The 137,770-nt window shown below is 64.8% G+C and overlaps 5 protein-coding genes across 5 annotated transcripts; 3 read left to right on the top strand and 2 right to left on the bottom strand.

Moving 5' to 3' along the window:
• The first annotated feature begins 22,732 nt into the window (after window positions 1-22,732).
• On the top strand, window positions 22,733-53,378 carry PGBD5 (piggyBac transposable element derived 5). Its single transcript, XM_036235557.1, has 8 exons — window positions 22,733-23,042; window positions 40,068-40,495; window positions 41,147-41,281; window positions 47,969-48,149; window positions 49,765-49,962; window positions 50,775-50,880; window positions 51,688-51,896; window positions 52,201-53,378. Exons 1-7 carry the CDS (start codon window positions 22,733-22,735, stop codon window positions 51,881-51,883), a joined length of 1,554 nt encoding a protein of 517 aa, XP_036091450.1. The 3' UTR covers window positions 51,884-51,896; window positions 52,201-53,378.
• Window positions 53,379-54,556: 1,178 nt separating this feature from the next.
• Window positions 54,557-57,847, top strand: LOC118613324 (translation initiation factor IF-2-like). The gene is made up of 3 exons (XM_036235337.1): window positions 54,557-54,934; window positions 57,334-57,479; window positions 57,760-57,847. Exons 1-3 carry the CDS (start codon window positions 54,557-54,559, stop codon window positions 57,794-57,796), a joined length of 561 nt encoding a protein of 186 aa, XP_036091230.1. The 3' UTR covers window positions 57,797-57,847.
• A 1,388-nt stretch (window positions 57,848-59,235) lies between these two features.
• On the top strand, window positions 59,236-61,714 carry LOC107520023 (proline-rich protein 36-like). Its single transcript, XM_036235336.1, is given in 4 exon segments — window positions 59,236-59,264; window positions 60,599-60,900; window positions 60,903-61,229; window positions 61,232-61,714. Coding segments are annotated over 4 exon segments (957 nt in total). The 3' UTR covers window positions 61,531-61,714.
• A 477-nt stretch (window positions 61,715-62,191) lies between these two features.
• On the bottom strand, window positions 62,192-62,695 carry LOC118613323 (non-classical arabinogalactan protein 31-like). The gene has a single exon (XM_036235335.1). It carries the CDS (start codon window positions 62,693-62,695, stop codon window positions 62,192-62,194), a length of 504 nt encoding a protein of 167 aa, XP_036091228.1.
• Window positions 62,696-65,359: 2,664 nt separating this feature from the next.
• GALNT2 (polypeptide N-acetylgalactosaminyltransferase 2) lies at window positions 65,360-132,920 on the bottom strand. Its single transcript, XM_036235556.1, has 16 exons — window positions 132,736-132,920; window positions 105,586-105,679; window positions 93,995-94,148; window positions 85,209-85,307; window positions 84,938-85,005; window positions 84,768-84,833; window positions 78,737-78,858; window positions 77,433-77,520; window positions 76,891-76,978; window positions 76,088-76,191; window positions 75,229-75,355; window positions 73,706-73,798; window positions 73,129-73,212; window positions 71,607-71,733; window positions 70,650-70,769; window positions 65,360-67,618 (listed from the first exon to the last, which is right to left on the bottom strand). The coding sequence occupies exons 1-16, from the start codon at window positions 132,856-132,858 to the stop codon at window positions 67,463-67,465; spliced, it is 1,713 nt and encodes a 570-aa protein (XP_036091449.1). The 5' UTR covers window positions 132,859-132,920; the 3' UTR covers window positions 65,360-67,462.
• Between the last annotated feature and the right edge of the window lie 4,850 nt (window positions 132,921-137,770).

Raw genomic sequence — 137,770 nt, 5'->3', positions numbered from 1 at the left:
TGTGGGGCCTGAGCTCCCCGCGGCGTGGTGGCCTCGGGGCTCCGAAGGCAGGCGTCCCCATGAACCCACATCAACCTCCACTTGCCGGCCACTCCCGTCACTCTCTAGCCTGAGGGACAGAGCCACGGGCCTCTCGCGTTCAAGGAGACGGAACACGGGCTCGGCACCCCACAGCTCCGTTCGAGGCTTTGCAGCCATTTCTAGTAAACCACACGAGCCCCCTGGTGGGCTGTTTCTGAGCAGGAAGTTCCGGAATGTTCTTGGGGTCTGTCTAGCCTGAAATGGCCCTGCCAGGAAGCACTGAGTGTCTCTTCACAGATCGACGACGCACTGATCCAGGTAAACTGGCTGCCTGTCCACCGAAAGGTTCGCGTGGCCCAGAACCGAGGACTGAGTACAAACTTGGTGGCCCCAGGGAGTGGGGACGGACAGTGGGGGTTCCGGTGGGGACGGACAGTGGGGGTTCCGGTGGGGACGGGAGCTGCTGAGGGTTCGGAGATCGCCAGGCTGTCCACGGAATTTGTGGATGATTTAATGTTGCAGAATGAATTTGAGTTGATTTGACATTACTCCGAGACAAATTCGCACTAACTTGCCCGCTGCCAAAATGGGTCACAGTGGGAGGGGCGGGGTGGAGTAGGGGGTCGCAGTGGGAGGGGCGGGGCGGAGTGGGGGGTGGGGCGGAGTGGGGGGTCACAGTGGGAGGGGTGGGGTGGAGTGGGGGTGGGGCGGAGTGGGGGGTCACAGTGGGAGGGGCGGGGTGGAGTGGGAGGGGCGGGGCGGAGTGGGGGGTGGGGCGGAGTGGGGGGGTCGCAGTGGGAGGGGCGGGGCGGAGTGGGGGGTCACAGTGGGAGGGGCGGGGTGGAGTGGGAGGGGCGGGGCGGGGCGGAGGGTGGGCGGAGATGGGGGCGGGGCACCGTGCAGCCCCACCCGGCAGAGGCCTGGACGGCGCCCGGCCGGCCCTATGGACCACGAGTCATCACAGGCCTTTTTCTCTCACGTTTTTTTTTTCCATCGAAACCTAAGCGCATCCCCTGGCTCCGGTCAGGTGCGTGGGTTTCATCCATCGCGTGTGACGTGGCGGGAAAACGCGGTGACACCGGCTGTCTGAAGGCGCCTTGTGTTCTGGCCGGAGCGGGGGGGTGGGGGGCGGGGGGGGGGGATGGGGGGGCATTAAACTGTCACGTTTTTTTTTTCAGTTCCAGTTGATATTGGCTCTGTTCGTTACTCTTTTCCTAGCTCCTTTCGCCGTGAGGTTAGAGCGTTTGTTCGATGTGCTCCTCGTAGGCCGTTACTGCCGCGAACCCCCCCTTAGGGCTGCTTTCACTGTGTCTCGTGGATTTCGGGTCACGTTTTCCTTTTCATTTGTTTCAAAGTATCTAACGGTTTCTCCCGCGATCTCATTGTTAATCCGCTCATTATTTAGAAGCATGGGATTTAGGCTCCATGTGGTTGTGTGTTTTCCAGGGTTTTTTTTTTTGTAATTAAGTCCTCATTTCGTACCAAGGCGGTCAGAGACGACACTCGGTATCATTTCAACCTTCTGCAGTTTACCGGGACTCGTTCTGTGGCCTAACACGTGGTGTCTCCTGGGAAATGTTCCATGAGCTCGAGAAGAATGCGCGGCCTTCTCCTTGGGGCGCAGGGCTCTAACAATACCAGTTAGATCCATCTGGTCTGTGGTCATGCGAGGCCGCTCTTCCTCGCTGACTCTCTGTCTGGAAGATCGGCCGCCGGGGCCGCGGGTGTTCAAGCCCCCGACGACGCGTGTGCTGCTGTGGGTCTCTCCCCCGCGTGGGTCGGGCTTCGCCTCACGTCGGAAGGTGCCGCTGGGCGCGTGTCTACACTAGCCTCGCGTCCTCTCGTTGAGTCGGTCCCTTTGTCACCGTGTAAGGCCCTTGGTCTCTCACTGTCGCCTTTGTTTTAAAGTCCACTGTATTGGTACAAGTATTGCTACCCCGGCTTTCCTTTCATTTCTTTGTGTGTGAAATACTCATTCCCATCCCTTTGCCCTCAGCCTGCGAGCGTCTTTTGCTCTGAAGTGAGTCTCTTGTAGGTAGGGGTCTTGTTTTCTTATTCATTCGCCTATTCTACGTCCTTTGAGCATTTAATTCATTTACATTTAAAGTGATTATTAATATCGGTACATAGGTAGGATAGGTACATTACCATTATAGGTGCATAGTTATTGCCACTTTATTACTCATATCTATGTCTATTTCTCCTTCTCCTTAAGGAAGTTCCTTTGCCATTCCCCGTAGAGCTGGCGTGGCGGTGATGAGCCCCTTCAGCTGTCCCTCGCCTGAGAAGCTCTTTATCTCTCCTTCGATTTTACAAAACAGCTTTGCTGTGTAGAGCAGTCTTAGCTGTAGGTTCTTGCTTTCCATCATTGTGGAATTCTCATGCCGGTTCCTTCTGGCCTGCAAAGTTTCTCTTAAGAAATCGGCTGACGGCCTCCTGGGAGCTCCCGGCACGCAACGACTCGCTTTCCTCTTGCTGCTTTCAGGGTTCTCTCTCTGTCTTTTCCCTTTTCCCTTTTAGCTGCGCTGCGTTGCGGCGCGGGCCTCTCCGGGTCACCTTGTTCGGGACTCTCTGCACTTACCGCACTTGGATGTCTCTTTCCTTCACCAAGGTTAGGGACGTTTTCCGTCGTTATTTCTTCTAATAGGTTCTCAAAGCCTTGCTGTCCTCGTCTGACACCCTTATGATGTGGATGTCGTTACGCCTGATGCTGTCCTCATGGTAAAGATTCTTTCTCCTTTTTGTTTTTCTGATGGGCCGTTCCGCTGCCTTGGCTTCCAAGCCCCTGATTTGATCCTCGGTTTCGCCCGAGCTGCTGTTGGCTCCTTCTAATGTATTCTTCCTTTTGGTTACACATCCACTTCTGACTTTTTTATTTTATGGTTTCTATGTCCTTTTTCCCACTTGCTGTGTCCCCGTCAAAGCTCTCACTAAGTTCCTTGGGTATTCTCATGACCAGCATTTTGAATGCTGTACCTGGAAGGTTGCTCACCTCCACTTCATTGAGTTCTCTTTCTGGAGTTTTCTCCTGTTTTTTTTGTTTTTTGTTTTTTTTTCACGTGGGACATGCTTCTTTGCGTCCTCATCTCGTCTGCCTCTCTGCATTTGTTCCTGTGCACGAGGCGGATCTGCCGTGTTCCCCAGCCTTGGCCAGGCCGCCTTGCGCAGCGGGTTTCTGGGGGGCCCGGTGGCGCGGTGATCCCTGTGCCAGGCGCCCCGCGAGCGCCCTTCGTGAGGGCAGTGTGCCCTCCTGCTGTCGTCGGGCCTCGGCTGCCACTGGCACGTCGGCAGGTCGGGTCGGCCCTTGGGCCGAGTGGCCGTGAGGCTCGTCCAAGCCCGTGTCGTAGGAGTCGCTCCGCGGGGGCCGCCCCGCCGGGTGGGATTTGTTCTAGTGGCTCTGACGCCTGCTGAGATCGCCTTTCGGTGTGCGGTTTGTGGGGTGATCGGGTGGTGCTCTGCTGCGGTCTGAGTGCCATGCTAGGACTGCATGCTTGCTACAATGTGGCAAGCATACAGCCCCTGGGTGTGTTGGTTCTGGGAACCCTTGGGAGGGGTTCCCCTGCAGGCCAAGGTCAGCCACTGCCTGTGACCAGCCGGGGGCTCCCTGGTAAAAGCTACAAAGTGACCTGCGGTTAGTCACTGCCTGTGCTGGACCTGGCGGCAGTCGGGAGAGGCCACACTGTGAACCAAGGCTTGCTGCCACCGGTGCTGGGCCTGGGGCGGCTCAGCAAAAGGCCCAGAGCACCCTGAGGCCCGACACCACCCGCTGACTGCCTGTCAGGCTCAGCCGACAGTGCCTCCGCCCGTGAGAGAAGTGGGCGAGGTCCCCGGAGGCACCCGGTGGAGCCGGGGAGGCCCTCCGGCCAGTCAGGTCAGATCCGGCCATGTGGGGGCGGGCTCGACACAGGCAAGAAGGCGCCCCAGGAGCAGGGCTTGACACAGGGACTGTGGCGGCTGTCCCTCCAGCCCGAGCCCTCAAGCCACACGCCTCAGCCTCTCCCCGTATGTGTCTGGTGCCTCCTGAGCCACTGTCCCTCCCCCGGAGCTCAGGGTGAGTGCCTGCGAGTCTGCGCACGGGCCCTCTGAGAGCCTGCCTGGATTCTAGCCACCTTCCATCTCACCTGGAGGGCTGGAATCCCAGCTGGGTTTCACGGCCAGATGTCGTGGGGCCTGCTCTTCCTGGCACTGGTGCTCTGGGCTGGGGAGCCCCGTGCGGAGCTGGGACCCCTCCCTCCCCAGCGGGGACCTCTGCAGCTGAGACATCCTTCCCGATGCTCAACTGCCACACGTGCGTGTGGGCTGGCACATTCCAGGTCTCTGCCCCTCCTAGCGATCTCCATGTGGCTGCTTCTGTGTGTCCTTAGTTACAGGACTTCCGTTCAGCTAGTCTCCAGATGGTTAGCCAGGCCGATTGCTCTATGATTTAATTGTAATTTTAATGTGGTCGCGAGAGGAGGCGAGCGCAGAATTTACCTGCTTTGCTATCTTGCCCGGACTCCTAAACTGTGTCTTTAAAGGTAGCACTTTAAAAAATCTAGGTCAACTGTCCACACTGTTAAATGAAGGGGGGCGCTGGTGGAGCCTGTGGGGACACTGGGGCCCCAAAGCTGCCCTCGCTGCGCCACGAACTGAGTGGAGCCAGAGGGAAGTTCGGGGTTCCAGAGGGAAGTTCGGGGTTCCTGAGGGAAGTTCGGGGTTCCAGAGGGAAGTTCGGGGTCCTCCTCCTGCTGCCACCACGTGTCTGACAGACGTGCACTTCAGGCTTCCTGTGCCCCAGAAGCCACACTCAGCTTCGGCCTAGTGCCGGCGGGGTGCGGGGTTCTGCCCAATAGGGACGCGACTCTGATGGGCTGGCAAGCATCCCACAGCTCTCCAGCCCACGCCCCGGCGCTGGCGGTGGCTCCGGAGTATCCATCTGCTCCGACACCTGCCTGCGGTCCTGCGCAGGGCTTCCTGGACCGACCTCGATAACACACCGGCAGGAGTCCTCCATCGATGGCCCAGCATCGTCCAGTATTGTGTCGCTATGGCGACAGTCACCCGCGCGTACATTAAGCAAAAAATAGCCACATTGTAGCAAGCATACAGTCCCAGCATGACACACCGGTACTGGCTTATGAAGTTTTTTGGTTTTCCCGAAGATTTTTAAAATTAGGAACCAATATTACCTGCTAAGAGCACAGTTTCCCTAGCAACCAGAGAGATGCTATTCCCTCGGGTTGGGGAGGTTAAAAATAACGTTGCCGGGGCTGTGGTGACCCGCCGGATCCTCCCAGTGGCTGTCCGCAACCTCCCTCTGGGAATGCAGACGCCGCAGCCCCCCAACCGCATCCACCATCCAGGGAGCCTCTCTAAGACGCACAGGTAATCGTCCTGCACGGAATCACTCAGGCTTCCTCCTTGATGAGGGGGCGGCAAAGTCCCGGCGAGCTGGGCCCCTGTTAGCGGGAGCTGGGGCTCCCTGCCCCAGCTGGGTCCCTGCGAGTGGGGGGCTGGGGCTCCCTGCCCCAGCTGGGTCCCTGCGAGCGGGGGCGGGGCTCCCTGCCCGGCTCCGTCCTGCAGGTGCTGGTGTTCCAACCAGGGGCGCTCCAGACGCTCTGATGGGCCCTGCGCCCGTGCCCCTCCCCCCTTCTGATATAATTAACATACGATAAAATAAAAAAGATCCTAAGGGCTCACTTCAACTAGTTTTGACAACGGTCTGTGCAGGGCAGGATAGCGAACCTTTCTACCACTCTGGAAAGTTCTCCCATGCACCCCAACCCGAAGGCATCCATTTTTTGCATCTATCGCCACGGATTAGTTTTGTCTCTTCTGGAACCTCACAACTGGAATCTTATAAAGCGTATTATTTTGTGTGCTTCATGTGCGACTATGTCATGATTTTAAAATCTGTTTTTCTGCTGACAGACATTTGAGCGGTTTTCAGTTTGAGATGATGGTGAATAAGGCTCTTAAGAATATTCCGTGCTAGTCCTTTTTTTTTTTTTAACACAATTTTTTTTTTTTCTCTTGGGCAAATACCCAGACATGAAAATGCTGGGTCATGGGATGGCTGCACGTCGAACTTTACCGGAAACAGCCAGACGGGATTTCGAGCGGGTCCAGCGCTTCTGACTCTTCCGTCGCTGGGCACGAGGATGCCAGTTGGTCCACGTCCTCACCGGCGTCTGGCATTGTCCGTGTTTTTTTTTTTTTTAACCATTGCGGTGGGTGTATAATAGTATTTCATCACGGTTTTAAGTTACAGTTCTCTGACCATTGATGATATGAGCATATTGTCATGTCTTTAATGGCCATTTGCATATTGTCTTTTGTAAAGTGCCTGTCTGAGTTTTCTGTCCTTTTAAAAAAATCAGGTTGCTTATCTTTTTATTAATTAATTTATTAATAATATATTCTGAGTACGAGTATTTTATCAGACACGTGTTTTGCAAATAGTTTTTCCCTATCTGTGGTTTGTCTGCACTTTCTTTGGATGGGCAGAAATTTTTAATGGTCACGAAGTCCAATTTATTGGTTATTTTTCTTTCATGGTTAGTCCTTTTTATGTCTTGTCTCAAAGATTGTAAAAAATTTCTTCTGTATTTTCTCCTAGACGCTTCATAGTTATGGTGTTTTTCATACAGATGTTTGATTCATGTCAAATTATTTTTCATGTGTGTAGTTGAGGTAACTGTTTTCCCATAAGATTTTTCAGTATTTCCAGCACTATTTGTCAAAAAGATTTTCCTTTTACCATTGAATTATTTTGCCCTTGTCAAAAATAAGCTGACTGTAAAAGTGTCAGCCTGTCTCTGACCTTTGCCCCCTGCCCCACTGACCTGGGGGTCAGTCCTTACACAGGGCCTCACTGTTTGATCGTTGCACTTCTCTGAAAGTCTTGAAATCACGTGTAAGTTTTCAGCATCCTTCTACTTTGCCAACATAGTTTCGGTCCGTCTAAGTCCCCTGAATTGCCGTAAAAATTTTAGAATTAGCTTTTCTGTTTCTTCCAGGAAAGCCTGCTGGCCTTTTGCGAGGCGCTTCCTGGGCGCTATAGGTACATTTCGAGCGAGCGAACCTCTCACGATATCGAGCCTCTGCCCCACGACTGCGTGTACGTCTCCCCGCGCTCTCAACAGTGGTCTCAGTTCTCAGGACAGAAACCCCGCACAGCCTCCGTCAGAGCTCCTCCGCGAAATTCGGTTTTTAAAAAGCTATCAGCAGCTCGCTCGCCGTTTACTGACGCCAGTGTGTGTCGACCTTGTCGTCGTCTGTTTCTTTCTTACTCTCGGGCACCACGGGATTTTCCAGGCTTACCTTGTGTGTTTCCTGCCCGTCCCAGAATCGACCATTTCTCCAAGGCACCCTGCTTCCTTTGACCGGAACCCAAGCTCTGGGTGCCAAGTGCCCGGATACTGGGCTGTCCTTGCTTCTGGGCCCTCCCAGCAGACAAAGCAGGTAAACCTGCGTGTGTATACATATATATGTTAGTATGTGTATACACGTGTACGTAGACACGTACATATATGTACACACACACACACATAGAGATGACCATTTACATATATGACCATCAGTGTGTCCACTAAGTTCCACGCAAGCCTCACTGATGTCGCCGGCTCCAACCCTGCACCACGTGGACCGCTCCAGGCCCCTCCCCTTGGCGAGCCGAAACTGTCCCGTGGCGGCGGAAACCCACCCGCAGCTTCCATTTACTCAGATCGATCTCAGTCCCCGGTGTCCACGGTTGCCGTAGCAGAGACAGTGGCGGCACCTGGTCGTCGCCTGGAGCCCGCAGCCCCCGCCCCCGCCCCCGCCCCAGCCCGCAGCCTCCACCCGCGCCCCCCCAGCCCCCAGCCTCCTTTCTTCCGCACGTCGTCGTGATGGAAATCAGACCGCCACCCTTTTCTGACTGACTTCCTTCCCTCGGCGACACGCTTGGTAGGGTTCCCCGTGTCCTTAGTGGCTCGACAGCTCATTTTATCTTTGAATCACATTCCATCGTCTGGATATATATAACGCAGTTTGTGCATTCATCTTGAAGGTCATCGTGGTTGCTTCCAATTTTTGGTAATTACACACATTCCTGTGCAGACATACATTTCCAGCTGACCTGGGCATGAGGAGGGGTGATGGCTGGGTCCTAAGGTAGAACCGTTTAGCCTGTGGGAGGCTCCCCACCGCCCCTCGGGGGAGCCCCCAGCGCGGGGCGGGGGGCGGGGGGCTTCCTGCTGCCCCGGGCTCTCCCCACGATCGCGGGGCGCCGCTTGCAGGAGCTGCGGAGACGCCGGTGGGCGCGGCCGGTCTGTGGTCGCCGGCGCTTCGATCTGCGCCTCCCCGATGGCCCGTGACGCCGGGAACCCTTTCGCCTGCTTATTTGCCACTCGGTGTCGGCTTCGGCGAGGTGACCCTTTAGGTCTTTTTTTCTTTCATAATTGGGAACGTCCATAGCGCAGAGGAGCAATTAGCAAAATCCAAACTGCGGCAAAGCAGGAAGGACCGCGACCCAGTTTCTCCGCAGATGCAACTGCGGGTGGGGGGGGGGCGGGGGGCGAGAAGAGAGGCCGCGCCCCGCCTCGTCCGGATCTCGCGGATCCGGTCCACACTCGCGGGCGCGAGGCCCACGCGGTCCCGGTCCCGGTCCCGGGGTGACTGCGACCCCTCCAGGTGCGGGAGCAGCATCCGCAGAGGGGCGAGGGGCGGCAGGTGCCGGAAGGGCAGCCCTTCCCAGGGGCTCCCAGCTGCGGCTCAGGTGGAACTGGGCCCCGGGACGCCCGGGGCGTGGGGCTAGTGGCGGTGACGTCTAATGCACATTGTGAGCGGAGCCTGCGGCTGGGGGGTGGGGGGTGAGAGGTGGGGGGTGGGGGGGGTGGGGGTTCCGCGCAGGCGCAGCTCGTCTCTGGCATGCGCAGACGTGGCCAGTTCCCGGGGACAGAGCGCTGGCCGGGGCCACACCGCGGCCCTGCCTGGGACAGGCACCTGACTGGTGAGGGAGCCCGCGGCTGCGTTCACACGAAGCTGCTCACGGCCAGCGAGTCCCAAACTGCTCCCCGAATCCCAACTCAAGGAATATTCTTATCTCTGATATTCTTATCTCTTACCTGCCGCCCCTCGCCCCTCCCCGGGTTTGACTTGCTGCTTTCTGGCCACGGATGTCACCAACGCCTGCAGATGCAGGCAGCGTGCGCTTTTGAGGTGCGTCATATGGCAGAACGAGGTCCCTTTCCTTGTGACTTGACTATGTCCCCTCTACTTCAGCAGGACGCTGGGGGACCCTGCAGAGGTGTGGGCTAGCGCACCGAGCCTCAGACTCCGCAGCCCACCGGGGTGACCAGCCGCGCAGGGGATGGAGCGGAAGTTGGGGGAGGTATTTCTTCCTGTCTCCCCACCTTCCTTCCACCTTGGAAGGAGAGAGGACTTCAAAAAATTAAGCGCTTGATTTTTGAAGCATGTTATGGTTCAAATTGTGTTCCCTCCCCGAGACAGGTGGCAGCCCCTGCGCCCTGTGAATGTGACCTTGGTTAGAAAGGGAGCCTTGTGGATGGTCGGGAGAAGGTGAGGGGCTGAGGGCCGCCCCAACCCAAGGCGGCTGGTGTCCTTCAGAGGGAGGGAGCTCGGACCCAGAGGGAAGCCGATGGGGATGGTCTGCGGTGAAGGAGGCAGAGGCCAGACCCCGCGGCTGAGGATGCCAGCCACCCCCAGAGGCGAGGAGGAGGCAGGGCAGGTTCCGCCCCAGGGCCTGGAGGGAGCGTGGCCCCCCCGACACCTTCGTTTTGGACTTCTAGCTTCCATAACTGGGCGATGATACGTGTTGGTTGCTTTAAGCCGCTCAGCTCGTGTACCTGGCGACAGCAGCAGCAAACCGCTACAGAGCATCGTTAGGCTCAAAAGAACTGATGCGAAAGTAGAGGGTTCCCGAATCTTCCTTCCCACGACCCGCCCTAGTTTCCCCTGTAATTAAGGTCTTCTACCAATGTGGTACATTTGTTACAATTGGCGAGCCACGATCGATACATTGTTATTAACCGACGCCCGCAGATTGAGTTAGGGCTTCTTCACTAGTGTGTCCTACAGTCTTTGCGTGTGGTCTGTGTGTTTCTGACTTATCGGGTTAATACCAACGGGGCGATTGCAGGATCGGGGAGTAGGATATGTTTAGTTTTGTAGGAAATCTCCAAACGGCCTTCCAAAGCGGCTGCACGGTTTTAAATTCCCACCACTTACGCGTCCGCGAGATCGTGCCGACCCGCACTCCGGCCGGGCTCGGTGTTGGAGCGTGTGCAGCCACATCTCACTTGCCAGTCCCAAGGACATGTGCTGTGGGCGTCTTCATATGCATATTTGCCATCCACGGATCTCCTTTGACGAGATGTCTGTTTGGCTCTCTCGCTTACGTTCCGTTGGGTTGTTTCTTTTCTTACTATCGAGCTTCCGTACTTCGGGTGCCATTCCGTCAGGTTCGTGTTTTGCAGACGTTTCCTCCCACTCCGCGGCTCGTCTTTCGTTTACTTAACAGTCTCCTTGGCAGAACAGGAGTTTCTGATTTTGATGAACTAGGACTTACCAATTTTTTTCTTTTACTGCACTTTCTGATCTAAAAAGCTATTGCCAAGCCCAAGGTCAAGTAGATTTTATCCTGTTATCTTGTGTGAGTTTTACAGTTTTGCGTCTTACACTTAGCTCCATGATCATTTTGAGTTAATTGTTGTGACAGGTGGAGGATCCGTGTCTAAATTCACTTGCTTGCACGCGCATGTCCAGCCCGTTAGTTGCAAAGATCGTCCTTTCCCCGCCGGACCGCCTCCGCCCCTTTGCCCGGCTCGGCCGGCTCTCTCTGCGAGGGGCCGTTTCTGCGCTCTTTGTTCCGTGCCATTGATCTATTCTTGTGTTCCCTCGCCGGTGTGGCCCCAGCCGGGTCGCCGTCGGTCTTGAAGTCGGGGTCGCTCCTCCAACATCGTTCAGAGCGGGCCGGCTCTTCCGGGCCTTCGCCTCCCTGTGTGAACCTTAACCCTCAGAATCAGTTTGCCAGTGCCCACCGAAGGGCTCGCTGGGGTTTTGATCCGAAGCGCGTTGCGCCTGCGGATCAGCTAGGGAAACTCTGACATCTGCGTCTGAGACTTCCTGTCCGCACGCGTGGGCTCTTTCTCCGTTGTTCAGAGCTTTGACTTCTTTGATCAGAACTTTGTAGTTTTCCTCATCTATATCTTGTACCTCTTTTGCTAGATTTATGCCTAAGGGTTTCGTTTTTGTTTTTCTAGTGCTAAGGAAAATTTTTTATGGTATTTTTTGGTGAAAGAAAGTTAGAAAGCTTGGCAATTGCAGAGAAGGAAACGATGAACAGTTAAGCTGCAATTCAAGACATGATTCCAAACGCAAAATACCAAAAGAACAGAATACACTTTGCCAAAAGGGATAAAGAAACCCCCAAAAGCTTACAGGAAATGCTGAGACCCGCAGTGAGAACCGAGAACCGGGTCTGGGAGGAGCGGCTTCCTGTGGGGGGTGGGCGGGTCTCGCCCAGCAGCAGCCTGGACCTCCGCCCTGTGCCCCGGCCTGTGGGTGCCCGGCCAGGGAGCGGAAGGCGCCCCAGATCTCTCTCCCACTGCTCGGAGACGTCGCCTCGACAGACCCGGGAAACGTGAACCCCGCCCCACACTAGACATCTCCCCTCACGCACGGGGACGACTGGGCCAGGGATGTCACCTGCCCGGTGCTGTTTATCAGAATTCTCCTGAAGAGGAACAAGTCTTCGCTGACAAGCCTTGGGGTGGTAGAGCCTGAACCTGAGGGCGGGGGTTTCAAGAAAACAAAATTGCTGTCGGGTGAAATGAACAGGAATTTGGGGGGAGAGGGGGAGGGGGTTGGGGGGAGGGATGCTGGGAACAGGGGGGAGGAGAGACTCGGAGGAAAACCAGAGGGGAGTGTCAGAGAGCCAGACTCTGGTGCGGCTCGTCCGAGTTCACGGTGTTCGCGGCTGCTTCGAGGTCTTCGGGCGCTGCCGCTTACCTGGCCCCTTCCTCCCCTTCCCGTTCTGTCCGTTAAGTCTGCGACACGTAACCGCTTTGTGTGCAGTCACGCTTTGGGCGAAAGTCAGGGACAAGCGGCTGAGTCTGTCTGCATCTGGGTCGGCGCAGAGCACAGAGAAAAGACGCCCCAGGAGGCAAAACACGACCGATCTCACAATCGCGCAGCAGAAGCAGCAGCTCAGAGGCCGGCGGGGCCATGAGGACGCACACGCCACGGCCCCTGCGGGCATCGCGGAGACGCCGTAGGACGGGGGACCGCGCGCTCGCCTCGGTCACGGAGCGAAGCAACGTCCCCTTTTTACACACGGTGACAAGCGATGCTAACTGAGTGTTTATCGAGTTTCGGTCTTCGTGCCAAGCAGTTTACAAGCGTCCTCTGCTTCGACCTTACAACCCTGTGAGGCGAGGGCTCTTCTCATCACCTTCACCTCCAGTTAAGAAAATCGAGACCTAGGGCAGGTTGTAACTTGCCAAGGGCACTCAGGAAGTGACCGAGCCAGGTCGTGAGCCCAGACCGCCCGACTCCAGAGCCCCAAGCTCACCCACAATGACGTAGGGCCCCTTTTTGGCGTCCACTGGCAAGAACGAGTCGCAGCGAACTAAGAGGTCCCCCGATTCACGAAAACTCTCGGGGGTCACCGAACCCTCTCCCCTATGCGAAATCCAGTGAGCTGACCCCTGGGTCTTGAGAGAACCAGAGCCCAGTCTTGCCTTTTAAAGCGACGAGGCGGACGGTAACCGCTTGAGGCCCCGGGCGGCCGTCACCCCACTCTGCTGCCCCTGGACGTTTGTGTGTGACTCGGTGGTTCGTCTCGTGCGCTGTCCCCAGCGGCAGAGAGTTCCGTCCTGTTTACTGGTGTCTCTGTTCTTTGGGACCCTATCCGGAATATGACAGGCAGACACCTATTTGTTGAACGAGCCTTACTGTTTAACCCGAGCACCGCGGCTCGAGACATAGTGGCGGCTCTGTCAGAGGTGAAACAGGCGTCTACTCTGTGAGCCGGCAGGTCCCCAAGCGGGCATTCACCTAAAAAAACGAAAACGTGTGTCGAAAGTCAAGGCCCTATGCAGGAGCACGCATAACGACGTCATCCCGATGACCGCAACTGGACGTGACCCGAATGTGCGTCGGCGGAGACACGGATCTCGGCATGCACACCCCTCAGACGGCACGGCACTCCGCGACGGGGGAGCCTGCCCGCGCCCCTCGGCGGCTGCGCGTGAGGAAAAGCCAGACGTGAGGACGGCGGCCGGCACCGCGTGGCTCCACCTGGCGCGAGAGCAGACCGGGCGCGTCCTCGGAGACGGAAACCGGGCCGGGGCTCCATGGGGCGCGCCGGCATGGACTGGGGGGCCTGGGAGGCTCTCTGGGGGGCAGAGGTGTCTGCTCTCTGTCTCGTTTCGGTGGTTACACAAATGCAAACAAGTCCCAAAACTTATCAGACGGGTCACGTAAGGTGCATCTGTGCATCTTACAGCACATAGATTGTACCTCAATTAAAAAATAAAAGCAACCCCTGTTTTTTAAATATTAGCCAAAAAGAGTTGGAGAATCGTTTTTTATCTCCCGGAAAGCAGTGGGTCTAGTGGAAATAGAAATCGACAGCTGGGAGACTCGGAGGCTCTGTTCGCTCGCAGGTCGTTTGGGGAACGTAACGCTTGCCCGGTGGAATTCGCGTCGGACAAGGGACCTGAGAGGCGCAGCATCTCGGCATCTGGCACGACAGTGCCCCGAACCGCCGATCCTCCCCTTCGCTGTTAAAAACGAAAGGCGTTCTCCGCCCGGGCTGCCTCGCTCCAGCCGGCTCACGGTTCGGCCGTCTTCCGCCCGCTGGCAGTTTTCTGAGTGTGCTCTGTTCTTCGGGAACCGAAACACTAGTCAGTGAGACCACGGCTGCCTTTGACCTTGACGCAAAGCGAGGCCGGGTCGAATTGAATCCATTTAGTTGAGAGGAAGGTTAAAAGTCGTGTCTGAAGTCTGTCCCCGAAACTCCCAAGCTGCCTCGTCCTGTGTGACCAGAGAGCGGCAGGAGCTGCTCGCTGACGGGACAAGGCCCGCGGCGGTCATTCCGCTTCTCGGCGTGAGCCTCGGCCGGAGTGAACACAGGCGGCACTCCCCTTCGCCACCGTGGGCCATGCGGGGACATCCTGTCCCGTGGAAGGACCTGTCCTGAGACAGGCACTGAGTGATCTCAGGTGTTTGCCGTGGCCCCCCTAAGTCACTTCCCGAGGGGCATCGTGCCACGAGCAGGGTGCCAGCCCCGGTCAGCCTGCGAGAGGCAGCCCGTCTCTCCTGCAGGAACAGAGCAGCACGGCCCGGGGCCCTGCAGGGCTGCGGGCGGCGGGCAGGTCCGACACCTCAAGCCCACGTCTGAGCGCCTGAGCATGATGTGACGTGGGAGGACCCGTGACGACTCAGAATCTGGCGGCCCCCGGCTGACCAGAGGGGTCCCAGCACCCTGGCTTCAGGGGCGTAGGGCAGGGGACAGACAGACAGCTCCAGGCCCCGGGTTCCGGCCCCGTCTGCCGCTCTGCCGGGACGTCCCTGCTCACGTCCCTGAGGGGCAGCATGGTGCCTCCTGCACATCCCTCCCCGGTGAGACTTGACCCCTGTGAGGCCAGGCCGGGTGGACCGTGCTTCTGGAACCAAGAAGAAGTGGCTAACGGGATCCGCCCCTCCCTGGGGCCCACGGCTGCTTCCCCTCCCGCCTCTGTCGGCAGCCCCGGGACCCCTGAGGCCTGCCGCTGCCTTCCGGGGTGTCCTCGTCAGCATCACGGGGCCCCACAGGGGCAAAGAATAGGGACACGGCCCTGGCCCGCGGCCCCTCTGGGGAATGTTTTTGTGCAACTGCTGACCGAGAGTACGGTGTTTGGGGAGCAGAGACTCGCCCCACAGGGCGCCCCACGGGGGGCGCGTCGAGTTAATTTTCCAGGCTGCAGGCGTGAGCGAAACCCCACTAAGCTGAGGAAAACTGAAACCAGAGCTCGAAATGCCGTCCCCTCCTGCCCTGGAGGCAGGGAGTCCCCCGTGTCCTGCGGACGTCATCACGTCCGGGGCGCAGGCTGGTGCGGCTCCTGGGGCCCCTCACAGCAGCTCAGAGGGGGCTCTTCCTGCGTAGAGCCTGCGGTCACTAACTGTTGGTTACCAGAGTAAAGGCGATCTGTACAGATTTCGCAAGTCCTGTCAGTATTGGACATGAAATCGTAGCGGATGGAAGGTTTAATCACAAGCACTCGAGACACGAGGTCGCCAGACCCTGAGGGTCACGCCCGGCACCTTGCTGTCGGGTGACCCTGCACGGTCCCTCTGCCGCTCACTTGTCCCGCGTCGTTTTCAGTGGAAATCGTCACCAGACCCGTCGCCTTTCTCGTGACATCTTAGGCCTGAGTCATTTAGAATAAGTGACGTCGCCCCAAGAGCAAGCCGTTGAGTGCGATCACCTCGCGGTCTTATAAACTATGGTCCTGCGGTGACTCTGAGCTCCTGATCCCTTTACTTCACGCCCTGCCGGGCGCCCCGTGCCGCGGGAGGCGCTCAGCTTCCATCCCTCAGAAAAGCATTGTAACACTTATTTTAATGAAAAAGAAGACGGTTGGAGGCCATCTACCAAAAAACTGTTATGATACGTCGCAAACCGCCTGTCTTTGGAATCAACAAATAACCTATGTTTTTTACATTTTCAAAATAACGAAGCTGTCTGCAGCGGCCGGGGGACCCCTGGGCGTGGGGACGGGCGGCCTGAACCCCGCGGCCGGCGGGTGGACTCGCATGTCAGCTCACCCAGCATCGGGTCGCAGGACCCTCGGCCCAAGGTGCTGACGAGATGCCAGGACGGCGACTCGGAAGGCCCCTCCACGGCATCGGTGTGACCCACCTCACTAGCCCGCCTGCGTCCTGGAGGATGGCCCCGCCTTCTCTTCCTGTCCCCCGGGAGAGCCGGAGAGCCAGGGCACAGCTCCCAGCACGTGGTGGCCTTCTCACTCCCGCCCGCCCAGGCCCCACCCAGCGACGCCCTCTCCACTGGGGCTGCCGGGAGCCCTAACAGCTGGTCAGGTGCGGCCACGGCCTCCGCCTGGAGGCCCCGGGTGACAAGCGCCATCTGAGACCCGACTCGCCATCCTGCACTGCGGCTCTGCCCCCTTCCCCGGTGGAGCGAAGCACCGGGCTTTCCCCGACGCCTGGTTTCTCGCTTTGGCTCCGTGAGCCGGGAAGGAGCCCGCGCACGTTCAGCCGGTGTTCGCCGGGCTCGGCACGTGACGGGAGGCGGTGCCCGCACTGACCTCGTCGGAACGAAGTGGAAAATGCTTTTCGTTTTAACCTCGTTGGGATTTTTCAAGCCTCTGTGGGCTCTTCTGCTTTAATGACCGCGAGAAACGTTAGGGACCAGCGGTGCCCGGATGGAGGTAACCTCGTAACCAAGGGCGTCCCGATGCTGTTGCGGTGCATGTCAGAAACAGGCGGAGGAAGGGCCGGAGGCAGCGCCACAGGCGACGGCCCCGGGGGCGCGGCCGCTCCTTGGGATTCTCCTCTTTCTCCCGATGAGAGAGCAGAGTCCAGCCGGCCCGAGGTCTGGTGGCGGGTCTGCTGCACGGGTCCCCAGGTGCCCAGCCTTTCACGCTCAGCCTGGAGAGAACCACCTCACTGTCACTGTCCCTCCGAGAAGCCTGAGGGACAGACGTGGCTTCAACACCAAGTCCGTAATAACACACCAGTTTGATCATCTCGGAGAGTCTGAGCCCGCAGCTCCAATTTACGCCGTGAGTTGTGCCTTTCGGCGGCGACGGGTTTGTAGATATGGCGATGCTGGCCACGTCGCCTGCCCAGCAGGGAGCGTCTCTCTCTGTTCCTAGAACCCCTAGTTCCTACCGCTGAGTAGCTCGTTATTTTGTGTTTAACACCAGCCTCCTACTGTAACTTGTCCTTTCCAGGCGAGTGCACGGCGGGGCGGCGCTCACAGGGGACCCTCTCTTTCCTGGGCAGAGGGGAGGGGGCTGGGCGTGCTCCGAGGGGACAGGGGAAGGTGGGCCGCTCTGGAATCGGCCCCAGCTCCATAAACAGCCCCGTTTTCTGAGAAAAGCTAACTTTAGGTGTGTAGGTTTTTTTTCTTCACTCTAGACGTGTCAAAATGTTCACTTGTTGAAAAAAATTGATTTCAACCCTCGGAATAAAACGTAACTCGAAACACTAATCAGCGTTATTTGTGCTGCTTTCCAGGGGTTGAGCCGCTCTCAGTTATTTTGTGGAAATATTAATTATCTAAACCACTCAGAAGAGATCAGAAGCTATTTACTCGTCTTCTTTCTCACGTCCCTGGATCCGTCCCCCACATTCTCACCTGCCCCCCGAGCCAGGTCCGTCACTGTCATGGCTCTGCTGTATCCTCGCCTTCCTTCGAACAAGCCCGGCAAGAGCCCCCGTTGGTGGAGCCCTCGGGGACCCCGCCCCGCGGGGCAGCTGGATGTCAGAGGGAGACGCGGGAGTCCGGGAGTCGGAGTCGGCAGCTTCCACACACACGGGCTCCGCCCCCGCCCCAGGGGCTCTTCGGTGGGCGGGGCGCCTCCCTCCCACAGAGCTGTTTTGACTGCTCTCACCCTCTTTCCCCGAGACCCTCCCCCAGGGGTCCTGGACTCCGGCTGCAGGTTTAGTCGCCTGGAAACCTGGCGTGAAGGAGCCTCGGCTTCTCAAATTCTTCAGGTGGTCATAGGGACAGACGGACAGACAGGGTTGAACCCCTTCGCCCCACACAGCTGATGACCTTCCTGGTGACAACGGAACCAGTGAGGAAAGGACCCCCAGGCCCCGCTGAGCCAAAGCCGCCCCCCCCCCCCCGCACTGCGCATTCCCGCCCATCCCCACCGGGGACCTGCCGCGGCCACTGTCCCTTTCCAGCATCTGCCCCGTGTTCCTTCCGCTGGGCCCCCCCCCCACGGCCACCCAGTGATCCCCTGATCTCAGGAAATCCCCGCGCCGCCCGGCGCCCACCCCCGGCACCTTCCTCTGCTCGTCTTCCTTTGCCACAAACGGCAAACGCACACACACAGCTCCTTAGGATCTGCCGTCGCGTTCCTGCTCTCGCTCGACGATACCCACCGCGGTGGCTGGGTCGCCGGCGCTGCCACGCCCCGCGGCGGATTCTCAGAGGCCCCGGCCGCACCCCACTCCCCCGACCGCGGAACAGGCGTGCTCTCCTGGGCTCTCCCGCGCACGCGCCGTCCACGCTCAGGCCGGGGCGGCCGCGGCCATCGTCGCCCTCTCCCCGCCGCTGCTCCCACAGCGCGCCCCGAGTCTGGCCCGGCCCTTCGCCCCCCGTCCGGACCTGTCCTTAGCTCCAGGTTCCGCCCGGTCCATTCCGAGGACTTTGCCCTGCATGCTCCCCACCGGCTCTGCCTGGCGTCCGGTCCTGCTGCCCCTGCAGAGCCCGGGCCAAGCCCCGCGGGGCCGTCACCGGCTCGTGCGCTCGTCTCGCCGCCCAGCCTCGGTTCCCGGTTCCCGGGAGAGGCTGCGGGCTCCGCCTGCCCAACGTGTTCCGGACCCGACTCGCTCTCGTTGGCTCCGTCGCTGCCGGCCTGGCCCAGCCCCCTCTGCTCTGGCCTGGACCATCCGGGCCCGTCCCGACTCGTCTTCCCGATTCCATCTCCGCTCCGCCCAGTTCGCTTTCCGCTCGGCCGCTAAGCGAGCCAAAGTGCAAGTCGGACCTCGCCGCTTCTCACCTTCGGCTCTCCAGTGGCTCCGCATGTCACTCAGGATGAAATCCAGTCTCGCAAGATCAAACACCCAGCGTCCTCTCCGATTTCACCCGCCACCTCACTCCGCTCTCTCCCCGCGACACCAGCCTGCCGGGTGGGTTCTCGAGGCCGAGGCCGAGGCCGAGGACAGGGACGGCCGGCGCGCCTGCCGCGGGGGCTTCGCTCCCCTTCTCCTGCATGCCCGGCTGCTCCCTGATCCCGTCCGCGGTCTGCGCTGACGTCGCCTCATCAGAGGAGCCTCCCCGACTGAACGCGCCCCGCACCGCCACCCGCCGCTGCCGCCCGCGTCCCCGACCCTCCGCGCCGCCCCCGCCCCCGCCAGTAACGGGCACATGACGTTCTCGCCTGATGGTTTGTCTCTTCTCCCCCTGCGCTTGAATGCGAGCGCTATAAAAACAGGGCGTTGCTTTTTTCTCTTGGCACCTAATAGGTAGTCAACACACAGCTGTTGAATTAGTGAATGAATGAGTGAATGAACGCGTCAGCGGAGCAATCCATGGAAATGTCAGAGCATCTCGATCGCATCGGAAGGGACTTCCCCCAAGAGTTTCCGGTAGCATTGCCCTTTCCTTCCTCCTGCCTCGCTGGGTTGGCTCGGAGAGCAATTCACCCTATAAAATCCTTTTGAGCAGGGGGGACCCTTAGGCTCCTATGTCAGATATGACCCCGAGTGTCGCCTGGTGCCCTGCGCATCTGCCTCCGACCTCCTCCCCCACGCGGTGGCCGGTGATTCGGCAGCCGTGGCTCCCCTCCCCCGCTGGGTTCCAGGAGCTTCTCCCTGGCTCTGACCCCCCTCTTTTGGGCGATGGAGGCGATGTGGGGAGAAGCGGCAGCTGCCCGGACCCCCTCTGCCGCCTCCGCCCATGTGAAGGAGGAAAATAAATCTGGTCATTGCATAAAAACCTTGGATGAGGTAAAAACAAACGAATGAACAAAACCCATCGACATCAAGCCCAGCCCGGCGGAGGGTCAGCGGCCTGGACGCCGCCCGGGCACTTCTCCGAGCGGCAGGACGTGGCACAGGCCCCGGCGGCTCAGAGGACCACGTCGGGGAAAAGACCTGGGCATTGGAAACTGCAGTTAGAAAGTACATAAGCACAGTGAGCTTCCGAATGTAAAGTTTTAGGACAATATTAACCAATTATCTTCACTTGCATTTTTATTTTTATGTATGCATTAGAGTGATAATGTGATTTAAAAATCTGTCTAATTATCAAAGAGCTTTTTCAAGAAGTTTAAATTAAAATTATTACTGAAAAGAAAACAAGTATCACAGTTTAAATGGCAACATTTTTATTTCTTAGGGGTGCGTAAAACAGTGGTACACTGTCGTGTGAAAGCAAGGGCCCGGGCACAGGGAAACGTGGCGTGTAACCCCAGGTGCATAAAAGCACGAACCCCCGTTTTCACAGAACCTAAGGAATCTACTGTGCAGGCGAATTGTTTTTACGACCTAGAGCTCCTGGGGAAGACTATAAACCAAAGCTCAATATTAATCTAAAATTATGTAATTATATTACAAAGTTATATTATTCGGAAGATGTTTTCAAATGACTCAAAATTAAAAGATGCCAGTGGATACTGGTTCTATAATTATCCTCGCAGATAATGTTACTTATAAAAGCCCGTGATGTGGAACCACGTAGCGTCAAGGAGGAGGTTGCTAGGCAGATGGGAAAGGTTTCTGGTTTTGTTTTCCAATTGTTTCTTTTCCTTTCCTCTCCTCTCTCCATCATGAAAAGCAGCCACCTGTCTGCAGGAATATTTTTGGTTGGACTATTTTTACTTTTCTTGGTTGGCAACACTGCTTAAACAAAGTAACACGTGAAGCCCTTGATTCCTCACTGAAATAGTCATCTCATTTTTGACAAGCCTTGGGGTAATGACTTGTTTTTCCAGTCTGTTTCTTTTGTGACCCTATAATCCTCTTCCCAATGGTACATGCAGTAAGGGCCACAAGCACGTGTGAGTCCAGGCAGCACAAAGGGCACATGTTCCCTTGGGATTGGCACCACGCAAGTGCCAATTAGGGACAATGGAAGACTGTCCACCCTTGTAACTGTCATCGATCTGTGCTTCCTATCAGAAGCAAAGCATTTCGCTGTTTTTAAAATACACACTCGCCTTAGCTGCTGACTTTTCAATTGGTTACTTGGAGAACGAGTAATCCTATAGATTCTTCCTCTCTGGATCCCACGCAATTATTTTTAATAGATGATCTTACAAGAGTCTACACAACTCCTAATTGCAGAATTTGTACTTAAACTATGGAGTCTTATTTTGCTCCCTGCACCTTCAATCTGTGCTTTACCCTGACCCTCTGCAGTAATTCTGATGACTTGTACGTACCTTCTTCAAGTTCTTTGGCTGGTAAGCACAGTACATAGTTATGGTGGAAACTAGTTTTTTACCCCCACCCCGCTCCAGTGGGATAATTCTTCCAAGGGAGTTGAAATGTTTTGCAAACAATTTCTCATTTCTCATCTGATCCATATAGCAAGCAATGTTATCTGCATCCTTGCTTTTTATAATGTTGTCTTTCAGTGACCATCACGAATTCATGCCTGTACCATGGCCCTGTTTTGGGGAGAAGGTGACGCGGAGAGCAGAAGCCGCCTGCTTGACCACAGAAGTGACCTCAGTCGGTGGCAGAGTGGCCCCAATGTCTTTTCCCTTTATGCTCGCCTAGAAATAGCAACCCGCCTTGCCATTTTGAGTAATTATTTATCTAATGCCCAGTGGGATTTGTAAGCCCTTCATATCTGCATGGATTTATTTTATTTCAGAGTGAAAGAGACTTTATGGCCCAATTACTGTCAATGTGACTTATTGCAGTATTTGTGGGAGGGGGGGTGGACCAGAAGACAAGACAGCCTGATCTTATGTATGGACATCAGCAGGATGACCGCCACGCACTCCTGACCAAGGGGGGCGGTGGTGGGGAGGGAGCCTTTCTGTGCTATTGTTTATCGGAGCACCGAAGCCGGGCGAAGGGGCTGTGTTTCAGGAGAGGAGTGTGTCAAGTGTACGCGTGAAGGAGATGCCGAATTAGCGGCGCTAGAGCAATCCACATTTTGGAAGTAATATTTTGAGTTTAAAAAATATCGAATGTCAAAGACGATGAGGAATGAGTGAGCACTAACGCCAGAGGTGGCACCCTCGGATTACAGGGGTCCCGCAGGGAGACGCGATGAGCCTCTGACCCCGGGACTGGACTGGCGAGGTCGGCGGAGGCCCGGCGTTTGCGGCCCCGCGGCGCCTGGTTCAGGACCACGGGCGCGGACAGCTCCCGGCGCCGGGCGCGGGCGGCGGCGCGGCTGGGACGCGGGTCAGCGGGCCAGGGCGGCAGGAGGAGCCCGCGGCGCCCCGCGGCGCGCCCCGCACGCACCCCCGCCCGGCGGGGAGCAGCGGGCCGGCGGGCGGCGTCCCCGGGAGGCACGCCCTGCAGGCGGAAGGGGGGGCACTGGTCGGCCCCGCGGCCGCCCGCCCCGCCCCGGCCCCGCCGCTCGCCCCGCCCCGCGCGCCGCGCCCGGCGAGGAGGGTGGGGCGTCCGGGCGCGGGGCCCGCCCCCCGCGCCCGGCCCGGATCCCCATTGGCCGCAGGGCCGGGGGTGCGAGGGGCGGGCCCACCCCCGGCGGCTCGCGCCCGGGAAGGTCGGCGAGCGAGCGCGGGGCGCTGCGGGGAGGGCGCGGGGAGACGCGGCGGCGGCAGGAGCGGCGGCGCCGGGTCCCGGCCGAAGCGCTGCGTCCCGCCGCGGCCCGCAGCCGGCGGCGCCCGAGCTCCGAGCGGCCCCCCCGGGCGCGGGGCCCGAGGCGGCCACCACGGCGGGCCGGCCGGGCGCGGGGCGGCGCGCGCTGTGCTGCGGGCTGCGCTGCTGGGGGGCGGCGGGCCGGCCCGGCGCGTGCGGCTGGGCCGCGCTGTGGGGCGCGGGCGCGCGGGCGGCCGCCGGGGCCATGGCCGAGGGCGGCGGGGGCGCGCGCCGGCGGGCGCCGGCGCTGCTGGAGGCGGCCCGCGCGCGCTACGAGAGCCTGCGCATCTCCGACGACGTGTTCGGCGAGTCGGGGCCCGACAGCGGCGGCAACCCCTTCTACAGCACGTCGGCCGCCTCGCGCTCCTCCTCGGACGAGCCCTCGGACGACGAGCGCGAGCGCCCCGGGGCGCCGCCGGCCGCCGCGGCGCTCGAGCCGGACGAGGACGAGGCGGGCGCGGGCTGGAGCGCCGCGCTGCGGGACCGGCCGCCCCCGCGCTGCGAGGACACGGGCGGTAAGGCGGGGTGCGCGGCGGGGCGGCGCCGGGGGCTCCGTGGGCGGCGGCGGCCGTGCGTCCCAGCCAACGAACCAGGCGCGGGCGTGAACCCCACGGCCTGCGGGGGCCGCGGCGGCCCGGAGCGCGGGGGGCGGCCAGCTCGTCGCCAGTAGCAAGCGAGGGGCAGGGAGGGGCCCCGCGCCCCGCAGAGAAGCCTGTCACACCTGCGGGCTTGCCCGTGGAGGCTGGGGGCGGGGCCAGGTGTCCTTTTGTGATGCCGGCCTGGAGCAAGCCTTCCCCAGGTGCCAGGGGTGGGCCCCGCGGCAGTTGGGCCGAGGCCGGCGAGCTGAGGGCGTCGCCCACGGGTGGGCACGGGGCTTCAGGGGCCTCTGGGGACCTGTGCTGCCCCTGCCCGCCCCCCGCATTTCTCGTCCAGAGCTGGAAGACGTGAAGGGCCCAGTTGGGCGGGTGGAAGGGTGTGCTTCACAGCCGGAGGCCGGTGCTCCGCTGCCGGTCAGGGCGGAAACCCAGCGCCCGGACCTGCAGGGGCTGGGGGGTGCTGGCAGCTTGCGGGCCTGCCACCCCGCTTTTGCAGGACTTGGGGCTTAAGGTGCCATGACTAACCCTGCAGCAGCACAGTGGCCACTGCCCTCTCTGGAGCTGGACTCCAGCCCTTTCCACAGGCCGTGCCCTTGGCTCTCTGGGCAGGACGTGCTTCTGCACACCATTTTCAGGGTGGACGCACACGCAGCCGGTGCTGCCGAGGGCCGGGGTGGCCCCCCTGAGCTGCTCTCGGGGTGGCCCCTCCTGGGGCCCTCCTCATCTGTCCACCAGACAGGAGCAGGGCAGCCCGGAGGAGGCCGGCCGAGGGCCCCAGCCGGTCCCAGGGCCCGCGTCTGGCCCTCACGCTGCAGCCTGCCCTGGGCTGGGAAGCACGGGGGCCCTCCGCAGGGAGTGGTCACCACACCTGGTGCGGGCGGCCCTGGGATGCTCGGAGCCACAGCTGGCTGGGCTTCCGCCCGCCGACCCAGCTGGACGGGGCTCAGGCTGGCTAGAGTTAGAAGCATGTGCTTGTTTGGGTTCTGAAATTGTCAAAGCCACATCGCTCTGTATCTGCCTTTCACCTCCTACGTTTTCTAGAATGTCACGAGGCCCTGAGCACCGGGCAGCTGTTCTCCACGGTGGCTCTTTGGGAATTGCCGCTGCCCGGAGCCCTGGCCTGGCAGACTTGGTGCGAGGAGCGTCTGTGATCCGGAGTTTGATCTCGGAGCATTTCGGGTGTCCGCCTGGGCGCACGCGGCAGGTCTCCGTGTCTCGGGGGACAGAGCAGCACGGGGTTGGGTTAAGCCCAGCTGCGAACAAGATTTGTGGGTGTCAGGATGAACATGTGGAATGTTTCGACAGTGTTGTATTTCTTAGCAACCTCCAAGTGGGAGAACTTCTGCCGCGGAGCAGGTTAACCTGGCCGCTGCGGCGCCTGAGTGGCCGCGGAGAGCGGTGTGGGGGGTCACCTAGTGTCGCGTGTCACTTGGCGTTGGGTTCTAATTCGGCCTCCCCCGGACGGCCGCCGAGCTCACCGCTGGGCCCGAGAATCACAGCCCAGTGCTTGGGCCGGACACTCGGGCCCGTGCGGTGGTATTTATTCCGTTTTGTTTTTCTGTTCTGCGTGGGAGCTGCCCAGCTCTCATGAAGAATTTCCTTTCCTCCTTGCAACACCCCTCCCTGAGGGAGACTTGGGGTGGAGGAGGAGGAATGCGGCTGACGGCTTCTTAAGCATAAATTCAGATTCCTTGAAACAATGCAATAGGATTTATGGGGCTGAATCTGGATGCAGAAATACGTTGCCGCCCAGGGAAGCCCTTGAGCCGGCGGCGTGGGCAGAGATGGGGTGCCCGTGTTCATTAAGGGGGGCCCAGGCCGCTTGGGGGGCACAGAGGCCCAGCCAGCGGGTTTACGGAGCACCGTGTCCACGACACCGGCCAGCGTGAGCCCCACGTGTAATAATGCAGCCAGGATCTTGCTTCCGTCTCTGTCCTCTGGTTTATGGACAGACGTCACCGGGCGGGGCCAGGAGGCCAGCAGGAGGCGGCGTTTCAATCTGTGCTCAGCCCTCTGAGTAGAGAACTCGTGACAGAAGCTGCCCTGGCGGGTGGATGAGGAGTGCGCGGGTTATCGGCTGTGGGCGGGCCTCCCGCCTGCTGCGGCTGGCCGTGCGGCCCTGTCCGGTGTGTGACGCTGTCCGGTGTGCGAGCCTGTCCGGTGTGCGAGCCTTGCTCTGCTGGTCTGGGCCGCTCGGGGCCTCTCACCGGAGACGAGCCACTGTCCGGACACGCTCCGAGGGCCCGGGAGAGCGGTCTGTGTGGGCGGGCTGTGGACGCCCGGCGCTGTGCTACCTCTGAGCTGCATTCCGAAGGTGGCTGGAGTGGGAGACACTTGGTGCCCAGCCGAGGGGGGAGGGCAGGGCAGAGGGACACATCCCCGAATTCAGCTCCGGACTCCTCCCGGCTCTGACGTCCTCTCCCCAGCCCTCCCCTCAGGCGAGTTCCGTGCATTTAGCCTCCTGGCCCGGCTCTGGGTGTGCATCCAGCCCTTACGGGGCTAGGGTGGCCCCCCACCCTTCTCTCCCCTCACCGCTCCCCCCGGGTCTGGCTGTGCCTCAAGGTGTGGCTGCCTCAGGGATGGTTCACATACTGAGCTGCTCACAGGGCTGGCCACAGGCTCGTAACCCTGTGCGGACTGGGTCGCCCGGGAGCTGAAGGCGCTCACCGAGGACCCAGACCCTCTCTGGGCCAGGACCCCCACAGCCGCCCCCGCAGCCGCCGGCCTCGCGTGCCCACTGTGCCGAGGACCGAGGCGGCGCGAGCTCGCGTCTCGCAGCCCGCGTGGGATCCAGGCCCGGCTGCTCCGTGGGCGTCCGCCCTTCGGTTCCTGCTGAGCCGGCTTGCGATGTGCGTCCTCCGAGGGGGCGAGGAGCAGAAGGGCGGGCGGAGGCCCGGGGCTGCTGTCCGTTCTCCTGTTCCACCCTTTGTGGGGCTGGGTTATCGTTTCATTATTGAATCGTAAGGGCTCCTTGCACACTGTGGATACCTGTCACCAGGTGTATGACTTGCCCATATTTCCTTCCAGGTAATGGGCTGTCCTTGGAAGCAGAAATTTTACGTTTTGAGGGAGCCGCGTTTCCCTGTGTTTCCCTTTAGCTGCTGGTGCTTTTGGGGTCCCAGCTAAGTAACCATGACAAGCCGAAGATCGCTAACGTTTACCTGTGTGCTGCCTTCTGAGAACTTTATTATTTTAGCGCCTACGTTATGTCTTTGATCCGCCCGGAGTTACTTTTTGTACACGTATGAGGTGTGGTTCCAGTTTCATCCTTCTGCACGTGGATGTTTTAGCACCATTTGTTGAAAACACTCTTCTTTCCCCATTAAATCATTTTGGCACACTTGTCAAAGTTAATTGGCCATAACTTATTTTCCATTTTAGTAATATTTTTGTCTTTTTCTCCTTCCTTCCCTCAAAAACTAAACATATACTTCGCTACTGACCTTTGAAAACAAAAATACTATTTCTCCAACTAGACTATTTCCTCCAGAACAAGACCTTCTGTATCAAGAGTCCTCATTTAACTTTTATCACAGTTTTAGAGATCTGTTACTATCCTTTTATTTCACACAGAAGTGAGTGTGCACACACACACACCCCAAATATACACATTTTGTCTAAATGGCTAAATGTTTGTCTAAGGCAGAAGTGAAGCCATTTGTAGAATGAACTTCTAGATAAAGATACAGTGTGAAGTTTTGAGGTTTTAGGAATAGAATTGAAATTTTATTAAAAATTTTAGGTGTCAGAATTTACGAGGTTGACAATATAGTACAGGAGTAATGACTTCTCGTGCTGTGAGTGGCTTCCTGCTCCTGGTCACTCTGCTGCACGCTGTGAACCACAGAGGGGCCGCTTCCGGAGGGGCCTGGGGAGGGGCGGGGCCTGCGGAGGGGAGGGGCTTGTGGAGGGGCGGGGGCTTTGTCTGCGAGGCGGGGTGTGGGGGTACCTCCCGCCAGGGGCGTCTCTACCTGCCCCCCTCGTAGTAGCTCCTGAAGGCCACTTAGCTTCTTTTCTTCCTGGACTTGAGGATTTGGTCTGTCCGTGGGCGGTGCACCTTCACGGACACGGTCCCGGGGGCTAGCCCTCGGTTCGCTGTGTAAAGGTGCTTCTGAGTGTTTTCGGGGGTAACTTCAGGTGTTGCCCTCGCTCGCGGTTTTGACGTTGAACGTGTCTGCACGCAGTGGCTACTTCCTGCGCTGAGCCCAGAAACTGGGAACGGGGCGACGGATTAGAATGCCTTTCTTTCAAGACGGCAGAGGCATTTCTTACTTTCTGTCTACACCTCCGATTCCGACACGTGGACGTGGATCCCGGCGATTCCCTGAGCAGCTGACACGTGTGTCAGGATCGCGTGCCCGTGGCATGTCGCTGTGCTCACCCCGCATTCTCCGGGCTCGCCAGCAAGGCGGGCGCGTGGGGCGAGGCCCTGCTCCCGCCGCGTGGGCCGCACAGCGCCCGAGTGTCTGCGGGACGGGGGCTCGGTGGGGGGGAGGCGGCACGTTTTCGGGGGGAAGGTCAGGGACACTCTCCACGAGGACCTCTGTAACCGGGTTTGTGGGTGACCACCGGGAATGGTGATGAGTCCGCAGCGGTCATTTCCACACGCATCTCGAGTGCAGCATTAGCTGCCCCCTTGAAGGGATTTTTGCAGGCGTGTGGTTTCGAAGCTTGATCCACCAAAACGACATTTTTCTTAACGCCCTCTTTCCTCCACGCTCCGTGTATGGTTTTCAGGTCTAGGTTGAAAGGGATTTATTGGGGATGCTGTCGGATGTGATCGTGGCATTTTTTTCTCTTCCCGAAATTTTAAGGTAGCAGAGTTGACCTTCCGATTTTAATTCCTCTTCACTAGATGACTTCCCAGTTGGGACTTTTTCTCAGAATGCTCCTAGCCTGAATAAAATCAAATGACTATAAAATTCCATTAAGTTCTTAAAGTCCATTTCATTTAGTATCAAGAAAGCTAATACTTGAAATAATTCTACAAATCTGTAATTATGACAAACCGAAACTATTTTTGCCTTGTATCCTTACTTAAATTGTATAATGGTCAGTTCTAAAAGGGTAAGTAGTCTCTCTGAAGCTGTGTGGACAGCAGACTCAACATTCGCATTAGCTGTTGCAAAGGGCACCTGGGCCCAGGCCCAGCACGCATGGGGGGTGGGGCTCCCCCACACCGACAGACGACTCTCGGAAACTGAGAATTCAACTCGGTTCTGATGCTGTCTGCCTAGGACAGTCAGGTCCCGCAGGTGAGAGGCTCAGTCCTGTAAGGCCGCCTCAGCCCAGATGCCTGTCACAAGCCCTGGTTGTCCCCTGTGCGGCTGGCTGGCCGCCGAGCCCTTCCTCCAGCCTGATTAACTTGCCAGAGCAGCCTACGGAATTCAAGAAAACCCATTTACTCCCCGGAGCCCTGATTTATTACAAAGGACGTTAAAGGACACGAACCGACAGCCAGATGGAGAGGTACGCAGGGCGAAGTCTGGCGCGAAGTTGCCTCGGTCCCCGTGGAGCTCGGAGCCTGACGCGGTGGCGTCGTGGCGTGCAGCTGCGTTCCGGTCGCCCATGCGGAAGCCCTCGGAGGCAGCGGCCAAGAGACCGTCCTTGGCGGCGGCGTGGGCGCCTCGTTACGCAGTCTCGATTGACTAAGTCGTTGGCCACTGGTCACTGTTTCAGCCGCACCCCGCCCCTCCCCAGAGGTCAGGGGGCTGGAAAGTTCTACCGCTCCAATCACCTGGTTGATTCTGGCCCTCCAGTGCGGTCCCAAGGTCACCTCCCGAGCACAACCAAAGGCAACTTTGTCACTCTCACTGAGGAAGTTCCAAGGCTTTGGGGTCCCCGTGCCAGACGGGCGGGAGACCCGCAGCCGTCATTCTGTGTCTCTGTCTAAGTGTTTGAAGCTCCTGATCTTGCTACTTTTTGTTTATAAATCGTCGACCGGTCCACCTCTAATATTGCAACATTGGTTACTCTTATAACGTAATAATCATACATGTTTATACTCTAACTTCTAACATTTCAACAGAAAGTACATACACTGTTTCAGTCTGAGTTACGTCTGTAACGCTTAATTGTATGTGAAACCGAATCCTCAGTAACAACGGATCTGAATGACATGTCATGTGCATGTCGCCGAGACAGTCCTGCTCCGGCGTGATGGGAATTCAGGTGATTGACATCGGTCGCCAGCAACTCACAAGTGTCAGAGGTGACCCTGACGTCGGCAGCAGCGGTCAGCCTGGCCAAGGCCGGGACCGGGGTGCGCGCTGGTCACGTGTCTCCTCTGCTCTGCAGTCCTGGCTCCCAGCCCGGGCAGCGGTAGTGCCTTCCTCCCTGGCGCTCTGCCGTGGTGCCCGGCGCCACATGCTCCGCATTCTCCTCTACCCTCTTTTCTTTCCTCTCGATAGCTGCGCGGTCTCTGGGCCGGGAAGCCACGCCCACGGCGCCACGGGCCCAGCCGCCCCGAGGTGTTGCGCAAGGCCGGGGTGTGTCCGCGTCCCCGTCCTCCCGAGCCCGCGTCCGTCTGCCCGCAGGGCCGTGCGTTTCCTCCTGGGGCCTGGACCCCGCAGCCTTGCTGGCGCGCCGTGACGTCCGGAGCCGGGCGCCATTGTGGCCTCTGCTCCCTGGTCCCTGTCCCCTCTCGGTCCCCGCCTGGCCTCCGGCCTCACGTCCTGCGCTTCGCGTGGTCCCTGCTTTGTCGTGTCTTGGGCTCCATCTCGAGTTGGCGGCGACTCAGGAGTCGTGTGTGGCTATGTTCACCTGTGCCCGCGTGTCGTTCACACGGTCCTGGCCGGCGATGGCGGCTGCGGCCCTGCTGACCGCCATCCGAGGACCGGACCACACGGCCTGGCGCACGCCGCCCGCTTTCCCTCCGCGAGGCGAGGCTGTGCCGGGGGAGCAGACGCCCGGCACCCCAGGCGGCCCGGCCGCTGTCCGCGCGGGTCACGGCGGCCATCAGCACGGCTGGGCCCTTCTGGGCTGGGCCTGGCGGAACACAGGCGCCGGTCAGCCTGGGCTTCAGACAAACACTACCTTTCAGTGTGAGTAGCGCATGGGGCACACGTATGTGAAAGCCCCATTTGTCATTTATCTGAAATTCGAGCTGTGCTGGCCTCCTGTGTGCTGCGTGCTAAATCCGGGGCCCCTCGGGTGTGTTCTGGGTGATTGCTGCACTGAGGCAGCCGCGCAAACCTGTCGGGGTTGCCATGTAACAGGACCTGACTTGGAAAGAGCCACTTGACTGTGGGGAGAAGCGTCTGCCGCTTCGGGGTCAGCCCTCGCCGGTCAGCCAGAGCCAGACCAGGGCCTTCCCCGCCTGTCTCTCCAGATGGTCGCCCTGAGGGCCCAACGCTGGCTGCTCACCGGGTTCTGAGTCCTGCTGGCCGTGGCCGTGAGCCGAGGGGGAGGCGCTGAGGCTCAAGGTCTCCAACGTGGGAGCCCGGTCCCAGGGCCCCGGGGGCCTGTGGCCGGCTCTGCCCGCTGCAGCCGTGTGCCCGTCCTGCTGGGGAGACCGCTGCCTCCGTCCCGGCCTGAGCGTCTGCTCCGCTGCGTCCCCTGCCTTCTGCCCCGGGCTGGTTCTGTCCTCCCTGAGCTCGACGTGACGACCCGGTTCCCCCAGACTTCGCAGACGGGTCGTTAAGGTGGCGATTAAGTTACAGTGAGGTCGTGGCGGGGGGGGGGGGTCCCGCTCTGGCTCGAGAGGTGGGGACGCAGACATTGCAGAGGGAAGATGGCGTCCGGACGCGGGGAGACGGCCACCCCAGTCACGGGGAGAGGCCGCGGGGCATGCCTGGGTCTCGGCCGGCCGCCTGCAGAGCCGACGGCAGCCAGGTCCTGAGGGCGGAGCCCCCGGTCTGCGCGACTGTCACGGGAGCCCCAGCTGTGACTGGGAGGCCACCCCGCACCCCCACACGTGCAGGACGCAGGCGGGAGCCCGGCGGGGGCTGGACCTGGGTGCAGGTGACGTGGTCTCAGCCGCACCGGCCGCTCGGCCGTCACCGGGCCCTGCGGGGTCCCCGGGGCCAGACGCGCCTCGTCAGAGGTGGAGGTGACCGTGAGAGTGGGGCGCGGCCTCCCCAGCGAGCTGTCCCTGGCCCGGGGAGGGCGTCTGGGCAGTGATGGCCCCGGACCGGAGCGGCGGTGTGGGGCGCGCCCACCAGGGCCGGCTCACGGCGTCACGCGTCGCCTCCGGCCGCTGCGGTCTCCCGAAGGCAGGTCGCGTGCGGCCGCGTGTGACGCCCGCAGGAGCGCACAGTGTGACGTCACAGCCGCTGGCCTGGTGCACGTGTCCCTGGAGGAGGCTTCGTGACCCTGCCGCCTTCCCGACGGGGACGTCTCCGGGGAGTTGAAACCAGTTTGCACTGTCGTTCGCGGGGAGGAACGCGATAGACGTTCTTCTGTCCCCCCCCCCCCCACTGCACGGCCTCGGGTGCCGTCTGGTCACCCTCTTCACAGCAATGCCGCCCGCAGGGCCCCCGGGGTCCCTGGGACGTGGCGCCTCTTCCCGAGCTCTCGTCCCGCCTGCCGCGGACCGTGGATCGGGCCGGAGCCTCGGGAGCAGGCGAGTCACGCGAGGGCGCTCGGCTCGCAGGTGGCGGCCGTGTGGGCGGCAGCGTCTCTGCCGCCTCGGGGGCTGCTGTCTGGGGAGCGAGTCGGGGAAACAGGAGCGGCGGCCGGAGTGCCACGTGCGTCCGCCGTCGCTTGTGCGGTTCCTATTGTGTGTCACGTGAGCAGACGGGGACCGCGTGGGCGGAGGGGCGCGCGTGTCGGGGTTCCGGTGTTGTGACCGCGGGGCGGTGACGCCGTGCCCGGGGCTCCGGGTGCTCCGGGGGCTCCGGGGGCAGGCCGCCGGCTCCCGCCTGCTCTGGCGTGCGGGCCGGGCCCTGGTGCCGAGCGTGCCCCCGCCTCCCCGCGCGCCCCGCCCGCCCAAGCCCGCCACGCGCGGGGCGCCCTGCCAGGAAGCCGTGGAACCTGGGCGGTGGCGTCACCCCCTTCACAGAGGAGGAAGGGGAGACCGACGGCCGGGAGCCGCTCGTCCCAGGCCACACGGCGGCAAAGGTGGAGCAGGATCTCGGGGTGCCACACTCGCTGTGTGCCATGCACCCCTTCACCTGGGTCTCCTCGTCCGTAGACCGGGCATCGTGAGGTGTCAGGACGCAGGACCGTCCCACCCCGAGCACAGGCCCCTGTGCCCCGAGGCACCTGGGTAAACGCTGGCTCCCTGCGCCCCCCGCCTTCACGCTCAGCTCCGGAAAGCGCCGCCCCGAAGGCCCCGCGTGGATCCGGAGCCCGGACTCACCCCTCGTCCCCCGGCTGCCAGGGGGGCTCTGGTGGGGGACCGCCGAGCGGCACCCGTGTCTCTGGCCCGCGCTCGCCTTCACACGCTGCAGAGGGGACGGTGGGGACGGCTGCCCGTGCCCTGCCCGTCAGCGGGCGGGCCCCCCGGGAGAGGCCAGCTCGCTGGCCTTGGCCTCCTGTGCCGCGCTGGCGGCCAGCCTGGGCCCGGGCCCGGCCTCCTGCCCGGGCGCTTCGGCCTTGACTCTGGGTCGGGAGATGAGCTCGGCGATGACATCCTTTCTGCAGCAGGGGCTGGGCGGGTGGCCGCCTTGCTTTGTCATGGAGCATTTTAAGCGGTGTTTTAAAGAGCCAGACTCACAGCTTCTCTGTGACAGGAAAAACGAATCCCTAAAATCTCTCCTCCCTGGGGCGTGGGGGAGGGAGCTGGGACGACCCCGTGAGCTGGGCAGAGCGCCTTCCAGGCCCTGAGGGTCAGTCGGGCAGAGCGCAGTCCAGGCCCTGAGGGTCAGTCATCTCTGCCTCTCCTGTGTCAGAGGTCAGAGCGCCAAGGCGGCTGTCGGAAGGTCAGAACAAGCAATCAGAGGAAGGAGACGCGAAATTACTGCCACTCTGCGCCCAACGCCATTTGCATTTCCAGCCCCATGTGCGTCTCTGTGTGAGTGTGTGTGTGCACGTGTGCACGTGTGTGTCTGTGTGTGTGTGTGCGTGTGTGCATGTGTGTGCATGTGCTGCTTATTCAAAGACGGTTTCTGTTCCGTTTTTTATAACCTGATTTTCTAGTCATCTAACATGTGGCAAACAAGTGCTTTTCGGTCACTAACCTCACTGCAGGGGGGATCCTCGGGGGCGGAGGGGGGCAGCATCCGCGAGCTGGGTGGAAATGCAGATTCTCAGGCCCCGGAAGCAGCATTTTCGCAGGGTCCCCAGCGGCTGTTACGTCCGTTAGAGTTTAAGGAATAGTGAACTGCGTACGTTGTTTTAAATGGCTGCCTGACATGCCGTGTTACAGGTGAGACCACCAGTCTCTTCCTGGCCGAGCGTGTAGGTTTCGTACAGGTTCCCACTTTCATCATCAGACTGTGCTGAGCATCCCGGTACCAACTGTCCCGTCTCCCTGTCCGGTCATCGTCTGGGGCGTTAGCGGGCGGGGACGCCCCTCGTAGGCCGTCCATGAGGGTGGGGGGCTTCACCCCCGCCCGAGGCGTGAGGAAAGTATTTGATGGGCCGATAACAGTGAGTGGCCACTCCCCACCCGCGGGGCGCGCGGCCGGGGACTTGGTCCAACGGGCGTCCACTGCCTGGCCTCGGGCCTCGGGCCGGCTGGGTCCGCCGTCCGGCCCGTTGCTGCTGCTGCTTCGAGGTGGTCGTGATTCATCCCCTTGATCTGGCGAGAACTCCCGATACGCGGAGATGGCGTCCCTTCGGACGTGATGCAGGGGCAGCTCCCGTCTGCGCCCTGGTGTTCCGTCCCCGCGTTGGACCCTGTCGCGAAGGCAGGGCGGGGTTTCGGGGACGGGAAGTCTGATTTGGGAGAACGTGTTTTATGTAACGGTGTTTGTGCCTGAGACCGACGTGAAACCACCGTTTGTGTAAAAGGTGAGTTCGGGGTCGTGACCGAACAGCTGCCTCTGAGCCAGGGTCGTCGGTCCTGCCCCAGGGGACCAGGACCGCACCAGACTTGGCGAGGAGCGTGTCCCATTCTCTTCTGTTTTTCGATGCTCGAAATTTTAGAATGTGGCATCAGAAGGACTTCGTAGGTTTTTAATAAACCTCGTGGCCTAGCAGACAGGCAGGAGTGTGTGTGTGGGTGCGGAAGGCCCCTTACTTTAAGTTCTAAACTGAGAGCTGGTGGAGACCGGAGGAAAGGGGGCCTCGCAGGCGTTGCTGCTTCGAATGGCCTTGTGGCCCGTGTCCGGGGGCGCGACCGCAGAGCCAGCCGTGAACGCGCTTTGCTGAGGGTGCCGTTCTCCCCGACCCCGACCCCGTCACTCGTTAAGGAGCTGGCGTGGTTTAGATTCAGAATTAGAATAAAGGACAAAACCGAATGCACGGTGGCCTCAAGTGGCCCGTGGACTCTGGGGGAGCCCCCCCCCCACTTCCCCGAGCCTCAGCGGACGAGCTGCAGGCTGGGCCGGGCGCCTGCTGGGCCCAGTCGGGTGGCCGAAGGGGGCTGGCGGAGAAAGAGGCTCCCGTCCCCCTGGCAGGAGAGGGGCCCGGGCCGAGCTCTCTTCCGTCTGGGACTCGCAGAGGCCGTGAGCAGATGCGCGTCCAGCACCGTCCTGAGCCCCCAGGGGGCAGCGAAACATGCAGGGCTGGCTCCGCGCCCAGACAGATGGGGCCTGAAGCCGGCAGCAGCGTGAGTGACAGGGCCACAGCGAGGAGCTTGGGTCTGTGGGGACAATGTGTGGGGCGGGGGGCGGGGGAGGGGGCGGGGTTTCATCTGTTTTAAAGATGAAGACGGCAAAAGTTTCAGGAATACAGTCACGGCTGAGCTGGGTTCGCCAGCTCCGGGTGGAGTTCACAGCCCGGCCCTGGCGGGGGAGACCCGGGTCCTGCGTCCCAGGGGATGGGGGGGGCACGTAAGCCGGTGGGGTGCGCAGGGGCAGGCGCTGTGGAGCGGGGCGGCTAGGGGGCCGGGGCTGGGGGTGGGGCTGGGACGGGGACCAGCACGGGAGGCCCTGGTTCACACGGTGGTGGCGCCCTGCAGGGGGCGGCGTGGGACGGCCTCGCCACCCGAGCCGCGGCAAGGCGTGCGCCACAGCGGCGTGCACCGTCAGCCGGCCGTGCACGCCCCGGTGGAGGACTCCTCACCGCCACCTTCCCGGAAGAACGGCCTGGCCACAGTGGCTGCAGATGCGGCCCCACCCCGCCTGGCGCCCCGTCCCGCCCCCCCCTTTCCTGGCTGACGCCACCCAGAGCTGCTCCTGGCCGTCCCTGCCCTGACCTGTATCCCACTCAAGCTCTGGCTTCCCGGAGCAGCTGAGCCATTCGCACACAGAGGTTGGGCCCGGGACCCTGGGTGCGGCTGCGGGTGCCCTGCTGGGCGTGGCTGGGCTGCGGCATTGTCTGCAGGGCCCTGAGGCCGGCACCTGGCTGGGCGGGGAGAGTGAGAGGCTCTAGCTCCTGCTGCCATGGGGGAGATTTGGGGGCGGGGTGGCGGTCGGGGCTGGGGGACTTCCTGGGTCATGTCCTCCACCAGCGACCGCCCTCGGGGTGCGGGCCTGGCCTAGGCGTGCCCTCCCCGTGGCCGCGGCCCCCCGTGGCGCCCCCGGCCGCTGTTGCTGACTTGGCGCCCGCGTTCGGAAGGGGCAGCAGGGCGCACGTCCCCGAGCAGAGGACAGTGGCACGTGGGCGGCGCTGGTCCCTTCCGCGTGGCATGTCCCTGCTCCGGCTTCGCCTTCTCTCCCAGACCATGTGGGGCGGCGCTGGGCGTGAGCAGCTGGCGGCCCGGAGCTCGCCCGCGGCCGGCCCGGCCTGCTGTACCCGCTGTACCTGCTGTCCGCCGCCCCCTCTGCATCGGGGGGACTGGCTGGGGCCGCGAGATGTGAGAGCAGCAGTCTCGGGCGAGTGCGGGGGGCGGTGACCCGGAGCTGAGGTCCGGTGCAGGAGCCAGGCGTCCCGGGTCCAAGTCGCACCACGGGGGAAGTCACTGAATCTCTCGCTCCAGGGTCCTCCTGTACCCTGGGGACGGTGGTCAGAACCTCGTCACACGGACGTCAGGCCACAGAGCGGGGAAGGCCTGGCCGCTGGGCGCGCCTGTGCCTGAGCGGGGGCTGCAAGGTGGCACCGGGCCAGGCGGGGGCCGCGGTGTGCTGGGACAGCATCTCGGTGGACGAGCCTGGTCTGGGGCGGGCGTCCCCGAGGGTGCGCTGGCCTCACCGGCTCTGATGTATCAGGCCCGAGCGCATGCCACCCCTTCTCTGTACGCCAGCTCCCCGTCCCAGGACATCTCGGCGTGGTGACGGGTTTAGTGTCTGTTTTAGGGGCCGCCCCGGCGCCCTTGCGGGATGAACCGCTGGCTCTCGGCTCCCTGCGGAGGGGGTGGCTCAGGCGCCTGGTCCCGCGTGTTTCCTGTGGTGCCAGCTTTTTGGCATGCACACACAAACACGCATGCATGCACACGCCTGCACACACAAACGCGCACGCATGCACACGCCTGCACACACAAACGCGCACACATGCACACGTCTGCGCACAAACATGCATGCATGCACACGCCTACACACAAACACGCATGCATGCACACGCCTGCGCACACAAACACACATGCATGCACACGCCTGCACACACAAACACGCATGCATGCACTCGTCTGCGCACACAAACATGCATGCATGCACACATCTGCGCGCATGCACGCACATGTTCGCACGCGCGTGCAGAGCGTGGTGCCTCCCTGACAACGAGGCCCTCGTGCTGTGCCGAGTGGCCGGGCTGCGCGCAGGGCCACCGGCCGGGCTCCGGCACGTGTGTTCCGTGCTCTGCGCGGGGCTTCGCGCATCCGCTGCAGATCAGACCGAAACAGGAAGGGGCTCCGCGGCGCCACCCGCAGCTGCCCAGCGAGGTGGCGCGAGTCGTCCTCCAGCCACGCGGGGCAGGGGCGGCCTCGGCAACGTCGGGGGCACGGCCAGGCCTCACACGGCCGCCCCCACCCCTGCGGGGGGCCCTGCGGTGCAGCAGAGCGAGCGCGTCGCCCGGCACTCGGCTGCGAACAGTCGGGCAGCGGAGGCAGCGGAGGCAGCGGAGGCTGGCGAGCGTCCGCGGCCGGGCCCCCGGGTGGCCTGCGCTGCAGAGCGGCCCCTGGGGGGAGGCATAAGGGTGCAGAAAGGGTCGCTTCGGCCGGGGACGGGGATCAGCCGCGGCCGGCACGGACGGCCGTGGTTTGGTCATTTTCTGCATCGCCCTTTCTGGAATGTCACTTTCGATGACTCAAACGAGAGGAGTATTTTCCTGGTGATGCAGGATGTTCCTGCTGTATTTTTGTATCTGCTTGTTTAGCCTGGGGAGACATCATCTTCTTATTTTAAACCTTCAATTCGAAATACGTGATCCACATCTGTGTCACAGAGCTGCTGACGACGAGCACAAAGAACACCAGCTTTTGAAAAGTGGCATTCTCGCCTTGGAGCGCGTGTTTCTGCCCTGCGAGGCTGCGCTTCCGGAAGCACGCAGAGCCGCCCCCACCGGGCGCGACACCTGCCACCGCACCCCGACTCCTGGGGAGGGGAGGCCAGGCCTCGCCCCTCTGCGTCCTGGCCCAGCTGGACAGGCAGAGCCGTGGCTGGGCGGCCCCCTCGCTGTGCTCGGGTTACGGCCCTTTGCAGCCCAAAACCTGCTTCTCTGGTCACCGCTGGAAAAGGGTCAGTGACCTAGCTGGGGGTGGGGGGCCTTCTGGGGACGTGAGCCCCCCTGCACCATCAGCGGCACCGTGGGGTTGGGGCTGGGGGTGCCTGGAGGCCCAGGGGACCAGCTGGGTGGGTGGTGGCAGTGGGGCCACGGAGGGGAGACGCGGTGACGTGGGGGAGGGCGATGGTTATGCGGCTGGCACCGTCACCGTCACCGTCACCGTCACCCGCAGAGCTGCGGCCCCGCCCACCCGGCCGAGCCTGGCGGTGGCACCCCTCTCCTCCGGTGCCCCCACCCTGCCCACGCCCCGGCTCCCACTGCCCCTGCGGTCTGGGCAGCGTGGCTTCTGCTTCTGCCTCCAGGGCCACTGCTGGCCGCCCCGTGACCGCTGTCCCCCCACGGACAGAGCATGCCCCGGGGGAGTCTAAGCACCCGCCCCGCTGGAGCTGCCCACGCTCTGCTGCGGGTGGCCGTGCCCGCCTGACCCGTGGGACCCCCGGGGGCGGCAGGGCACTGCCAGTGGTGACGGCAGGTGGCAGCGCGCGGGGGCTGGCTCTGGGCCCGGTGGCGTGACGGTCACCCCCGCGAGACACCGGGAAGTGGGCGACCTTGGGCGTGTCCTGAGTCCTCACCTGCAGAGCAGGGCGGCCTTCACGGAGGCCTCTGGGGGGCGGGGGCGCGTGGGGTGGCATCCGGCAGGGCCGCCCGGGCTGGGGGCGCTGCCCACGCGCTGGCACGAGCTCCTCGCGCACTCGGGCCCGCGCCAGCCGGGCCATCACGGTGTGAGCCCCGCGCCACCTTCCACGTGACTCTGGGAAGAGACGCTCACTTGCCCGCTCAGCGGTCGAATGCTGGCTTCCCCGCGGGAGGGGCTCCCCCGAATACCGTCAGGCCCGCCCCCCTCAGCCGGAGGCTCTGCTGTGGGGCGCAGCCTCAGGCCGTCCCCGGCCAGCGAGGCCCCTGGCTTCCCGCCTCACTGTCCTGCCCGGTGAGGCAGCCGGACCCCGTGGTGCCAGGTGGGACATGGCCCATGGGAGTGAGCGTGGCGGCCGCTCGCTCCCTGCGCCTCGGTTTCCTCCTCTGTGAAACGAGGGCGAAGGTGGCTTCGCGACGCCGTCAGCCCGGCCGCCGGGGACTTCTGTGCTGACTCGGCGCGTCGCGGGTCGGGGCGCCGCGCAGGGCACGTGTGAGGGTCCCCCGTCCCGCCACTGCGCGCGGCAGCCGTGCACGGCGGTGTCACAGTGCCCGCGGCGCTGCGGGACACGGTGGCATCTGCCCCAGCACTTAGCTGGGAGCAGGCGGGGCTCCCAGCCCCCCAGATCTGCCTGTGCGAATCCGAAACATCGGTGTCCTGTGCACATTGTCAGTCTTTTAAGTTCGTTTTTCAATCACGGTTGACGTTCAGGATTATGTTACTTCCAAGTGTACGGCGTGGTGGTTGGACCTTTATCACAAGTCCCAGTGTGCCCTCGGCCCGCCGGGCCGGTCCCCACCCCGCACCACGCGGACTTGCACAGCGCCGTGGACCACGCTCCCCGAGCCGTACGCCACAGCCCCGTTCGTCAGTCCGTTTCGCTGTGGAAACTGGACTTCGAGGGCACACGAGGCTCTCGCCAGCGATCGCTCCACGGCACGGACCCTGCACCCGCTGGCCTGGCTCGAGTCGCCCCGGGGCGGGGGGCAAAGCCCATCTCCAGAGCATGTACATGAACGGCGTGCGTGCGTGTGTTCATCTCAAAGGGCCGTCCCCGCATTGGTTAAAAACAGATTTTTGTTGCATTGGTGAAATTACCTCAACTGGTCCCTTTAGATTTTTTCACCGATAAATGCGAGGTTCCCCTGTGGACACCGCAGTCTGCCCAGAGGGAGTTTCTCGGGCCTAAGTGGTGAAAGCTTTCCTGTGACAGTCTCCCTACCCTGTGAGAAAAGGAAGCCGGAGGCCAGGGCCAGGCCCGGGGCAGGGCTCCAGGGGGCCCCGCGTCTCCTCCGCCCCCTCACGGGCCCCCCACTCCAGGACAGGTGTTTCGGAATTTCCCAGGTGTGTAGGAAGCGGTGTGTGCGGAGTGAAGAGGCCCCAGGTGGTGTGGGGGGACACGGGAGGCTGGGCGCCCGCCGGCCTGGGGCGGGACAGCGTCCGGGGCTAGAGTCTCTCCCGGAAGCTGGGCGGGCGGCCGGGGCGGAGGCGGGGGGAGGTCAGCGGGCAGCTGGGGGGTGGCGGCAGCGGTCGGGGTGCGGGCGCCGGGGCTGTGGCGGGCCCGCGGGCGCAGCAGCCAGCGCCCGGCCCTGTCTCCGTGTCAGGTCCCATCCGGAAGTTGCCCGCGAGCGCCAGCGCCCTGGACTTCTTCCAGCTCTTCGTCCCCGACAACGTCCTCGGGGGCATGGTGGCGCAGACCAACATGTACGCCCGGAAGTTCCAGGAGCGCTTCGGCGGCGACGGCGCGTGGGCCGAGGTGACGCTGGCCGAGATGAAGGCCTTCCTGGGCTACGTCATCTCCACCAGCACGTCGCGCTGCGAGTCGGCGCTCGGCGTGTGGGGCCGCGGCTTCTACAGCGACGGCAGCCTGGGGCGCGCCATGAGCCAGGCGCGCTTCGAGAAGATCCTGAAGTACTTCCACGTGGTGGCCTTCCGCCCCGGCCCCAGCCCGCCCGGCCTCTACAAGGTGCAGCCCTTCCTCGACGCGCTGCAGGCCGGCTTCGACGCCGCCTTCCGGCCTTCCCAGACCCAGGTGAGGCCACAGTGCCCTCCGCACCCTGGGGCGCCCGGGCGCGCCCCTTCCCGCCTCGGCGGCCGGGTCGCCCCCCGGTCACCCCTGCTGTCCCCCATCCTGTCGGCTGCTCTCACCCCGCGAGGGCGGGAGGAGGTCGTGACAGCCCAAGCCACAGACGGGTCGGGGTCCGCTGCCTCGTCACCCTGGACGAGGCGAGTGTGCGCCCCCCGGTCACGTGTGCATGCTGCCCCGGCTGCCTGTGCCCCGGCCTGCAGGGCCAGATGGCCGGGCCGGGATGCAGGGCGAGCACTGGCCGGTGCGTCCCCGTCGGGTGGGCCACGGCGCACTCTGGGGCCCGCGGGGTCCTGAGCAGGCGGGTGCTGCAGGCGCCATGTGGGGGTGTCCCTCCGTTCCGGCCGCTTGCCCTCTCTTGGCTTCCAGTTGGTGAGGCTGCGAGAGGGGGGGCCGAGGGGCCGCAGCAGGACTGAGCGCCCCGGCGTGGGCGAGGCTGGGGCCCCGGGGTGGCCGGGGCACGGAACGGGGTCAGAGAGGCAAAGCAACGCGGCCTTGGCCGCACAGCTGGTCGAGGGCGGAGTCGGGGCTGGCGCCCCGACCGGGGGGGCCCCCGCGGGCACGCGCCTCCCGAGACTCCGCCTCTCTCTCCGGCAGGTGCTACACGAACCCCTGATCGACGAGGACCCCGTGTTCATCGCCACGTGCACGGAGCGGGAGCTGCGGAAGAGGAAGAAGCGGAAGTTCAGCCTCTGGGTCAGACAGTGCTCCTCCACGGGCTTCATCGTGCAGGTGGGCCGGGCCGGGGGCCGGCGCGGAGCCGGGCGCGCGGGTCACGCGTCAGCTCACGCACCTGCTCACGGCGCGTGCCGCGTGCTCCGGCAGAGGCTGGACGCGGGGTGGGGCCGCCCCCGCCCCTCGGGGCGCCAGGGTGGCCGGCCCCGCCCCCGGCATGGCCCGTCTGCCACTGCAGCCCCCGCCTCTGCTGAAAGACAGCGGTCGGGGCCCTCGCGGTGCCGGGGGCGCGCTGTCTCTCCCGAGGGCGAGCGCGCGGCCGGCCCGGAAGGCCCCCCTCCCATCGCGGCCAGCGCGGCGCCTGCTCCCGCCTCCACTCCCGGCGGACACGGGCGCCCGCCACGCGGGTGGCCGAGCTCCGCCCCAGGGGGAGGTCGGCGGCTGAGCTGCCGGCAGCAGCCAGGGTGCAGAGGGCTCGAAGGAACAGACGGGGCCGGCGACGACCAGGAGGTGGCGGCCGAGTGGCAGCTCCTGGCCTGGGCTGGCTGCCCCGCGGCTGGGGCGCCGTCCCCAGCGTCCTCGGCTGAGCCTGCCACCCCGCCCGGGCCCGGCTGCAGCCCCGGCCCGAGGCGCACGCCCCCCACCGCCCCCCGGGTGGGACGAGGGACGAGGACTCCTGGGGCCACCGGCCTCGCGTCTCACCGCGTGTGTCAGGGCCGCCGCAGGAGAGCCGTGTGCTCCGGGCCGCGGGCTCTGCTGAGAAGCGCCACCCGCCGTCCCCCAGGGGCTGGGACCTGCACGATGGGCGGGGCCGGGGTCTCCGGCTGGAACGGGCCTGAGTCGGCTCGTGCACAGGTGTCGGGGCACCTGCTGGACCCGGGCCCTCTGTGCCCACGCGGTCCCCGGTGGCCCTGCCACGTCCGTGTGTCCTTCGCGGTGACCCTGCGTGGGGACGGGAGTCGGGGCGACTTCCTGCCACCGCCCCTCCTGAGGAAGGGCCAGTCGCAGACGCCGAGGCCCTGCCACGTGCGGCTTCGCGGCTTCGGCGTGCTGCCCACACAGCCTGCGGGGAAACGTCGTCGTGCGGGCTGTGCGTGTGCCTGGCCCGCGCCTCCCGCCGTAAACGCGGTGAGCAGCCAGCCGGAAGTCACGTCTGTCGCTCGGCGAGGCCACACGCGTGTCGGGACGGTTCTTCCGCCGCCCGCAGGAGCCAGAGTCCCAGCCGAGGCCAGAGGCTCGCGTCCGCCTCAGTGTACCTCCCGGCCCTGTGGCTGCAGCAGCGAGAGGGTCTGTGTCTAGCAGAGTCGAAGCCGGCGGCTCCTGTCCAGGGCGGCCTTCGACTCGCCTGCGCGGGGCGCTGGACGACCGAGCCGTCGCCGTCCGGCTGAGGCCGCCCCGCGACGGGGGACACGGGCCGGAGCCTCCTCCCTGACACCGCCCAGTTCACCTCCTTCCCGGGTCCAGGACGAGACGCGGGTGGCAGATAGCGAAGCCGGGGAGGGTCGCCACCCCCGCCTGCGGGGCCCGGAGACGCTGAGCAGCAGCCATGTGGCCTGCGGACGGGTCCCTAAGCCTGGCCCGACAGCTCGGAAGGGAGCAGCCAGCAAGTCCGGGGGGGTGACACACGATGTCACACGCACCTTCCCGCGTCAGCCCGTGGGGACAGGCAGTCTGTGGTCGTCCCATTTTCCAGACGAGGCAGCTTTGGCCACCGCAGGGCGACTGGGACCCGCGTGCAAACCCCATCTGCCCTGTGACCTCCCCCAGACCCGGTGGGGTTAGGGTGAGCCCGGCCCCCACCGGGCGTGTGGAGCCACCTGGGGGCCGCAGGCCAGCAGCTCACCGCGGTGTTTTGTGGTGCGCCGAACTGTGGAGATGCAGAGCCTCCAGCCCCGTCCGCGGTGTCTGGGAAGGGAGAAGGGGAGCCAGCCATGGTCCCCGCCCGCACTCTCGTGGGCAACATCCTGGCGAGTGAGGAGGGAGGACAGCAAGGCCACAGAGGGGCGAAGGCTCGCGGGCAGCCGCGTGACCGGAGGCCGGGCCCTCGGGGTGGCCGCGTGACCGGAGGCCGGGCCCTCCGTCGCAGGCATTGAGGGGGCCCTGTGACCCTTCTGTGGGGGCTGCATGTCAACAAGATGAGGGCCCAGGGGACAGTTTCGTTAACGTGTCGACCCGTGGTGCTTACACGGGGCCCTGAGGTCCTGAGGCAAGAAAAGGGTCCGTTAATTAAAACCAGACCAGACCGGACCAGCACGGCCAGGAAGCGGGCGTCTCCCGCTGGACGTGTCGTGAGAGGCCAGGTCCTCCCGGGCCCCTGGGGCCGGATGCTGGTGGACAGTGGGCGCCCGGAGGGTGGCAGAGGCGTTCGAGTGGCCTGTGTGGGAGCTCAGGGGACTGGGTGCTCTGCCTGACCCAGAGGGACACGGTCTCCCGAGGGCAGAGCCGCCCTAAATGACACTGCAGCTCCCGCCCCGTGAGCTGACACTGTGGAGCGGCCGGAACTCGAGCTGGACACCCCGGGCGGCCTCTGCGAGGCCCTGCGGGGGGGGGGGGGGGGCGAGAACCCACGGGGCCCACAGGGCTGGCCACGCCCCTCCTCCAGGTGCCGCCCTGCAGGACGCCTCCCTGCGCTCCGGGATGGAGCCATGCGGGGTCCTTGCGGGGTGGTCACTGCTGCAGCCTGGGCAGACGCAGAGGACAGTGGTCTCCTGAGGCTGCTGGCCCCACGTCCCATGGTGGCCGGAGGCTGGAAGGCCAGGCCAAGACAAGGGCGCGCGAAGCCCCCCCCCCCCCGCGGAGCTGTCCGAGGTCCTGGCAGCGTCCCCACCTGAGACTTCGGCCGCGGCGGCCGTAGGCTGCTCGACCCGCATGGCCGAGGGGCTGGATCGTTGGGGTCACCTGACTCTGAGATGGCCACAGGTGTCTACGGGTGGTGTGGACTCAGAGCTGTGCTGTGATAAGTCATTTCTACGTCCTCGGCTTTCGCTCGGAGACGGCGGCCTGGCGAGGGACACGGAGGCCATCACCCTCACCAGGCAGGGGACCGAGGCTCGGAGCAGCGGAGCAGTTAGCCACTTGCCCCGGTCACAAGCGGGGACGACAGGGCCGTGCCCGTCGAAACCTGCACTTTGACCCCACTGTCTCCTCGGGAGACGCACGATTCCCTCACAGGGAGTTGGTGGCCATTGCCCCAGACGTCCGGCCACGGCCTGCAGGTCTCCGTGCGCTCATGCCGCCTTGTTTCTGCGAGTGGCTGTCACTGCTCTGCTCCGGGGATCCCCGCCGCCCACACACAGCCAGCCAGCGAGAGGCTCGTGTGCAGGACACGGTCCCGCAAGCGACCTCCCCGTCACATACCAACGCCGAGAAGCCCCATTCCGTCCTGAGGGAGAAGCAGGGACGGTGGTCAGGGCCGGCGTGGCCAGACCCGGTTTGCCCTGCCGGACGGGGCAGCGAGGCCCGGCAGCCGAACGACCTCTGAGCCCGTTGGGGCTGCAGGTGCCCGAGTTCTCTCGCTGCGTCAGTGTGGCTGGGGGGAGCCGGGCCCAGCTCTGTGTTCTCGGGGGCTTCAGAGGTGGGGCTGGCGGCCTTGCCTGTGCCCCTGGGGCTTCAGCTCTGCAGCCACACGCGGAAGAGGCTCCGTCACGACATCACCGCCACACGTGGTGGAGATGCCGCCCACAGCTCGTCCTCCCCAGGTTCCTCCATCTGAGCATCGAAGGCCTGACAATTACAGGAGCGAGGAAGAGGCTTTTAGGAAAAGTGAACAGCGTGGCAACTGAAGGAGACGTTTTCTGCTCCAAAGACACTTGTCAAACAAGCTCGTAGCTCAGGGGCTAACAGCACCTGCCGCAGATCCCGCGTCCGCAGTGACGGAGGACGAGGCCCTGGTGGTGGCGCCCGCCCCAGACCTGCGCGGGGGGAGGAGAAACTTCGCAAAGCAAGCCGGCGGCCGCTCACGTGCGAGTGACGGCGTTTCCCTCCGCGCTGCCTCCAGGAGCCGCGCACGGCACGCCCAGCACCGCGCCAGCCCAGGCGTGGGGGCGGCGGGGGTGCCGGGGACGCCGGGGACGCGCCTTCCGCCGGCCGCTGCTGGTTCTTCGCCCCGGCCCGTCCACACGGTCGTCGCGTCTTCGGCCGCCATAGCTCGCGGCTGGGATGCGATTCCACTGCAGTTAGATCGTCTCGTAGTTGCAGATCGATCCACCCGGCCGAGGGCGCACGTCGACATCTGGGACCAGCCCATGTCACTCGAAGTGCACGCGGACCTGCGGGACCCGGACAGGGCGGCCACCGGGCCCCGCAGCGCCTGTCGGGCCGGCCCCTCCACTGCCCAGCGATGGTCCCGTCGAGTCGTGCTCCTGGCCACAACTTCTGAGGTTACAGTTTTCTAGAGGTTGCCGGTTTACACGCGGACTCCGTTTAACGTCCACTCTGCGCACATGCTCACCGCTGTGGGGTGCTCCGTGCTGCCAGCTGGGGACCCTCCTCGCTGCCACCGTTGGCCTCGGGCTCCCTCGGAAAGCAGGTGGCCTGGGGTGCCGTGCATCTCTCCTGTACCGGGGCAGCTGAGCGCCTGGTCTCGGGGACAGTCTGGGCCCTGGAGGAATGCCAGTCTTCCGACGTGCCATGTAGACAGACCGAGCCACGTAATTCCAGGATGGCTCTGTGACAGGAGCCACGTCATTGGCTTTGGGAGAAACGTGTCATTCTCAGAGAATAACAGGCCAGCGCATCCCTGACAGTCGCTGTCTCCTCTACGTGGGTCTGTTGTGCACTTAGACGGTGGGGGGGGGGAGCTGCCTCAAACACTGCAGGCTCCAAACGCACCTGTGCGGTTTCGGTCCTGCAGCAGCTGGCCGGCGGGGCTTGCCCGCGAGTGTCTGGGTGGCCCTGGGCGTCTGGGTTGTGACGGTGTGGTCACCGCCACATGCATTGTACGCTGGGATCCACCGTTTGCCAGGGAGCAAAGGGGACGCGTCACCACCCTCTTAGAAGGCGGGGAGCACTCGTTCACCACCCCGAGTCCCCGATACGCAGCAGCTGGAACGGTGGGCCCTGTGTGTGGCGGCTGGACCCCCCATGCTGGAGGCATTCCCGCCCCCGGGGCACCCACACCTTCTCCCCACCATTGCCGCGAGCCTGACCAGTGCCACGCTGCTGGGGTCTTTGCTTTGTGTATAATTGTGGTCCAGAGTCGGTGGATTGAAAAAGGAAGATTGTCTTGGGTGGGCCTGACCTAATCAGGTGAGCCTGGACCAGGACCAGGCACCTTCCTGGCGAGGAGACTTGCCCGAGGGAGGGTCTCCACCGCTGGCTGTGGGGGTGGAGGGTCGTGCGGGGAATGAGTGCGGGTGGCCTCGGGCTGAGGCGGCCCCTGGCTCGCAGCCGGCAGTGCACGGGGACTCAGTCCCGGAGCCACCGGGCCTGGAAGCACGCAGGAAGTGGGCGGGAGCCTGGGGTGCCCCGCGCAGGAAGTGGCGAGTGCGCGGGAGCCTGGGGTGCCCTGCGCAGGAAGTGGGCCCTGCCACGCCCACGCTTCCGGCCCACTGACCGGGACTGGTCCGCGGGCATCGTTTGATCCTCACCGTCTGTGGTGACGCGTCTGCGGCGAACACATCAAACGCGGGGTCTGCGGCGGGCGTGGCTCTCTGTCCAGACGCGAACGCAGAGTGCCCAGCCCGTAGAGGCTCGGAGACCCCAAATGAGGGGCGAGCCGTGCCAACGCCCCGCCTGGTGGAGCCGCTGCCCTCCGCTCCCCGAGGACGTCTGCACCGTGCACGTGGGACGTGGTGACCCTGATGGGGTGGGGTGACCCCAGAGATGAGCTGTTTCAGAAATAGATACACTAACTGGCCCTCACCGCCTCGGGACGCTGGACAGTGGGTCTTGTGAGCAATTGTCCAAAGTCACGTGACTAAAGACAGGTCCGGGGACATGCCGGAGCCTCCCTGTGACCGCCTCGTTCGTCCGCAGTCTGCATGGTCGGTTTCACCCTCAGCAGCTCTGTGCCTGGGAGGCCAGTCAGGGTCGGCCTCGTTGTCCACAGGTGTCAGGTGTGGGCCCCCGGAGTTGGGACAGGCACAGGTGACCGTTAGGTTAGCTGGTGAACCTCCTCCGGCAAAGGCACCAGAACATTGCGTGGGGAGAGCCACCACCCCTAAAGGACAGGGGTCAAGGTGTGTGAGGGCGCCTCGGGGCTCGGCTCAGCTCAGCGGGGGGGAGGGGGCGCGGGGGGGGGGGGCAGGGGCTGGGAGGGCCCCGCCCACCCCCCAGTCCCGTGTCTTGCCCAGCGATGCTGCTCGCGGGGCTTAAAGCTGCCTGCTCCGTCCAGCACGGCCTCCTCGTCGCCGGCCCTGGGACCTGAGACGCGTTGTAACCCGGGTCCCCCGTGCCAGGCGGCTGCTGCCTTCTCTGCCGACTCACGCGGACACGTTTGCCCGGTGACGAGCCGTTCCGCGCGTGCGCCGCGGGCTGCGCCGCCCCTGTGCGCAGAACGCGACGCGCTGGCTCCAGCCTCGCTGCTGGACTCGCTGTCTGTGCCCGTTTGTCCCTTTGCTCCACCTCGACGTCCCTACACTGAGGAGGCTGGTGCCGAGCCACCAGCCGCCCAGGCTGAGGGTGGCCTGGGGGTGACCTGGGGCCTCTGCGGGGCTCGGGTCACGGGGGGCAGGGGCCTGCGCTGCCAGCGCGCTGGGCCTGGCCAGCTGCGAGCTCGCTGACCGCTGTGCGTTTCTGCCCCAGATCTACGTGCAGCTGAAGGAGGGCGGGGCCGCGGACGGGCTGGACGCGCTGCGGGCCAAGCCGCAGCTGCACGGCGCCGTGGCGCGGAGCCTCTGCCGCGGTGCGGCTGGCCGCAACTACATCATCTTCACCGGGCCGAGCATCACCAGCCTGGCGCTGTTCGAAGAGTTCGAAAAGCAAGGTAGGCCGGGCCGGGCCGGGCCGGGCCGGCGTGGCCTGTGCGCCGCGCGTAGGGGTCGGGCGGGCGCATCGGAGGGGTCCGGTCACAGTCCGTGTGCGGTCTGGGGCCCACGTCGCCACAGCTGCCGGGTCCTCAGGCTTGACTCTTTGCGGCCTTTGAGGTGAGGCCGCTGACGGAGCCGCCCGGGCTGCTGCCGCGGTGGGCAGGTGACAAACTACGGGAGTCTGGTGCTCATGGACCTGCGGTCTGGGGCCTGGGGCCCGAGGCCAGGGCGCCTCCCCGTCTTCACCCCGCGGAGGGCGAGGGGCTCTGTGGGGCCTCTCACGGGGCACCGAAGCCATCGTGCGGGGCCCGTCGTCCTGACCTCAAGCCCCATTTAATGTCCTTACACCTCCCTGGGCATCGGGTTCTCAACGTGGGGGACACGAGCACTCAGCCTCTGGCCGCTCGGCTCAGCGCCCCATCTGTGCGGGTCCCTCCTGGCCGCAGATGAGGACTGTGGGGGTTGGTACCCCCTGCAGCAGCACCACGGGCCTGGGCACGGTCTCCCCTAGTGCTGAGATGCGCCCTTCACAGTGGCAGAGGCGGCAAGCCCACGAGGCCCCGGGGGGAACAGGCTGCGGGGGGGGGGGTGGCATCGCCCCCCGCTCTGCCCTGCACACAGGGCTTCTTTCTAGTCGCTCGGGAGAGACGCACAGAGCGCACTCGGCTGCTGTGGGAGTCACATTGCGGGCCTGCTTAGCCACGGGCGGGCGTCTGCGTGACGGGGGCTGACGGCTGCGTCCCGGGCTCTGCGACCCGGCCGCCGGGGCTGCGTCCTGCTCGTCCGCGAGGTCAGGCCCCGACGGCTCAGCACCCACTGCCGAGGGACCTCGGTGTGCAGAGGCCACGCTGTGTGGGCAGGGCGCGGGTCGGGTTGGAGGACAGTGTCCCTGAGGCACGCTGAGGGCCAGCCCGGGAGCTAAGGGGACAGATGGGCTGGCGAGGCCGTCCGGGTCTCCTGCTGGAGGTGCCGCTCCCACGGCCTCCAGGTGTCCCCACCGGCCCGGGAGGGAGGGCCTGGAGCCCCGGGCAGATTCAGAGGCCTCCTGTCCCTCCCGGCCTCTGCTCACCGTCCGCACCACGGACACTTCCGGGGCGTGCAGGCCACGGGCGAGCCCCCCCTCACGACCCTCCTCGTCCCACCCACAGCGCTTCCTGCTCGCCGGTCCCATGCACGGCACTTGGTGGCTTCCCCCCGAGTGTGGCCAGGACAGGGCTGGGCCGGTGCCGGTGCCGATGTTGGGCGACCTGCCTGGTCGGGTCTGGACTCTGGACAGACCTGCGCTGTGAGCCCAGGACCTGTCGCAGCCAGTTTCCCTCCTGCAATGTGGGCGCGATGGGGTGCAGAAGTTTCTAGAAGCAGAGGGGGCGAGCGGTTCAGCTAGGGCACTGTTGTTGCTCCCTCGGGTGTGTCGTACACTGCAGTCCCACGTGACATCTTGGGCGAGCTTGTGCAAGCGCCGGAGCGAAGGCCCCAGCCCCAGCCTGAAGCGGTCTCCCCGGGTGGGCGGTGCGGCCCTGCCCGCGCATGCGCCGTGCTGACCGCGGCGCCTCGCCGTCCCCCGCCCGCCAGGGATCTACTGCTGCGGCCTGCTCAGCCCGCGCAAGAGCGACTGCACCGGGCTGCCGCAGTCCATGCTGGCCAGCCCGGCCACGCCCCCGGCGCGCGGCCAGCACCGCGTGCGCACCAAGGGCAACATGTCCCTGATCTGCTGGTACAACAAGGGCCACTTCCGCTTCCTGACCAACGCCTACTCGCCGCTGCAGCAAGGTGGGTGCGTCTGGGCAGGTGGAAGTGCGTGTGTGTCCACGAGGGTGTGTGTCTGCGCGCGCGTCAAGTTCGCCCTGGTTTACCCTGCGGTTCTGCCCCCTTTCGCGTCGTCCACTTTGAGCTCACTTTGGGGCATGGCATCCTTTGGACGTCTGTCGACCTTTTGTCACGTGACAAGGGTTGGGTGATCAGGCAGCCCCCTTCGTGCCTGAGCCATTTCCTGAATAAGTTTTACTTTCTCTGCTTATTTTAAATGTCGCCCAGATGGCCAAGTCTCATGCATTCTCCAGGCTGCCTCTCAGCCGTGTGCTGCCTTCTGCTGTGACCATGCAGACGCTGCTAAAAGTCGAACAGAATTTCCGATCTTAGAAAACATGTAACTAGTTACAAACACTTTGGGAATTGGTTATTTTTTACTGCAGATTCTAAGGGACAATGAACCTTCCTTCAGAGTGTAAGCACACGCACAGGCCTTTTAAAAATCGCATGCTGTCACGTGTCAAGGGACGTCCCATGGAGAAGCAAATGCTTTTGCTTTTCCTCTGAAATCCATTTGAGTCTGTCATCTGCCCACTTAGCGTTCAAATTCCACGAGACAGATGGGAACACAGCACGTGGGCGCAGGACTCTGGGCCAGGCTGAGTCCTTCGCTGCGACGTGGAGGACGCGAAGGCGTCAGCCGTCAGCCAGCCCCGCCCCCCGCCCCCCCCCCCCCCCCCCCGCTGCACTGTCACATCCGGGCACCCCGCATGGACGGCGGAGGAGACAGGCGCATGTGGGAGTGGGTGGGCCTGACCCCCGGGTCTCCCCAGGGGTGATCATCAAGAGGAAGAACGTGGGGATCCCCTGCCCCTTGGCAGTGGAGGCGTTCGCGGCTCACCTCAGCTACATCTGCAAGTATGACGACAAGTATAGCAGGTAAGTGACGGCCGCCCACGGCCCCAGCTCCTGCCGCCCACGCCCCCCCTCCCCCGGGCCCCCTGCCCCCCGGTGGGAGCCACCTCGCCGGCACAGGAGGGGCTGACGGGCGGTCAGGGGGCTTCCCAGCTGCAGGACTGAGAGGGGCGACGGCCCGCACGCCCCGGCCTGGCCTCCCCTTGGGGCGCCGGGCCCTCTGCCCTCGCCGCGCCGTCCCCGAGGTGCCTCTAGTGCCCCCTCAGCCCAGACCGGCCTCCTCGTCCACACCCGCTGGCCTCCCCGGGCGTAGTCGCACGAGCCCCGTGTCTGCCAGCACAGGTCTCGCGGCCCCGACTCCAGCGGTCACACAGGACGGCGGTGCTGGCACGGCGCCCGGCCCCGCGCAGAAACCCGCGTTAGCTGGACACGTCGGCCCGGGGGCGGGGGGCGGGGACAGACGCGTGTGCGGAGACGTGCCGCGGGGGGACCCTGAGCCCGGTCGGCCCTGGAAGAGCTCTGTCCTCGGCCTGGGGCAGAGGGGCTCCCTGAGGCGACCTCGGCCCTCAGTGAAGAGAAGGGGGGGTGGGGAGAGGGCGCGCAGAGGCCCGCCGCGGTCCTGGGTGGGCGTGGCCGCGGGGAGAGCGCTGGCACCGAAGGCCTGGCGCCCGGCTCCGCTGCCCGCGGCCCCATCCTGTGACGGGAGTCGTCTCTGTCCTGTGATGGGAGTCGCCGTCTCTCTCCTAAGGAAGGCGATGTGCCGCCTAGCAGGCCGGCCTCCGCCCACCGGGGCCGCGGGGTCAGCCACTCCCTGCCTCTCTGCCCTCCCAGGTACTTCATTTCCCATAAACCCAACAAGACCTGGCAGCAGGTCTTCTGGTTTGCCGTCAGCATCGCCGTCAACAACGCCTACATCCTCTACAAAATGTCGGACGCCTACCACGTGCAGCGGTACAGCCGGGCGCAGTTCGGCGAGAGGCTGGTGAGGGAGCTGCTGGGGCTGGAGGAGGCCTCCCCGGCCCACTGACGCCGGCGGCCAGGTGAGCCCCAGGTGGAGCGGCGCGCGGAGGGGCTGCCCTCGGCCCCTGCAGGGACACACGGACCCGGCCACGGTGGCCGCCGGCCCGGTGTCGTTGGGGGAGGAGCAGGGCCCCCCTGGGAAGGGGCCGCCCGGCCGGCGGAGACGCTGCGAGGCGGTCTGCTCCGCGCAGTGGGTGCCGCTCCCTCGCGGCCCCCGGGACCTGGGAGGCCCGTTGCCACCGAAGGCACCAGGGACAGGACGAGCTGCTCGGCGGAGTCGCGAAGGCCTTTGTGACGTGGTTCCCTCTCGTGCCGTGGCCGCAGGTGACCAGAAGCAAGCGACGGCTGGCTAAGACTGTTGCGGAGCGCGCCGGAGGCCCGCGGGTGGTCCAGCATTTGCCCCACGCGAGCCGCTTGGAGCAGGGCTCGTGGGAGAGGAAGCGCGGCGCGGAAGGGCGGGCGGTCCCGCCTGATCCCGGAGTGAGGCTGTCCCGCTCGGGCCGCTCGGCTGGCGGACGGGACGCAGCGGAAGCCCCCACAGAACCGCAGTGACGTGATGCTGTTTTTTATTTTTAAATATATTTTCAGGTTATTTTCTTACTGTTGCTTACGGCTCCCCCGTCCCGTCCGCAGCCCCCCGCCCCCCAGGCCGCGCTCTGCCAGGCCAGGGAGGGGGGTTATTCCCAGAACCACCACAGCCGTGGCCCCGGGGGGCCTGCGGGCCTCAGCTCCGTCACGAGGTTCTCATCGGCAAAATTACTTGTTTTAAATAAATATGTAGCATTGCTGAAACTAACAGCAAATTCTCTCCACGGTGACCACCTGCTGATCCTCTTCCCCTCGTGGGCGGCCAGTAGCCTGGTCCTCGGGACACCGCGGCTGGCACCCGAGCCCCGCACGGGATGGGCCACCGGCGTGGCTGCAGGAAGCCCCGTGGGCCGGGGGCCGGCTCACCGCAGGACGGACGGGACGGCGTGAGAGCGGCTGGCAGCGAGGGCTCGCTGAGTCCCCCACACGCACCGGGGCCCGTGCTGAAGTGGCCGGCTGGTCTGGCTGTCCCCACAGATAAGACGAGTCATTTCTGGAGTCACACGACCCCCCGCAGCCCAACTTCCACGGCCCCTCGTTTTCACAAACGCAGACTCCGTCCGACTCAGGCTTCGGGACGTGTCCGTGTCCACACTCAGGTCGCCCGCTGGCGGCAGCATGCTCGCGAACCCCGCGCCGACCCCGCGTCCCCGCTGCACGGCGACAGGCCTCGTCCTCGGTTCTCGCCCGGTGCCACGGGCCGCGGGTCCAGTTGTGTCCCCAGCACCTGATTGGGTCTAAAGCACTTTTACCACATGGAGAAATATATTTTTAATTTGTGACGCTTTTCTACAAGGTCCACTATTTCTGAGTTTAATGTTTCCAGCACTTCGGGAGACTCCTGAAAGCCGATGAATTTTCTCTTCTGTCCAAATAAGTAAAACAAAAAAAATAAAGGTCTATTTAGATGTTGAGTCTTTGTTAGCACGTGAATCCGTTAAAGGGCCAGAGGGGGAGACGCGGCTGCCGTTTGAGTCTCGGTGTCCCGGTGACCGTTCTTGGTGTCCCGGTGACCAAGCCGTTTCGCGCAGAGGGCGGCGGGGGCGTGAGGGGGGGCTGCTGGTTTGCGCGTCTGGCGCCTGCGATGTTGAGGGAGGAGGTGCCGGCCTTGCGCTGTGACGACTCCTCGCGGGTTGCTCGCGGGCCGCGGTGTGCGGCATCCCAGGTCACCACAAAGGGACGCCGGTGTGGCAGCAGGTGACAGCTCGTTACCGAGTGGTTGGGAGTAGCGACACCGTTTCGGCGGCGTTTTTCTGAGCGGTCGCCCTCTTTTTCTGATTAATGACGGGAAGGGGCAGTTCGCTGGTTGCTGGCAGGGCCGTGGTGTCCACTGCAGGCCGCGGAGTGGGGGCTTTCTCGTCTCCCGGGAGGCCGGCTGCATCCTCAGTGACACAGGAGCAGCTCCTAGCTTCCTCCCCTCCGGTTTTCGCTTCAGGGCAAAGCCAATTCCCACAGGCCCTGGGGGTGAGGGCGCAACCCAGTGACACGCTGATGGCGGGGAGGCGGCCGGCACGGCCCACCAGGGCCCCCCGCGGTGCCCCCCACGGCCCCGGACAGAGCGCACCAGGGCCCCCCGCGGTGCCCCCCACGGCCCCGGACAGAGCGCACCAGGGCCCCCCGCGGTGCCCCCCACGGCCCCGGACAGAGCGCACCAGGGCCCCCCGCGGTGCCCCCCACGGCCCGGACAGAGCGCACCAGGGCCCCCCCGCGGTGCCCCCACTGCCCTGGACAGAGCGCACCAGGGCCCCCCGCGGTGCCCCCCACGGCCCCGGACAGAGCGCACCAGGGCCCCCCGCGGTGCCCCCCACGGCCCCGGACAGAGCGCACCAGGGCCCCCCGCGGTGCCCCCCACGGGCCCCTGACAGTGCCCACCAGGGCCCCCCACAGTGCCCACCAGGGTCCCCCGCGGAGCCACCCATGGGCCCCTGACAGTGCCCACGAGGGCCCCCCACAGTGCGCACCAGGGTGCCCCGCGGTGCCCCCACGGGGGGCCGGAGGAACCTGGAGACCCACAGCCCGCGGGGGTAAGTGCACTCACGGAGCGAACAGGACGGAAGACTTAAAGATCCGGAGACTTGTCGCCCTGCCATAGATGGCGGAAGAGCCAGGCAGCTGCGGAGGCGAGGGCAGCTTCGTCCGATTTCAACAGCGTCGGGGGAGAGAGAAGCATCTGTCCGCCTCGGCTCCTCTTGCAAACCTCGTGCTGGGTGCGCAGCGGGCGAGAGGCCTTTCCCCGTCTGCCCAGCAGGGGGCAGCAGCGCGCCCCCGGGAGCCTCGGGCGCGAAGCCCAGGGGCCCCGCCGCGCAGTGGGGCCCGCAGCGTGCGGGGCGCTGTGGCCGCTGCGGCCGCTCGCACGAACAGGGCTCGCCTGACGCAGGGCGAGGACGGAGGACGACGAGGCATCAGGACCATGAGCCAGAGCGTCGCGGGAGCGGGGGCAGGAATGGGAGAGGAACTTGCCGACTTCGGGGTGCGCTAGTCAGCAAATACTTTCTGGGTGCTTATCAGGCACCGGGCACTTCCAGGGGCAGTTGACGAGAACCTGCCCTCCTGGGGGAGGGGGCAGAGTACGCAGTAAACCGAGAAGTGGCTGTGCAGCATTTTAAAAGGCACCAAGCATACGGGAAGACGAAAAGGGGGTTCGGGGAGCGCGGGGCGCAGGGCGGCGGGGCCCGCGCGAGGGCGAACGGGAGCGACCTCCGAGGACGGCGGAGCGCGGGGTGCTGGCCCCGCCCCAGAGCGGGCCGCGGGGCTGGACGGGGTGCGGACGGGAGAGGGCCGGTCGGAGCGGACAGGAGCCCGGCCCCGCAGGGCAAGATGGCTCATCGGGAACCTGAGAATTGGGACCGGGGAGGGGCCGAGGCTGGGGCCGAGGGGCAGCGGAAGCGGTTCCCGGAGGTGGGGAGGGAGGGGAGGAGGAGCGGGGAGCGGAGAGTGGGGGCGGCCTTGAGCGCCCCCTGCCGGGAGCCGGGGAGCGCTCAGCCCCATCCTCCGCTCCTCCCCACCCCGCTGTGATGCCGTCACAGCTGGGGGTCCCCGGAGAGGGGCCAGGGACACCCGCAGGGACCGCCCCACGGAGCAGGTGCAGGGGGCAGCAATGCCCGGCTCGGGCTCTTCTCCATGGGGCTGGGGACGGGCAGAGAGGGGGAGGCGGGGCTCAGCTCCCAGTCCGTCCCCTCCTTCCCAGGCCCTCCCTGCGGCTCGGCCTTGACCTCTGACCGGGACTGAAGGGTGTGGAAGTGAGACTTCCTGCTTCTAATTTGGCTGCAGTCCCGAGAGGCCAGGAAAAACGGGGTCCCCTGGCCCTGTGGAGCTGGCGGGTTCAGCTCGGGGCTCAGGCACCCCTGAGACCCGCAGGGACCAGGCTGGCGTCTTCCTCAGAGTCAGGGTCAGCGTAGGGTGCTGTGGGTTTGCTGGGGCGGGGTCCCTACAGCCCGAATGGGGGAGGCGGGTTTCAGAGAACTGTGCAGGCTTTGCCGGTGTCCCCGCATGATGCTGCAGCTGGGTGGCCTGGCACCAAGGGCCTCGTGGGAAGGGACGGCCTGGGACGTCTCTGGTCCTCCCCTGAGGGACATGGCCCCATGTGAGACAGCCGAGCTCGGTGCTCAGAGCGCCCAAGTGACTGGAGTGGGGAGCAAGCCCGCCCCGGAGCCAGACAGCCTCGGCCCTGCCCCGTGGCCACCAGCCGGGCTGTGCCCGCCACACGCGGGGCTCGGGCGGCTGAGTGACGGCCCAGGTCGGTGCGGCCTGGGTGCCCACTGTCGAGGGGGGAGCGTCTGCACCGGCAGCCCAGGCCGGTCCAGGAGGAGCCCGCTCCCTCCCGTGGGAGAGGCCCCTAAACGACGGGACCCGCGGGGGTCTCTGCCACCGTCCCCCGTCTGCCACCGTCCCCCCACCCCCCGTCACCGTCACCTCGGCCACCGTCTCCCTCTCCCCCGAGCCGCCGCCCGCCCCAAGAAGCAGACCCAGTGCAGCTGAATGGCGGCGCACCCCCCTGGACGCCGGTTTTGCTTCTAGGAGAGCGACGAGCCGCTCTTCACGGAAGGAGCGGGCGCCTGGGTGGGGCGGCAGACGAAGGAGGCTCGCGGAGAGCTGTGCAAAGGGCCGTCTGCGGCGAGGTCCCTGGGCTCGGCCCCCCGAGCCGGCCTGCCACCGACATGCGGAGCAGTGCCATGGGACAGGGAGCCGGTGGCAGCGTTGGGAAGAGCCGGGACCCGCCGTGCCAGCTGCTGGGACAGGCCCGGGCCCGCCATGGGGACGCGGGGCAGCCTGGGGGAGCGCCGGGGCGGACGCGCCCTGCAGGCGAGCCTCCGGGCCCGCGGCCGCCACCATCACCGGCCACAGGGCTGCAAGAGGACGTGGCTCTCGCGTGGAACCGGCCGGGGAGCCGGGATTCCGGACGCCGACCCAACTCCGTGCCTTGCGGAGACCGCGAGATCCCGGGTGCCCTGGAACCCGGGCTGTTCGTCTGTCACGGAAAGGGGGCCAAGGGGGCCTGCTTCTTAGGGGTGGCCGTGAGGGGTCAGTCGTGTCGCCTGACAGCCGGGAGCTTGCCGGGTGCCGGACCCTGCTCGGTACGCAGCCACGTTATCCGAAGGGGTGACATCTGTGGAAACGCTTCACGAGGTCCCACATTCAGCTCCCAGGGCCATGTGATGGGTCCCCCAAATCGCGGTGGCTCAGAGCATCTGTAAGCTATCCAGTCACCGTTCTGGAGGCTGCGAGTCTGCGGACAGGGTGTGGGCAGGGCCCCCGGGGCCGGTGCTCGCTGTCGCCCGGCCCCCCCAGGAGCCAACGGCGCAGGTTCCCCCCGGGGGGTGGAGACAGCCGCAGCCTCCTGCCCGGCCCCACCCATAATGCTTCCCACAGGGAGCTGGCCGGACGCAGAGCCTGGGAGAAGCCACGGAGCCCCGGGGGCCCGCGGGAGGAGGCGGCTGGATGCGGCCTTGGGGTGCAACAGCTCCTGGGGGTGACGGGGCCCCACGTGCCCCCTCTGCTCACTGCGCAGTCACCAGGTGCCATCGGGCCCCGTGGCGGGCAGGTGGGCGGGGAGGGCGCTTCCCCTGGGCCCCCCCATCCTCCCTGGCCCCCCCATCCTCCCTGGTCCCCCTCGTCCTCCCTGGCCCCCCCCTCCTCCCTGGCCCCCCCATCCTCCCTGCCCCCCCGGTCCTCCCTGGCGCCCCTGGTCCTCCCTGGTCCCCCTCATCCTCCCTGGCCCCCCCCTCCTCCCTGGTCCCCCCGGTCCTCCCCCCCATCCTCCATGGACCCCCCCTGGTCCCCCTGCTTTCTCCCCAGGTGCTGCCCTCGGCTCACCGCTCCCCCTTCTGGATGACCTTCCTGATGAACCGTCCCCTGGGAACTGCTCCGCATCCTCCGAGCCGCTGGCCAGGTCCCCCCGCGTCCGCCCCCCCCCCCCCCCCGTGTCCCCCTGCAGGAAACGCCTCACACGGAGGTCTCGGGGAGGTCTCGGGGAAGCGGTGCCGAGCTGACTGGGAGCGGGGGCTTTGTTTCCATGACGACAGCACAGGTGTTGACTCCCGAGACCTCCGCTGCCCCTTTAGGTCACCGGTGGGTCTGGCTGCCGTCTGTCCACTCGTGCCGACTGCGGGGCCACCAGCTGGCCGTCGGGCAGGGGGCTGGTTACTAGTGGCTAAGCCGAGAAGACCCTTTTGGCCGAGGGACACTGCCTCTAACGACAGGCCAACGCTGGGGGCTTGGAAATCGCTCGGTCCCGTCCCCAGGAGACCCTTCCACGAAACGCTGGCTTTGGACCCGGGTCACCGGAGGGCAGGCCGTGTCTACCCGGTCCTTGCTGCAACGGCAGGACCCACGGACGTGTCGGACCCCCCCACACACCCGGGCTCCACGCGGGGAAGCCCCGCCCCCCCGGCCACGGACTGGACAGAGCGGCGGCCACGGGGAGCATTGTCGTTAAGGGAGAGGGAGATGGAGAGGGAGACAGACAGACAGAGGGAGAGGCGGACGGACAGAGCGGAGGGCGAGCTTGGCTGAGGCTCGGGCCGCACGCGGGGGTGCGAGCTGCCGGCCTGAGGGGCCTGAGTGTCTCTCGCTGGAGCTCATCGTGAGGAGACTTGACAGACAGGCGTGTCGACTACCGGCACCTCTGCCCTGGAGCTCATCGTGAGGAGACTTGACAGACAGGCGTGTCGACCACCGGCACCTCTGCCCTGCGTCCTTCCCGCGTGGGGCCCTGACGTCGTCGTCATGGGGGACCTGGAGGGAGGGGTCTCGCACCAAACACGCCAAGGCCCGGGAGGCCCGCTCCCTGCCAACCCCCTCCCAGGCCCCTGCAACTGAGGGCACACACGGGGGCTTTCTACAGTAACGGGGCGGCGTGGGGGTCCCGGCTGCAGGGGGCAGCGTGGGGGGGCAGCATGGGGGTCCCGGCTGGAGGGGGGCAGTGTGGGGGGTCCCAGCTGCAGGGGGCAGTGTGGGGGGGGCAGCGTGGGGGTCCCGGCTGCAGGGGGCAGTGTGGGGGGGCAGTGTGGGGGCCCCGGTTGCAGGGGGGGTGGCGTGGGGGTCCTGGCTGCAGAGGAGCAGCGTGAGGGGGTGGCGTGGGGGTCCCGGCTGCAGAGGAGCAGCGTGAGGGGGTTGCATGGGGGGTCCTGGCTGCAGGGGGGTAGTGTGGGGGGGTCGCATGGGGGGTCCTGGCTGCAGGGGGGTAGTGTGGGGGGGTCGCATGGGGGGTCCTGGCTGCAGGGGGGTAGTGTGGGGGGTCCTGGCTGCAGGGGGGCGGCGTGGGGGGGTCGCATGGGGGGTCCCGGCTGCAGCGGCACAGGGTGGGGTTCCTGGCTGCCCCCCAGTGAGACGTGGAGAGCAGCCACGATCTTCGCCCCTCTCCCAGGGACCAGGCGAAGCCCGCAGCCACCGCGAGGAGCTGACCCACAGGGGGAGCCGGCCCCAGGTTCCTGCCCCGCGGGGAGGGGCCGGATCCACGTCCCGGGTCCTGGAGGCGGAGGGCAGAGCTGCTGAGAGCCGCGTCCTGGTGTGGCACAGACCCTTCCCGGACGCCAGGAAGAAGTGGCGGCCTCGGCCCTGGCTCCGCGGCCACCGTTTTCTGTTCCCGGGCGACCACCCGGGCTGGGCGCCCCCTTGGCCGCTGCCCATACCGAGCGAGCTGTGCAGCCGGACGCGGTTTGCGCCTGCCCTGACCCCGCGGATTCGGCCGCAGAGGGTCTGGGTGAGGCCTCTGACCTCACGCGGCCACGTCCCACTCACGGCGAGGACACAGGGCAGATGGACCTGGAGCCAGAGGCCGCCCGGAGGCCGCCCGCTCGCCGCCCGGAACGGCCCCTCCCCGCCCGGGCGACGCGGCACCCATGGGGGACGGTGTCGTCTCACTAGGCCGTCGCCCGTCCTGGCCTGAGCCTGGTGCCTTGCTCCTCAGCATGTCGCCCCAAGACCAGCACTGGCACTTTGGGGGCCTGGGGCGGGTGGGGTCTGTGTGCACACGCCCGGGACCCCGGGAGCCGCAGCCGGGGCGGCTGGCGGGTCACGGCCCTGGGGGTGCCGCCCTGGGTTGCGGGCTGGCCGTTTGGTTTCGAACTCCCAAAGGAGTCGCAGGACACACAGGCTTTGCTGTCAGTGACCCACAGAGCGGGTCTCCAGGCCTGAGGACTGGGATCCCAGGACTGAGCAGCAGCGGGGACTCAGCTGTGACTTCCCGGCCCGAGCCCACTGGGGAAGCCTGGCTGAGCTCTGAGAGCAGTCAGCAGGCTGAGGGAGGCCACACCCGGCGGGAGGTGGTGGCTGGGGGGGCGGGACCCCCGAGGCCCTGCCCAGTGCTGGCTGCTCCGTGGACCGCCCCATGCTGCTCTCTCCAGGACGGCTGGTTGGGGGCCCAGCCCAGCGGCCCTGTGGCTCTGGGATTCGCCAGCCTCACACCAGTCGGCCGTGACGAGGTCCCAGCCTGGGCGGCTTAAGTAGCAGAAACCTGCCCCACAGTTCTGAGGCCGGAAGCGGACGAAGGTGTCACCGGCGCCGGGTGCCGGTCCCTCCTGAGGCCTCTGTCCTCCCTGCGTCCTTGTGGGGTCACCCCCGGGCACATCTGTGTCCTCGTAATCTCTTCTAATAAGTCACACGGGGTCACATCACCATCCCCATCTCTGTGAAGACCAGATCCACTCACAACGCAAGGTTCGGGGGTTAGGGTGCCCCCGACTCAGAATGTTCCGGGGAGTTCCCTGCTTGTTGTCCTTCCCCACCAGCCTCACCCCCCCAGTTCTTCCCAGAGGTGTCCCCTGAGCCAGCAGCCACCGCGGCTTCTCCTGTTAGCAGCCGGTCCCCGCACCCCCCCTCCGCTGCCCAGGCCCCTCCAACCCTCGTCACCTCCCCCGCTCACCTCCTCCTTCGTTACTGCCCACCTGCTGGTCACCTGTTCCCTCCTCACCTGCCCACCTGCCGCTGGCAGAAGGCCCTCCTCCGAACTCCTTCCCAGGTGCTCCCCGCCAGCTCTCGGGGTGCTGGGCTCCGCGGCTGCAGCTGGCTGTCGGGGCCTCTCTCCCCGCCTCGGCGGCGCCTGGGCACCCCGGCCTCTCAGCATCTGTGCCTCTCCGGTGGCCCTGGTGGCACCTCAGGATGTGCCGTGGCCCCTACCGCTGACTCGGGCCGGGGGTTCCCTCCCCAGCCTCACTTTCTGACAATGCCGAGTGTAACAGAAACCTCCTCGGCCCCCCTGCTCCAGGCCCGCTCCCCTCTGCGTGACCCCCACCCCCGCCGCCACGAACCTGCCACGAACACCGGGGGGCCCCTGGGAGCCGCGGCCCGGCCAGGACTCGCTTTTCGTGTCTTACTGCCCCTCTCGACCGCGAGCGACTGTCCCATTCCACAGGCCGAAGGACGTTCCTCGGTGACGCAGGACGCGAGTGGCAGGAGCCGGGCCTCGCTCCCCACTGCCCAGGCCGCCTCGGCCACCGCGGCTCTGCGCCTGGGCCCCCGGCCACTGACCCCCCGCAGGACCGGGAAGGTGGCATCGCGGCCTCAACGGTGCTGAGTGAACTGGGCAAAGGGCCCAGCTTATCGGAGCCTCAGTTTCCCCAGCGGTGAACAACTCCACAGGCTGGAAAGCTTAGAGGTGACTGGGACGGTGGGGCATTTTCTCCAGGGCCCGGCAAGGCCAGCCAGGGTTACGGGGCCCCCTCTCCTTCTACCTGCCCCTCTCCTGTCCCCTTCCCAGACAGGTGGTCAGCTGAGTATCGCTCCTTCCCCAGGACCGGCTCCCTCCCGCCCTGCTCGCCCCGCCCACAGCCCCACACAGGCCCTCGATGGGGAGCGTGGTCCTCCTCGATGGGGAGCGTGGTCACCGGGGCAGCTGGGCGGGCAGCGCGCAGCCCGTGTGCCCCGGCTGAGTCCCGGCGACGGGACTTGGAGGCGACAGCTTCCTAGACAAGGCCGTGCCCACGGCAGACGGCACACGCCTCCGCCTCTCACCAAGGGGCGTTTTTAGGCAGTCCTCAGGCCCGCATTCCGGCGCCTTCTGCCACTTTCTCGCCATGCAGCCCCGGCGTGGGGAGAGGTCCGTGAGACCGGGGCGGGCACTCTCCCTGCGGCCCCTCCCGGCCGCCCAGGGCGCCTGTCAGCTCCCACTTCCGACACGCACGCAAGTTCGCGCTGTCTCTGCGTCTCCGGGAGCTGGGCCCACGCACGTCTGCCCAAGGGCATCTCACCCCACTGTGCTCAGAACCGGCGTCGGTCACCAGGTCCAGGGTCACGCCTGGCCCAGCGCCTGCAGCAAGAAGACACCACCACAGACGCTTCGAGATGGTCCGGACCACGGGGGGGCCACAGGCGGGACCACGGGGGGGCCACGGGGGGCCACAGGCGGGGACCACGGGGGGGCCACAAGCAGGACCACAGGGGCGGCCACAGGGGGCCACGGGGGGGCCACAGGGGGGGCCACAGGCAGGGACCATGGGGGGGCCACGGGGGGGCCACAGGCAGGGACCATGGGGGGGGTCACGGGGGGGCCACAGGCAGGACCACGGGGGGGCCACGGGGCGGCCACAGGCAGGACCACGGGGCGGCCACAGGCGGGACCACGGGGGGACCACAGGGGGCCACGGGGGGGGCCGCAGGTGGGCCACAGGCAGGACCACGGGGGGGCCACAGGCGGGACCACGGGGGGGCCGCAGGGGGGGCCACAGGCAGGACCACGGGGGGGCCACAGGCGGGACCACGGGGGGGCCGCAGGGGGGCCACAGGCAGGGACCATGGGGGGGCCATGGGGGGGCCACAGGCAGGACCACGGGGGGGCCACGGGGGGGCCACAGGGGGGGACCAGACGTGCCCTCCACACGGAGATTCTTCCAATGCAGAGGGTTCAGACACCTGGGGGGAATGACATCTTTACTTTCATGAACCCCCAGCTGAATGTGGCCAGTAAACTGGGAACTTTGTTGCCAGTAAAAAGTCAGGAATTTTCACATCACAGTAACGACTGCGGATTGTTCGTGACACTGTCCACGCTCGCCAGGACTCTGACATCGCAGCAGCCGCCACGCCGGAGGCCGCCGCCGCCTGGGGAGTCAGGAAGCGCGCCCCGAGTCACCCTGACGGCCATGCCCGTTCATCGGCTGCCTCCGCGGCCTCGCTCACTCGACAAGCTCAGGAGAGGCTCCAAGTTGCCAGCGAGCATCAGAGGGCCAGGGTGGAGTGGCTTGGGACGCCCTGCGGCCACCACGCGCCCAGGACGAGGAGTCCTGAGACCACGTGCCCTCCCCCCGCCCCCAGAACTCTTCCGCGTGGCAAGCACGGCGGGCGCTGCCCTCGCCACCTGGTCGCCTCCACCCCCTGACCCCTTGCCCACGGCACCCGCCCCTCAGCCGAGGACGAAGGCGCACGGAGCCGACCGTGACCAGCCGCCCAAGCGCCTGGCTGCGGGCTCTGGGCCCGAGGGCCCGAGAAGTCCGCAGGGGTGGGGCGGGCTGGCTGCGGGGGAGAAATCTCTTTCCTGAGGAGGGGACGGACAGAAAGGGGGAGGGGGTCGGGGCGGGGAAGAGAGGAGGCACGTTTTTCACTGTCTTCCTGCTCCTTGGTGGTGGGTGTGAGTGTGCGTGGAGGGGTGGGGGTCAGGCGGAAAGTTGTTCACCGCGACATGACGCCCCAGGACGGACCTGGAGCCCAGCCAGCGCTGCGTTTCTTGTTATGTGAGACGACAAAGACCTCTTGTAACTTAAATCAAGCTGCGTTTAGCTGGGGCTTCTGACGCCCCCCTGAAGAGGCTCCAGCAGAGGCCTCTCCAGTTCAAGACCGGCGCGGACCCCTAACTTCCGGACGTTCTTGGCGAGGCCGCACCCGCTCTGCACGACGGCGACCCCCGCCCCCACCCCAGGGGTGCCCACAGCGACTCTCCGAGGCTCTCTCCTCTCACACCTACGGTCGGCGTCTGGTTGAGTGTGGCTCCCAGAGGTATAACCAGGACCAGAACCACAGGGGTGTTTTCGGCAGCTCAGGCGTCCCCAACTGGCCCCCAGGGCCTGGGCCACAGGTGCCCAGGCAGGAGCTGCCGCCGAGAATGCTCCTCATCACTGGTCGGGACCCTACGATCCAAGTTCTCCGGGAAGCACTGCACGTCTCGTTTGCAGGCACATTCGACACATAAGATCCAGCACGAACACCTCGTACCGTTAGTTAACTGCTCGGAAACACATAAGTACATCTAGAAAGACAGTTTCTTCTTTTCCTTTAGGTCGATCCGTGGACAGATAAAGAGAGCGGGGAGACTTTGTTTTTCTGGCTGAACATATTTTTAAACGTGAACTATGCTGCAGTCAAGGAGTTGAGTGTTTTATTCTAAAAAGCTTTGCACATCTGCTCCAGTCCATGGCTGCTCTAGCTCCCGCCCCCGAGAACCTCCCGTCCCCCCAGGCTGGCCCCAACTCCTTCCTGAGCGTGGGGGACGCCGGGTGCCGTCCCCACACCGCCCGCTGCGCCTGTGGGGCCCTGCGCCCAGCCCCCTCTCCTGGCATTCGCCGCCTCGTCCCCTCCCCCAACCTCGGGGCCACCAGGGAACCGGGGAGGTGTCGCAAGGAGTCGCGAATAAATGTTTTCCTGCTGGCAAAGCAGGAGCAGCACACGCGTGTGCACACACACACGCACGCAAGCACATGCACACATGGGCACACACGCACACGCACGCACACGCATGCACAGATCAGAGCGCTGATGGATTCTGCAGTTACGTCCGGAGCTCGTTTTGCTTCTCAGACGGCGGGAGAGCCGAAGGCGTGGCCGTCCCCGGAGAGGATGCTGCTTAGACGTGGCCTCCAGGTCGCTAGCCCGGTCCAGCACCCCACCCCCTCCCGCAACCTGAATCCCAAAGGCCGGTGTGGTGTCTCAGCGCACCGTGGGGCGGTTAAAGGGGGGCGTTTTTAAAGGCCGAGGCTGAGCAGCCTCAGACGGTGCTGAGAGCCCGGGCGGCTGCGAACACGCGGGGAGCCTGCACCCCAACTGCCTGCAGTCCCCGCCCTGCCCTGGACCGCGGGCGCTGGGCCGGGGGCTCCCAGGGCTGACTCCCGGGGGGGCACTCAGGCGGGCGGGGAGTGACCCTGAGCAGGCTGGCCCCTGACCTTGAGCAGAGGGTAACAGCTCTCCCGGCCAGCTGAGACATGCAGCCCAAAACGCCACGTCACGGGTCCCCGAGCGGGGACGGTGACGATGAACGACGGGCCTGGCTTCGTGCCCGGCACGGCGCAAACACTCAGAAACGGGAGCGAGGGCGACAACACGCGGAGGCGGAGCACGGTGGCCGCGGTTCGGGAGGGCGGTGAGGAACGGCCGTGGGGGGGGGTCCCCGGAGCGGCCACGCCCCACCGTCCATGGCCGGCCACACGCTCCCGCAGACACCGAGAATGACAGCGGCAGCCGCCAGGGCGCGTTACCTATAAAGTATCTTCTCTTTATTTAAGTTAAACAATTTTCGAGGATGGTTTCCATCTATAAAATGGACAAAGTACAAGCTCTGTACAGCAGTTCTTTTAAAAAATCAACTGGAAAAAAAATTACCAAACTATATTTTGAATTTGCAAAACATACAGATGCCACCGTTCCATGAAGACGTAAGAAAAGACCATCACGGAGGAGACGACCGGCCCCGCCACGCGCCGCCCGGGGCTCTCACGAGAGTGTTTGTTTGTTTGTAAAAACGTGGGCGGGCGAGAGTCCCCATGACTACAAAATGATGCAACCACAGTAAGTCACTTTGGCACACTGTGTCATGTAAACATGGCTCACCTCGTGGGAGCTCCCCAGCCCACCCCTGCTCACGACACCGCGCCGCCCCGCCCGCTCGGCTCGGGCACGGGCCCTGCCCCCCGGGACCGGGGGTCCCCCGCACGGATGACACAGGGCTGGGAAGACTTCTGGGTTGGGGAGAGCTGTGCGGGCAAAGGGTCGTTAGGAACCGAATTAAAACGTGTTTTCCAACAATGGGACGTTTTTCTAAGCAGTGAGCGCTCACGGGGCACACGTCTGACAGAGCCGGGCGCTCCGGCTGCGTGGCCGGCGGCAGACAGCCCGACGCGGGGCCGCAGACTCCCGGGGCCACCCGCGGTCGGGGCGACTGCACGGCGAGTCCCGCCCCTGCCCTCCGCCCGCCGGGAAGGCCCCGGATTGCCTGGCGGGGGCAGGAGCAGGAGACGGGAACGTCACCGGCCACACGCCCGCGCCCGAGCCGCTGTCAGAGAGCAAGCCCGGCGGGCTTCGGCCGGGAGCAAGAAACGCCGCCACGGTCCCTCCCCTGAAGGGCGCGGGCAGGACAGAGAACAGCCCTTGGCAACGCCGGCCTGGCAGAAGCCCCGGGGCCACTTCTCGCCGTGTGGCCGGCTGGTCCCTCCCGAAGGGGCCTGAAGACGTGTTTCGGATGCATGTCCTGCTGTGTGGTGGCGCGTGGCTGCTGAGGGGACCGGCCTCCTGGAGACGGGCATGTGCGTGGGGGGTGGGCAGGCAGGGGTGCAGGGGCCGCTGGCCAGGACGATCGCTACGCAGCCGCCCGCGGGCCTGGGTGGGTCTGTCCCTGCACGGGGGACACTTCAAAGGCAAGGCGGGGCCTGCGGGGCCAGGCGTCTCTTCCTGTCATTCCTTGTCGTTCCTAACTGTCCTGTGGTTTACACTGACGCCTGCCCCTACCGCACAGGCTCGCCTCGGGCCCCGAAACCCCGCGCTGCCCTCCCTGCTGTCCTCGACCCGAAGCCCGAGGCGCCCCCGAGCTGCGAGGGCCTGGGCAGGCCGGCGGCCTTGCCAGTGCTGCCCGCACCCCAGGACACTCGCCACCAACGCTGGCCTGTGATGGCTTCCGGCATCGCTGGGAGCTGGGTGTGGTTTTTTCTTGGGGAAAAGAAATTTAATTTAAAAAGACCTAAAGCAGTGTTCGTCAAAACACGTAACCCACCCAGGTTCACAGATCCCGGGCAGGAGGCAGGATCCACCCGGGCAGCGACTGGGCCACGGCCACGGCCGCAGCATGACGCTGGCCCGGGCCCCGGCCCCGCTGGCTCCGGGGCGCCGTGGGGAAGCCTGGCCGGCGGCCGCTTCGTGGGGCTCTACGGGATGGAGACCTGCAGGCAGGGGACGGGCCGCACACGCCCCTCGTGATGCTCATGTCCAGCGCCCACTTGGGAAGGTCCACGTTCACACGGAGCAGGCGGGTCACGAGGAGGCGTCCGCGCTGGGTGCCGGGAGCAGAGCGGGGGCCCCGTGACCCGCTGTGGCGGCTTGGTGTGCGGGGCGGCGAGCCGGCCGACGCAGGACGCGGTCCTCACTGCTGCGCTGCCCCCGCCGGAGCCCTTGGCTGGGAGCACCGGGCGCTGGGGCAGGGGCTGGCGTGGCCTCCGGGGAGGGACCCCCACAGCGCCCGGCACCACCGTGTGCAGCTTCCGACGTCAGACGTGATGGGTACTGAGGTATATAGTTTCGTGGAAAGTTAGAAACATAATCGACGACGTGATTGGAACTCGGCCGGCGGTGGGGACGGCCGGGCCTCCTACTGCTGCAGGTTGAGCGAGAACTTCCAGTGCTGGGACAGGGCGGGGCCGCACACCTCCACGCTGAGGCCCCCGGCCCTGGCCGCCCGGCTGTCCAGGCACAGGCCGCTGCCCACGTGCCGCAGCTTGGAGTTGCCCTCGATCTGCTCCCACTTCTGCAAGGACAGGGGTGTCTCAGGGGGGACCGCGGGGCAGGGATGGGGCGTCTCGGGGGGGACCGCGGGGCAGGGGATGGGGCGTCTCGGGGGGGACCGCGGGGCAGGGGACGGGGCGTCTCGGGGGGGACCGCGGGGCAGGGACGGGGCGTCTCGGGGGGGACCGCGGGGCAGGGGACGGGGCGTCTCGGGGGGGACCGCGGGGCAGGGGATGGGGTGTCTCGGGGGGGACCGCGGGGCAGGGATGGGGCGTCTCGGGGTATGATCTCAGGACAGAAGGCTGCCTCGCGGGGTGAGCACAGGCAGATGCATTTCCAGGGCCTGCTGGCTGCTCCAGAAACAAACCCTTTTCCACTCTCTGGTCACCAAGGATGGTGGTTCGTAACGGCCCGGGACGGCGGCCACAGGTCTCCCGAGGGCCCAGGAATGAACCCTGGTCCCCAGCTTGGTTTGCGACTCGAAGCCTCTCCCTGGCGGCTGGAGTCCCCTCCTCCCGCCCCACCCAGTCCCCTCCTCCGCTGCGGTGCTTTCCTGAGGGGGGGACTCTGCCTCCCAGGGGCTCAGCTTGACACTGCCCCCGGGCCCCCCCCGGACCTGCTCGCCCCGCGCGGACACGCGGGTGCTGCACCCGGAGCACCGCCGCCCCCCGCGTGACGCCCGCAGCTCTAACTCTGCCCGCTGCGCACTAAGCTCCCCTGCTCACTTCTGCGGCTGCCGGACGCCGCGGACGCCCCGTGCTCCCTCCCCTTCCCTGACTCGGCGACATGCACGGCACCCCAACAGCCCGACTGGCGAGGCCACCGGCTTCCAGACGAGCTGGCTCAGGAGCCTCTTCTCAAAGGGCAGGGGTGAGGCGGGGAGGGGGCGGGGCACGCGGGGGGGCCCCCCCGCCCCCCTCCCCGCTGTCGCGCTGACTTCCGCCGTTTGCATGTCCGTACAGTGTGGGTGGCCAGACAACCTCCAGCCTCACTCTGAGCGGCCAGGAATCGGAGCCACAGGAACACAGATGAGGGGAGCCCCACCCCCTTCTCTGGAGGCTCCGCCTGCCCCTGGGGGCAGTCCCCGCAGCTGGGACCTGCCGGAGGGCTGGCTGGCGGGGCGCAGGGGGGCGTTTCTGGGTCAGCGCTGCTCGCCCACCCCCCACGGCGGCTAAGCCTCGGGGTCGACAGGGTGACAGGTCCTCGCGTCTCCCATCGGCAAAGGGCTGCTTGCTGGCCTCTCCCCTCTGTGGTGTGAGCCTTTCAGGGGTGTCCAGCATGGTCCCCAAGGCTGGGGATCAGGGCAGGAACCCCATCAGCACCCAGCGTAAAGCAAACTCTCAATAAAAGGAGGTCCTCTAGCAACTGGGCGTCCATGTCTCTTAGAAAGGCCCGGAGGCCAGAGGAAGCCACCGAGCACAGCTGTCTCCAGAGGCCACCTGTCCCACGCCAGGCGACGCCGCACTGCAGAGTTCCAGGGGGCCCGGGACCAAGGGACAGTGGCCTCCTCGGTTCCAGTCACTCCTGCTCCCCAGGGGACGCGTCAGGAAATGCACGGCCACCATGAAGTGTGAGGGCGTGAGACAGGCCCTGCGGCCGGCGCCCGCCCCAAACCAGGCTGGGCTGCGGCAGAGCGCGCAGGAGGGTGGCCGGGCCAGGCGTGGGGGCAGGAGGGCCCTCTGCAGGCATGGCCGTGACACCCGGGATCTCAGCAAGGGGCCTGGCCTTGGCCTCACCAGCCCCTTCTGTCGAATTACTGCTCGGCCGGAGCCCCAGAGGCTCCTGGGCCCCGTAGGCTGTGCCTCGGGTTCCCCACACCCGTCGACCTCCCGAGGAGGGCTCGCGACGAGATGGGCCAGCACCCCTCACGCCGGCGGGACGTCCTCTGCACGCCTCTGCCAGTGGCCGTCAGCCCCGGCTCAGGACGCGGTCAGCGTCCCGGCTCCCACCGCGGGGAGAACGGCTTCCGGGCAGGAGTGCGTCCTAAGCCGCCCGGAAGGACTCGGGCCACACGCACTCGGCTACGCCCGGCCTCGAGCCACGCGCGCTGAGCTGCGCGCGGAGGCCACACGCACGCCCGGCCTCGGGCCACCACAGCTTTTGTACATTTAAAAAGGAAAAATATTTAACGAATGAACAAAAACGTGTGATTTCTCTTTAAAACACCCGGTGCTGTGGGGAGGACCGTGATCGGGAAAGAGACGTCCGACCTCTGGCTTAGGACACGCCGGGGCCGCCAACAGGGCCCGCGTTCGGGGCCGTGGCCCCGTCAGCTCCCGAAACGTCACGATGAGCGAAACGCCCCCCTTCCGGGACCACCCGGAGCCGCGCTCCCTTTTCTACCCTGTCTGTCGGTCAGCGCTCACGGACGTCTCATGAACGAAGTCACAGACGTCGGCTCCAGGCCAAGGCCACGGCTGCTCAGGCCGGGAGTGGCTGGGCTCCGGGCCGGTCCCTGCTGCCACACAGAGAAGCCGCACGACGTGGCTTTGCGGCTCTCTGTGGCTGTCCCCGTGTGCGGGCGTCCGACATCAGCGTCCCCGTCTCTCTGTGGTGCCCAGGAGGGCGTCCACCTCCAGTGCCTGGAGCCGCCGAAGGGGGCACTGTGGGCACCGTTCACCCGTAGGCCTGGGCGGGCGGCACGTGACTGGGGCGCTGAGCACCCCAGCAGCCGCCGGCCTGGGGCAGGTCCTGCAAACCCCCGGGGCGGTGGGCAGGAGACGCGATCGCGAACACGGCCCCGCCCTTTCGGTCCAGGTCAGGGGCCCCAGGCGAACAGGCCAAAGGGAATAGAAAAACAGAGCCACGCAGGACAGAGCCACGGCAGGACAGAGCCAAGGCAAGGCAGAGCCACGGCAGGGCAGAGCCATGGAAGGGCAGAGCCACGGCAGGACAGAGCCACGGCAGGACAGAGCCAAGGCAAGGCAGAGCCACGGCAGGGCAGAGCCATGGAAGGGCAGAGCCACGGCAGGAGCGGCCGGGGGCGGGGGGCGGAGGGCGGAGGGCGGAGGGCAGAGGGCGGGCCGCCCGGGCCGGCTCGGCGGGGCCCCTACCTGTCGGCTGTCGTTTTCTCGGCAGCCCTGCAGCTTGACGAGTGAGCCGGGCGCCCGGTCCACCACGGTCAGACACAAGTCCATGTGCTTCACCGACTTCTCCTTGGTCAGGGCCCACTCCTGCGATACAGGACGGAGGCCAGAGGCCGGGTGAGCGCCCGACGGGAGGGGGCCTCACCGCCCTGAGCCAGGGCGCGGCCAGTGAGCGGCTCGGTGCCCGGGGCACGGCCACCGCTCGGGCACGCCCACCGTGGGCGCCAGGCTGACCGGGGACGTGCAAAGCCGCACTGAGAGGCTGGTCACGGCGTCAACTATTTTAGCCCCAGTGCAAATGAGGGCGCCACCCCCACCTCTGTGACCCCGCGTGGGCTGCAAACGCTGCCGCTCAGGCCTGGCCACTTCGAGGGGCACCGCGCAGGCCAACTTCACAGCTGCTGACTGTGACTGCGCCAGGCAGGCGTGGGCGGCGGGTGGCATTTGTGCACGGGGGTCGTAACGTGTAAAACCTCGATGTGACGTTGCACGTTGAAGCAGATGCGCAGCGTGCGGCCTCGTGACCACGCTCAGCTGACCACGGACGCCCAGGAGCCCGAGGAAGGTCAGGCTCACGGCCCCCACCGCGTGCTGCTGCCTCCAAGCCCTGTCTCCTGCGTTGAGCCCTTTTATACCGCGTCCCCGCGACAGGCTGTCATTAAACCCGTTTTGCAGGTGACAGGAGAAGGCCACCAGCCTGCAGCCAGCCTTGGTCTGTCCCCGGATGTCAGTGTTGGAGATGCCTGAGGCCGGTGACGGGCTCCCAGCATCAGAGAAGACCTGGGATGCCCCGTCCTACCCCGAGGCTGGCTGCAGCAGGCCGTGTCCCCACGGACATCTGTGGTCACAGGAGAAGGGGGCCGCTGGGACCCCTCGCGGCGCTCTCTGGGCCTCCAGGGGCTGGCGTCCGCCCCAGGCACATACCTGGTTCCCCCCGGCATTGTGACATTCATAAACTCCAACGACACCATCAGCAAAATGTCCCAAAGTGTCGAGGCAGTTGGTCCCCTGCTGCAAGGCCCCGAAAGCTATGTCCTGGTGGTCAGGGACCCTGCAAGCAACAGGAGAGCCGTCTGCCCGCCGCCCAAACCCCCGGGGGGCTGGCCCGGGCGGCAGGGCCAGGAGCGGAGGACGCCGGCCCCACCCCCAGGGGCAGCTCCGCCGAGCAGCTCGGCTCTCAGACTGACGGTGGCTCTGAGCTGCCAGCCGTCCTGCTCCGCGTCGGGGAAGAGAAGCCCCTGCTGAGCCCCCAGGGGTCGCTGAGACACAGCCATGGTGTGGCCGAGCCCGCGGCCTCCACGCTTGCGGTGGGCACAGGGTCCGACCTTTGCCGAGCAGAGGGGACGCGGGTGGATTTGCCGGGAGGCCTGACAGCGCCCGGGGCGGAGCCACGTGCTGCTCCCGCACGCCAGCGACCTCACTCCTGCTCTCTGACCTCGGCCCGCCTCCGCGGGGCCCCCCACCAGGGCGGTGGCAGCACCCACACCCCGCACCGCCGGCGCCCTCAGCGGTCAGCAGCTCCCTGGCCCTGGGACGCTCCCACCCTGACACCCGGGGGGGACTCGGCCGCCATCTCCCTCGCCCAACGAGGACGGGGCGCAGAGACCCACACATGGCCATGGTCCCGAGACCCCCAGATGTGGTCTCACGTGGCGCAGGGCTCAGTGCACCCCGAAACACGGATAAGCAGGGTCGAACGGTGCACGTACTGTCCGGCCCAGTCACAGGGGACTGTGACGGCAAAGCGGACAGCTTCGTGGGGCTGCAGTGCACGTGGAGAAGCCCTCCCGGGGACAGACGGTGACCGGGGCTGCCCGCCGGGGACCCTCGCCGTTCCCAGCCCCCAGGCAAGCTATGACCGAGGCAGGCCGACCACCGCACCCCGGCGAGTCTGTGGCGAGGCTCCGAGGGGCCGTGGGCACACAGGACAATGGTGGGGTCCTGCCCTCGGTCTCTGTGAGGCGCTCTGGGGACATTCGGGTATGGACCAGGCCACGTGAAGGCCGAGCTGTCTGGCAGTCACTTTAAGATGAAGATCAGACACGCCCTGAGACCTGCAGACCCAGGGGTTCTGACGAGAACGTCACCTCTTCCTTGGGACGCAGAGCCGTGTCACAGTGACAGGCCGGTGTGGGCCGGGAGGACTGGGGACGGGGAGGGTGCGGGGGGAGGATGCAGGCGAGGGGCGCCAGGGCCGAGGCACCCGGGGCTGCGAGCGGGCGCTCCGGCCACGCGCGGAGCTGGCTGGGCAGCAGTCCCCTGGGTCCCTGGGCCCTGCCATCTGCCCAGTGGGGGCCGGCTGAACGGGTGGCACCTCGGGACTGTGCCCAGGTCTGGGAAGAACAGGACGGCTCAGCGGGGGAGCAGGAGCGTTCTTGGCGGCGTTTGGGGACGGCACCCCGCTCCCGGCCTGGGGGACGTGGGCCGCTCCAAGCCCTGGGCTCACCGCAGCTCCGGGTACACGTTCTCCAGGTACCATTTGAAGGGCTTGCAGCCCAGTCTCTTCCGGAGCTCCAGTCGGCTCTGAATGCTGGGGAGAGGGACACGGCGCCTTTACCGAGGGGACAGACGGGCTCCCTACACTGTACCCAGAAGTGTGTCTGTGGGAAGGGGGGGCGCCCACGTCCAATGAGCCTGCTGCACCCCAACCTAACCTCCTGTGAGCCTGCTGCACCCCCACCCGGCCCCCCGGCAAGCTGCTGTAGTACCCTACCCGGCCCCCGCGAGCCGCTGCACCCCCACCAGTCCCCCCGCGGGCCCTGCTGCACCCCCACCCGGCCCCCCACGAGCCTGCTGCACCCCCACCCGGCCCCCCACGAGCCTGTTGCACCCCACCCGGCCCCCCGTGAGCCTGCTGCACCCCCACCCGGCCCCCCGTGAGCCTGCTGCACCCCACCCGGCCCCCCGCGAGCCTGCTGCACCCCCACCTGGCCCCCACACCAGGGGCATTCTCCCCTCCGGCCACAGCCCACTCTGCATCCCCAGGGGCCCCAAGCGAGCAGCACGGGGCGCAGGTGACTCACTTGCCGTAGGGGACGTTCCTGGCGGACGGCACCGCGGCGTAGTAGAAGTTTTTGTACTCGTCCATCCAGACCTCCGCTGCCCGGCGGGTGTTGCTGGAAACGCAGAGAGCCCGTGAGCGGCGCTGCTCACAGGCCTCAGGCGTCTGCTCGAGCCCGCCCGGGAGGCCCCTCCGTGCGGGCCTCGTGGGCCCAGGGAGCCCGCGGCGCTGACCGGACACTCGGTCCTCAGGGAGCGCAGACCATCCGCGCGGGACTCGGGGTCACGGTCACAGCAAGGCAGGCACCACGGGGAAGGCCCGGCGCCCCGCCGTGACGGGCAGCGTCCTCGCAGGCGGCCGGAGCACGCGGCCCGTGGCCCTGGCTCCACGGCCCTTCTCGGCCCGCACGGGAGCCCGGCCTTCGGCACGGCGTGGTGGCGTGGCAGGGACACCCCCGCCCGCCTGGGCTCCCCCCGCACTGTGCGGGCGGCGGGCAGACCGTCCTCTCCACAGCACGGAAGCCACACCCTCGAGGCCCACAACCACGAGAAGACCGCGACCCGAGGCCAAGGCCCCTGGAACATGCTGCCTCCGACGGCCTGGCGGGTACGAGGCCCCCCACGCCCCGTGCCGGCCACTCGTCCAACCTGTGCAACTTCTGAAGCACCTACGGGGGGCGCGGACACCGGGGGGCTCGCCCCGGATCCGGGATGCGACTCCGGGACCCGCACGGGACACGGCCTACTCCCCGTGTGAACAGGGGAGATGGCACTGTGGTCTGTGGTCGCCTCGGCCTGGGACGTGCGTCGGGCGGGGCGCGTGCTCCGTCCACGCGGTGGGAGGGGCCATGACGCGAGCCCACGTGAGCCCGCACACGCCCTGCTTCACCCGCACACACCGCTCATCGTCACATGTTTGCAGTGACCGTGCGGAGCCCGCCCGGGGCTGGGCGGGCGCCCCCACTTCCGGCTGGTACCCCGCGGCACCGTTAGCACCGACGAGGGGCCCCAGGGACAGCCGTGGCCCCTGGGTGGGTCGTGTGCTGTTGTTCGTCAGGAAGCTCCTGGCATTTGCCACACCAGACCCACCACCTACGTGACTCGTGTCTGCAGGTCGGGACCGTCCGGGCTCGACTAACGCTCTCCGTGTGCTGAGCCTTGACCGTGACCTGCAACCGAGGCCCGAGCTCTCACCTTTACAACCGCGTCCTCCCGTAAGCCGTCCGGGGGTACAGCTCTGGGACCCCTCACGTACAGAATCACACGACCGCCCCCACGGCACCAGGTGCAGACACTGCGTCGCCCCCGCTGGCCCCCGAGCTGGCCCTCTGCAGTCAGGCTGTCCCCACCTGACCCCCGACCCTGGCCTGTCTGTCATGGCCGCCGTGTCCTTCGGAGACGGTCCGGGGAGTGGACCGATGCGGGACGTGACCTGAGACCAGCTCCCGGCACGGCTGAGTGACGGTGTCCACTGAGGGACAGGCTTCCACGCAGCTCCAGGACGACTCCTGGCCGGTGCGGTCGGCAGCGCCCCGCCCCCACTCACCGGGCGAAGACGGTGCCGCTGCCCCCCGGGAAGGTGTAGGGGTGCTGCTTCCGGAACACGTGCCCCACGCGGCTGCAGGGGACGATTTCCAGGCTGCCGCCGCACTGCCACACGCGGAAGGAGATCTCTGCGGGGGGAGAGGGGGACTGAGCCTGGAGCGACCGAAACACGTCAGAGTCTACCACACGTGACTGTCCCTAAATCTGGGGAAAACAGTTCATACAGGGGATTAAAAAAAAAAAAAAGTCAAACCAAACAGGACGACTTGCCTAGTAGTCGGGAGGGACTGACGCCAAGGCCTCGCCCGACCCGAAGCCCGAGTCGCCCACCCGCCCAGTCCCTCCGCCTGAGACGCGACCCCACTTTCCTGAGCCGCTCCCCAAGCCCTCGGAGTCAGAGGGCGTCAGAGCTGGCAAGAGCGTATCTGCGCCCGGGCATCCGCCCTCTCAGGGTGACGTCTAATGCCCGACGCTGACGCCTGCGGCACCGACGCCCGCAGCACCGACGCCCGTGGCACCGCCGCCTGCAGCACCGCCTGTAGCACCACCTGCAGCACCGACGCCCGCGACGCCCACGGCACCGACGCCCACGGCACCGCCTCCAGCACCGAAGCCCACGACACCTGCAGCAATGATCTGCAAGCGCGACACCTGCTTCTGCACGTGCCGGGCCCGGCCACGTCCAGATGGTCTCTGACGCCTTTAAAAGCGCCCCAGCCGGTGCCCTGCAGGCCACAGGGTCCTGTCTCCGTGTCCCGTCAAGGCCCCCATTCTCGTCGTGATGCTGACGGTGGGCAGGAGGCCGGGGCCTCGCCAGCACTGGACAGCGCTGGGCGCCCGAGGCCGCGGGCCATACGTACCCAGGTTTTCGCCTCCCCACACGTCCATCATCATGTCGTACTTCCCCAGTTCTTCGAAATAGAGCTTGTCCATGACGAAGAGCCCGCCGGCAATCATGGGGGTTCTAAAGAGGGGGGAAGGGGGCCAGAGGTCGGAGAGCGAGGCGAGGTCCCCGGCGGTGCTCGCCAAGGTCACGCCTGTCACGCAGATGGCAGCGGTGGGTGTCGGGGGCCCCTCCGCTCCAGCACCGCGGTCCTCACACGCCCCACAGGGCGGGTGGCCGCGAGCACCGGCTGGCCGCGCTGACGCCCGGCAGGTCCCCGGCGGACCACACAGCGGCCATCGCGGCGCTGGCACCGCCACGGGGGCGGGCCCGTCACACGGACCACGTCCCCGGCGGCTTGGGCAGGGTTCCCGAGCCCCTGCCGGCAGAGACGCGTGAGGACGAACCCAGCGTCCCGTGCTGCCGAAGCCTGCGGCGCACCACGGGCCCCGCGGCCATCGGTCGCGTGCGGCCACGCCCTCACCTAGCAGTCACAAGCCCTGCTCTGAGAGGCCACCCAACCCCAGCACGCACCCCACTGCGGGGACCCGAACGCCAGCCGGACGGGGGCAGCAGAGGGGCCGGGGCCGAGGGCATCGGCCTACCTGGCCCACGCGAGAAGGATGAGGACACAGAGCCGTGTGTCTGTCTTAAGGACGCACACAGACTTCACAGAGCACCGAACTCTGATCTGCCGGCAGGTGCCGCGGGCCAGACGAGGGGCCGCGGGCCAGGGCCGGGGTCTCACTGCGGGGGGCGCCCGCGGCGTCTGGCACTTACTTGATGGGGGCCACGGGGTTCCCCTGCCGAGCCCGTCTCTGCTCGGGCGTCATGTAGTCCCACTTGAAGACCAGGTTCCAGTCGAAACCTGCCAGACACAGGGAGAGACGCTGAGGACGGCCGTCCGCTCCGCGCGGCTGGACAACACTGGCCCCTCGACGGGACCCGCCGCACACCCCACGGGGCACGGGGCGCAGCGCGGGCGGCACGGCGGGGCTGTGCACGGGGCCCCGCCCCCCACGCCTGGCGGGGCGAGCGCGGACATCCCCCGATTAAAAAGACAGAGCTGTGCTGGGCCCCACGGGTCACGCAGCCAGGGGAGGTGTCAGGAGCAGGAGGGCAGGGAGCACGGAGCTGTCCCAGGGGAGCAAGGCCGCCCCTCCCGCCGGGCTCGACCTGCTGAGCACGAATGCCCCCCGCTCGGGGCACGGGCCGGCTCCGTGAGAGAGCGGTCACTGTCCCCGGGACGCAGAGGACATGGCGCCCAGGCCCGAGCGGGCGGCCGTCACTGTCCCCCAGGACGCGGGGGGCGCGGCACCTACCGCCTTTCAGGTCCGCAGAGGCCCCCACGTACTGGAAGTTGTCCATGTTGATGACGTCGATGATCGGGGACACGACCCGCGTCCTGTCCTGGGCGCAGAGGAGACAAGGGGAACATCAGGGCACGAGCCGCGGGGGCCGCACCGCTGGCCGGCTGCCCGCCCCACCCCCGGCCGGCAGCCAAGCCCGCGTCTGCCACCGCGCGGGCGGGTCCCTGGCAAGAGGCGCCCGCGGGCAGGGGGCGGCATGGCCTGTCCCCTCGGCTGGAGCCTGGCTGACACCGAGGTGTCCCCAGGGCCCTCTTCTGCTTCCCGAACGTCAGGGCGGCAGCCGCGCCGGCTCCCTTCCGACGGGACCGAGCCCAGCGCCCTCGGATCAGCTGTCCGGACTCAGACGCCACGCGGCGCGTGAGGGACGGGCTTCTGCGGCACGGGGGTGTGACGTGGACTGACCCAGAGCCATGCGGCAGAAGCGAACGCGTCCACCGGCAGCTCCGGGCTCTGCACCTGTCCCAGCCCGTGACAGCCTGTGCCCAGGCGGAGGCGGCTCTCTAGGCCACACCCACCGGTCTGCTCAGCGTGTGACACAGGCCTTTCCACGCTGCTGCCCTGTTTAAATTCGCACGGTTGGCGTTGGTGACAGACTGCTCCGGGCCTGTGGCTAAGTGTCACTTGAGCTGTTTAAATGCCCGCACGAGCCAGAAACCCGTCAGGAGCAGAATCGGCAGGGCCGAGAACTCTACGCGCCAGGGGAGCAGGCGGGGGACTCGGTTCCCACACCGCCCGGAGGAGGGGGGCAGGTTCACAGGGAACACCCGCTCCGGAGTCCACCGCCCAGCCCGTGCCCAGGGGGACGCCCCCCCACCCCCGCCTCCCGGTGGCCACGGCCCCAACCCCTCCCACACGCCACGCGCCGCGGCCCCTCCCCGCTCACCGCGGCCACGCGCACCCGGGACGGCCCTCCCCCGTCAACGCAGCACGCCAACCCTGCACTGCGAGGCCACCTCCCCGCTCACCGCGGCCCACGCCGCCACCCGGGACGGCCCCACAAACCCCTCCCCCTCGCCACGCGCCGCGGCCCCTCCCCGCTCACCGCGGCCACGCGCACCCGGGACGGCCCCTCCCCCTCTCGCACGCCACCTGCCGCGGCCCCTCCCTGCTCACCGTGGCCACGCGCACCCAGGACGGCCCCTCCCCCTCCCTCAGGGCCACCTGCCGCGGCCCCTCCCCGCTCACCGCGGCCACGCGCACCCGGGACGGCCCCTCCCCCTCCCGCACGCCACGCGCCGCGGCCCCTCCCCGCTCACCGCGGCCACGCGCTCCAGCAGGGGCTCCAGCCAGTGGTCGTTGCACTCGCAGTGGCTGTCCAGGAAGGTCAGGACCTGGGCCTGCGCAGCGTCAGCCCCCCGAACCCGTGAGCGCATGAGGCCTGGGACGAGAGAGAGGGGCGTCACCCCGCAGGGCTCCGCAGCCCCCCGCAGACGCGTGGGGGGTGTGGTGGGGGCGACGCACTCCTGCGGTCGCAGCCACGGCCTGAACACGCGCCCGGTGACTCGCGGGCGGGAGGGTGCTGCTCGGAGACCTGCTGCCCCCGGAGCGGACCCCGGCGGCCGTCCGCTCAGCACGTGGGGCGCGGGGCTCTCGCGCTGCCTCGCCGGCCCAGCGGTGCGATTCCTGGCTGACGGCGCTAAGGCCGGTGTCGCCAGCTCCGTGAGTGCTACCGGCGCCAACATTGGTGACAATGACTTAACGGCAAGTGTTGCAAATATCTCCGCCTCCTAAGACCTGTCACGAGCCGCGGAGCACAAACGACAGGGCCTGTATTTCAGCTTTTACACAAAATTAGTTACACTACTGGTCGAATTACACAACTCACATACCTGCGACCTGTTAATGATTTACGCCTTTATTACCACACACGGTCTTTCTGTAAATAGCACAAGTGTCCCTCGACCACGCGGTAAATGGCGGCTCGGTGTACGGGGCTTCAACCTCGAAGGCCATGTGCATAGTCACAGCCGGTGAGGACGAGGGTTTCAAGCTCCTTTACAGAGTCAAATGGGTCTTCAGGGACTCTCGCAGCGCTGCTCGCCGGGGTGGGGAGCGGACGGAAGGCTCCCGGTCTGGATTCGGACTGGGCAGAGCCTGACCCAGGCAGCAGCTGCAAACTCCGAGCAAGCAGAGAAAGCAACTACCGGAAGGGCCGGCGAGCAGCCAGCAGCAGACAAATGAGGGCGGATTCAACTCTCCGAAGAAGGAAACCGCAGCGTGAAATCCACGGTCACAGGGCACTGCCCCCGACAGCCCTCTCCGGCCCGCTGCAGCACAGCCTTCCTCGGTGTCCGAGGACAGGGCTCGGGGCTTCCGGAGTGGCTGCGAACGGCCGGGAGACCCTGGGAGGCCAACAACAACCTTGCTCAAAACCCATGGCTGACTCCCGAACGCGCGGGGGACCCCGAGGCGCCTGTGCAAGGAGTAATTCAGGGGGCAGAGGACCGAAATTTCTGCTGGGATCCTCCACCCCGACAGTCTGGAACTTGGGTCCCAGCCAGTCAGAAGGCCAGGTAGACACCTCAGTACTATGTGAACCCCAGAAGGGACATATCCAGGAAGGCGGACTGTGCACCCAAGACATACACATCCTAGCAAAGTACGAAGCAAGCCGGCACAAGCCCAAGGTCATCAGCCGGCGGTTTACCTGCCCAGTATAGCAGAGATCAGCACTCTTTAAAGAAAGATAAGAGAATGTAGTGTCTCTGCAACATATCCTTCACAATGTCCGTTATAAAATTAAAAAGTACCAGGCGTGAGTAAAAATAGGAAAATGTGATCCATGTTCAGGAGGAAAAAAGCCAACAGGAACTCACCCTGAGATGACCCAGATGTTGAAATTAACACATGAAAAATTTAAACCAGCTGTTATAACAACTATGTCCAAGAACTCAAAGGAAATGGTAGTTGTAATGAGTGAACAGATGGGGACTCTCAGCGGAAAAATGAAAACTATAAGAAAGAATCAAATGGATACTCCAGAGCTGAAAACTGCTATTATTTGAAATGAAAAATTCACTGACTGGGTTTCACAGCAGATTGAAGACGGCAGAATTACCAGTGAACCTGAGGATGGATCAATAGAAATTGATCTATCTGGTGAACAGAGAGAAAAAACATTGAAAGAAAAAACACCTAAGTGACCTATGGGGCAGCATCAGGTAGTATAATTCACATCCAAAAATGAGGCAAAAAAGAAAAAAAAAGAAAAAAGAAAAGGCCAATAATTACCCAATTCGGGGGGAAAACACCAACTTACATATTTGACAGGATCAGCAAACTCAAAGCAGAATAAATACAAAGAAAACTAAATCTAGGCACATCATAATCAAACTGCTAAAAGACTAAGGAGAGAGGGACAATCTGGGAAAAAACCTGTAACGTACAAAGGAACAGGACAGATGACAGCTACGTCCTAAAGAGAAATCACAGGCCGGAAGACGCTGAAAGGACATTTTCAAAACACTGAAAGAAAAACTATCGGTTAACCTGGAATTCTACTCAGAGAAAATATTCAATAATGGATGAAGAAAGACTGTTCAGACAAACAAAAGCTGAAAGATTTTGTTGCTTATAAGAAGAAAAAGGAAGTTCTAAAGGAAGTTCTTTGGTTTGGAGGGAAATGCCACTAGATGGAATCTATGCAAAGAAAGGAAGATTCTGGAAATAAAAAATACGAGGACACATTTAACAGTCCACATACGTGTGTGTGTGTGTGCGCGCGCGCGCATGCCCGTATATTCTTAATTTCTTTAAGACGACTGGGTATTCAAAGGAAACATTTTAACATTTTATTGGGAAGTTTAAAATACATGTAGAAGAAACACAGGATAACATTATATAAGATAGGAACAGAGATGGAATTAAACAGTTGCAAGTTTCTTGCATTTTATATAAAGTAGGTTAAGACGTTTGTTGCAATCCTCGAAGCGACCACTAAAAAAAGTACAGTTAAACAGCTACAAGAAGAACTTGGATGGAATAATAAAAACATTTCAAACTACATTAACTATGTTACAAAGCTATAGTGATCAATACCATATGACATAAAATCGGACAGAGATCAATGCGACAGAACAGAGCCCAGACGTAAACACGTGTGTATACAGTCTACTGATTTACAACAAAGAAGCCAAAACCACAGGTCGGGAAGGGACGGCTGCTCCAATGAACAGCGCTGGGGACACTGGACCCGTCTCACACTGACACGCAAACATTAACTCCAAACGGATCAAAGACTCGAATGCGAGACCTGAAATCATAAAGCTCCGAGAAGAAAACGTGGGCCGTGAGCTCATTCGCATCAGCTTTGGTGATGACTTTTTTGTATTTGACACCAAAAGCAAAGGCAACAAGAGCAAAATATACAAATGCAACTATATCAAACTAAAAAGCTTCTGCACAGCAAAACTGACAACAAGAAACACGAACCATCCACAAAATGAAAAGGGAACCTACGGGACGGGAAACGGTATTTGCAGATCGCATCTCTGATAAGGGGCTGATGTCCAAAATACATGAAGAACTCATGCAGTTCAAACGGCAAAAGAAAAAAAAACACAAAACAAAGGCGGGAAACACACACACAACCCCAAGTAAAACGTGGGCGCAGAGACTGAGCATTTCCCCAAAAGCTCCACAGGTCCCGCCAGACGAACAGGTGCGCGAAAAGATGCTCCGCATCACTCACTCTCGAACGCGGATCGAAACCGCAGCGAGGTGTCGCCTCGCACCTGTCGGAACGCCCGCCATCCACGGACCAGACGTGAGTGCTGGCGAGGGCGTGGAGAGCAGGGGCCCCGCACACGGCTGGTGCGTGTGCAACGGTGCAGCCGCCGCCGAGGACAGCGCGGAGTGGCCTCGGAGGACTAAAACGGGGCCGCCGTGTGACCCAGCGAGTCCATGTCTGGGGTCCATCCCTCGCCGGGACGTGGGCGCGTCAGTGGATGAGCGGATAAAGCACACAGGCACACACGTGTGCACACGGACACACGGCAATGCTCGGGCATTGGAGAAAGAAAGGAAGAAACCGGCTTGTGGCAACGCGAACGGACCTCGAGGCCATGACGACGAGCAGAGTCGGCCAGACAGGCCGGGGACGCTGTAGACGCCACCTCTGCGGGGACTCCAAGTCCGCGGAGCTCGAACCGAACGGGCCGGCGGGGGCCGGAGGCGGGGGCTCGGGGTGCGGGGCGGGCGAGGTGGCCGACGGCACACGCTCCGGCCGTGCGTGGAGAGGAGCGAGCCCCGCACACGTGACGTGGCTCGGTGACACACGCGACGTGGCTACGCGCGTCCCATCAGAGAAAAGCCGTCGCCGTGATGGCGAGAGGCGCGCCCGGGCCGGGGCGGGCGCTTCGCGCCACGCGCGAGTCACGTTGCATGTCGTCCCCGTGGACGAACGCGACGCGAAGATCGCAGGCAGTCCCGGAGACGGCAGGGCCGCAGGGGCAGGGCACGTGGACGCGGAGGGAGGCGCGCAGTGCGGGCCTGGCCCCCGCCCCGGCCCGATCGGCCGCGAGGCCCCCGCGCTCCGGTGCTCCGTCCGCAGAGCGGGGTCGGGCTTCGGCTTCGGAGCACCCGGGATCGCAGCGCGGACGCCCGGGCCTCGCCCCTGGAAACCCAGACGCTGCTGCTGCACTGTGTGGGGGGCCCAGGTGGGTCACCCTGTGAGTCCCTGGGGACTCCAGTGAGTTACCGGACCAGGAACTGCGGGCCCAACGGCAGCCGAGCACGGAGCCTGAAGCCGAGACGGCGCCCACACCACCCACACGGCTCTGCGGCTGGGGCACCGTCCCCGGGGGGCGCCGCGGGCAGCGCACGCACAGGTGTTCACGCACGCAGGGCACACGCGCACGCACGCAGGGCACACGCGCACACACGCGTGCACAAGGCGTGTGCACACAGGTGCGCAGAGCCCCGCACACATGCAAGACACACGTGCACACACACACGAGCACATGGATACATACGACATGTACACGCTGCACACACGTGTAGACACGCAGACACGCACGCGCAGCACACACACACACACACACACACGAGACAGGGCATGTGCACAACTCTCTCGCCGTCACAGCGCCCGCTGCTCCACAGGCCCCCCCCCATAATCTGGCCTCGCACAGCCCCCCCAACACGCTCCGCTGCGGGCTCTCCCCGCGTGAACCGCCCGCCTCGCCGCGAACGGGAAGCTCACGCCGGAGCGTCCTCTGATCTGCGAGTGGGGCAAAGGTGGCTGTGATCTGCCAGCAGTAAAACGCCAGCGCGAAAATCACCTTTCCACCCCTCTTCTCTTCTCGCCCCCCGGCCCAGCGGACACTTTGGGTTTAAAGGCAGACGTCATCGCGCAGCCTGTTCAGGGCCGAACGCGACGCGAGCTTCTGGCCGACCCTAAGCTCGGGGGCCAGACGTGACGCAGCCCAGAGCCCGCTCGGGGACGAGGCCGGTCGCACCGTCTGCGTCGGGAACGTCCAACGACCGTGAGGCTGGTCAGAATACGGCGCCGAGGACATCACTCGAACGGGCTCAGCCACCCCCCTGGCTGAGGAGATCCCCGCCGAGGGCGGCTGCAGGCCTGGCTCCCGCCGGGCCGCCCGGGAACTGCAGGAGTGTGCGGGATCAGAGCCCGTCCGCCACCCCAGGACTGCGGGCGTCCCCCAGGGGCGAGGGGTGCGGGGCGGGGCCCATGTGCCCTCGCCCTGCAGACAGGCCTCTCGGGACCTGGGAGGGGCCCGGGGTCCAGCCGCTGAGCTCGGGATGCGATTTACACCGTGCCCGAGGCTTCCTTTCCAGACACTTCAAAGCAACGCTCTCCCCGCAGAGTCTCCTAACCACGACGGAGGACGCGGGGGGCCCCGCTCCAGCAAGGGTGGGCCGCCGGTGGGGGGAGCCCGCGCCCCGGCCCTGGGTGGACGCCTGCGGGGGGCCCCGCTCCAGCAAGGGCGGGCCGCCGGTGGGGGGAGCCCGCGCCCTGGCCCTGGGTGGACGCCTGTGGCGGCTGCCAACCTGCCCTCCGCTGACGGACTCATTAAACGCCTCGTTGCTAAGTCTGTTTTCCTTCTAAACGCCAGCACTCGGGGGACCAGAAGGCTTCTCAGGTTGTGAGAGAGAGAGAGAAGCTAAGCACAGAAATGAAAACGCCACGTGACGTCCCGTGCTGGCTTACGGACCAACCGTGTCCACGACTCAGGCCTCGCCCGTGCACCGGGAGAGCCTCCCCGGAGGCTGTGGCCGAGGCCGTGGCTCACGGTGCCGCTGTCTTGGCGTGGCAGGAGGCGGCCTTACCTTCCCGCCGGTCATTCCTGAGCACGCGCACTTTCTCGATCTTCCCCAGCAGAGCGCCGTCTTCGGCTGCAAGGGAAGCGCAGGGCGCCTGAGCCTCCGGAGGGGCCGCCCCGCCTGCCGCCCCCACCCCCACCCTACCCCCGCCGCGGCCGCGGGCCTTCGCCACTCACGGTCGTTGCTGTAGTCGTCCACCAGCACGATCTCCCGGATGAGGTGGGGCGGGCTCTTCTTCAGCACGCTGCGGAGACACACAGGCCGAGGCGGTGGGCCTCTCGGGGGCATCACCCGGGGAGCGAGATCCCGCATTCTGGCCCGAGCCCAGCCCCCCCTCGTCCTGCACAGTCAGGGGACCCCCTGCCCGCTGTGCTGGGGACGCAGTCTGCGCGCAGCATCTCCGCCAGGGAACCCGCTGGGAGCCGTAACAGGCCCTCCCGGCCTCACCTGACCACGGTCCTGAGCAAGGCCGACCTGGCTTCGTTGTGGAACGTTATGACCACGCTGGTGGCCGGCAGGTCCACCCGCCACTGCTTCCGCTGACACCTGATGGGGGGAGAGAGAGGCCGCCCTCTGAACCGCGGACCCAGACGGGCCACCCCTGGGGAGCCCAGGCAGGTCGGCCCTCCAGGACGGACCTGTCTGCAGAGGGCTCTGGCCTATCCTGAGACAAAACGACAAGAGGACAGAAGGAAACAGAAAACGCAGCCCATGGAAATGTTTTCAAGGACGAAAGGTTCCCGCGGAAAGTAACCCATCGAGACCATCTCTGCAGCAGGTTGGAGGGGAGCGTGTTCAGATGCCGCGGGATCCGTCCGCTGCCCCGCGCGGACCCCTCGAGAGGCGGGCCCCTCACGGCCCGGCGTCGCCCTGGGGACCGAGCCGCCGCGTGCTGCTGCCCCCTTGTTCCCGGCTTTGCCGGGCGCCAGGAAGCCCTGCGCGGCCGCACGGAGCTGCACTGGGAGCTGGCGCCACCCCGGCCCGCCTCCCAGGACGCAGGGGGCGGGGCTCAGGCCGGGTGGGTGAGGGTCGGCAACGCCTCGGGGCTCGGCGCCCAGGGTGAGGCCAGGCCGGGGAAGGCCAGGCGCTTCTCCCGCCTCGTGGCTGGAGACAAAGCCGGCAGGCGGGGCCGGGCCCAGCAGAGCCCACGGGGCCCCTCGAGGCAGGCTCCGAGGCCTCGGGACCCTGGGACGCGGCAGCTGGCGAGGACCCGGGCAGCGGTCCCACTGTGGTGACAGCCCAGCGACGCCACCGAGGCCAGCTCAGAGGAGGCTGGGGACGCGCGGCAGGTATCAGCGCCTGGGGTGGTGAGGGTGAGTCGTGCCGTGTGCCTCAGGGGGGCAGGGCCTCTCAGCGCCACGCGACCCCCCACGTGGGCGCCAGCACGGAGCGCCCCGCAGCCGAGCGGTGACCACCAGCACCGACACCCGCGAAGCGTCCACAGGCGGCTTGCGAGCCCGCGCGGCCAGCTCCCCGGCCGTGCGTGTGGCCCACGCCTGGGCCCCGCTCCCACAGCTCGGCGTCTGAGTGGGGTTTGGGGGCAGGACAGGTGTCTTCCGGCCTTGGAGCTCGGCCTCGCCGGGCACATGCACTGCCGGGGGCCACAGGGGTGCTCCCGCAGCTGTGGACGGCGCCCGCCAGCGCACCCCGACTTCTGTCCTCACCAGAAACACTGCTTCAAGAAGCAAATTCTGAAAATGGCCAAGAAAATCCACGTGATCAAAAAGCACTCAGGTCAGAATCCCGAAATGGGCTCTTCGTCCACAGCAGGCACGTGGCCGGCCTGGCGCTCACCGACGGCCGGAACCTGGTACCGGCGGCCGTCGGGGGGAACCCGCTCCGGATCAGCACCGGGCCCAGGACACGGAGGGCCGGGCGGCTCGGCTTTGCTGTTCCCAGTCTCGGGAATCGGCTCACAGACAGAGAGTCTGCGAGGCTCCACGCTGGTGCAGAAGCCACTCCGCCCGCAACGCGGGAGCCACCAGCCACGCAGCCGGCCTCAGTCCGCAGGGCGGGGATGCCGAGCCCTGCAGAGGTGGTGGCCCGGCCAGCGCCGGCCCCGTGAGAGCTCAGGAGGAGGCGGCGGCGTTTCCAAGCTCAGAGCCGTCGGCCTAACGAGCCAGTCACGTCCGAGCCTCTCGTCCCCTTTTCTCTGCGGGGGACACCGGCGGCCCCAGGGGCCCCGGCGCCCACACTCGGTGCTCACCGGACTGGGACTCGTCACGGCCCACGAGGCACGGCTTTTGCTAGGAGCTGGCAATCAGGGAATCTGCGAGGGGCCCCATTTTTCAGTAAAAGCCGAGGACTGGGTCTCACACACGAGGGAGGCGTGTGAGCACGTCAGCATAGGAACGCGGACCCTAAGCCCCCACCGTGAGCCAAGAGAACGGGGGGCTCGGAGCGTCTTTAAAAGGCGGCGGATGCTCTCGCCGTGAAAGGCGTGTGGCCGCCACGCACCCCGGCGGCTCCAGACATAGCAGAGGGGCCCAGCATGGGGACGGGGCCGGCCGTGGGTCAAGCTCATGTGGCCCCCTGGTCACTCCTCGACCAGTACAATGGAGACTTTAAATGCCGGACACGCGAAGATGCTTTTGAAAAATCCGTGATTCAGGTTTAGACTTCTCTGAGGCCACACGGCTACCGAAATCCGGACCCTGGTGGAAAACCCGGCTGATCCCAACAGCGACGCGCTCCTCGGCCCTCGGGTGACGAGTGGCGGGCTTGGGGCGGGCTCGTCTTTGACGCAGACGTCACACGCCAGGCTGGCGGGGGCGCTGAGGAGACGCTCGGACGCCCGTCTCGGGCGGGGCGGCTGGGGCTCTGCTGACCACGGGAGCGGGGGCTTGTCCCCGCAGCTCGCCAGGCTGGGCCGGGACCCGTGCGACGGGCCCTGGAGACCCTGGTTACCGGCTGTGACCTCGAGCCGCTCCTCGGCTGTGGAAATGGCCCTCGCAGTCTTACATGGTTACTCGGAATAGCGACTAAAAGCGTGTGGAAAAGGCCTCTGGAAACGGAAGGCCCTGGATGCTAGCGCAGTGGTGGCCGCCCCCGTGGGGGTCAGAGTGACACTCTCCCTAGGAGCTGGAAGATGGGGCCACCACGCGGGGCGTGAGACACGCTGCCCAGCACGCCGCGAGGCCCGAGGGGCGCACACTGCGACGACAGAGACCCCCAGACCCACCCGGGGCCACGGAGGGGCTCCTGGCGAAGAGCAGGGCCACACGCCCGGCGAGGTGACCGTGACGGCCAAACGCAGGTCGCAGGAAGACACTCGGGGCACACGCCGCTCCGCCTCCCCGACACGCCGGCTGCCTCGGAGGTCGTGAGGAGAAGAACACTGAGCAACGTGCCTGATGCGTCGTTCAGCACCGTTTCATGTCAATACTAAACAGGCGTCTGTGACGGACAGGACGGGGAGGAAAGTCACAGACGGCGGGACCTGCGCGGTCTGCTCAGGTGCGGCCCCTCTGGGACGCCGGCCGGGCCCCCGGAGGCGCGAGGACCCCGCCACCCGGAGCCTCCGACGCCCAGCCCCGTCCTGATCCGACTGCAGCCGCCTCGGACTCCGCGGGACGGAATTCAGGGACGTGCGCTGGACGCTTTCAGCAGCCACGCAGAAGGTGCACGGGACGACCGGAGCGGCTTCAGGCTTCTCAGGGACGACACTGAACAGACCACGAAATAACAGGCGCCGAGTTTCGAAGGGAAGAAAAAGGCCCCGGAATCCTGAGCGGTGTGAAGCCACCGATTCCCGCAGGAAGACAGTGGAGGGCGACTCTCAGCGGAGCAAGGCCACGGAGGGTTCCAATGCCCGGGGCCGTGTGAAAAACCGTGCGAAAATCTGCCCTAAAAAAAATTTTTTTCTTTTTAATCAAGACTCAATTTATGGCGTAAAATGGTAGGATGCGATAAAACTATTTCAGCAGTATAGTCCAACAGGCTTGTGTAAATACGGTCACACGAACGAAAATTCTTAAAAGATAATTAGATAAAGTTTTACAAATTAAACAAAACCCAATTTTAATAACATTATGTGCCTAATCCCAGGTTAATCAACAAAACCAGAGTAATTTTTCATCTTAAAATACATCCTGTTTCATTCTTGGCGTTAAACCAGCGTGTCTTTCATTATCGAATTTGTGGTGAATTTTTAATAGACACATAAAATTACAGCTAGTGGGAATGGACACGGGAAGCACTTTCTTAATCACTGGAGGGAGGAAAAAAAACATCTAACAAAAAAGACCAGAAACGTTAAACACGTTTTCCAGGTCAGAGGATGAAGGAAATGGTGGAATGAACGACAAAACTAAAAAAACAGACGGGGCGGCGGAGCGGGCGCCGAGGGGCCGAGCGCCGGGTGCACTGCGGGCCGTCGGGCTGGACTAACAGTAAAATAAAACGCTCGGTTGCTTACAAAAGACAAACCTAAATCAAGACGACACCAGGAAAAATAAAAGCCAAACCCCACGAAAACAGAAAAGCACTAATAGAAGACAACAATATATCAAGAATAAAGCAAAGTAAAGTAGGAGATTGTTACACAAAGCAAACATACGGCAGAAAGGAAAAATGTTGATTGCAACGCCAGAGGATAATTTAACATGATGGTATAATCCAAAAGGAATATAGAATTTCTATTTCCCAAATCACAGTATTCAAACATGTCATGTGAACTTTCTGAGAAATAAGCAGAAACTCATAAAATTGCAGTGGAGGCTTCAAACTCTTCCATCGAGTGGCCTTATTCCGAATCAGGAGGTTCTGAATGCCGTTAATCGGGTTGATTTAACATGTAAACTTTGAATTAAGTTTGATAATTTGTATCTTTCCAGAAGCACAAACTTCACTCAACTACCAAATTTATGGGCAGTGTTACATGTGTATTCGTGTAAACAGAGTTTAACATGTAAACTTAGCAACAATTAACAGACGCCACGTGCCTGTAAAAAGGCCCGTCAAGTGTTGATGGAAATGGGAGGTAAAGGCAGAGGTCTCTAGGCCAGGCCCAGCCCCTCGGCTTCGGGCCCCTGCCTCACGGGCGTGTAGCAGTGATGCATTCACAGTGCTCCGTGAAGTGGCAGGAACAGAAGGCTCGGGCACACGTGCCCTGCCACAAGGAAAACCCCACACAAGACGAGGAAAATCAAGCTGTGATGTTGACCACACCACAGTGAAGGGAAAGGAAAAAAAAAAAAAAAGACTTATGTGCAAACAAGTAAAAAGAAAACAAAACCAGTTTCTTACATTTTTGAAACTCTTTCCTAAATAAGCATGGCATTAAAAAGGAAACCAAAAGTAGAATCCCGGCTGAATGAGAAATAACAATGTTTCAGTAACTTAAAATGCTTAACGTTAAAATTATAACACTGCATTTCAGAATATGCAAGACACAGCCAAAGCTGTGCTCACAAACACACGCGACTGACGAGAAGACTGAATTCTGATGAGGTGGCAGGGGATGGGGGGGAGGGGGACAAAAGCATCGGCTGACAAGAACACGCGAGAAAAGAAACAAATGTTTCAATTTACACATAACCCCAGCATTTGGCTCTTTAAGTAACGAAGGAGACAAACCACTGGCATTTCTAAACAAGGACAAGGACTTGAGTGCATGCACATGTAACACTGCCCATGAATCCGATAATTGAGTAAACTGTATGCTTCTGGGAAGATACAAATTACCAAACTTAATTCAAGCAAAAAATTTACCACATGTCAATATCCATGAAAGAATGTTTAAAAGTCATCAAAGAATTACTTTCAGACAATAAACAGTGCTGGCTTTAGATGACTTACCAGTGAATTTCAAGAAAACTCCTTTGTAAATAAGTTTCTAGACATTCGTTCTAAGTCCATTTTACAAAGGCAGCATAACTACGAAGCCGAAGCCAAGCCGGAGGAAGGGGAGGGGTGGGCGGGGCACAGGCAGTTACAAGTGTGGCTCTTAATTCAAACCCCGAATGAAAGCAGCAGCCAAACTGAGTGACACACTGAATAAATTCTGGTAGATTCTCAGAACCAAACAGCACCGACATTCAACACGGCATTTCCTGTCGAATGAGTGGGTGAAGAGGTTTTGCAAACGCACCCACCCGAGTCGCCCGTCAGCGCTAGGGACCGTCCCTGCTAAGCAAACAGCAGACGCCACTCAAAAAGCCATTGAAACGAAAGCCACGTTTAAAACGTTCCCTACGTGTTAACGGGCAAAAGAACCGCCGAGCAGCACCCGCGGCGCACGCCGCTTACGCACGACCCCGAGCGTCGGGCATCAGAGGGGCCCAGAGACACATCCGGGCACGCGGAGGGCCCCCTGCCTGCGGGCCCCGTGGGTGACGGCCAGCGCCTTCCCCTTCCGGGGAGCCTGCTCCCGTGGTGCTCGGCACACTGGATCCCATCTGAACGCTACAGTCGAAAGAAATGGAGAAGCCGGGCGGGACCAGGCGTCTCTGTCCCGTGCGGATGAGGCGCGAGCCGGGGACAGCGGGAGACGAAGCCACAGTGTGCGCGGGACGCGGCTTCCCCACACTGGACCCTGCCGGCCCAGGCAGCGTTGTCACCAGACCACCCAGGGCGGCCGGGTCGGAGTCCCCGCAGGGTGACACCGCCGCGGCCCAGCCTCCAAGGCGCGGTCACCGCAGCGCCAGCCCAGGGAGACGCAGAGCTGCGCGTCCGGGGAGCGGTGAACGGGCGGTCAGCCAGGGTCACTGCCGCCCCAGAGGCCTCCGGGAGACGGAATCGGCTGGGACGACCCCGGGGGTCTGCGCTGCCCTCCCCACCCGCCCCGTGCCTGTCCCACGTGCGGGCCCCCTCTGCGTGACCTGCAGATGCCACACGGCAGCGCTGACTGTGGCCTGCAGGCTGCACGGCGGCCCCGGCCGCAGGCGCCTCGCCCGGGGAGGGCACCGTGGCCCTCGCCCAGCCCCGGCCCGGCCCGGCCGCAAGTCTGGCCCCCTTTCCTAGCAGGTTTATCTTTTTTAAGATCCCACATTCAAGTGAAACACGCAGCCTTTGTCCCCGTCTGGCGCGGCCGCCCACGCGGCTGCAGACGGCGGGGCGCCCGCCCTCCCGGGGGCTGCGCGGCGTCTGGGGGCGACTGCGTCCTCATCACGCGTCTGCGTCTGGCCGAGGAGACAGCGGCGTGGACGTGCGGGCAGCTGAGTGACCGTGCCCCTTCTCGACGTCCTGGTGTCATGTCCTTCCGACGAACACCCAGGGGCGGGCCTGCCAGGCCGGAGGCGGACCCGCTCCCGTGTCCCTGCGGAGCCCGCGCACAGCGTCCCGCGGGGCTGCCCGCCACGTCCCGCCGGCTCGCGACGCCTCTCGCCTCTGCGGCGACAGCCCCCGACGGCGGTGCGGGGACACCTCATCGCGGCTGTGAGCTGCATTCCCCTGACCGGTGCGAACACCTTTCCACGCACCTGTTGGCCATTTCTACGTCTCCTTTGGAAAATGATTGTTCAGGTCCTTTGCCCGTTCCCAGCTGAATTACTTTTTAAAACTGAAGTGTGGAGTCCCCGAGGCACTTTGGCGATGACGCCCCCGTCGGGCGCATGAGCCACGAGCATCTCGCCCCGCCCCGCGGGCTGCCGGTCCACTCTGCCGAGCCGGCCACCCGCTCCGCGCCGGGCCGCGGCCTCCGCCTTCTCCCAGGCTCGTGGCCCGACCGGTCGCCGCGCTGCCCGCCCCCTCCCCCTCCGCCCAGCGGCGCAGGTGCGTGAGGGCGGAGGTTCTCGGAGGTTCTCGGACTCGGTTTGTTCGCCGCTGTTTCCCCAGCGACCAGGAAGCCTGCAGACGCGTGCGGACAGGCGCGGGAGCCGGTGGGCGCGGAGAGACGCCGCCGCGGCGGAAACCGCGGCCCCGGTGCCGCCCGCATCCCCGCCGCCTCCTGCTCTCAGCAGGCCGGACCCCCGGGAGACGGGGTTTCCTCCCTTCTCTCTGTCGGACGGAAGCAGCCGCGGCTGACTCGACAGTCAGGACGCGCGTTGGGCTGAAAGTCCGTACTCTCAGCTCGCGGAGGGACAGGCGGCTCCGGCCCTCGCAGGCCCAGCACGCCCGGCGCCCGGAGCCGGCCGGCCACACGGCGAGCGGGTCGTGTGGCGCGGGAACGGGCGACGGAAACCAGGGCCAAACGGCGAGACGGCGGAAACGCGCTCACACCGTCCCCCCGTTTCCTGACACACGCGAAACCCTTCCACGAGCGCGTGCCCTGTCGGCAGGACCGCGGCGCCCTCGCTCACGCGGTGGCGTGCGGCTCGCGACGCCCCTTCCTGAGAGCCACGCCCAACGGCACGTGCGAGACGGCCGGGCAGGGCCTCGAACGCGCCGTGCACGGGAAGCCCGCGTGCAGCCGCTACCCCGACCTCGGTCTGGGAGGGGCAGAGCCGTGAGCAGGGCTGCCGGCTGCACCCCTCCGGGGGTCAGACTGCCCACGCCCCAGGGTGCTCTGCGCCGTGCTCCCCGTCACCCCCACCGGCCAGTGCAGACGAGACTCGCGGCTGGAGTCCCGGGACCCCAGCACCGCGTCTGAGTCACAGCGGCCAGTGAGCCTCGCTCCGCGACGTGGAGGCGAGTGACTGAGGTAACCGGGGGGCAGGAGCCCCACCAAGCACCCAGGAGCCCAGCTGCTCTGCTAACGTACCCCGATTTTTAACCCCCTGAAACGAGATGGAGGCTCCAGGGAGCCCGGTGCGCCCCGCCTCCCGAGGACCCTCCCGGCAAGCGGTGTGCGGGGCGGGGTCCCCGTCCCCCACAGGTGCTGACGGCACACGCGGAACCCGTGGGCGCCCGGGCTGAGCCCGACGCCCGGCGCCGCCGCCCCACGGGTCCCGGGTCCGCGAGGACCGGGCCTCGGACACGCTGGCACGGCATCACCGCCCGTCCCGTCCCATCCGCTCCACGGGCCGTCCACCCCGGACGCCCCGTCCTCCGCGTCGTCCCTGACGCCCGAGCGCAGCGGCCCCGTGAGCGGGAACGCAGCGTCTCCTCCTCCCCGTGAAGCTGTGAACGACGGAAAATCCCGCTTTTCTGTGAGCGGACGTCAGTAAGGCCACGGGGTCCGCCCCACGGCCTCCTTCCGCCAGTCCCCGTTCTCCGGGCACCCGCGGGGCGTCTGGAAGATCAGGCCGCGTCCCAGAGGGCGCCCCGCTTCCCGGAGGGAGGCCCCGCCGCCCCAGCCTCCTCCGCTCGGCCGAGTCCCACCCCGCCCACGCCCCGGGCCGCGGGGCACTCACTGGTCGTGCCGCGTGTCCGGCACGGCCCGGTCCATGCGCAGCTTGTCGCTCTCCACCTGGTTGAACTTGTTGCGGGCGTAGGGGTCCTGCCCCGCGCGGACCATCGTCCCCGCGATGTACGCGTCCTGGTCGAAGTCCCGCCAGCGCACCTTCCCTGGAAGGAACAGAGAGGAGGGGTGAGCGGGGGGCGAGGGTGGGCGCGGGGTGCGCACGACGCCAGCGAGGCCGGGGCCGCCGCCCCCCGCACTTCCCCGACGCGCGGGCGGAGAGTGTCCGCCTGCCCCGCGGCCCCACGGATCACGCAGGACACACGAGCTGCAGCTCAGACGCGGAGACGACGCTCAGGTCATGCGCGAGGCTCCCGTCGTGCAACCCCCGGTGACACGAAGGTAAACATTTACCCAAAAATGACCCCCCAAAGGACAGGACACCGGAACGCCCCTCCGTGGGGCCTGCCCACGCAGGGCACACACGCAGCCTGGAGCACACGCAGCCCGGCACACGCAGCCCGGCACACGCAGCCCGGCACACTCGCAGCCTGGCATACACGTATCCAGGCACACACGCCCTGACACACACAGCCTGGCGCCCACTCATCCGAGCACACTCACGTCCTTTCACAGGGCGTGGAGCTGAGGGCCCGGCCCGTCCACACGCACGTCGGCCCTGACTCGGTCGAGCAGCCACCACCTGTCCCGACTCCTCGACGCCAAGCAGAGTCCTCTAAACGCGACCAGGACGCTTCCCTTGGGGCCGGGGCCCGCAGGCCTGGGAGGGCGGCTGCACACGGGTCTACGACCGGCCCCGCCGGACACCGGACACCTGTCACCAGGTCGCAGACACGTCGCCACGTGGCTGGCCGGCCGCTCCGGCGGCAGGGAAAGCGACCATCCGAAGGCCCATCCGCTGCTCGCGGCCTCCGACCTGCTGGTCAAACCCCAGCTCATCGCCCATCGCATCACGCTGGTCGCCACGGCAATGACGCTGCGGCCACAGGGGTCCAGCCCCCCGACCCGCGCGCCGCCTGACCTCCACGTCCCAAGCCCGCCACAGCAACACGAGACAGACTTCTCCACGCCCCGCCGCCCTGCCTCCCCCCACGTCCTCCGGGGCAGCGAAGGCAACACCGGCCACCTGGGCCCCGGACCGAGGCCCCCGGCCACACGACTCGGGAGCCTCCTCCAGCCCCGCCGGCCGTGGAGGTGCCCGATGGCCGGGCCGGCCCCACTGCAAGGCGGAGCCGCGCCCTCGCCAGAGTCCCACGGGGCCATGGGCCACAGAGGCGCCCGAGGGCCGGGCCGGCCCCACCCCCACCGCAGGGTGGAGCGGCGCCCTCCCCGTGAACCTTCGGGCAGCCTTGTGCCTGTCTGAGCCACCCGCTTCTCCCCGGGGCACCGGGCAGGTCAGCGGTGGCCATGGGGTCCCTGACCGGCTCCTGGCCCCTGATGCCTGCCCTGGGACAGAGCTGGACCCCACGCCGGGGGCGGTGGGGGGGGCGGGGGGGGGCGGGAGGGGGCGGGGGGCAGGGCCTGGGGCCGGAACTGCGAGGACCGCCCCTGCCACGCCCACCTGCCGGTCCCCGCCCCCCGATGTGCCACTTGCCCCTCCCTGCGGGCCGCAGCCACAGCTGTCCCCGGCGACCGCCCCGCCCCCGACTCGCCTGGCAAACCTGTCCACCGCGGCTCCCTCCGCGCACTGCCGAGCTTCCGGAACACGCTTCTGCAATTCGATACCCCCTCTGACCCTGTTTGCCCGTCCTGTCGCTCTTCCCTCCTGGCTGAGTTTTGGGGTCCTACCCCCCATCTCACAGACTGAACGACAGCACACGGTCCCTTGGGCAGGAGACCAGCGGGCGGCCAGAGCCACACACGGTCCACAGCGGCTGCAGGGAGCCGCGGGCAGCACAGGCGACCGGTGGGGTCAGGGCTCGTGCCAGCTCCCACGGGGTCCCACGCGCCGCGCAGGGCCGTGTCCGGCAGGAAGCGCGTCTGGGCCCCCAACAGCCAACCGCGAACGCTCTTTCGGAGCAACGCTTTTAGACTCAGGTCTGCTTACACTTGGACGACTCGTGCCGTCAAATCTAATTTAAAATAATGCATTTCCAAACAATGCCATCTCTTTCTTAAAACTTTTGTGTTTACCAAATCTCATGTTTAAAGAAACGACGTAAAGCTAAGAAAATGAACCTTCAAAGGGCCAACACCACAAGACACAGGGCCACCAGGCGCCCACGGACCCACGCGGTGCCCGGTGCCTGGGGACTGTCACCCGGGGGGCCGGCATTCCAGGGGAGCCACTGCGCCTCTGCCGTGCGGGGCCCACGGGGCTGGGCGGCCGGAGGCCCGAGACCCCACGCCGGCCCCACTACTGGGCTGCAGGTCTGCACTGGGGGCCCCTTCGGGGCTCCCCACCCCCGAGAGGACACGTAACAGACTCGTCAACCGAGCAGCCTCGCCAGGGAGAGCAGCCAGGGAGCGAAACAATATGTTTAAATCAAAGGACGAAGCTCTCGGGTTTGTTTCAGCCTCCCGGTCGACCCCCGCCTGAGTGTGATTTCATTGTGCTTCAAAGAAAGGTGCCCTAACATTCCCGCTCTGCAAGGTCGTAGGCCGCACGCGGAAGGGAAGGCCAGGGCCACAAACGGGAACCTCTACTTAAGTGACAAAGACGAGGACAACACCCCGTTATTTGTCACTGGATACCTGGCGAGACGGGAAACCTGTGCACCCGTGGGAAGCCGTCCCCAGAAATGAGGACTGCCACACGATCTACTCTTACGGCTGAAAAAAACAGGGAATTCATGAAGTAGTTAAAAGCTACGTAAGAGAAAGCAAAAATAAAATCAGATGTTATAAACACTCTTGATTTATTTAAAATGGACGCGTCACTGTCATTAAAAACGCCACAGGAGATGTGTGCAGCCATGAAAAGGGGCGTCTGTCCCCCCGAGAAGCACGTCAAGCACAGCGTGGCACGGTGTCTGTGCGGGCGGGGGGCGCGGGCGCCTGTCAGAGCCGCCTGGGGAGGGAGGCGACGGGCCCTGCGTGCGGGGGGCGGGGCACGGGGGGGCGCGGGGTGCTGGTGCGGGGGAGGGGTGCCCGCGCTGCTCTTCGCGGCTAAGCCCCCCCCCGGGTCCCCAGCAGCGACACTCCCCGGTGGACTCTCGGGCGTTTCCTGCAAGAATCCATGCAAAGACTGGACTTTGAACCGAGGACCTGTGGGCAGAGAGGACGAGGCGCCAGCTCCCGAGGGGGCGGTGCCGGCCCCCGGTCACGTGGCGAGCACCCAGACGGGAGGGACAGGCGGTGCGAGAGCCACGGCGGTGACGCGGGGGCCGGCATGACGTGTGGGCGCGACTCTCTTGCTGTTGCTCATCGGAGCTTAACTTCTCTACAATAAACACATCGCTTGCTTTTAAAAAGACGACTCCCTAAGGACACTTGGGGCCGCTCGTTTTCCTGACGACAGCTCTGTGCAGCCCGGCCTCGGGCCTGGGGCCCCAGGCGGCCACACAGGGGGGCTGCCCAGACGGCGTGGCCGGCCGGGGACACGGCGTGCAGGGACACAGTGAGGTGCTCGGCCTTGAGAAGGAAGGACGTTCCGATACCTCGCGGGTGAGCCCGAGGACAGGATGCTGAGTGAGCAGCCAGCTGCGGAGGGGCAGCTGCCGTGGTGTCCCTGACGTGACGTCCCCAGGAGCCCGAGGCGCAGGCAGCGCGCAGGAGGGCAGCAGCCCGGGCGGGGGGGGGGGGTGTTTAGGGGTGTTTAGTGGGGACGGGGGCAGCCTGGGAAGCCAGAAGGTTCTGGGGTGGCGGAGCCGGTGTGGGGTCACGGGACGGGACTCCGCTCGCAGCGCCTGGCTGGACGGCAGCGAGGTGGTCGGGCAGGGGACAGGACGAGGAGCCGGGGGGACGGAGGGCCGGACGGCAGGGCAGGGGCCTCAGAGCTGGGCAGGTGTCTGTCTAGAGAGGGCTGCAGAACTGCAGATGGCCCCGATGGTGCCAGCCACACATGACTGGGGACAGGGCTGAGACCCGACAGGCCACGTCCCCGTCCTCGAGCCCCGGACTTTCCCTGTCTGGACCTGGGGGGTGTGTGGGGGGGGGCTGGGAGGGGCATGGGGGGCCCCTGACGTCCGGGGCTCCAGCACCTCGTGTCATCCCGACTGCCAGAAAGCAGCAGCCCTGGACAAACACGTCCCACCGAGACAGCTCAGCGGCTGCTCCAAAGCCGGCCGGCCATACTGTCGCCGAGCATGCCGAGCATGGCCAGGAGCCCGTGGCCATCGGCCCCGCCGCGGGCGCTCATGGAGCCTCTGGGTGGCCCGGCCACGTGCCTGTGGCCCCGAGCCGAGCTCCCCACACAGACAGAGCTGGACTGCAGCCTCCAGGTCCCCTCGGCGACAGCCACTCTGCGGACGCACTTGACCGAAGTTCCCGAGTCTACCCCGAACGAGGGTGGGTGGGCCAAGAAGTCCAGTTAAAATGATAACTGGGCTTCTGTGGCCACGGCCGGCCCAGCGGCCGTGGTCTCCCCGGCGGGGCCGCGGGAGGAAGACGGCGGACGTGTCCGAGCACCCTTCCCTGTCCGGCTTGGTGCCACCTCCTCTCACCCAGCTGTCTACACCCCGGCACCGAGAACGCGGGAAGCCGCCGAGCGCCCGAGCGCCCCACTCACCCAGCAGGAAGCGGGCGCACCACAGAATTCTGCCTGTGCCGTCGCTGCTGGAGAAAATGAATTTCTCACCCATAACAAAACAACTTCCGCAGGGAAAGTCAGGCGTACGCTGCTTCAGCGAGAAAACGGTCTTCGACACAGAGAGAGGAAGAGAGCCCCCTGCTGAGAAAAGGGACCCGGGGCCGCGTCGGCCGTCATCGGTGACACCCTGGAAGACAGGGCCATCCGCACGTCCCGGCTTCCCGAGGGGAAAGGCCGGCTGCACGGCACCGCAGGGCGCGAACGCGAAGGCCAGCGCCACGCCGGCCGCTGAGGGTCCGCGCCGAGACGGCCCCTCCCCCTTCCGCCCGAGCCTCAAAAGCCCCCGGAACACTTGGTGCTTTCATCAGGACACGACCCCCAGGGAGCCTCTCGCTCACCGCGGCGCAGCATGCACCGCACGCCTACAATGGCGACGTGCACGTCACCCGCACCGGGACAGTCGCCGCGGCCTGCGTCACGCGGGGGAGGGGGGCCTCCTCGCAGGGCTCCGTGACTCGCGCAGGCGCGAGGGGAGAGGGCAGATCTCACACGCGTGAACACGCGCACACGCAAACACGTGCATGCACACGCACACACACTCAGGTGCACACACATGCAGCCCACACACTCAGGTGCGCACGCACGCACACGCAGGGACACAGGCATGCACGCACACTCAGGTGCACACACGCAAACACAATCAGGTGCACACACGCAAACACAATCAGGTGCACACACACAACACACTCAGGGCACACGCACGCATCCACCCTAAGGTGAGCACGCCCGCCCGCACACACTCAGGTGCAAACGCGCACACTCAGGTGAGGACGCACCCACTCAGGTGAGCACGCACGCCCGCACACACTCAGGGGCACACGCGCACACTCAGGTGAGGACGCACGCTCGCACACTCAGGTGCACACGCACGAACACTCAGGTGCACACACACACACTCAGGTGCGCACGCATGCACACACACTCAAGAGGCACACGCGCACACGCAAGCACACACTCAGAGCCACAGGTGCACACGCAAGCACATGCATGCACGTGCACACGCACGCACACACACTCAGGTGCACACACATGCATGCCCGCACACTCAGCGGCACAGGCACGCACACACACTCAGGAGCACACGCACGCATCCAACCTCAGGTGAGCACGCACGCCCGCACACACTCAGGTGCACACGCATGCACCCACACTCAGGTGAGCATGCACGCCCGCACACACTCAGGTGAGGACGCACGCACGCACACTCAGGTGCACACACACATACTCAGGTGCGCACGCATGCACACACACTTGGGTGCGCCCGCACACACTCAGTTGCACACGCACACGTGCACACTCATGTGCGCCCGCACGCCCGCACACTCAGTTGCACACGCGCACACGGACACTCAGGTGCGCACGCACGCACACTGAGGCACACGCACGCACACACACGGACACTCATGTGCGCCCGCACGCCCGCGCACTCCGGGGCACACGCACACACACACACACTCAGGGGCACACGCACGCACACACACGGACACTCATGTGCGCCCGCACGCCCGCCCACACTCAGGTGCACACGCACACGCGCACACTCAGGTGCGCCCACACGCCCGCACACACTCAGGTGCACACGTGCACTCTCAGGTGAGCACGCACGCACGCACACGCGCCCATGTCCAGTGCAGCGGGGACGGCGCGGCGGGCGCGGATGAGGGGGGCCGGCCTCGCTGCGGAGATGCCTGTCCGACCCAGGGAGAAACAAATACACAAACTCCTGGTCCCATCGAAGCAAAAATTTTGCGAACCAACTTCCAGTTTGCAGCCCAGCGTGTGAGGAGCCTGGGAGTGGCCGCCCCATCCCAACGAGGCCGAACAATCGACGCTTCCTAGATCCCTCGGAGAGGCCAGGTCAGAGGGCAAACTGCTGGCCCAAACCCTGGAGAGACCGACAGGCGACCGCAGAGAATCATGTCGCCCGACGGAGGACCGCAGAGAATCGCAACGCCCGGAGGAGCGGCCTCCACAGGCACCGGCGCGGGGTGCCGACGCCTGGGGGTCACGTGGACAAGCGGGACGTGACGTCTCTAGCGCCCAGTCGCGCGGGACCTGCCCGTGTGAGTTCCACCGCCCGGTTCCCCGGGAGGCTCTCGCGGCGAACCCTGGAGACGGAGCCCCCACCACCGCCAGCAGGGATGGGGACGGGACCCCTGGGACCAGGCCAGAGGCTCTGCCGCCCGGCACAGACACTGCTTTAGCGGCGCCTCAGCTCCCGGGGCTTAGCAGAGCCCGGCCAAGCGGGAGGACGGCGGCGCCCCATCCCAGCCTGTCCTCGTCTGCCACCCAACTCCAGGCGACTCAGCCGCCCTGCCCCACCCGACCGAGCGGGTGAAGAGCGGAGAAGCGTTTCCGAGCCTCCCAGCACAGGGCCCGGGCTCCCTCCCCCACGCTGACCGCCGTGGCAGCGCCTCCTGCCCCGTGCTTCCGATCCGGCTTCCCAGGAACAGTTCCAGGCCGTGCTGGAAGCAAAGCACACAGCAAAGGAGCCGGAGCAGTCTCGACCAGACGCAGGGACGTTGGGAACAGCACGCCAGGGATCGGGACTGGGGTTAACAAGGGACAAAAGTGGCCGACACAGGACACATGGACGACGTGAGCAGAGGGCCGGGCATTCTAGGGACGTCCTGGAACGGAAAGCCTCGTAAGGGACACGAACTGCCTCCGACGGACTCGCCGGCTGACTGCACACGGCAGGCGAAAGAGCCTCTGGGCTTGACATGAAAGCAGAAAGGCCCGAACCGAAAAGCAAACAGAAAAAAGACAAAAAACAAACAGACAGATAACCAAGAACTGCTGGATAACTATGCAACATGTGACACGTGTGTAACGGGAACAGCACATGAACAAGAAAGGCGGAAATAGAAGAAACGTCTGAAGTGGTAGTGACTGGCATTACCTGAGATGGAAGCCACCCCACAGACCAGGCGGCTCAGAGAGCGCCACGCAGGTGCTCAGAGAGCACCTGGCCGCCCGAAATGTACCTAGGCATAGCACGGTCAACCTGCAGAAAATTAATGATAGAGAAAAAAAATCTCGACAGAAAAGACAGGGAACAAACAGCTTTAGAAAAACAAAGACGAGACTCACATCCGACTTCCCCTCAGGAGCCACGCGGGGAAGAAGAGAAAGCCACGAGACATCTGAAGCGTTGGGAGGAAAAACACAGCCAACCTAGAATTCCGTACCCTGTGAAATTCATCCTCAGAAGTGAAGGACGAAAAGACGTTCTCGGAATCCACGAGACGATCCCTGGTAGAACTGCAAGGTAACACAGGGGAAGCCACCACTACAGCTGGAGCCCTCGACCCTCTGTCACAAGGTCGAAGATCGGTAAAGACACAGTTGAACTGGACCCCACCAATCGGCTGGACTTAATGGGCATCTTACACACAACTTCGCCAGGGACAGCGGGGGACACATTCTCCTCAAGCTCACAGGGAACGTTCACCACGAGAAACTACAGTCTCAACCATCAAACGCGCCTGAACAAATTGAAAAGATCAGAAATCATACAATGTCTGCTCTCAGGCTACAATAAATAAAAACGACAGAAAGATGGCGGGAAAATCCCAAAATGTTCGGAGATTAAGCAACATACTTCGAAATAACACAGGAGCCAAAGAACAAATCTCAAAAAAAAAACTTGGAAAAGATTTTGAACTCAGTGAAAATGAAAACACAACTTACCAAAATGTGTGTAATATAGTGAAAGCAGTGATGGGAATGAGAAAAACAGACCCAAAATCGACCACGGAAGCTTCCACCTCGGGAAACCAGGAAAAACAAAAAAGAGCACATGCGATTCAAAGTAAGCGGAAGAAAAGAAGTAACAGAAATTAGAGCAGATATCTAAGAAATACAAAAAAAAAAAAAAAAAGGAAATCAATAGGAAAAAAGATGGTTCTTCGAAAAGATCAATAAAATCTATACGCCTCTGGCCAGGCTAACGGAGAATAAAAGAGAGACATAAATTACAAGTGCCGGAAATGAACTAGGGATTCACCGCAGACCCCGTGGACATAAGGAGGACAGTAAAGGAGCACTAGGGGCATCTCCACGCCTGCGGACGCGACCGCTCGGGCGGACGGACCGACCTCCTGAGAGACACGAGCTGCCAAAATTCAGACAGGAAGAAATGGACGACTTAGGCTGATCGATATCTACTACGGAAACTGGATCGTAATTATTAACCTTCTGAAATGGAAAGCAGTAGGCTCCCTGGGGAATTCTACCAAACACTGAAGGGAGAAATCATAATAATGCTCTGCAATCACTTCCAGAGATAGAGGCAGAGGGAAGCACTTCCTGACTCCTCCTAGGGGGCCGGCATCCCCCTAACAAGGGAAGACAAAGACGTTAAAAGGAAAAAAATGACAAACCAGCATCTCTTACGAATACAGCTGTAAAAATTCTCAATGAAACTTTGGCAAATTGAACCCGACAATGTATAAAGAGAATTATATACCATGACCTAGTAGGAGTTATCCCAGACTTGCAAACTGGGTCAGTCAACTTGTGAAAATCAATTAATGTTATCCATCGCATTAAGATACTAAAGAAGAAAAGTCACATAATCATGTTAACAGATGCAGAAAAAGCATTTGACAAAACCCAACAATCATTAATGACAAAGACTCATCAAGCTGGAAATAGAGGAGAAACTTCTTCGACTTGATACAGAACCCCTGAAAGAAACCCGCAGCTAACAGTTAAACCCCGTGTGTCGGCTGGAGCTGGCACGAGGCACGAGGCCAGGGTGACCCCTCACCTCTCCTTTTCAACATCGCACTAAAGTCCTCGCTAACGCAGGAGGACAAGACAGGTGTGACGCAGACTGGGAAGGAAACGGTAAAACTGCCTTTGTTCGCAGAGGACGTGAAAGTCTATGCAGAAAATCTGAAAGAATCAACCCAAAACTCCTGGAATTAAACAAGGTTGCAGGGTTTAAGGTTAATGTACAAAAGTCAATTGCTTTCCAATAACATGAACAATGAACAAGTGGGTTTTGAAATTAAAAACACAACACTATTTCCATCAGCAACCCCAAAAATGATATACTTAGGTATAAAACTAACAAAATAGGCACCACCTTTATACGAGCAAAACTATAAGACTCTGATAAAAAGTTTACAAAGAACTAAGTAACCGGAGAGGCAGTCTCTGCCCGGAGCCGGGAGGCAGGAAGGCGCAAGGCCGTCGCAGTGGCGGGCCTCGGCAGCTTCGTCTCCAGGTTCCGCACGAGGCCAGTCGAAACCCCAGCAAGTTCCTGCGTGGGGAGCAACGAACTGCTCCGAAAGTGGGTGCGGCAAGGCAAAGAACCCGGAACGGGGGGCGCCTCGTCGGAGGGGAAGCCGGGGCGGGAGGACAGCGCCCCCCGACTTCGAGACTTGACGCGAAGCTGAAGTGAGACCGTGTGATGCTGGGGGGGGACAGACAAACGGGCCCGGGGCGGGGGACAGCGAGCCCACGAGCAGACCGCGCGAGGACGGCGCCCATCTTTGACAAAGGAGCAGAGGCGGTCTCGTCAAGAAACGGCACCGGAAGACCTGGACGGCCACGTGCGAAATAAACTAAAAAACAAGCAAAAAGAGAATCTAGACGGACCTCACGCTCTTCTCAAAAATTAACTCCAAATGGATCCTAGACCTAAATGTGAAACACAGAACTATGAAACCCCGAGCAGACAACACGGGAAGAAAATCTACGTGACCTCGGGTGGTGGGATGGCTTTCGGACACGTCGAAGGCATGACTCGCGGAAGAACTGAGAAAGCCAAACTTCGGCTCTGGGCCAGACACTGGCAAGAGGAGGAGGTGAGGGGCCCCAGGCTAAGGAAATGTCTGCAAACTACATCTGACCAGAAAGCAAGCAACCCGACCCGAAGAGACGCGCAGCAAGACGAACGCACGAAAAGCCGCTCCACGGCCCCTGCCATCAGGGACGTGCGAATTCACACGAGAAACCACTTCGGCCTGTGAGGGTGGCCGAAACCAGGACCACCAGCGACGCCGGGTGCCGGTGAGGACGCGGGGCGCAGCTGGCTCCCGGCGGGGGGCGCACTCGGGCACCGCGCGTCCCGCAGAAACACACGCTCCCGCCTGGCGCCCCGGCAGTCGCTGCCCGTGGGGTGGGGGGAGGGGCGCGGCCGGAGCACGGGGCAGCCCTGGTGACTCGGTGTGACAGCGCGACAGGGCGGCCCCCGCCACCGCGCGCCGGACGCCGTGAGCCGGCCCGACCTGACCAGGCCGCGATGGCCCCGCTCCACGCCGCGTGGGGGCTGTAGCTCTCGTGGGGGGCTGACGGCGGGAGGCGGGGCCTGTGGGGGGCCGGGCCGTGGGATTCTGTGCTTTGGCCTGATTTTGTTGTAAACCTACACCCACTCCAAAAAGTCTTAAAATTTGTTTTGAGCCGACACATAGCATCCTACGTTCTCCATTTCGTTCTATTTTTTCTTTTGACAAATTTTGATCACCTCCTGACAAACTCATTTCACACCCACCGATGGCGCAAAGGAAGCCGGCCAGCCGCTGCCAGCGCCGGGCTCCGGGCCGCGGACTCACTCTGCGCCCCGGGGGGCCCCGCGCACCCCGCGCCCCACCCCAGCCGCTGCCAGCGCCGGGCTCCGGGCCGCGGACTCACTCTGCGCCCCGCCCAGCGCACCCTGCTCTCCACCCCAGCCGCTGCCAGCTCCGGGCCCCGCGGACACGCGCAGCGCCCTGGGGGGCCCCGCGCACCCCGCGCCACGCCCCGGGGGGCCCCGCGCACCCCGCGCCCCGCCCCGTGCCGCGCCGCAGCCGTCGGCCCCGCCCGCCCGCACTGCGCGGTACCTGGAGGCAGCGTCTCCACGTCGCGCGCCTTCTCGTCCCCGTCGCTCTGGTGAGGGTCCTTCTTTTTGATCGGGTTGACGTCGTTCCAGTCCTCCTAGGGGCACAAAGGCACCGCATGAGTGGCCTGGTTCTCCGAGCGACAACCATGGGGACCAACCATGAGTGCTGAGTGACAGGGCGCCGGCACCCCGAACCCGCATCCGGAAGTTCTCAAGGGGCGCAGGCGGCGGGCGGGGGGGGGGGTGGGGGGGGTGGGGGGTGCCCGTCCTGGGGGAGCGTGGCGCGGCTCCGCCTCCCACTCGCGCTTGGCTCTAGGGGGAGGGGTGGTCCGCTGGCTCCCAGGGCTTTGGGGGTCTGCGAGGGTGCGGAAAGCTGACAGGAACGTTTTAAATAAAAGACTTTAACAGTGCTCAAATTAAACCCCCCAAAATCAGGGCAGCCGTCCAGACACATCGGGTGGTTTAAGGGGTCGGGGGACCAGATCTGTTTAACTCCGCCAGACAGCGGTGCAGGGAGGAGTCAGGGAGGGGGCCGTGGAGCCTCCTGGGCTCGCTGTGCCAGGGCCGCCTGGGAGCAGACCTGCCACTCAGGGTTTCGCCTGGAACCGGAATAAGATACAAGCTCCGGCAGAATTTATTCAGCTCATCTGTGCGAACAACTTACTCCAGCAACAGTAAATCAAACTAAGTAACAACTCCATGACCGCAGAGCTAAATATATTTCTCAACCACTTGGAATCTGATTTCTGTGAATAAAATAAGAAAGGTGTCTGCATAAAACCCAAATCAGAAACGCACGCACGCCAGCGTCTGCCCGCCCAGGCCCCGCGCGCCGGGCACCGTCAGGGGCCCCTCCCGAGCAGCTGCTGGCAGGCGGTGGCCCCGCTGAGCCCCGGGGCACGGCGCCAGCTCATCCATGCTGCTCGGCCGCACCCCGCGCGACTGGGACTGCGTGCTGCGCATACGGTGACCCCGGCGACGTCTGGGCTCCTGCAAGAAGGAGGCAGCCCTCGGACTGGGCCGCAGCTGGCGCCCCCCCAAGGCGACTCGGCCTGCCAAGAACCTGCAGCTCTCCGCGGAAGGCGCAGTGACGGCCGGGCCACTGCGCCTGGGCCGAGGCCAGCTCTTCCCTCGGCTGCTCCCGCGGGGCACACGACTCAGCCGGGGTCGCCTCAGGGCCGTCACAGGCGTGAGGGCTGGGGGCGCCCTGGGAGGGTGACCCCGCCGCAGACCGCGGGCTGGTGAGCACAACCGTCCCGCACCGGGGTGGCCCCAGCCCCCGACACAGGGCCTTTCTCAGGCCTTCAAGGGCCCCGAGCGCTGTGACTTGAAGATCCTGCCCCGTGTTGTATCGACCGCATTAAAATGCATCTGGTCCCGATTAACACACTTTGTTGCTGCGCAAAATTCTTCGAAGGCCGTTTAACACTTGGCTTTTGAGGTTACTTGGCTGTAAACAAGCGTTCGGTTTACTGTTGGCGACGATTCCTGCGGCGACCTTGGCGAGCGTGTGGGTGTGAGAAGGTCCGTCCTCCCGGATGCCCTTCCGGTGAGGAGATGCGTGAGCGCGGCGTCCAGCGGCGAGGTGGCCTGTCCCCAATGTCACCGCGTGCGCCTCAGGGAGGCGCCCCTCGCGTCGCGCCCCAGCCGGCCCGGGGCCCTTGGGGCTCATCACTTCTTCCCGCAGGCACCTGACCTGCCTGCTGCACCGGCTGCCGATCAGACCACTTGACCTTGAACTCGAACGCGGTCAAAGCCGCGCCCTGCCGCGGGCCGCGGCCCCCCTTTCCCGCCCGCACGTGCGAGTCAAGGCGGCACCCGCAGCGCCCACCGAGTCACAGCTGCGTCTCTTTTCTCAGAGTAAACGCTCCTTTCTTCCCACGGACAGGGCTGCGCGTCCAGGCGGGACACGCCTTGCCCTCCGCCCTCCCAGCCAAGCAGGCCCACCCTGAAACCGCGGGGGTGAGGGCGAGCCGCCTCCCCAGGGCCCTGCACGGCCGCCGGCGGGGGCACCCCGGGCACCACGCGAGGGCGCGCGCGCCCCACACAGACCGGACATCGCACCCTCCCCCGTCTAGTCCCCCATCTACGACGCGGACCCAGAAGAGAGCAGTTAAGCGACTTGTCCGGAGCACCGGGCGGGTCAGGAGCTCGGTCAGCCCCTTCCGAACCGGGAGAGACGGTGACGGAGAGACGTTGCCCGCGAAGCGCGGGGGGGGGGGAGCAGCCACGGCTGACGTTTCCCGAGAAGCGCGGGGGGGGGGGGGGGGGCGGGGGGCGGCCACGGCCGAGACGTTTCCGAGAAGCCCGGGGGGGGGGGGGGGCGGGGGGGCGGGGGGGGGGCGGCCACGGCTGTGACGTTGCCCGCGGGGGGCGGGGGGCGGGGCGGCCACGGCCGTGACGTTGCCCGCGGGGGGCGGGGGGCGGGGCGGCCACGGCCGTGACGTTGCCCGCGGGGGGCGGGGGGCGGGGCGGCCACGGCCGTGACGTTGCCCGCGGGGGGCGGGGGGCGGGGCGGCCACGGCTGTGACGTTGCCCGCGGGGGGCGGGGGGCGGGGGCGGCCACGGCTGTGCGTCCCAGCGTTCTGGCCGCAGCGCTAACGTCCCCCTCACAAGATGAGAACACCAGGTCCGCAAGGACGGGACGGAGGGCGCGGAGCAGATCGGCCGTGTGTCCAGTGTCGCCCGGGGTCTGACTGGCCCAGCGCCCAGGCTCTGCCCACACGCCCGGCCAGTCGTGGGCCAGACTGGCTGGCCCAGGGCCTGCCAGGGACGTGGAGCAGCCAAAGCCAGCACGCGGAGGTGTCTGGCCCACAGCTGGTTACGCAGCAACTGGGCACGGCCAGCTGAAGTTCACCCTCCCTCTCCCCTTCCCTGATTCAACTCGGTAAATTATAATCGCACCCCGATATCTGTTTCCAGAGGCTGCTTTTCCTGCCCACACCCTGCCTCATCCAGCCACAGCTGGGGAGAAGGTGCTCGCCACAGGAGCTCCGGCTCTGCGGGCAACTTCGGATTCCTTCTCTGGCGCTCACGGCGCGAGGAACCGTGTTTTCTGCCCACGGCGGGGCTGCCGGACTCGACTGAGGCGGCACCGGCAGGTCCGACGCGCACTCGGTTCTCAAAGGCACGCGAACCCCGCACAGCAGCCTCAGAGGTGACGAGGCATCCGCTGCACAGCGGAGACACCGAGGCCGCAGCGGCCCCGGGGGGCCCGGGGGGGGTCCCCTTCCCAGTGCAGACCCCAAGCCCGCGGCTCCGGAGCCCCCGCCCACAGGCGCCGGCTGCTCGGCGGTTCCCCACACGGTGCATGGGCCCCGCCCCTCAAGGTGGAGAATTAACTCTCACTCGGGACGGCTTTTTTTTTTAATGCTGAGTTCCAAGGAGCCTGTTCACCTGCTTGTTCATTTCTCTCCGCAAGCCGAAGATTCACGTGCCCACTGGCTCTGAAACCAGATAGGACCAGCTTCAAAGCCAGGTCCCAGCACTCGCCGGGCAGCCCTCTGACCGCAGCAGCTCGCCCGGGACGCTGGGCTCAGCGAGCACTAGAGACACTGTGCGATGCTCGGGCCACACGCACGGTCAGGCCCTGGGCCTCGCCCAAATGCCGGGGCCGAGCTGGCCCGGCGATCCTGGGCAGCTGCTCACCGAGAGGCCGGCCAGCCGCACGAGGTGGTAAAAACCCGCGAAGCTCACAGAACACGCAAACTCACTTCACCCGCGTCGACACAAGCTTCTGCCGTGGCCGTTCGACCCGGAAGCCCACTGACAAAACCGGTGACGTGGGAGCCCAGGGCGCTTTGATTATGATTTCTAAAGCAATTCCACTGGCCACTCTCACCGCAGGTGCACGCCCTGCACTCTTCCACGAGGGGTCAGGCAGCCGAGGACAAAACAGATGCACAAAGGAATGGGGCGTCGAGGCTGCGGAAACGAAGAACTGCTGTGGCCGGCCGAGCGCTAGCCCCGAACTGCCCAGACACAGGAGTGGAAGGACGACGGGGACGAGGCCCGGGCTGCAACGGCCCTCGGCCGGGCACGGGGGGCGGGGGGTGCGGCGACCTGGACGCGGCCGGGCAGCACCCGGTCCCGTGAGACCGCTGCCGGCCAGACCCTGACGGCTCTGCCCTGACTGCTAGCTGCATCCTCGTGGTCCAACGAAAAAGCCCAAGATACATCAAAATAGGCTGAATGTCTGGTTTCAGAAAATCCTGGATTTGTCAGGGAAGTGCCGGGTTTGAGGGATGGGCCGTGGCGGCTCAGGGGCCGGTGTCTCCCCAGCTCCTGCCCCTCGCGGCCGCTGGGCTCGGCCACGTGACCTGCTTGGGCCGCATCCTGAAAGCGAGGCGCCCTTTGGCCAACGTGACTCGGGGTGGAGGGGCTGCTGCCCCACAGGCGCCAGGGGCCCCGCTCACTCGCGAACGCCCGTTTGCGCGTCCACCGCGCTCCAGGCCCTGGGCCGGGCGGAAATGCAGAGAGCACGGGCGCGGGCAGAGGCCCAGAGACGTGGCTCGCTCGGGCCGCCGCGCGGCCTCAGGCCTCGCCTGCGGGACGGGAACGAGGTGACGGCCACCGCGTGGGGTTCCTGCCGGCTCCCGGCACAGAGGCCGATGCCGACCACATGTCCCACAGCAGCGCGTCACCGACGCTGGCCTCTGGCACTGCCGGCGTCACTCGGCCGTGACGGGGCCGTCGGGGGGCTGAGGGCTAACGAGGAGGCGTCCTAAGCAGAGAGCCTCGGGCCCGGGCCAGGGGGACGCGTCAGGGGGCGGGGGCTCCCGGACTGACAGCAGCCCCACAGGGCTGACGGCCCCCAACGCGGCGGCGCCCAGGCCGACGGCGGGGACGGAGCGCCCGGCTGCGGGGGCAGAGGCCCCACGCTGCCCTCTGGGCCGACTGGCCTTCGCCTGGCTCCAGGTGAGACACCCCACTGCACCCCACGACCAGGCCGAGCACCCCCAGCCTCCCCGCAGACTCGGTGTGGCCCTCACGCCGGCCTGGCCAACCCCAGAGCAGGGGGCCCCCGAGCAAAGCCTGGCCCACGCGGTCCCAAACCAGACCTCGGTCTTAGATGTTTGCTTCAGACCCGACCGAAATGCAAAGCAGGATCCCAACACAGACACGAGGCGCGGGGGAGACTCCTGCCGGCCCGTCTCACGGCGAGGGTCAGCTTCCCCGAGGTCGTGCCTGGGGACTCGAGGGGCCTCAACTGTCGGAGGGGAGCCCCAGGAGGGCGCGGCGTGCGGTCAGGTGCGCGGGGTCCTCGCGCGCACGCTGGCGGGGGCGGCAGTGGCCGGGGCAGGAGGGGCGCAGCCGGGCGGGGCGAAGGCGGTTTCCACTCGGAGGCCAAAGCGAACGAAGCCTCACGGATCCTGTCCCTGGATGACTGTCCCACGGTGGGGTGGCCGGGCGGGCGGGACCGTGCGTGTGCCCGCTGCGTCCGGGCCGGCGACGTCGCCCCACGCAGCCACGCGGGGCCGGCGGCTCTGCAGCCTCGGCGGCACCTGCCGCCGCCGCCGCCCTGGGTGCTGAGGTCGTTCTGCAGGTGTCCCGGGACGTGACGCGGCTTTATCTGCTACGACTGTGCTTACAGGCCGGGTGTGCTCGGTGGCCGGTGAATGCTCACCGCAGCTCCACACACCTGCTCCCGGGACCCCGCTGCTGCTCGGAGACACCCGAGGTGGCCCCGGGGCCAGGGCCAGGTGCCCGCGAAGCCCACGGCCACGCGTACCCCCTGCCTCAGCCCTCCGCGGGCTCCCCACACCCTGCTAGGCCCTGGCTCAGAGTTCACCTCCTGGGGGACGGTTTCCCTCGATCGCAACGGAACAAAGTCCCGACCGACCTTGGCTCATGTTGTCCTTGATCGATCCGCTGGATGCTGATCTCTAATTACAGAACCGAAGTGTTCTCAAAATAACTCACGCTTCCCGTCTGCCAAGAAGGACGCCGCGCGCCGTGGGGCCGGAGGGCCTGCCTCCCAAGCTCTTCTCTCAGGGTCCCATTTCAGGCCCGGACTTGAAGGGATCAGGACCTGCAGAAAGCGCTCTGGCGCACGGGGAGAGGCAGGCTACGACAACGGGCCCCTCGCTTGCACGCCTCGGCCCGGAGGGCCACACGGCGCCACCAAGCCACAGCCTGCAGGTCACGGCCTGCCCTACCGGGCGCTCGGAAAAGTAAGGCACTTCAGTTCCAGGAAATTCAGTAGGTTAAAGGTCAAGGTCAACCCCCCCCCCAAAAACAAAAATTATCACAGAGGAAGTATCACTCCAAGGAAACGAACACTAACGACAAAAGAAACACAGGAGCTCGAGTTCACCAGCCAGCTAACGTCCTCCGAGGGACCAGGACGCTGTCCTAAGATGGCAACGCACACCAGGGGTAAAGCCAGCGTCGGGCCCTGAAGAACCCAGCAGCCCGCGGCCACGGACCTGGGCGCTGCGGGCAGCGGCCGCACACGGAGCCCGGCGGGCACGCGCTCGTCCTCGCGACGCGCCCTTCGTCCCCGAGGCTCAGGCACCAGGTCCTTCCCCCCCGCACGCGGCCGCTCCCTCGGCAACGCCAGCTCCTCTGTCCCCACCCGAGGGTGGCAGGTGGCCCGGACGCGAAGGCCCATTTGCTGTCCCAGTCGGCGTTCCGGAGCAACGACCCCCACGCACACCCCCACCCCGCAAGGAAACGCCCGCGCACACCCCCACGCCGCCCGGGACGCTGGCCTCCCCGCCCCACCGCCGCGCCCGTGGGTCCTGCCCCCTCGGCCCCCACACCTGTCCTCAGGCCCGGGCTCCTGGTCTCACCTGCCTGGGGCTGATAATCTCTTTCTGCAAAAATGATCTTCAAATCACAGGAGCTTCAGTCCCGAGGTCTGGCCCTGCCCTGTCCCCAGCCCGCGGGTGACACCGTGTGTGGCCGTGACCCCTCCGCCCGCACCCCCCCGCACGGCTGGGGGACCCAGCCAGGTGCTGTACCCCGCGTGCCGAGGCTGGCTTTCTCTGTGTCGCATTCTGAAGGGATAGAGTGCCCGGCGGGGTCACGTTGCAGTGACCGTTTACGGGCGGGGCGCGGAGCGGGGCCGACTCGGTGGCGGAGAGAGGCCGGCCCCGGGGACCAGAGCCGCCTGGACGAGGGCCGCCCCGCCCGCGTGGCTCCCAGCGCCCTCGGGCAGACAGCGGGTGACCCCTCGGATTCCGGCTCCACCCTGTGGGGCAAGGGACGCTCTCCGACAGCAGGGGGCGGCGCCACAGTGCACGCCCAGCCTGGGGCGCCGCCTCGGGGGCCGAGCGGGCCCCGGTGCCCGGAAAGCAGCCCCTGCCAACCGGGGCCGCCTGCGAAGCCCCTCAACGTCAGAGACAAGTCCGGGTGGCTCAGCGCCCACACCGCCAGGGAGCCCGGGCCCGCGTGCCGAACGTCCACACGGGACACGAGCCCGCCAGCGGGGAAGGCCACGCGTCACACGTCCGCGCACGGCGCACGGCAGGGGCCGTGGTGTGACAGGGACGGGACAGGCGGTGTCCCGCTGCACAGGCGTGGCCTTGGACCGCGCCCCACAGAAGCCGCGGCCCCCGGGGTCACTCGACCAGAGTGTCCCGCTGCACAGGCGTGGCCTCGGACCGCGCCCCACAGAAGCCGCGGCCCCCGGGGTCACTCGACCAGAGTGTCCTGCTGCACAGGCGTGGCCTCGGACCGCGCCCCACAGAAGCCGCGGCCCCCGGGGTCACTCGGCCGGACGAGTCGGTCCCCGGACCGAGGGGGAGGGGGATGCCCAAGCCTGTAGCACGGACCCCGGGGGCGGGCGGCCCACACAGCTCCCTGCGACGCCCCGAGGGGCCCGGGCATCGGCGGCCGCTGGGAGCATCCGGTCCCTCCAGCCGCGACGCAGGAAGGGCCCGCGTGAGGACGGGCGCCGGGGGGCCGCCGGGCCGGGGTGCCTCTCACAGGAGCAGGGCGCAGGGCCCCGAGACCCTGACACGGGAAGCGGGGCGGGGCGGGCACCCCGAGGAGCGGCGGCCTCAGGCGAACCCGGGGCTCCCGGGACCTGGCTCCGACGGCCGGTGACGCCGACGCTGCCCCGTGCAGAAGCAGCAGGGCCCGCTCTGGCCCCCGCGACGTGCGCACGTGCTCCCTGCGAGGTCGCGAGAGAAGGGACCAGTGCTCGCCGCGTCAGAGCCCGAGCCCTCTACCTGACGGCCTCGATGTCAGTCAAATCTGGCCGCGCGAACGCCCTGGTGCGAAAGATGTTTTCAGCAAAGCGAAACCCTCACGACCCACGGCCGAGCCCGGCCACGAAACGCCAGAGCAGGAGGTTCCCGGGGTGAGCGTCTTAGTCGCCGCGTGTACCAGGGCGTCCCGCAGGCCGACGCGGCGCCACAGCCCAGCAGCCCGGCCGCGCGGCCCGCACCAGCCCCCCCCCCCGGCCGGCGGCTGCAGGCTCAGCCTGTCCCTCTGCGCGGCTCAGCCTGTCCCTCTGCGCGGCCCCTGCCCCCCTCCTTCCTGGGCCCGTGCCGGGGCCGTCCGCCTCTCCTGCGCGATGCTGTCCTGCCCCGGGAACCAGCCCCGGGGCACGTGGGGTGGGGGACGTGTGCGGGCGGCCGGGAGGCAGGCGGGCGGCCGCTGTGGGGGCGGCCCGGTCGGAGCGGAAGCGCACGGCGCCCGGAGCCGGAGGCAGAAGCCAGGGGCGCGGGCGCCACGCTCGACTCAGGAGACAGTGGGAGCCGCCGAGGCCCCCGCCAGCCCCGTGCCCAGGGAATCGGGGTCGGCCCACACAGCGGGATGCGGCCCTGGGAGGGAGGGACAGCCGGACGCGGCTGCACCGCGGTGGACCCGGGGGACACGCGGAGTGGAGCCCGCCAGAGGGGCCGACGGACGTTCCACCCGCAGGGACGGAGAGCGGGGGCGGGGGGCAGGGGCAGGGGAGGGCGAGTCGATGGGACGGGGTGTCCGTTTGGGACGGCGAAACAGTCCCGGAGTGCGCGGTGCCGCTCAGCCGTGCGCCTGCAGGAGGCTGGGCGTGCGTGCGTGTGCGAGTGTGTGGCTGGGCGTGCGTGTGTGCATGCGTGGGGGCACGTGTGTGCACACGTGCATGCATGTGTGCGTGCGTGTGTGCGTGCATGGGGTGTGTGAGTGTGTGCACACGTGCGTGCGTGCGTGTGCAGGTGTGTGTGCGTGCATGGGGTGTGTGAGTGTGTGCACACGTGCGTGCGTGTGGGTGTGTGCGTGTGCATTTTACAATTAGACACATTTTTTAAAGCGCGTCTGACTCAGGGCCCGCGGCTGTGCCGTGATGAGTCTCCTCTTCAGCTGTGACCTTCGGACTCCGTGACACACTGTGGACAGATGTTGCTAACGTCGCCCAAACCAACCAGCCCCTGCTGCCGTCCCGTGCGGTGACCTCCACGGCCACTCACACCCCCAAACCCCAGACCACCCAGGACGCTTTCGAGAATCTTTACGTGGCATTTGTTCCAAAACACACACATCTGCAGGCAGTGCGGACACTTCTCCACAGTGGAGAAACGAGGATTTAGCTCTTTCGAACCACGGCGACCCCAGAAAGCAGAAGCCTCACGGCTTCTTCCCCTCAGGCCGTCTCTTGGTGATCAGGACCTGTGAATGCTGTAAAGCCTGGGGAAGCGGGTGTCTCCAGGCACACAGTGGAGGCGGCCCCCTGACTCCGGAGAGCTGAGTGGCTTAGACGACTCATGTGCCAGGAGGCACACAAGCCTCTCCCCGAGGGGAGGGGAGGGGGCTTCGCCGAGGAGAGACGTCTAAACAGAGACGGGGGGCGGGCGGGCGGGCGAGCGACAGGCCTCCTGCTCGGGACATCCGGCCTGGGGGACAGTTTCCTGGTACTGCCCACACGAGTCTCACAAGGCTGTTTCTACGGCAACAGGCAGCAGCCTCGAGGAAGTCACAGGCCTCTGTCTGCCCCCGACCGCGTCCACCTGCCCTGCTGGCCAGCCCGTGGCCGTGAGGAGGCAGAGCCAGCAGTAGCGGCGGAGGAAGAGGACACAGACCTCGGCCAAAGCTCCCGGCTGCCCACCACCCATCCGCATGCCACCCGCCAACGACCGTCTCTCCGGTAACGCCTGGCTGTCCCCCAAAACACGATGAGAGGGCTGGCAGGGGTAAGCCATCCCCACCCCCCCCAGACCCGGCCCCCGGACCCTCCTCCGCGCCTCCCCACCCCCCCCCAGGACTCGGGGAAGGGGGCCTGGCAGAGAGCAGCCCCCCGGGGGGCGGTGGTGGCAGATGGCTGGGAGCAGGAACAGGGCGGGAGGCCGGCTCGGCCTCTCGGCCTGGGCTGTCACCGGACCCGAAGGCGCGGGACAGATGCACACTCATGGCCCCCCGAGACGACGAAGCCCCCACCCCAGGCGCAGAGAGACAGAGGGCAGCAGACTGTTCTCATCACGACCCAAGGCAAACGCGTCACAGACAACAAGCAATCTCAGAGAGTGACAACGCGGGTCCCCGTGAGTCACCGTGGGGTCCCACCGCACCCCTCGTCCACGCACTGGCGACTGGCGGGCTCAGGACGGCGCCCCCTCCCCCGGGAAAGCTCGCGCGGCCCCTGCCCCCCACCGCCTGCCCGCAGTGGCACCTCCTCCCGTCCCCGGCCCTGGGCCGGCGGGCGGCTCTGGGACCCTCAGGCACAACCGGGGGAGAGGACGTGGCCCGCGGGCAGTGGCCGGCCGGGGCGCCATCCGCCCCCCCCCCCGCGGCGTCCGGTGCACCCCAAAACCTCCCCTGCTACCAGCCCACTGTGCCCAGAAGCCACGCGGGCGACGTAAACGGCCTCTAACGCACGTTCCGGACATCACACGCTTCGCCCGCTGCGTTCTGCCAGTAAAGCGAGAAAACGTGACCAAGGAAACCAGCAGGGAAACGCGCCTCCACGGCAGGGGACCCGCAGTCCAAACCCGCGTTGTTCCGGGGCCCGCGGCACCCTCCGTCCTGAGGCGCGGCCGGCCGGGCGCCCATTCACGCCAGAGCCCCCCAGGGTCCCCCATGGGACGCAGGGCGTAAACCAGCCGCCCCCGCGGGGAGGGACCAACCCACACCTCAGCGAGACGAGGGGCCAGCGTTCCCACGGCAAACGCAGGTGCAGCTTCAACCGCAGGCACCACACGCACCGACCAGGAGTGACAGCGCACAGCTCCCGGCTCTGCGGCGGCACCGTCCGCCCTGGGAGCGAGAGGGACGTGTCCGCTGCACGGCCCGGAAACGCTGCCGGGGTCACACGCGTGGGCGCCCGGGACTCGCAGGACAAGGCTCCAGGGCAGATCCTTCCCCCTCGTGTCCCAGAGGGGAAGCGGACAGAGGCCACCACGCCCCCCAGGGAAGGGGACAGAGGCCACCGCACCCCCCGAGGAAGGGGACAGAGGCCACCGCGCCCCCCAGGGAAGGGGCAGAGGCCACCATGCCCCCCGAGGAAGGGGACAGAGGCCACCACACCCCCCAGAGAAGCAGAGGCCACCACGCCCAAGGGGACAGAGGCCACCACGCCCAAGGGGACAGAGGCCACCACGCCCCCAGGGAAGGAAGTCAGGTGCCCCTGCACAGCTCAGAGATCTCAGTTCCTGAGATGCAGGTCCTGGCCACCCCATCTTTTTTTCTGGGGCTGAGACCTCATCATAAAAGGATTACCCCAGAGACCCCACAAGGGGACCTGTTTCGTGCCCGCTGAAGAGGCCTGGCCGTCTCGGGGCTGTGCTGTGGGGACCGGTGCAGACGCCCATGGGTGCCATCAGGGGATGGTGAGGTCCCTTGGGCTCCAAACACACGGCGACTTGCTCCAGCTGCCTCCCAGTGAACCCTAAACCACCTCCGTGTCCAGCTGCCACTCCCTGAGGCACCGCCCCCTACACCAGGGGGTGGACGCCGGCTCCAGACCCCACAGCCGGGCTCCCCATGGCACAGTCGCCCAGGTTCACGCACAGGGGCCCCGGAAACGGGGTCAGCGCTCTGCCCGCCTGGCCCTGTGCCGAGCGCCGAGCGCCTGCCCGAAGGCACTTAGCTCACCGAGCGAGAGGAGCAGCAGCGGCCGGGTCACCACGCAGACGGCCGGTCACCATGCAGACAGATGGACGGTCACCGCGCAGACAGACGGCCGGTCACCGCGCAGCGGCCGGGTCACAAACACGCGGCACCGGTGAGGTTCGGAAGCCACGGCGGGCACGTGCCGACTGGCGCTGAGCCGGTGGCTGAGGCTGCAGGACGCGGAGGCGGCCCCTTTCGGAGGGGGAGCTGGGTGGGGTCGCCGGAGGGTCACGTGCAGGATGCGTCAGGCCCAGCAGGCCATGTGGTCGGCTGACCGGGAGCCTCAGAGCCGTAAGGGAACCTGCCCACGGCCGGGGCGCCCAGCCACTCCCGGGGGACACTCAGGGCGCGAGCTCCTCTCGCAAGACAGATTTGTGGATTTTCTCCCAAATGGCACACAGAACGGGAAAGATAAAAGTATCAGAAATAGAGGCGTTCGCAGCACATCCACACGCAGAATCTGGCTTGAAATCCTGGCACCGTGATCTGTTCTGAGCAGAAGACAAGTTGGCCAATTCCGAACGAGCCGGATTAGAAACAGACCGCAAAGCAACACGGCCTCGTCAGGAAGTTGCAGGAGGACCCAGGACACAGGCCCCCCGTGCAGAGCGCGGCGGGGGGGGGGGGGCCAGGGGGCAGGGGCGGCCCCGCTGCCGCCGTCTCGGCGTGCTGCAGGGCAGCGTGCGACACCAGGCCACACCTGCCGGCCCGGCACGCGCAGCTCGGCCAGGCGCCGTGGGGGGCCCGCCGGGCCGCGGACGCCGCGGTGCTGTGGTCACCCCGGCTCTCTGTGCCGGTGACGGCGACAAACTTCTACCCTCTGCGGAGAGGGGTCCTCGCCTCGCCCCAACTCTGCCGAAGCATCAGCCTTGGGGGCCCTCGGCTGCAGCCCTCGCACAACCCCCAGTCCAGGAGTGGCACGGTTCCCCGGTCCCGGCCTCTGCGCCCACCACGCCTGCCTCCCCAGCACCCCAGGGAGCCGCGAAGCCACAGCCGGCCACGTCCCGGCTACACGTGCAGGGGGTGCCCACCCCACCCCGGGCACAGGCCGCACGCCCCCTGCCCCCACCCCACCCACGCACCCTGCTCAGCAACGTCCCCATCGCGGCTCTGCTGGGCTGACCCACAAGCCAGGACTGTCCCGTCCACCCCACGCTGCCCGCCAGAAAGTGCGCTGCCGCCTGCGTCACGCCGCACCCCCCAGTGCGGCTCAGGGGTCCCCGCTCCCCCCCCCCACAGTCCACCGGGGTCCCTCCTCCTCCCTCACACGCACCTGACCCCCCGCGGGGCTGCCGTCCAGCCACCCGTGGCCCCCACCAGACCCTGGGCAGCAGTGCAGCCAGCACCCGACCCCCCGTCCGGCTGCTCTGGTCACGGGAACGTGGGCTGGGGGAGATGGACGGGGCGGGGGGGCAGGGGACGTCGCCGGAAGCCCCTCCAGAAGGCTGGGCTCACGTGCCCGACGTCGAAGAGATGACGCACTCAGAGGCACGACGGCGGGTCCGGGACGCGCTTAGCCGGTCGCTTACCAGGAAGACGTGAGTGTCACTGTTGGGAGAGGCCCCAGAACCCGGTCCCCTCCCACACGCCGTCACCCTCTGCACACTCGTGGCCTGGGGCAGCCCGCGCCCCCACTAAGCGCGCGCTCCCTCTGCGGCCCGATGAGACGCCCCACCCGCGGCTCGGCCGGCCCGTTCGGGGGACAGACTGCACTGCGCTCACACGAGATGCGAAATTCGAGACGCCATCGTGGCCGGCAGTCCCCCGGCCCAGGCGGACAGCAAACCTTCGCCCTTTGCCACTTGACCTTTAACCTAAGACATCGAGCTCCCACGGGCGTGACACGCGGGGGCCCGGCCAGTGCAGAGTCTGGGAAACAGAGGGACCTGCAGCCAGCGGCCGTCTCTCCGCCGGGCCTCACTCCATCCCCGAGCCCGTCTCCGACCGTCGCGCGGGACGGGGACCCGGAGCGCGGCCCGGCGGCGGCCGCAGGCTGCACGATGCGCCTGCCTCGTGGTGGACGGGGAGGTCGGGCTGCGGTCCGCGTGGCCCCGGGGAGCGTGCCCCCTGACGGCGGCTGGCGGCCCAGACGTCTGCGGCAGGGAGGAGAACGGAGACCCGAGTGACCCGCCCACACGGCGGGGTCCGGGGGAGGCCACACCCCGACCACGGGGACCCTCGCCCGCAGCGGGCGCCCGGGCGCTGGGCACGCCGGCCCTGACGCCCCCAGGGGCCTGACGGGTGCCTGCGCACTGAGGATGGGGAGGGGACCCCCAGCCCCCCCGACCAGCGCTGCCGCCCGTGCCCAGAAGTCCCGGAGCTGCGACACCACCTCCGGCCACGCCTCGGCCCGGCTGCCTGCGGACGGGTCAGCAGCGGCGACGTTGGTCACGCGGCGGGCGGAGCCGGGAGGGCACGCCGCGTGTCGTCCTCGCTCTTCAGCAGCGTTTAACGCCCGTGACGAGGGGACCCGCCAGCCTGCCACGGGCCCAGCGCGACCGGAGCTGGGCGCAGAGGACTCCTCTGCCGGGGCAGCGACGTCCGCCAGCGAGGCCGCACCCTCCCCCTCCCCCGCCTCCGCGTCTGCGGCCAAGCGAGCGTGACCGGGACAGCGGCGCGTAAATCCCCGGACGCTTCTCACGCTGTGCGGCCCGGACCTCTTTGCTTCAGCCCTGAGCTGGGCGTGGGGTCCGTTCAAGTGCCACTGGCCACCCAAGGACAGGGAGCACCTCTGGCTCCTCCACGTGCCCCCGTCTGCGTGTTGCCATCACACGGCGACAGCTGCACGCCGGGCCCCGCGGCGTTGGCCCAGCGAGCGAACGACCAGGACACCGGTAACGCGCGTGGTCTGCGGCCGGGTGTCCGAGTTACGTCGGCTCCGCCTACCGGCTGTTTCCAAACAGCAGAGGCTGAAACCTGCCCCGGAAGTCACGATCGTGGGGTTCAGACAGGCAACAGGTGCGCCCGCCGCCCACAGGAGACCGGCCACGCAGGGGCAGGGCCACCTTCCACGTGCCGGTCCCTGCCACGCCCACGGGGAGCCCCCATGAGCCCCGGCCCCCGCCCAGCCCCCCGTGCCTGCCCCGCAGGGAGACGCGGCCCGCACACACGGCTGCTCAGGGCTCAGGCGGCCAGGACCCGGCCCGAACCCGCCCCTCGGAGAAAACCCCATCACCGGCCTCCTGCAGCTGCCGCTGTCGGCACGTCCAGCAGCCAGGAGGAGCTGCCAAGGGCCGAGCACAGGGCCAAAGGCGGACCAGCGCCCTCTCTCACGACACAGACGAACATGGGGCGGACCCCCCCCCCCCCCCCGCCAAGGGCGAGATGGGCGGACGGTGGATTTCTCCTTAAAAAACACACAAACCCCTACGCGCTTACTCACATGCCCGCTCGGACGGTCCCCAGTGCCTCGGACGATTGCACCTGGCTCGGAGCAGGCCACCTGTCGCCTCCGCTGAAACGCAGGGTCCCATGCAGGCCGGGGAGCCCGGGAGCCCCGGGAACGAGTGTGCCCAAACCTCGGCAACGCCGGTCACTGCACATTACAGCTTGTGCCGCTACGGCAAGCCCACCGCGAGTCCCAAGGCCACCGGGCTCCGCGGTGCCACTGCCAAGGGGGTCCGACTGCGTCGCCTTTCACGGCGAAGGCTTGAGCAGGACGGCAGCGCCCACACACCGGACTCGCGTGACCACCCGACCGGGCGCTTGTGCGGGGGGGGGGGGGGGGGGCGTGCCCACTGTCGGGCTGGAAAAGTGATGCACGCGGGATGCGCGTCTCCCTCCCGACAACCACATGTGTGTGCGCACACGCGTGCACACATGTGCAGATACATACTCATGCACGCACACTCACATGCATTTGCACACATGCACACTCGTGCACGGTCACGTGTGAACGCTCACATGCATGTGCGCTTGGACCTGTGCCCTCACGCACATGCGCACACACTCGCACGGGCACTCGCGCACGGGGAGAAGGGCCTGCGGGGGCCTCACGGGCGGGCTGCCCACCCTGGCGGGAGACGAGTGGCCTTGGCCAGGCACCGGGAAATCCAGGCCATCGCTCGCTCCGTCCCCCATCGACCCATTGGGTCGGCTTTGCTCTCGGTGCCCCTGAAACGTCCACTGCACCTTGACCACCTGCAGTCTGAAAAATGTAACCCCAGGTGGCACTTCTGGCCTCACCTGGTACCACAGCTTTACCTTGAGCAAACAGGGGCCTTCCTGGGACCACGGGGTGTCCGCGTGGCCCGAGACGGGGAGACAGACCACAGAGGGAGGGTCCTGCCCGATTCACACCCCTGGTCCAACTAGCCGCACTGGCTTCGCCGTGGGCCTGGCGTCCGCTTCAGGCAAACCGGCCTCCGTCGGGGCAGCTTCTCCCGTCGCCCCAGAAGTGTCTGTGGGCACGCCTCGGCACCCTCTCACGCGTCACCAGCCCCTCCCAGACCAGGGAACTGCAGCTGACCAGCAGGACGTGGGCCACAGCCCGGGTCCCGAGCCACCGCGAAGAACGCCTGGCCGTCACGGGCTCGCCCTTCCTGGAGCGGTCACACGGGGGAGCGCCGCCGGCCGTCCGGCCCAGAGCCGCTGGATCCCGCGGCATCGGAGGGGGCGCCGCGGGCACCGTGCCCCGGACACCGCTGGTCCTCGGCCCTCACGGGGCCTTCGCCGTGCCACCACAGTAATTCACGCGGCTGCACCTGTCACTCACCTACGGTTTCAAACGTAAGCTGAAAACCCAACTCGTGAGACTGAAAGGGTGTTAACTAATTAAAGCCTCCTGCAAAAGTTTTCAAATAACACGCTGTATTCACATAATAACAGCTCGGGACGTCGAAAAGCCAATTGCCAATTAGAGTTAAAAAATTAATTACACAGTCACACAGTTAAAAGCCACATCCCGACAATTTTTAAAAACAAGTTACGAGAAGAAGGGGTAGACCTGGGGACTGACACCTGGGAGGGGGTCCGGCCCACGGCTCCCGCCCCCCAGCAGAGCCGGAGTCCCTCGCCCCGGCCCAGGCACCCTGGCCGCTCCCCGCCCCCCGGGCTGGGCCCCCTCCGCCGGGAAGGGGCAGGGCTGCCTCCGAGACCAGGGCCTGGGCCGGGCCCAGGAGGCAGCCCTGGTACTGGAGGCTCGGCGGCTCACACGTGACGGAGCAGGGCTGGCTCCAGGGGACACAGGAGCCGGAGTCCTGACACCGGCCTCGCAGGCGAGCCCCGCCCAGCTCCGGGCACGTCGGCACCACCATCAGCACCTGAGTGTGCGCCAGGCCGACGACAAATGAGGAAACCGAGGCCAGAAGCTTCGTCGTGGGGACCGTGCCCCATGTACCTTCGTCCAGCCGCCCAGGCCCCCCCTCAACGTCCTCGGTGCTACATCAGTAACTGGGGAGTCCTGGGGCCACTCCTGCAGGTTAAGGGGACCGAAGGAGAGGACCTGGGGACCTCTCCCTGATTCACGGCCAGTCAGAAGCCATGGGCGTCTGAAACGGGGCGTTCTTGCAGGACTGAGCCCTTAATCTGTGGGATCTGACGCCGCCTCTGGGGTGGCGGTCCCAGCAGGGGCTGAAGTGCAGCACCCCGGCTGGCGACGCAGGTGTAGGGGACCCCAACGTACACGCAGGACGCGGGGGGCAGAAACCCCTCGCCGACCCCATCGCAAAGCTGTGAAGTCGCTTCTCGGGAAATGCTTGTTTCCAGCTGGTTTGCCAATTTTAGCTGCATACATCCATGAACTTCTTGATTTTTTAATGGAATTTTCAAAAGTACACGAGACAAACTGGTGTGAAGAACCCTGAGTCCTCGTCAGTCAGCGTCGAGGACACGTTTGGCCAGTCTCGCTCCCCATGATTTTCCCTGCAGACGTACCGCGGCACCCTCACGTAGCTCGGTTTGCATCTGCGAAAACAAGGATTTTCAAAGAACACCGCCTCGATGCCACCCACGACCGCCACTGATAACACCGACGGCGACGCCTTGAACGTCGCCTACTACCCGGTTCCCACGCAACTCGCCGGCAGTTCTCTCTCAGACCTTCCTCTCGGTGGCCTGCCCGGTGACCGTGCGCATGCCGAGGGGGACGCGTCCCGCTCGGCTGAGACCCCGGCACGCCCCAGGGTCACTGACGGGCAGGTCCGCGCTCCTGAGCTGCTCATCGCTCAGACGAAAAGCGGGCAGGGCCTCCGTGCGTGTGGATTCTGGGGGACGAGAGGGAGCGGACGCGTACGCACACGTCCCAGGGCGGGCCACCGTGCTCCTTGGTCACGGACAGGCGGCCGGGGCCCGGCGCTCAGAAAGGTGAGTCACCCGACACCTGAGCAAAAGAAACACCGCAACTCACCGACAACGACACCCACTCCTCCCCCTACAGTTTAACGTGACATCGGAACGCGCCCCACAATAGGTGACACTCTGTGCTGACGTGGGCCGGGCTCGGGCCACGACGCCCCATCGCTACCAACACACGTGAGACACGCAACGCGCCAGCAGCCACGTCTGCAGCGCAGCTGTCGGGGGCCTGGAAGAACCTGCCGGAGGCGCCGGAGCACCCGGAACCCCCAGACGCGAAACCCGCGGGGACCGGAGCGGGCGGAGCCTGGGGAGCCGGGCGAAACGCCGGAGAAGTCGACGCCGCTCTCTACGCGACGCCAAGCCGCGCGCGGAGCCCCGCCCGAGGGGCCTCTGCCGCGTCACCAAAGACCGCGGTGGCACCCGCGAAGAGGGCTCCGTCTGAGGAAACGGGCAGGAACGTCCGAGTCGAAAAGTGGACCCTGAAAAAGTCGGAAACACCCCACGCGACGTCTTCCGGGCCTGTCTCCCCTTCTGTCGACGCCCGAGAGTGACAGACGGAAAAACCGACGTCTCGTCACATCCGAACGAGCTCAGTGCACGGAACATAAAAACAGAGCTGGCCAACCACGGGCGCGTTCCGCAGACGCTGTTTCCGTCCCGGCGGTACGTGAAGTGATGATTTTCTGAATAACGGTCTCTCAGACTCGAGGAGAGAGGGTTTACCTCCCCGACACGGACAGTCAGTACTCGTCAAAAGCGAGCCAGGGGGACAAGCGAGGGTGAGCTCATCGACCGGACAGCGGAGAGGGGTGGCGGTGAGGGCGGGGCCGGGGGCTGAGCCCGCGGAAGGTCGCAGAGCAAGACCCGGGTCAGAAGGGAAGCCGCGGGGCCCTGACCTGGAGGCGTCGCGCCCCGGGCCAAGCGGCTCGGCCCCGGAGGCCACGGGAACCCACCGCGACAGCCCCCGGGCCGCGTGCTTCATCTTCGGGCCTCTCGCTTGCGCCAGCCCCTCAAGCGCTCGTGGGGTGACTCATCGGAGGACGGACCCTTCACCTGCGTGTGCCACCCTCCCAGGGCAGCGCCCGTTTGGCAGAGAAGAGCTCGCCCCTGGCCTGGCCTCGGAGGCCCACGGGGAGGCGCCTCGCGGCCACCCGGAGCTGAGGCCTCGCGCGTCCTCTGCCTCCGCGAAGCCTCACGGCTGTTTCCCCGGGAACCCCCAGGGCTCGGCGCACTCACCGCGAAGCCTCTCACGACTCCTGCAAACGCCGTGGCGTCTACAGAATGTGGCCAGACGCTGCCACTTGAGGACCAGCAACTCGCCACGTCCACCTCCCTGAGGCCGCGGACAGTGACGTCACTCACGCGTCTTATGTCCCACAAACGCTACAGGTCACGGAGCGGGGACGCCGCCCACACTGCCTAAACCGCCTCGCGGAGGCCGGGGACAGGCCGGCTGGCGGCCTCCGGTTTTCTGCAGAGACCCCTGAGCTGGCACCGCCCACGGCAGCTCGCAGAGGTGACGTCGTGGTGGGGACCGTGTGGGAGCAGGTGCACAGGGTCCAGCGAGGACTCCCATTAAGTGACAGGTGTGTGGGGGGACCGGACGGTGCCCCTGACCCCAGGCTGCCCGGTCCACCTCGGCGCTTCAGGGAGGTCGGCTCAGAAATGGCAAGGCGAGGTGGCTCCGCAGCCCAGCGCGCTGAGTCAGCGAGCGAGGCGGCCCGCAGGCACCCACGGTGGGGACATGGGCACCGTGTCCCAGGGCGACACGCCCATCACCCAGGACACCGTGTGGACCAGCCGGGGAGACCCAGATGCCGTGTGCCGCGGGCCGGGGAGACTGCCAGTAAGAAACCGAAGGCAGCCAGCCCCAGGAGGGACCGGCCGCGAGTTGGGCAGGAGGGGCGGGGGTGGTCACGGCAAAGGCTGGATGCTCCCCTGGGCCATGGCGCCTGGCGCCGCCTTTCAGTTTGTAATTTGCTCATGGACCCCACTTTTGTCCAGCTGCCCCCAGAACATAAGTGCCATGAACACGGGAGTTTGTCTCTGGGACAGTCATGGCCGCATCTCAAATGCTGTGCCCAACGGTACTTGTTACACGGCAGAAGCTCAGAAACACACTGCGGGACGAACTGGACAGCAGGGCTGGTGACCCCCGCCCGGCCAGGGCCGGCGTCACACAGGCAGAGACCACCTCCCCCGGCGGAGGTGGAGGCGGAGGCGCGGACGAGGCCCGCTGGGCCCCGGCACCGCAGGAGCGCACTGCACGCCACCCGCTCAGCGCTGCCGAGGGCGCCTGCGGGCGCAGCATCGGGAGCGGGCCCCGGGGCCGCGGAGTTCTCCCGCCATCAGCCCCGGGTCTGCCGCCCACGGCCACCGGTGGCCTTGGGGCAGTGACTTGGCCTCTCTGTGCCCATCTGCATCAGCGACGCGAGAGAAACGGCAGGGCTGCTGCGGGCAGCGAGCGTGCTGGGGTCCGCCGAGCAGCAGGGCCGGCCTGGCACACTCGGGCGCCGCCCCGGGGCCCGCCGCCCCGACCGCGCGCGCCTGCCTCGCCCACGCCACGTACGCGCCGCGCGCCCGCCACCGAGAGGCCACCCCGGGGCCCGCCCAGACCGCACGGGGGCAGGCGCTCTGGGAAGGTCGCAGCACAAAGGCGGTGGCGGAGAAAAGGAAATCAGTTAACACCGACTTTAGCAGTGGCTCTTACTCGGGGACGATTCTGCAGTCCTGGGGACACCTGGCAACGCCTGTGGACAGCCGTGGCTGTCACAGCTACGGCGGGTGCTCCGGGGTCCGGTGGGAGGCCGGGCCAGCCCCCAAACATGCCACAACAGACGAAGCAGCCCACCCAACGACCGTCCAGCTCCAACGTCACCCAGGTCGAGGCTGAGAACTCTGAATTAAAGCGACCACCGCCTCCAACACCCGTCCCCGCCAAAATGGGTGTTCTGCCTGGGCCCTGGGGACTCGGCCAGCATCCCCAGGCGTCCCGGCCATTCCTCCTCCTGGTCACCGGGCAGGAAACAGCCCGTGCCGGAGGACTGGGGCCGGCAGGAGTGCAGAGGCAGACGGAGCAGTCGCCAGGGCAGGCGGCCCAACGGCACAGGCTGGGCCACGAGTGACCGGCCCACGCCACGTCACAGGCAGCCACCCTCGGCGGCCACTCCACAACACTGCGTGGGGCACACGACTCCCCGAGCCAAGACGGCCTCCCCAGTGCGAGCCCAGGAGAGAGGCTTTGTGACCATTTTGTTTCTTTCAAGTCCAGCCCAGATGAATCACTGCCACCCAACTCCGCATGCTAAGAAACCCAATCCGTCTCAGATGACGTGTTTCCCAGGCCCGTAATGCCGGCCATGACTAAACGCGAAAATGCCAAGTGTGTCGCCCCATCCTGCAGGAGGCGGAGCGGGAGCCGAGGGCCGGCTGCTGGCAGGCACCGCGGGTCAGGAGGCCCGCTCGCTCCCGCGGCAGGCTCCTACTCCCTAGAAGTGGCTCATGGTCACGAAGGAGAGAGACAGGCAGGTCTCAGACTGGAGAAGTGGACTGGACGGCGCTCCTGGGCCCAGCTAGGGTTAATCCCCAAGGTCAGGCATAGGGCCGCGGGTCAGGCCGCCCGCACACCGTGAAGGGAGCCAGGCCCAGCTGTGCGCAGAGTGCGCGATGCCAGCCGGCGTCCACACGACTCCGGATGCAGGCGCGGTCCTCGGGGCGCGCCCGGGGCTGTGCTGGCGGGTGTGCCCGAGGCCCCCCGAGGGCCCTCCTCACGGCAGTCTGCGGACAAGAACCGAGGTTCCAGGGGCAACACAGAACCAAAGACTTCTCCAGGGGACAGTGTCTCAGGTCCTGGACTTGAGACCAGGCCACCACGGCCTCCGGTCCCATGCATGTCCACTGGCGTGACACGCACCATGCTCCTCCGTGGCCTGGGCATGGACACTGGGTCCAGGGGCCCCGGAGGTGGCAGCTTTCAAGTCTTTGTTTGCTGATCCTGGAGGGGATCCCGAGGGAAGCTGGGGGTGGGGCACTCGGGGGTCTCGAGAGACTGGCAGGTGTTTGCCACGCCACAGGGGAGCAGCTCGCTGTTTTAATCCGGGTCCCCATCCGGACACCGCCGGCTCGCACGCCTCGGCGACGTCCACACACACGCACCTCCAGACGAGTTCATGGGAGCTGAGGGGGTGGCCGGGGTCTCAGCCCACGAGTTCCGCTGGGCCACCAGGACACGTCACAGGTCCCAGGGTGCCCTGCCTGCCTCCTGGGCCCTCAGCCGGAACCTCGGCCACCCCCTCGTGTGCCGGACCCTGCTCCACCAGCCTCCCGCCCACCCCCTCCACTAAGCCAGATGCCGCTGGACTTGACGGTAGTCAGGCCACCCAGCGCTGCTGGCTTTGGAGCCTGTGTCCTCTCAGACTGCCTGCTCTCTCTGCGGGACACCAAGGGCCAATGAGGCAGGCACAAGTGTCTCTCCGACCAGGCACAGTCCGCCAGGCCTCAACGCCGCTCCACCGACCCACGGGGCAGGCCGGCACAGGCCCCACGGCAGCCAGGCCACCCCCACCCACCCCGGCCGGGCGGAGCCCGCAGGCTGACCCCGCTCCCACTGGGTGGGGCGGCCTCCCTCTCATTGTTGCTAGAGGCTTGGGGAAAAACTCATCGCTTTTGTGCTGTTTATCAGTCACAATCTGTTTCCATTCTGTGTAGCACCCAGCCGTGCCACAGAACTCCAGGGAGTGGAAACTTCGTTTCTTTTAGAGAAACGTTTCAGTTACAGTGTCTTCGTCTTCCCCTGCTCCCGCCCTTCCTCCCTCAACCTCCAACTCTCACCCCAGACAGAACTGCTTTACCCTCCAAAGCGATTATGGGGGGCGGGGTGTGGGACGGGACCCCCTTTGCATCTGCCCCCAGGCACTTGCACAGGTCGGCTCATGCCCGTCGAAGCGCGTGGCAGCCCCGTGTCCAACCTCAAACCACGCGCACGAGCCACGCGGCCATCTCCATCCTGCCAGGAGCAGCCAGGCCTCAGGGGAGGCGGCCAGGGGGCTGTATCACCACGGGGACCTCGGCGGCGATGCTCGGACCGCTTACACAACCACCGAAAGGTGTGTCCTCAGCCCGCTTCCTGCTGGCTGCCCAGGGGTTCCCCTCGGATACCACGGCCGGGCACACGAGGGCCAGCACGGTGTCTGGGCCGCTTCCCGAGAGGCGGTCCTTGGCGTCACAGGGCTCACAGGGCGAACCCGCATGAACCGGCCAAATCTCAGCGGAATGGATGAGGGATCAAAAACAGAAACACACCCACGGCTTTTCAGAAATTAGGACTGCGGGAGTCCGGGCTCCCTGTATCGTCGAGGGGGTGTGGGCCCCTCTAATCCATAGTGAGCTCCTACTAGCGGCCAGGACCTGCTAACGGCACTGAGGTCTCGGGCACCAGGTAACAATAACTATCCTACTATAAAGAAGAGAAAACTGCAGGTCAGAGAGGTTCAGAAATTGGCCAAGGTCACCAAGTAAAGAGGGACAGCAAATTACTCTCCCTCGGTGTCCATCATAGGACTGTGCCAAACCCTTCATGTGGCTGACTGTCCGCCACCCAGAGCAGAGGGCACTGCTGGACCAAACCGGGAGCCAAGAAGGCGGCTTGGCATCCGAAGCCTCTATAATTCGTCCCCAAACTCCTCCCAACTTCATACCCCAAGGCTGCCCTGTACACGTGCCTCACTCCAGCCAGCAAGGCCCCAACCATTCCAAAAGAGGCCCCCGGGCCCCCCAATGCCTCCTACGAGGCCACGCCCCAAGCCCCACGCCCCGGGGCTCCCAGAGATGGGCTACAGCTCCGGTGCCCTTCCGGAGGACAGATGCTGGCCCCGGGCTCCAGCTAAAACTCCCCCTCACCTTCCGAGGACGGCAAAGCACAGACACACGCCTCGGCCTGGCACACTCTGCGCGGAGACCGTCCCTCTGAACTGTTTCCATGGACTCAGAGACTGGAAAGTGTCCCCTCCACCCTAGAAGCCCCACTTACCCAGAGGCGGGCTCCTTTCCATGGAAATCCCTTCCTCTCTTCTGTGGCTGGAAGTACCAGGGCCCAGGGGAGACTTAACATGATTAAAATTTTAAAGCGTTTAAGATGCTCAAAGGAAAAGCATCCTTGAAGTGTAAATCACCAATTTATGAGGAAAGAGCAAAACCTGGGGAGAGGAGGGGTCTGTGCAGATGTAAACGAACTAGAATTGTAAACAGCAGCATGCACAAATTGACAACCACACCCCCCACCCGCCCTGTGGTCCAGATGTGCAGCGAAGCCCAGCTGGCTTTCAGCGCCCGCGCCCGTGAAGCGTGTTACATCTGCAAACTGGGGTGAGCTGGCTTTCTGGGTTTTACCACATGGAGAGTATCAGTCCTGAGATGAGTTAGGTAACAAGCAGGCACGTGGGTGCCGAGGCAGCAGAGACACTAGACAGACAGACAATCCCCCGAAGGTGCCCCATGAGAGGCCTCACGGCACAGCGGGATCGGCTCCGTATGGACTTGTGAATAGCAGAAAACAAGAATTATCAGCCCCCTTGCATGGAAAACGCCACACCTAGTACTTAAATTCCGCCAGTACATGCCTGTCACGTTATGTCCAGACTTTACAAGCTAAAAAACTGTCTTTTCATCATGAGGAGGAAGTAAATTTGGGGACACTTTCCAGTCTCTAAATCCATGAAAATAGTTCAGGAAGAAGCAAGACACCGTTTTACAGGCTGACTAGAAATTTGGAACAGCAGGGCTCTCTCCGCGCCCCAGAATGTCTCGGGGGTCCCCTCTCACACGGGGCTCACCCAGCTAAGCGACTGAGTCTCTTTACTGCAATCTCAAAGCTGCTCCATTCACACACCCCTTCTTCAGCCCACAAATTGCTAAACTGCCCTAACGGCCAGGATTAAATTTTATGGTTCATTGACAGAAAGACTAGAATCCCAAATCGCCAATCCATGTATAATCAATCGTTCATTTCCCACACTTTTTCTGCATGGTCTCTGTACCTTCCCGTTGCCACCAGGCCACAAGGTGTTCTTGGATTCTTTTTTAACTACGGATCACGCTTCAGAGGTCAACACGGAAGCCGCCTGGAACACCACCACCAGTGAAGGCCACCCAGCGGGGGGACCCAGCCTCTGCAGGTGCTAAGGCCGCATCTCTCTCTCTACTCACACGCACCAGTGACGGTGACCAACCAAGGACAGACATGCCAAGCCTGCCTCATCTGTTTGGTTTCCTTTTGCCTGAAAGGCCCGCTCCGCGGGGTCTCACCAGCTCGCGGGGCTGTGCGGACCCCCCAAGGCGCCGCTTCCCCGGCGGGAAGCGACGTTAAATGGTTCCCGTTTAACGGTTTTCACCACAGCACTAGCTGCACCGGCCCTTCGCCAGTCAAGAATAAACAGAGACTTTACACACACGACAGTTCCTGCCTTAAAAAAAGAAAGAAAATAGGGCTTAGAGTAGACTTGAAGCTCAGAAGCAAGCCAGGCCAACTTGGCATGTGGAAAAGCTGTTTTCATTTCTGCTCCTCCAGCTAAATCAAACCCATGGAATTTAACAAAGATCAAATAAAGCACCTACCTCCACCTGCTACCCAGAGCTGAGAATGAATGAAATAAGGAAGCAAGACGTTTCCTCTGAGGCGGCTGAACTCACCGCCACGTTTACGGGTCTGACTTCACGCTGCCGCCGGTTCACCTGCGGTCCTGCAGGCCCGGCTGGTTCCTGGATGCCAGTCCAGGTTCCAGCCCAGCCCCGGGGCCACCTCCACAAACTCGGAATTTCCTGGGTTTGCGGTGGCACTGACCGCTACAGTAACGGGAATACAGGGCTTTGGAAAAGGCGGCGATGCTTTCAAGGTCTGCTGAGCACCGAACGCAGCGAACACTCCGGACGGCACGTGCGCGGCCCAGGCCCCTCCGGCTCAGCAGGCGCGCGGCCGGGACATCGGGGTCCGGGTGACCCCGGGCGCTCAGTTTACCCCCGAAACGCCGGGCCGTCCCGAGCCCCTCGCACGGTCCGCGCGGCCTAATCCTCGGGGCCTGTCGAGAACACGCTCCTAAACGCGGGGCTGTCCCCGCGCAACGGGCGAGCGCGGCTGGCGAGGCCGGCGCACAGGCGGCGCGTCCCGCGCGGGACGGCGGGCCGGGCCGATCGGAGTGTGACGCGGGGCCGGAGGGCGGGCCGGGGCCGGGGCTGGGGCCGGGGCTGGGGCCGGGGCCGGGGCCGGGGCCGGGGCCGTGGCCGGGGCCGGCCTTTCTCGGGGTGCAAGGCGCGGTGGCCTCGCTGACTCCGGCCCAGGGGAGCCCGTCGTGTGCGGCGCAGGGTTGGCTGCGCCCCCTCCCCACGCCAGGGGCCACGGGGAGGTGGGGGAGTCCGCGGCGGCTCGTACCAAAGGCCTGAAAACAAACTTGGACCCGTCTCCTCCTCTGTCCGTGACACACCGGAATGGCAGCCGCCTCCCCTCCTCCCCAGCCCCCTTTGTGTTTGCCGGCACCCGCACCCCTAAACTCCCACCGCAGGGGACGGGGCGAGGGCGGCCAGACCAGATGCAAATTACGTGGAGCGGGGAGGTCACGTCCACGCGGCGGGGGGAGGCGGCGGCGAGGACGGCGCCCCGCGCCCCGGGGCCGCGGCGGCATGCCCGGCGGGGCCGCGGGCCGAGGTCCGGGCGCCGCGGGGCGGGGGAGGGCGGCCCGGGCGCCGGCGGCGCGTCCGCGGAGGGCCGGCGCGGCGGCGGCGGGGGCGGGGGCCGGGCTCGGCGGCCGGGGGCGCGGCGCCCACTCACCTTCCTGCCGGCGCCGCCCGCGCCCGCGGCCAGCGCGGAGCCGCCCCCGGAGTACATGTAGTAGGCGATGCCCAGCACCCAGAGCAGGGCGAAGCACAGCAGCACCCGCGAGCGCCGCCGCATCCTGCCCCCTCGCCGCGGCCGGCGCCGCTGCTCGCGACTGCTGCCCGGGGCGGCGGGCGCGCGGGCGGGCGGCGCGCGGCTCCTCCCCCGGCTCCGCCCTGCGCCGGCCGCGCGCGGCGCGCGGGCAGGAAGCGGCGGCCGCGGCGGCGGCCGCGGGTCAGGGAGCAAAGGGCGACCAATCGGCGGGCGGCGGGCCCGGCGCGGGCGCAGGACGGGGCGCCGCCGCCCCGCCCCGCGAGCGGCAGGTGGCTGCCCGGGCGGCGCTGCGGGCCCCGCGCACACGCGGACGGGCCCGCCGCGCCGTTCCCGCCCGTCCCGCCCCCCAACGCCCCTAGTCCCCCGGCGGCAGTTTTATTTGCTCATTTATCAGAGGCGGGGGCTTACGGGCAGACACGGGGCGTCTTCAAGGGAACATTTTTCTGGGCATAATAAACGCAGCTTGAGAGCAGGCTTTTCTGGTTTGGGGCTTTTTTTTTTTTTTTAGTAAACATGAAATGAGGAAGAAGGAAAATTATATACTTTTTCATCTTTTTAATTGGTTGCTTTCTTAAAAGAAGAAAGAAGAGTTAGGGCACTCATTTTAAAGATGCAAGGACACGGATCTGTCTCGTAACAGAATCTGGGTAACCTTGAGGGTAACCTTCTAACCGCGGTTTCCAGGGCTCCTAGAAAGGAAACGAATGTCACTGAGTACTTGATATTTTAAAAGCGACTGCAGGAGCTTCCCAGTCTGGAGGCCAATGACAGCTGCCTGAATCTGAACCTGTCCTCACGGCCTCAGCGAAGCACGAACGTGAGCAAACGAGCCCGCGGCACCACTGTGGGAGGGAACGCTGTCAACCGAACGTCAAATCGCTTCTAAAGGAGAAGAGAGAACAGCCATCAAACGCCAGCAGAGCTCCCTCCTCTGCGCGAAGCACTTCGTGGAGCTGACTTAAATCCCTCTGTAACGAGAAAGCCTGACGCCAAGAACTAAACACCGAACTCGGGTCTGGTACTTGCTTGACCAAGGGAAGAAGTTTGAAAGAGAGCGGGACAGGAGGCGGCAGCCTCGAAGCCTTGCTTCACCGAGAAGCCGGAGAAGCGGGAAAAGGGAATGCCCTTGGGAGGCCTGGCAGTGAAGGGAAAGGAGGACATGAAAAGGGCAGAATGAGGATCCTACGGAAATACAAGACAGCGAACCCTCCTCAGCCACTGTTCTCTATTAAAAACCGCACTGCAGTGCGCAGATAGAACGTTCTCGAACCAGGAGCCCTGCGCCAAAATGCCTAGCAACAGGAAAACATCCAATCAACCGCATACAAAGATACTGCGAAAAAAAAAAACAGAACACATCACATTTCTCATGATGAAAAGTGAATCGTAACATCTCAGCTGATGAACCCCCCCCATGAAACCACGAGGCGGAAGAACATGTGCAGCTCGGCTCGAACGACCAAACCGAACACCACGTCACCCATTCGGACGCGCACGCGCACGCGCGCACAGCACGTCACGTATTTGGACACGCACACGCACGCGCGCACAGCACGTCACGCATTCGGACACACGCACGCGCGCACACACGTCACGCATGCGGGTGCGGGCGCGCACAACACGTCACGCATTCGGACGCGCACGCGCGCACAGCACGTCACAGATTCAGACACGCACACGCACGCGCGCACGCGCTCTTACGTAACTAGAATTAGAAGTTCAAAAACTAAGAGCAGACGAGACAAAATTTACGAACACAACCAAGGTTGATCAAATTCAGGAAAGAAATTGAAAATAAAAACAAAGCCGTCCCAGAAACAAAAAATGATTACAAAGTGCCCAAGAAAGAATATATTCAAATACGAGTAGGTAAAAAAGACCCTGAAGAATGGCAATGCATTCATTAAGAAATTGAAAATAAGGTAACGAGTAAAAAAGTTCAAAATAAGAGGTTGAAATGAAAGTCAGAGAAGAAGAACCAAAATGCAAATGCGTGGAGTCCCTGGCGTAGAAACCCCAAGCAGTGGACAGGATTGTGATCGAATCCAGATGTGCCGTGCAGCACGGTGGCCGCGGTCAGCGTGGCGCGTGGCATGTTTGAAAGTCAAGAGAATAGATCCTAAGAGTTCTCATCACAAAAGGGAAAAAAATCACATAAAATAGGAATCTCCGCGCACATGCTGGTAACACGCGCCGGATAGGGCGGGCTCTGTCTTCCAGTAGAGCGCCACCCGATAAGTGCGAGGGGAAGGGGGAAGCCGAACGTCCTCACGTGGCAGCCTGCGTCACAGTGAAGATTGGAGAAGACGCATCGAGTTGGCAGCGAAGTGTGGGGGAGGGGCGTTTGATGAGAAAGAGGATGTTTACAAGGTCTTCAAATAGCCCTTGACAGAACACCTCTAAGTTGCAGAGGGAACTTAGTCACTAACTGTGCAGGGAGAAACGACGATGCCTCGGCCCAGTGACAGTTAACCCCGGTCAAGAGGTCCGCGGGGAGCCCACCTGCAGAGGTGCCAGGAGGGGCACACTGCTGTATTAGCATTCCCGCCAGCGGTACAGAACCTGAATCCAGTCACAAGTAACTGTAGGGAAATGAAACGAGAAACGTTTCTGTAAAGGAACCGGTTTCTGTTCTTCAGAAATGTCACTACTGTGAAAGACAAGAAGTTGAGGAGCTGTCCCCAACCGGTGGCCACAGAGAGGCGTGATGACGAAACGCAGGACGTGATCTTGTGCCAGAGGCTGTATGTGCTGTGGACCGGGGATCCCCAACTCCCAGGCCGTGGGCCAGTACCAGTCCTGGCCTGTCAGGAACCAGGCCGCATGGCAGGAGGTGAGCGGCAGGCGGGGGAGCAAAGCCTCATCTGCGTCTGCGGCCGCTGCCAGGGCCAGCATCGCAGCCTCAGCTCCGCCTCAGCTCCGCCTCAGGTCATCAGGCGTTAGATGCTCGTAGGAGCACCTGTCCCTGGTGCCAAAAAGGTTGGGGACCGTGGCTGTGGAGGACAGGAGGGGACACAACTGGACTCTGGCCACTGACGCAGTGAAGGGACAGCGTCATTTGCTGTCACACGCTGCAGCGTGCGGCATAATGCCACACATTCTGACATTGCTCAGTCTCCTGTGATTACTGGGAGATTCTTGCTGGGAAATATGAACGGAAGTTCAAAGGTTAGCGCGCCATGAGACGCAACTGTCAAAAGCTCAGAAAAAGTGTAGATGGGAACAATAAAATGAATGTGGCAAAATGCTAAAAAATAGTGAGTCCGGGTAAGGAACACATGGGAATTATTTCTGCCACTTTTCTGTAACTCTGATTCTATTTAACTCGCAGTGCGGTAGAGCCTGACTCACGCCTTTTGCAGGTCAAGGGCGTCTCAGAGGCCCAAGCCGCTGCAGGCCCCGCCCCGGAGCTCCGTGCTCCTGTCCCCGTCACCATCACCGTGCGCCAGCCCCCTCTTCCCTTACTGTGACCTTCGCTCGACCTCCTGACCACCTCACACACTGGGCCTGTAGTTTTATGGGGCACGGGCTGAGTGGCAAACTCTCCATAAACACTGACTTGCTCCTTCCTTGGCCCGGGCCCTGGCATTTACCTTCGCAATATTTCTGGGCCGGGAGCCCCCAGGGCCTTTTCCTTGGCGGTACAGGACAGTACGGATAGCTACACGCGTGTGGCAGCACATACATGTGGCTTACATGTTTCCGCTGCAGCACATACGTGTGGCTTACATGTTTCCGCTGCAGCACATACGTGTGGCGTACATGTTTCCGCTGCAGCACATACATGTAGCTTACATGTTTCCGCTGCCAGCTCAGGGGCCACTTACTGCTGCCGGAGGTGTGAGGAGCCCCGGACAGTTCGATGTCTCACTGAGCCTCTACAACAGAACCCTTTGATAATCCGCCCAATTTTACTTTTTCTAAAATACTTTAATGGGGGTAAAAAAAAAACAATTAAGAGAGACAAGAAAAACAAAATTATAACGGCTTAAGTAGGACCAAAATAACGCACCCTGGGATTGGGTGATCAGAACTTTTTCCCCCCAAAGACACCGAGGCTCGGCAGCAGAGGACAGGGCAGAGTGCCGCGTCCCGCTGCCGCTGGCCTTGATGGGGTCACCTCCCCGTGTAACAGTCCCACCCACAGTCAGTGCGCACCTCGACGGGACCCAAACTGGACACCCCCACACGCAGTGGACACGCGGTTGACCGCTCGCCGCAAACCTTCCTGGAAATCTGACTTGAATTGTGCCTGAGAAATAGTCCATCGGTGCGTTTTCGGTTACAGAAGCCGAGCGGCGACGCGCTTACTGTTCTCAGTGCCGCTCACACGTATCTTCACGCGATTTTGATTGATCTCGACGGCGGGCGAAGGAAACGCCAGCGTTGCCGCCCCGGTCTGCGCGGGGCGCGCCCTGCGCTTGCGGGCGAGGCGATGGCCCGTGAGCGTGCGGCAGTGAGTGTGGCCCAGCCGCGCGGGGTGCGGGCCTGACTACAGAGCCCAGCAGGGGCCTCGGGGATGCTGGGGACCCGCTGGCTCTTGATCTGGGTGCCGGTTACATGACGGGTCAAGTTTGAAAACGCTGGGCAGGCGTCCACCTTCCCTGCAGGAGGGCCCGGGGCAGTGAGGCAGGCGGAGGCACCAGTGGGGCCCCGCGGACCCCTCCGCCGCCCACCAGCCTGCGTCCCGCGGCCGCCGCACTGCCACCTGCAGGCACTGCTTCTCGGGTGCGCGGCCGCGCAGCGGGTCACCCCACGTCCGGGGGGAGTGGAGCTGGAAGTCCGGTGACCAGGCCCCGGGGCTGCGGCCACCTCAACTCGCTCCTCGTTCTCCTGACTCGCTCGGTCCTGCCCAGCAGTCCCTGTCATTTCAAAGGGCTCCTTCCCACTGAAAAGCCCTGGCGACAGGCCACATGGCCCCGGCACCACAGGAATG

This window comes from Rousettus aegyptiacus, unplaced genomic scaffold (genome assembly GCF_014176215.1).
Source record: "Rousettus aegyptiacus isolate mRouAeg1 unplaced genomic scaffold, mRouAeg1.p scaffold_m13_p_18, whole genome shotgun sequence".
Classification (NCBI taxonomy): domain Eukaryota; kingdom Metazoa; phylum Chordata; class Mammalia; order Chiroptera; family Pteropodidae; genus Rousettus; species Rousettus aegyptiacus.
Note: the sequence above shows the minus strand (reverse complement) of the source record. Positions and strands in the feature narration are given on the sequence as shown.

Coding starts and splice junctions, on each gene's coding strand:
- PGBD5 (XM_036235557.1), top strand. CDS start 22,733: ATGGCCGAGGGCGGCGGGGGCGCGCGCCGGCGGGCGCCGGCGCTGCTG. Junction 23,043..40,067: donor GCGCTGCGAGGACACGGGCG/GTAAGGCGGGGT, acceptor TCTCCGTGTCAG/GTCCCATCCGGAAGTTGCCC. Junction 40,496..41,146: donor TCCGGCCTTCCCAGACCCAG/GTGAGGCCACAG, acceptor TCTCTCCGGCAG/GTGCTACACGAACCCCTGAT.
- LOC118613324 (XM_036235337.1), top strand. CDS start 54,557: ATGGCGGAAGAGCCAGGCAGCTGCGGAGGCGAGGGCAGCTTCGTCCGA. Junction 54,935..57,333: donor AGGAACTTGCCGACTTCGGG/GTGCGCTAGTCA, acceptor TGCTTCCCACAG/GGAGCTGGCCGGACGCAGAG. Junction 57,480..57,759: donor GCTCACTGCGCAGTCACCAG/GTGCCATCGGGC, acceptor CTTTCTCCCCAG/GTGCTGCCCTCGGCTCACCG.
- LOC118613323 (XM_036235335.1), bottom strand. CDS start 62,695: ATGGTCCCTGCCTGTGGCCCCCCTGCGGCCCCCCCGTGGTCCCGCCTG.
- GALNT2 (XM_036235556.1), bottom strand. CDS start 132,858: ATGCGGCGGCGCTCGCGGGTGCTGCTGTGCTTCGCCCTGCTCTGGGTG. Junction 84,834..84,937: donor GGACGACTACAGCAACGACC/GTGAGTGGCGAA, acceptor CTTCCCTTGCAG/CCGAAGACGGCGCTCTGCTG. Junction 76,979..77,432: donor CTCTGCGGACCTGAAAGGCG/GTAGGTGCCGCG, acceptor TGTGTCTGGCAG/GTTTCGACTGGAACCTGGTC.